We start from the raw sequence: 144,179 nt of genomic DNA, 5'->3' as shown, positions 1-144,179 counted from the left end.
TTTAAACATACATAAATACATACATACTGAATTTCTCATTATTACTCCTGTATTCTTTATTCTTAAGACTGGTCCAAAATCGTGATATTAATCACAACCATTTTATTTCGATTGTTTTATTGTTTTATAGTACTGTAATGCTGAGTAGAAACAGACCTTTTTATATATACTGTAAAATGCTAAAAATATGTTTTTAAATATTATTTGAAAAGCTTTTCTTTTTTATTAATTTACAACATATACAGTCCTTGCAAAAGGATCATCGTATTATCAAAAAACATTTGATAAGGAATCGCTTTTATTATTCCTCATACTTAAAGTTAGGGACTTTTCAAAGCTCTTATGCATGAGTCATTCTGCACATTCTGCACAGACATGGATGAAACCGCAGATCATGCAGCTTGTTGTGCCCTATTATTTTTCTAAGCGAGCAGACTAACATTTTTTATTGGTGGACCAGAAAAAATAAGATTTAAAAATGTAAAAATCAATCAAAAAAAAAAAACGTATAATAATAAAATAAAATAAATTAAAATAAAACTTAAGCAGTAAGCAACCACATAACAATCCCCAATGTGGCAAACAACTAATCTTTCTCTCACCTTTCTGAAGATGTTGTCTTCTCCAGTGTCGGGACTGAGAAATCCATCTGTATCGCTTCCTGAGTCTCGAAATGTGACCGTTTCTGAATTGCAAGTGTGAAACTCAGGATACTGTGAACTTTCTGCAACAAACACACAGTTTTACACAATGACAGATCAATGTACTATAAAAAGCTGTGCAAAAAAAAAAAAAAATTGTTTATCCAGTTAAAATCAGTCATAACTGTCTCTTACTAAAGCCTTGTGTCCTCTTAAACAAAACATGCGATTTCCTCTTCAGAACAGATCTTTGTACAACAGCACATGTATTCACGACAGCGAAGTCTGACAGTCTTCAGAAGAAATGTATCTGATGCATCTGTCAGTACCATACCGTCGCGTGGGTAACAAAACCATATCACGTGGGAGACAAAACCATCACGATAAGACTCAACAGATTCCATCACCTAGAAAAATACCGCCTGTTTCCCTTCCTCTCTCACTTTCACTTTCGTCTAGTCATTCAAAGTGCAGCACACTCTCTGTGTAAGTCTAGAGAGTCAGAGAAGAGCTGGGATCAGCACTCGGAGATCTGTCACGAGAGTGTGAGCTTTGTCAGCTGTCACACAACACACAGGTGGCTCCATGTTTTGGGATGTGAAAGAGGGACCGCCACAGCTGCCCTTTCTCTACGTGTGTCAATGCTGGAGTAAAAGCAAACGTCATTAGCTCAGCTGCAGATAAACAACTGACAACATAAACACAGGTCATGACAGGCCTCTGAGAAGAAAGTCAGCTTATCGTATCTATATATAGTCCCAGGGATATTTCAGTATTTTTATTCATATGTCCCAGTACTTGGAAACTGTAAACATTGTGGCTCTACTGCTTTTAAACATTGAAAAATAAAATAAAATAAAAATACTTTTTGCATATTAATGAAAGTAGAAAAGTAAAAAATATTTTATATGTAAAAAAAAAAAAAAAAAAAAAAATGTCTCTTGTCCCAGTACTTTGAAACTGTAAACATTGTGGCTCTACTGCTTTTAAATAAAATAAAATAAAATAAAATAAATATACTTTATTTGCATGTTAATAAAAGTAGAAAATGTAAAAATATATATTTTTTAGAACATTAGTAAATGACGAAAGTTACGAAAATGTAAATTCAATATTTAAAATATTTATTAAATTTGTGATGAATCTTGAACCATGAAATTAGAATGACATTTCACATGAAAAATAATAAAGAGCTATTATTAATATCCACACACACATACATATATACATACACACATATATATATATATATATATATATATATATATATATATATTTTTTTTTTTTTTTTTTTTTGCAGTTTAAATTAAAAGTAAACAATACATTTTTTATAAATATATAAATAAATAATACATTACAATAAAACAATTGTTAATGAAAATTTTACTTTAAATAAAATGCTAAAATATTTATATACATATTTTATGATGGTTTTAAAAGCACTGCATTGACAAAACTGAATCCATGCAACTATATTGCAACATTGTTAAATGTTGTAAAAATGTTTGACGCTTGCAAAGAAGTGATTTATAAATCTCAACCCACTTCCTACATTTACAAAAAAATAGCAGTGATAGGTGATAAGCTGATATGTGATAAAGCTGTGAGTTCAAGACGATCCAGTCAAAAGAGTCTAACTGGAAAAAAGCAAGCTATGGCCACTTATGTTCACAATAAGTGAAAAAACAAACAAACTTTCTGTACCAGAAACTACTGTTGTGTTAAAGGTATTCAGAATAGTTCATAGTTAAAAGAACAGAGAAACAATGTCATCATGCTCCTCTATATAAGCACTTGTGATGACCATCATCTGCTCCTTGTGCACCGCACAATTACTCATAATTCATGAGGAACCTCAAAATGAAACCTCTCTGGGAATCTAGCCAATCATAACAGAAGTCATTTACATTCTTTATAGAATTCTTAAAGGTATGAAAACCAAAACAACCCTTTCAATTCTAATGGTCAGAGAGATGGTGGAAATGTTTTTGTACAAGTAACCGTGGCTAAACTGTATATGGCCTACACAGAAACCCTCCTAACAGTCAAGGAAGTAACACACACACCACACAAAACACTGCTCATCACATGAAGCACATGAGCAATGTGATTCACAAATGAATCAGAGAGAAAATGACGTTCACGTTACAACTTACAACATAAGCTCAAAGAATAAAATAAAAGCAGTTTGATATATTTAAAAAAAATGGACAGCTTAAAACAATTGTTTGCTATCAAAACTTTGGTAACACTTTAAAATAAGGTCACATTGTTAATGGATTAACTAAAATGCATTATCAATGAGCAGATTATTTGTTACAGTGCTTTGTTTACAAACAAAAAAATACTGTTTATTGTTACTTCATGTCAGTTAAGATACATTAAATAATATTAACTGCCACAACTTGTATTTTATTTTAATAAAATCATTATAAATGTTGAAATGAACATCAAGTATGATTAATAAATGCTTTAGAAGTATTTTTTATTGTTAGTTTGTTAACTAATGCAGTAACCTAATGTTAACAAATTATTATTGTACTGTAGTGTTCTCAAAAGTTTTTTTTTTAATAAAATAAAAAAAAGTTATCATAATTTAGATATTTTTATGTTTTTAAGTCTTATGCTCACCAAGGCTGCATTTTTTTTTTTGAAATACAGTGAAAACATGAATATTTTAAAATATTGTTACAATCGAAAATAATATATAATAATATTTAAATACATATTTTAACATTTTTATTACGGCAAAATTTAATTTTCAGCATCCATTACATCCTTGTCACATGATCCTTCAAAAATCATTCTAATATGCTAATTTGCTGCTAAACAAACATTTGGTATTTATCAATGTTGCTACACTATCATTCAAAAGTCTGGGTTAACAAAAAAATAATTATTATTATTTATACAGCAAGGTTTTTCACATGAATAATGATTAAGAACCATTATTTATAATTTTGTACCAATAATAAAAACTGAGCAGCGGATTAGCACATTAGAATAATTTCTGAAGGATCATGTGACACTGAAGACTGGAGTAATGATGCTAATATTGACATGCTAAAATTAAACCCTGCTAGGTATATTATTAGTATTGATTTACATAACCGACAACATGATCTGAAGGAAGTGTGATCTTACCTGTGGATAAGCTGTGTCTCTTCTGGGAATCACTGGAACTCACTGTGTCTTTGTCTCTGTGGATCTGGGGACAGAAAGAGGAAGATATGGTCTTGTGCATGTGACCGTATGAACGAAAAAAGCTCTCTGATACATTCAAAGTAAATATAAACATCAGACTGCATGAAAAATGTGATGAGTTTTTTTATTTTTTCATTGCAGAAAAGGGCAGTGTAACTGAGTGTTTCTAATGAATGCATGAAGCAAAAGGGAAACAGATGCAGCAGCTTTGCTCACACGTGCTCAGAGACTGCAGCATATATGAGTTTAGAGCTCAGTCTGTGGTTTGTGGACACCATAACAGCTGCATCTCAGTCATCACAGACCACACAGCACCTCACACCGGCCCTGAGGGACGACGGCGGCTTCAGCCATCAGGATCCAGTGTTCACAAACAAACTAACGCTGGCTGGATTCGAACCAATTATAAAACCCAGCTTAAGATAAGATAAGATATAAGATAAGCTAAGTTTGAGTCTGGTGTAAAATAAATAAAAACACTGAGAGGCAGTCAACTCACTCCCTTAATAAAAAGTTAAGTATAATTTTAAAAAGGCATTTATGGAAATAAATAAATACTAACGGGTGATATTTTGAAAGCATCTTTAAGAATGTTTTGAAAAAAATCAGTTTTTTTTTTATCATATACCATAATTAAAATATATATATATATATATATATATATATATATATATATATATATATATATATATATATATATAAAGTGTGATTATGAATACATTTAGTTTTATGTTATAGCTTGTTGCAGTTTTCTTTTTTGTAGGAAAAAACTGGGAATAACGAACTAAAGAAAATGTAGCATTTAATGAAACAAAATTCTAGCAAATATATATATATATATATATATATATATATATATATATATATATATATATATATATATATATATATATATATATTTTAAATCATTGTCAAACCATAAACAATGGTAGCCAGTAAAAAAAAAAAAAAAATTGTTGCACTCTTTAAAATAATAATTATTACAAAAAAAAAAACTGTTCCTTAACCAAGTATGGTCCATTTTTTAAGAAATTAATTATTTTATTCTAGCATTAAATAAATAAATAAATAACTAAATAAATAAATTGTAATGGGGACATCTTGCTGTTTAGGGAACTCTGAAGTATTGCGGTTCCCTGTTTTCAACATTGATAATAATAAGAATCTTTAGCAGCAAATCAGAATATTACAATTATTTTTGAAGTTTCACATAGCACTGATGACTCAATTAAGCTGAAAATTCAGATTTGACGACAGGAATAAATTACATTTTAATATTTATATTAAATTAGAATAATTAAAACTTTAGAATTTTTCTAAATATGACGGTTTATGTCATACTTTTTCATTAAATAATTACAGCCTGAATGAGAAAAATATTTTCAAAAATATTTTTGAACGCTCATGTATATGAACATAATCGTCTTTTATCACACTGCAGATGTAAAAGCACTGAGAGGGAATGAGTTTTGCCATTCTTAATTCGTTTTAAGCAGATCAACAGACAAAGCAGTCCTATTACAGTTCACATATAGCTTGGCGGTTGGTGCTAAAAAAAAAAGTCTCAGCAATCTATTGTATCATCAATACCGTACTTTATTTTTCAAAGTCTACTTTCAGTCTGTATTATACTAAAGAGGCCCAATAATGCCATGCATGCTTGCCTACTATATGTCAGCTTTTGATCTGAGGCACTGAAAGGGTGAATACATACAGTCTACTGGAAATGTTTACACAGATCTCAAGTTACGGTCAGTACTTCTACTGAACAGCAACCTGTACAAAGCTCCCACAATAGAAAGCCTGTATTAAAGCGACCTGCACCGCTGATGGTTATTCACTCGGCTGGAAAGCTCTTTCGCCTTTGTTATAACCCAGCTACAGGGTCACACAGGTGATGCAAGATCGGACGGGGGAGAAAGACGGTCAACAAAGGATCCCTAGAGGGAGGGAATACAGGAGGAAAACGTGAGGAACCAGAGAAATGGCTTCTGATTTGAGCCAAGAGGAGTTCACGTTTCCATCCTAGCCAGGGACTAATTATGTTCACACCCTCAAAAAACCAAGCGGTCGTGCACAGTTTTAAAGCCATTAACAATGCACAACGCTGCATTGATGATCATGTCCATGCCAGGCCTCAGACTGTCCACTGTGTACCTCTGAGAAGGCAATGCTTAGGGAGAACACTGTCGCCCGTTGTGCCGAACACAAGCCCTGCCTACAGACGGGCCGGAGAGCACAAACACGCACTCTTTGGGTTATTTGTACAGCAGTTCCAATCATAGTGTGTGCTGTTATCACAAAAAACCAAAAGAGATTAAAGAGATTATAAATGAAAAGAGCTGTATTGTTTAGGCATAAGCGGTAGAAATACAGCTGTAAGATTGTGACCGAGTCCGACAAAGGTTTGTTTAAATTTAAAGTGTGCGATATGTTTTCACTGGATGAATTAACTATTTCTTCACACTAAACTCAGATCCATTTGTCCAGGGGAGTCAAACATGGCATGTACAGAGATCATCAAATGTGCAAGTTTTAATAGTATATACAGACGCATCTAAAACAAAATTAGCATATTGTGAAAAAGTTCCTTTTCTTGTTTGTGTAACATTTCAAAAAGCGAAACTTGCTAGATTCATTACATGTACAGTTAAACATTTTAAAAGCTTTTTTTGTTTTAATTTTGATGATTATTGCTTACAGGTCATGAAAGTCAAAAATCCAGTTTCTCAAAATATTAGAATATTTCCTAAGATCAATAAAAAAATTAAAAAAAAGGATTTGCAAAACAGAAACGTTCAAGCTCTTTAAATTATGTTCACTGCACTCAGTACTTGGTAGGGGCTCCTTAAGCACAAACTCCAGCATCAGTGAGGTGTGTGGCATTGAAGCGATCAGTCTGTGCCACTGCTGAGGCACTAATGAGCCTTCAGCTCGTCTGTTTTGTTAAATCGACTGTTTCTCTTTCTCTTAAAAATATCCCATAGAATCCATTTCTCCTTAGCCCAGGTGAGATGCTTCTGACGATGTTTCTGTTTCAGAAGTGTCTTGGTATCTCTTTTCCAAAAGACTGCCGATTGTGGTGACTCTTGATGCACTGACTTCAGCTTCAGTCCACTCCTTGTGAAGCTCTCAAAAAAAAATTATTTGGCTTGTTAGACCGTATTCTCAAGCTTGCGGTCATCCCTGTTGCTTGTGCACCTTTTCCTACCCAATTTCTTCCTTCCAGTCAACTTTGCATTTAATATGCTTGGATATAGCACTCTGTGAGCAGCCATCCCTTTCAGTAATGACCTTCTGTGACTTACTCTCTTGGTGGAGGGTGTCAATGATTGTTTTCAGTCTGCAGTCTTCGCCATTATTCTGGTTTCAAAGAACAAGAGAAATCCAGAATTTATACTTTAAGGATGGTCATTTAATGACACTCAAATGTAAATATTCTAATAATTTAGAGCTGTAAGCGCTAATCATCAAAATTATTATTATTATTATTATTTTAATAGTACTAGGTGAAATTGTTTTTGGCAAGCAAAGTTGGTTTTTTGTAGTTGGTCACCAGGTTTGCACACACCTCAGGAGGGATTTTGGTTCACTCCTCTTTACAGATCCTCTATAAATCCTTAAGGTTTCTTGGCTGTTGTTTGGCAACTCGAAGTTAATTGCTCCAACAGTTGTCTCCTTCTCACCAAGCTTCTTGCTGATGGTCTTGTAGCCCATTCCAGCCTTGTGCAGATCTACAGTTTTGTCTAGATACAGATTGTGTGGACAGGTGTCTTATATACCTAACGAGCTGAGGAGTAACTTCTTGAAGTGACATGACTAATCTGATTTCCTTATGGGCACATAACCAATCTGTGGGAGCCAGAATTTTTGCTGGTTGGTAGGGGATCAAATAATTATTTCACTCACTAAAATGCAAATATAATGTGTTTTTTTTCTGGATTTTTTGGTTGGAATTCTGTAACTATCAATTAAAATAAACCTACCATAAAAATTACAGAACCTTTGTTTCTTTGTAAGTGGGCAAAATTACAAAATCAGCAGGGGATCAAATAAATATTTTCCCCACTGCATTTAAGAAAAATTTCATGTTTATATATTAAATATATTTATATATATTATAAAATATAATAACATAAATATATAAATGTATATTAATGTAAATGTTTTAAAAATATATACAGTTTTTTTTATTAATAAAATACAGTAAATTTGCAATTTAAAACAACTGTTTTCTATTTTAATATACTTCAAAATTATTGCTGTGACGCAAAGCTGAATTTTCAGCATCATTACTTCATTCTGAAATGTCACGTGAATCTTCAGAAACCATTCTAATATGCTGACCTGATTTGTTCAATACCTTTATAGAAACCAGGATACATTTATTTTTATTTTGTTTTAATGAATGTAAAGTTCAAAAGAACATTATTTATTTATAGAATAATTGCAAAAATGTAAAAGTCTTGCCACTTTTGATCAATTTTATGCATCCTTGCTGGAAAAAACGTAATAATTTCTCCCTGACCTAGAACGTTTGAGCTCTTATAGTGTTCTGTTGCATTTTAATTGTAGTAAAACAAAAACAAAAAACTTTATTTGTAACACATTAATACTGATTCAATGTAAAAGTTTGACTGAGCAGCAGACTACAAACATTTGAGTTGGATAGGCCAAAAAGACTCCAGCTGCAGAAAATATAGCATATTTAACCTATAACACTTCATTAGACAGGGACAAATATAAAATGCAATGCAATCGCATTCATTATGTACATTAGCATAGACTTCATTTCAAAAACCAACTCTGTGAATAAAGGCTGATAAAAAACAAACCAGCTTGATCAGAGAGTAAACATTTGCATCTCTAACTGCCACAGAGCTATATGTACACAAAAGCCACAGACATTTAAATACATAAAACAAGACGGACATGAGGCACTTACACTCTTATAAAATAAAGGTTCAATACTGCCATCTATGATTTTATAAAGAAACTCTCAAATCCATAGAATATAACAATATAAAAGTTTTTTTAAAGGGCTTGTTAGATTTAATATACAGTTCTTATGAGAACTGTACACTAAAAGGTTCTTTTGGGAACCAAAAATGGTTGTTCTTGGGCATCACTATTAAAATCCCATTTTAAATGTTTATTTTGGAGAGTGCATGGGAGTGCATTTATCTTCAGTTGACAATTCAAAATGCAATTTTCAAAGTCACTGAATATGTTTTATAACAAATGTGCAAAACATAATGAAACAAAAAGCATGCATGCAGAGCTGCGGTGCAACAGTTAGAACGACACATTGAGCTGTGGTGCTCATTCCAGAAAATCAGGTTTTATGGCACGTGATGTGTCTAGATCTCTCTTTTCCTGTATTTCTCTTACCTATTGATCTATCTGTCTGTCTGTCTGTCTGTCTATCTGATAAAAACAAAAACAAAATTACATTAAACACAAATCCGCATGCTTGTCGACCACTATATTTCGTGATGCTCTAAAGAAGCTTAAAACCGCTCTCTATAACACAGGCACAAACCCTAAAATCTGCTCATAGCCAAACATGGCCCAGTGTCCCTTTCCAGAATCTGGCACTGCTGCCGTTCTCACAGCATATTTGCGGCGCTAGGGGAGAAACCAACAGGGCAATGCCAGCAGACTCTGTAGAGCGCTGAGAGCATTCAGAAGTGTACCCAATAAAAACACATCTGGTTTGAAAATGCACAAACTGTGCACTGGCCCTCGATGCATACAGTGCGAACTAAAGCTGGAATAGAAAAGCAACTGCTTCAGGATAAAATTGATGGCACGATAAGATGATGTTAATCAGTTAGTGGGACAATTTGAATCTAATTTCTGTGCCTGACGTTGCTATGTTCCTACAGGACCATTTGTGTTTCCAAGATCTGCGCCTTAAAACTGCGCAAAGCTCCTATATCTCTGGTTTGTGCTGATTGTAAAGATGGTGATTTTTAGTTGCAATACAGCACTATGAAGTCACTTGGCAGGCGGCCCGTTTCCATCATTCTCTCCAGGCTGAGAGCCAAAGGAAACCGTTAGGATTTGAGCAGCAGCTCCCAGACTGTCACCAAACTGAGACGCCCCTCGACTCCACATGCATGCGCAAACACACGCACACACTCATGCACAAACTCCATTTACAGTCAAAACATTATATCTGAGCTTTCCCAGAGGAATTTCTCCAATCCAACTGCCATCCAGTCTTCAGGAATCATTAAGAACGGAAGGCGCTCACAAACATCTGGAGAAATGCACTTAATCAAAAATGTACTAGGATCAGTCAATGGCACTTGCAAAATATTTTACTTCTAAAATACACTACAGTTCAAAAGTTTGGGGTCAGAAGGATTTTATTTAAAAAAAAATGAATACTTGTATGCATTGAACTGATTAAAAGTGTCATATAAGACTTAAAAAAAAACATTCTTTTACAAATAAAGGCTGCTTTTTATTTCCATTTTCCAAAGAATTCTGGGGGGGGGGGGTGTATCAATGTTTCCACAAAAATATTAAGCAGCACAACGGTTTTCAAATTGTGTAATATTAATAATAATAGTTTCTTGCAAAGCAAATCGGTATATTAGAATGATTTCTGAAGGATCGTGTGACACTGAAGACTGGAGTACAGTTACATAACAGAAATAAATGACATTTTAAAATATATTAAAATCTAAAACAGTTATTTTAAATTGTAATAAAGTTTCATAATATTACTGTATTTTATTTTATTTTTTCAATAAGCGCAGCCTTTGAGAGCACAAGAGACTTCTTTAAAAACATTAAATAAATTGTACTTTTTATGAAGTTTGAGTGAAAAGCCATAATTAAAATTTTAAAAAAGTTAATTTGACTGTAAAAATGGAACCACAATGTTGAAAAATAAAAGAGATTGATCACCTGAAAAGTTAGGTTAGGGTTATTTTTTACAAAGCCAAGTATTGCACTTCTATAGAATAATTTGCAATGCTGAATCAATTACAATAAACCTGTCAATTCTGTTTATATTGACTTCAAATGCACTGATTCAACTGTACTGAATCAAATGACTCAGTGACTCTATGACCACATGCATTCAAATTCAAAAGAGGAAAATGAGTCACGAATTGCTATGTGAGAGAACATCTGAAATACACAAAAGTTTAATGGCAAGAACACTGAACACACAGTTCAATAGTTCCTGAGAGCTTAAGGATTTGAGGTTTGGAAGAAATGACATCTGGGCTAATGACTGTTAAGACCGATCAAGCCACACGTCTTCTTCACTGTATGATCAATCTGGCAGATCAGCGCTTCAGGGTGTTTGTCAGTTGAACCACATTAAACAGCTGAGAACGAGCCGCACCTTGTGTGCTCACACATAAACACACACTGTTTTAAGTCTGGCATGATGTGTGAATGTCAGAAGAACTATGAATCAACAAATAAGACACGACTGCATTTGGAAGATCAGAAAAAAAGCAGCTGACTGCAAACGCCACAGACACGACCATCATGTTTTTCAGGAACAGATGCTTTCTATGAACAGAAACTACACATTAGCTGGGAAAAACACTACAGGTTGTCAATAATAATTGCATTCATAGGAAATATCACAAATTAGATATCGGTTGCGGTCTGTTCTGAAACTGAGATATTAGAAATGGCTCAAACTGTGTGACTGATAGCAAACTCTTTTTACACCACAGACTTCCATCAATGTATCTGACAAGCGATGCTGTCCACATTCATTTTATAACACAAACTTCAAACTTAAACAAAAAGTTCAGACTTAAGTGAAGCATAAAAACGTTTGTTAGAAATCATGCATATACAAATTTTTGAATAGCATAGTTTTTTTGCTATTTTATGCCACAAAAAAAAAATCTACATATACTGTACAAGTACATGTATGCTGTTAAAAAAAGCTAAAATAAACTAAAAACTCAACTAAAACAGAGATTTTAGGCCATTTTAACATTTGCTAGTGATTTAAAACATAATTTAAATACTACAGTTTATACTATCTAAAGTCATAATGCAACAGCACTGAATGTCAACATTTCAGATCTTCTTACCTTGATTAAAACTACATCCAGAGTTCTCTCTCCTTTGGCACACAAACTATACCTCCGCTTGTATCTCTCATACATCTTTCCAACACGCTTAAGAAGAAACTGAGACAATGAACAAAGCTTATTTCCCACATGAGGTCCTGACAGGCACAGTCTCCACGGCTCAAGCGTTTGGAAAAATGAGACGCTCCTAATCTTTCACATCTGTGTGAAGGGCCGGCCCCTTTCTCTTGCTCATCCCCCACTCTCTCTCTCTCTCTCTCTCTCTCTCTCACACACACACACACACACACACACACTCTCGCATATGCAAACAGTCTCTTTTCCTCTTTTTTTTTTGCTCTATCCCACCCTGCTGGCTCTTTCTCACACATCTCCACATGGGTCATTCCTGCTATTAAGTATCTTTAATTAGTAAAAGTTGTCTTAACATTGGATCAGATATTATATTAATAATTTTTACACATGCAAAACATCTTATCTGGTTCAAAATGAGATGCACATGAATAAAAAAAAAAGTTCTTTACCATGTAGAAAATGTGTTATCTAAATAAAAACAAAATATAAATTAACTAATAACTCTTCAAAACAACAAAATGACTAATATTTACATATTGTGCTCTTAGTGTTTTGTAACATACCTAAACTAACAAAAGCTAGTTCCTTGATTAAATCATCCTCCAGGAAGTGACATCATTTGGAATGGAAAACAACAACACTATTATCTAATCTTTATTAGAAATGCTTTTGAGGAATTCTGTGGTATTAGTTTATTTCCCTCTAACATATCCCCCAAAAATATCTAAATTAACAAGTTGACATGTTAACTTTAGCTATTTTTTTCCTTCTTAAATGTCTTGGCATTGTCCAAACAATCAAGTTATAATAAAAGCGTCTTATCTTGACCAGAGCATTTTTCTGAGAGACTGATACCCTTTTATAGAAATGCCTCCTTATTAGCATTTTTACAAAGTTTGAAAATCCCTGCAGAACAAGAACACCTCACACAGTCGCTTTCCTTTCGCTGCGTCTCTGTTCTCCTTCCTTCTCTGAGTTAAGTCCCTGCAGGAAAGCCTGTGTGGTGGGATACACAGATAACAGCCCTGATGCCTTTCTGATGGACACCACCATTGAACCATCGTCAAAGCTTTTCAGTGTTTAGGGCGCCATGTATACACACAATCACAAACACACCCTCTTGCCCAGAGGAAACGAGGCCGAGCAACACCTACTAGTGATTTCTTCCATCTGCTCATGATCTCCAGAGGTTAAATAAGCAGAAACCGAGGCTCTGACTGTTGCCAGGATAGGGCTGGTTAGAATTTGCCGGAAAAGGTCTGCAGCACTTGTGGTTCACATAAAAGGATAACCCCAGCCCCCATTCCCCTAAACGCTTGTAAAGAAGCCCGTGGATGAACAGCTGGCCCAGAGGTCATGACATTAAACTGTCAACGTCCCACAGGAGAGTGGCTGATCTACCCAAACTATGGCTCTAAACACACAGTGCTGTGAAAAATCATTATGTAACTTGTTACATTGTGCCCTACTACGTAAATCAACTGCATTTTGTCAACTGCTTGTTTAAAAACACTATATACACACACACACACGAGTACAGCACTTTAGAGTAAACCAACAAAACTGAAACCAACATTTCTTTTTGTATTGTCTCATGCTCACCAAAGGCTGCTTTTAATTGCCTAAAATACAGTAAAATTTGTAATTTTAGTTTGTATTTTGTGAAAATACTTCATTTTTGTGATTTTTTTTTTTTTACATTTATTTAAATTAGAAAATCTTTTGTAACATGCCAAATGCATCCACAGTAAATAACAGCATTCATTCCTTATCAAAAAGAGAAACTTTTGAATGGAAGTGTATCCCTCCTATCTATTCTAGCACTGGCTCCACATGTACAAATATATATTACTGCTGGATATTCAGATGTTTTTAATAATTCTCAGATCTTTTCATAACTAGCAGGCCTAAAGATAAAGAGGACCACATCTGTTATTGGTTATACACGGGCCCGACACCATGGGGACCCGACCGAAATGCTGCTGAGTTACGTTATGTTTTTAGGGGAAATATCACCCCCATTTGGAGCTTGGTGCTCAAAATTATTTACTTCAAAGCAACTGTAAATATTGCCCCCTCACTGAATGTTCAGGATCTTGCTGACAGGGATCATGAAAAAAAAACAACAACAACTATTTTGGTGAAAAAGAGATTTGAAAAACACATTTGTCTTGTAAGGTTTGTAATTATCAACTTTTAAAAAATATATTACATGATCATGATCTGCAAGATCAAAACCATCCATCAGCATAAAACAATGAAGTGACAGAAACAATATTAAATGACTGACAGCTCTAGTTTTTTTTTCAACATAACAATGATAGGATGTCATTCATGTCACAACATACACCCACGGCATATTTCTTAAGTGAAGTGCAGTAAATTAAGTTTATAGTCTCAAAACACTTTATTTTTAGTACTAACCACTGGTGCTTCTTTTTTTTCTGTGATATCAGGCCACATTGTCTTCTGAGAGTCAGTCTGATCCTCCAAACTTGCATCTGACTCTGTGAGAGAACATACGATAACTTTAATCAGTCAGATATAAACAATCAAAAAGGTCAAAAAACTAACAGTGCAAATTTGTTAATGAAAATAAAGAAAAAAAAATATTACTACTAATAACATTATTTTTATTCCACTCAAGAATGGAATATCAAAGTCATTATAGAGTTATGGAGTAAAAAAAAAAAAAAAACAGTACACAGAATCTTGTAGATTACAATTTGCAACTAGACGGATGTACTGTTACTTCCTCTACAGTCAAAAATCTGGGTGTTATATTAGACAACAACTGAAAAACCATATTTCCCATGTTACAAAAACCGCATTCTTCCATCTTAGAAACATTGCCAAGCTACGAAACATGTTATCTGTTTCTAATGTAGAAAAAGCTAGTTCACATATTCATGTCCTCTAGACTGGACTACTGTAACGCTCTTCTAGGTGGTTGTCCTGCATCTTCAATAAACAAGCTACAGGTAGTCAAAAATGCAGCAGCTAGAATCCTTACCAGGTCAAGGAAATGTGATCATATTACCCCAATTTTACAGTCTCTGCACTGGCTACCTATTAAGTTCCGTATCAGTTACAAATTATCATTACTTACCTATAAGGCCCTAAATGGTTTAGCTCCTACGTACCTAACTAGCCTTCTAACACGTTACAATCCATCACGCTCCCTAAGGTCACAAAACGCTGGACTTTTGGTAGTTCCTAGGATAGCAAAGTCCACTAAAGGAGGTAGAGCTTTCTCACATTTGGCTCCCAAACTCTGGAATAGCCTTCCTGATAATGTTCGGGGTTCAGACACACTCTCTCTGTTTAAATCTAGATTAAAAACGCATCTCTTTCGCCAAGCATTCGAATAATGCATCTCTTAAATTGTGACTGCAGTTGCATCTGATCAAATGCGCATTCTTATTCTTTAGCTTGGGTTAAACTAATTAATAAAACTTTGTTGGAACAACAGCTACATTAATTATGTCTCTATTTGTCTCTCTGTTTTGCCAGGATTTACACAAGCTCCAGTCTGGATCCAGAACACCAGAGAAGAGATGATGCTGACCCCTCAGAGGACCTCAGATGATGCTAACCCTGAATCAACAAAGAGAACTAACAAATATTGCTACAAGTGTGATTGCATCATATAATAATTGCTGTTAATAATGTTCATCATCTGGCTGACTATGTCTTGTATAGATTTTTCTGAAGAATCCTGTCATATGCACACAAACTGACAGCATCACTTATAAGCTACTTCTAAATATTGTAGAAACTTAATTTTCTGTACATTTTTTTGTAATGATTTGTTTCGTAAAAAGCGCTATACAAATAAACTTGAATTGAATTGAATTATTTATTAGATGATAAATGAACTAAAAACATGTCCTGTACTGCAAAAGCATCAACCAAACACCATTGTAGTTCAGTTACGTAACTCAGCAAAAAAGATAACAATACTCTTTAAAAACATGGGAGTACCAATGTACTTTTTCAGTCACTGAAAGCGGAAGGTGAAAAAAAATTCAGGAAATGGATGCTGACCTCATCTTGTAACTTCACTTCCCTGGACATCCCAAAATGACATCATCTGTTGCTAAGTTACTTTTTGTTATGTACATAAATCATGATGAATACACCCTGTTCGCTCAGGCGTGTGCGTGTCAGAGACGCACAGGCTACTTTCAATTATTCTGTTGGATCAGAAAGGTATAATTACTTAATTTTGGTCTATGATGGAAGGCGGGTGCTCTTGAAGAGACTTGGAAAGCCTGTTATGCAATCACAGTGTAATATTTGATCAGTGATGAAATTAAACATGAATCTTGGCAAATGATTTTAGTTTTCTCCTTGATTCAGACTTGCAAAATGTAAATTTTTTGAACCAAGAAAACTGTTGGAGTAAATAAATATATGTTTCATCAAATGCATATAATACTATAGTTTTGCTAATATTATCGGCCGATATGAGCCTGTCACCGATATATCGGTATCAGCCAATATGCCGCCGATATTATTATTATTTTTTTTACATAACATATAATGCAGATAAAATGCTTGAAATGGTGTCGTTAACTAGTTTGTCCAGCAGAGTTGGGTTAGGGTTAGAGTTAATTTAATTAATAAACTTAAACTTTACTGTTCAGTGCACTGATATCAGACTCATTTTGGATAATAAAGTTTGTTAAATCATTAAATGCCCTGTCTCCATTTCACATCTCTCTCACTTCATCATAAGTGCTTGATCACCACATTTGAGTAATCATTGAAAAAAATGTTTATGTATATATTTGCTGTTTATGTATATACTGTATTCTATATATATATAGTAGCAGTCAAATGTTTGGACACTCGAATGGGGAAGTGTCCAAACTTTCGACTGGTACTGTACTACACTATACACAAAGAACACTGGCCTTTTTTTTACTCCCTAATATCCGGATAACCCCCCCACCCTCCCCCGGGCTCTAATATCTATAGCATTTACAATTTTTTTTTTTTTACCGGTATTTCATATTATTACAGAATATAATATGAAAAGTGATGTGTACTTTTTTCTCTTATTATCAGGTGCAGCTTTTTTTTTTTTTTTTTAGAAAACAGTTAATCAAATATTTTACACAAATTTTTGTATTCGTCAACTCACCCTTCAGTAGGCCGACTTCACCCATTGGTTGTACAGCTTCCTCTGCTGCGGCTTCTGTCTCTTGAGACAAAGGATCTAAGCTTGCTTGGGCTTGCTCAGGACATACAGAAGAAACTATAACGTCTTCTTCAGCAAGAGCATTTGGGGCATGTAAAGCACCATCTACATGGTCAGTGCGGACCAAAACACCTAACAGATCTTCTGCATTGACTGTCAGGCATTCCTCAGAGATTCCAAACTCATTTGACTTGGCTAATATGTCCAAGGGATCCACCAAGACACGCTGATCTCCCGATTCATCTGCGTTTACAATAACTACAGCCGCATCCTCTTCTGAAAGGTCTACTGCTGCTGTGCCCCACATGACCTCACTGTCTGAGGTCATATCCTGTCTGGGATCCTGAGAGGAGTCATCTGGGAGATTCACTTTCTCCATATCTGCGGGAATCGCTGACTCAAGAACTTCCTCCTCTGATGCCTGAGCTTCCCAAACAGGTTGGTTCTTCTGGTTCCCCTGAACCTTCTCCATCCTCTCAAAACTAGAACCTAAAAGAACCGCTAGATCTTCAAAGGTGTCCTCACTAGTTGCTGTGGTAGATCCAGATTCTGGACTCAGCTCAGTTTGTAAGACGCTGGAAGAACTTAGTTTCTGTCCGTCAAACTCACTTTCTTCAATTGAAGGAATTGTCTTTTCTACAGGCAACAGATCTCGATTTACTTCATGCATGTGTAAAATGCTATCATCTTCATCAACCGTAGTCCTTGAGGTTGTATCACTAAGTTCTTCCTTCGGTTGGTTGCCATCTGTTTCAAAGTATGGCATTTCTAGACTTTCCTGAAACTCCTCATCAGTGTCTTCTTGACCACAGGTTCCTGAAGAATCAAGATCTTGCCTACCTTTCACACTACACGTGATCTTCTCACAAATGCCTTCCTCAAGTTGGGTTACCGTGTCATCTGTTTTATCACAAACATCTTCACAAGCATGCACCAAATTTTGTCGCGAGCAACGTGTATCTCCATCAGGATTTAGATCCAGTGGCTTCTTGCTTTCTTCTCGAACCTCCTCTGGATCTATGAAATCTCCGCACTCATCATCTTCTTCATCATCAGTCTCTGCACCCTGAGAACAAGATTCAACATCCGAGCTCTCCGGTGTGTCCAAAGACTGAGTGATTCCCATATCTCCTGCCTCAACAAACGGGCTACGTTCAGATAGCTGCTCCTCCTTCAAAAACTTGTGTCCTTTTTCCTGATTTTCCTCTTCAGGACCCTCAGCAAAAAACAGGGTTTCACAGATTAAGTCATCTGTTTTATCAGCTTCCCCTTTCTGTTGTCCGCAGGAAGAGGTTCTGTTGACTATGCTCTCAGAACCGCTCTGCAAACCATCACTACTATCTCCAACATCACTGGTACTAACTATTCCAGTATTTGAATACTTCTCTTGCTCTTTGCAATCAGTCTCACTGTTTTCACAAGCACACGCCCGCTGAACTGCGCTATTACCATTGTGTAGGAGAGCCGGGTCAGTTTCACAGCTGAGCGAGGGACCTCCGTCACCCTCCCTGATTTGAGAAGGATCCAGGCGGTCATTACGTTCTCCTTTGTTTTCCTCTGTGCTAAAATGAGCGAGCTCTCGTTCTCTCGTCTTAAGGGAGTCGAGCGGTGCCTCTTCACAACCACAATCTCTGGTCTCCAGGCCGTCATCACATTCTTGGGCAATGTGTGGAGAGTCTGAGCTCTGCTGAAAGGCAACTCCTCCCTGAACATGAACACAGAACAACAGCTTAGAGTTGTCTCCCCTTCAAGCAATTCTCTAACTCTACAGTTATGTCAATGCAATGAATAGCAGATCTACAGCTGTTATGGTGGAGGTTGAAATATGAGGGATATTTCTTGGCAAACAAGTTCCCTTCTGTTGACTGCATAATAGTATGTATTCATTTAGCAGACATTTCTAAAATCCAGAATGACTTGGAAAGAGAAGACAACAAAGTGATTCATCCTAAAGTGGCTGTAACATGAGATGAAAAGTACAATGTCTTAAGCTGTTTAGAGAAATAAATATATATATATATATATATATATATATATATATATATATATATATATATATATATATATATATATACACGCACAAACATATACACATATACATGTAGTATATGTATATAAATAAAACTAAATATTTTATGTGTACTGTATATGTATGTGTGTGAGTGTGTGTATAAAACTAAATATTTCAGAATGTTAAATATTTATAAATATTTTAGTATGATAAATATATTTTAAAAATCATATTATTATGATATGATATTACATACACTACCATTCAATAGTAATTAGTAAGTACAACATTTAAAAGAAATTAATATGTTTATTCAGCAAGGCAGCATCAAAAGTTACAGTAAAGATGCTTATGATGTTACAAGAGTGTGAATTTCTGTTTTCATCAAAGAATAATGACAAAAATACATTTTGGTGATCCCTAAAATATGAAGCAGAAAATATGCTATTTAATATTTGAAAGCATGATGATAAGAATAATTTCTTAAGAATAAGAAATATTTCGGTTGCACTTTATTTTACAGTACGTGTACTGACATGTACTTATAGTGTACTTACAGTGTATTTATCTAAGAAAGTTCTGGTAATACAAGGTAACTACATGGGGTAGGGTTAGGTTTAGGGGTAGGTTCAGGGTTAGTACCTAGTTATTACATAGTTATTGTAATTACTATAATAAGTACATAGTATGTACATGAGGAACAGGACTGTAAAATAAAGTGCTACCAATGTTTCATAAGAGTACTATTAGGATATTAGAATGATTTCTAAAGGATCATGTGATTTGACACTAAAAACTGTCTGCTGAATAAACTGAAAAAAAAAACATTATTTCTCATCAGAATTGCAGCCTATTTGCAAACTGAAAATTGGCACATTATCACCATTATTCTCTCATAGGTTGCATCTATTGAAATGAAATGTGTGTGTGTGTGTGTATATTCTATATATATATATTATTTTTATTTAAAAAAAAGGACAATGAGCAAGAGACACAGTTAAACAGGTAACAAAAAAGGGATGTTTTCTCCACATTTAGACAAACACACCTGACTCGCCTTCTCTTGACAATGGCTAAGGATCAGTCTGTACAGTTCCAGGATGTCGACCTGTAGGTTGGGTGTTGCGCCGCCCGGCTGGGTGCCCACAGATAGGGTGTAGGTGTTCAGAGAGGGGTGGTGCCGCACCACACGACTGCCCGAGGAGGAGAGCTGTCTGAGCGTCTCAACGTCAATGTCTGTGTGTAAACTCTCCCTAAATCAAAACAAGCCATCCGATGAACAGGATATGCTCAAACTGATCCAGCTTTAAACAAAACAACACCCTGCTGTCAACAAGACACTCAATTAACTGTAATTAAAGCTCTTATGGATGTACTGATTTATATGTTCAAGAGGCAGTGGAGAATGATCCAAATGTACGAATGGAATTATAATGCAGCTCAATGCATATTTTCTACCCTTTTACAAAGTCGAGAGTGTTAATAATCAGAGGTAATGGTTCAAATCTGGGCCTAGAGAATAGACTAATACTGGGTGGAGTGATTGTCATCAAAGGAAAGCAACTGTCACTGCTGTCTGAAGCAGCATGCAGCAGATGAAAGAATAATACACAAATAGATCGCTTTAATGTCTGAGCAATGAGATTAAACAGAGCTAATGGAGACTTCCTGCTTCTCAGATGTTTCTTGTGTGGAAAACACGCACTAATAATGTTTCTCAATTCGATTTTAAGATGATTTTGAAAGTCTCGAACAAAACAATGGTGGCCAAAATTATTAGAACACTAGTATTTTGACAGTTAAGTCAGTTATTTCTTTCTTTTGCTGTAGTGTGTCAGTGGAAAATATCAGTTTACATTTCCAAAGAGTTCATTTGCCATTAATTGTGATAATCCAGTGAGATCTTTGTTTGCACAATAGCCAGTGCTGCACACAGAGATCTGATCTGATCATCATCAGTCTGTCTGGAATGACATGACAAAACAGAACAGAACAAACGGAGACAGACTCAATCCAGAAAAACTGTGACAACGTCTCCAAAACGCTTCAAGAGATCTGTGTTGATGTGAATAAGAGTCTGTGTATGAAAGCGCATCACTCACCGGCTGAAGAGCTCCAGCAGAGCCGTATGTCCTCGACTCTGGGCGATGACTACTGGTGTGGAGCCCTGTTTATTACACAAGCTGAGGGCCTCTCGGGCCCCTGGCTGCTTGAGGAGAAATCTGGCCACTTTGAGGAGACCGCGGCGGGCTGCGAAGTGAAGGAGGGTCTCTTGAGGTTCCAGGCCTGAAAGAGAGAAATTAGAGTGTTCAATCAGAGTATTTAGCAATTTATTGCATCATTGCTGAACAAAAGTATCAATGAAAAAATATATATTTTTTATAAAATAATAAAATAAACTTACTGACCCAACACCTACAACCGGCAGTGTGTATGTACAGTATGTGTGTATGAATATTTTTCTCAATATGTCCTTTTATTTGGACATTGCATAACAAAATATCACACCAGGTTAGATTCGTTTTTTTTTTTTTTTTTAAAGAGCACAAGCACATTTTTCTAACATAATCCAACACACAAGTTTGAACCAGAACCAGACCAGAAATAATGTAAATAAAATAAATATTTGAAAAGACTGGCCTCTTGTAATTAACGTCACACTATAACTGACCTGTCAGCCGTCACATGACCATTATGAACTCAAAGGAACTGCTCTGATTACTTGGAACCTGATCTGCAATGTCATTTAAGGATGTTTATTTGGCTGCAGACACGAGCTCTGGAATATCATCCAGTACATTCTATAATGATTCCCAAAAAAAGAATGAAAAAAAAGTGAAAAAGCAGTCACAGGCCAAGAATATTATTAGCTCTCCAAAATCTAGCAGTTCATATTTTTACATTATAATACATAAGATATTAAATTAAATGTGGCTGTAAATTATATCATTATTATTATTTTATTATTCATTTTGTAGAGAATGTTGAAATAAATAAATAAAAGCACGATCCTGATGACATAATGTTATAACGCCCCCTAAAGGATCTACCACAGCATAACTACCCTTAATAAATACACCAGTTTATATAAAGTCCTATTTAACAATGCAAAAAGATATAAAACATCTCATCATTGTGTCAAACAGATATTTTAATAAAGTAGATGTACTTAAATTCTGAAATCAAATGGACCACATTAAAGAGCAACTACAGGAGAACAGGCGGGTGTTGCACATGATGCAACAGACGATTACTACAACAACCCTATTTGAACCCACAACCTTTTGATTTCCAGCCCAGATCTAAGCTCTAGCTTCCACCGAGCTACACTCACGTGTGCTATTCCCCAGCAGGCTCCAGCCAGGGGGTAGTGTGATATGTTTAAGGGCCAGGGACAGGCTCTGGTCCAGCTTTTCGCGCTCCTGCAGCGGGATCTGATGTTCATCTAGTAGCAGAGCCTCCTCCAGCAGATTTGTCTGCCCCACTGTGCTCACCAGGAACTGGGCCATGTCGAAGGCCAGGTCCTGCACGAAGTGTAGGTGCTCAGTAGCCAGAGTACGAATGTTACCATCTGGTCCTGCTGAGCACAGGGTGACCAGCACCGACTCACAGCAGTTATGAGCTGCACAGAGAAGAAAAGACAATGACAGCAGTCAAACACATTCAAAACGGTAAATAATGCTGATGACTTACATCACAAGGAAATGGGGGGGGAGGGGGGTGCTTTGCTATAAAATTACAAAATATAAATATTCAATGAAAAAAAAATACACAATTTAATAATTTAATTAAAATAACATGGGGGGGGGGGGTACATGATATGATGTAACTTATATTTCCAAAAGAAATATTTGGGCAATGTCTCATTAACACACTTTACAGCAGAGAGATGCAAGAACAGGAAATGCTTAAGTTTTAGAAATACTTGAATGAAACAGAATGTTAATTAAGAAATAATGTAAACTTTAATACAAAAAGTGATTAAATATCGCAACGTTACTGGTTGTTGTAATTTTTCCCTATACATTTAAAAATAAAATAATGATTTTTTTTTTTTCGTCGAGTGGATTATTGTGATGTTTTTAATCAGCCGTTTTGACACTGATTCTGACGGCACCCATTCACTGCAGCCATTCACCATTGGTGAGCAAGTGGTGTAATGCAACATTTCTGATGAAGAAACAAACTCATCTACATTTTGGATGGCTTCAGAGTGAGTAAAACCGCAGAAAATGTTCGTTCTTTTGTGAACGACTCCTGGTATAATTAAGTAAAAGTTTAATTTTCAATGCAAAAGTCATTTATAAACAAAAAAACTAGTTTCACAAGTTCCAAACGTGGTCTCTCCCTGTAATCTCCCTCCATCAGAGGATCATCCCCTTCACTGACTGCTGAGGCATTACACCTGACACTGAACATAATGACTGAAACACAAGACTAAAGCATTGCTGCGATCCACGTCATTCATTCATGCTGACTGAACATCTCCATTGAGAGCGGGTTCGCTTCAGTGACCAAACAGCCCTAAATAAACACTCATATCATATCACTCCAACAATAAGATCAGAAAAGACTTATGCATATAGATATGCCTAAAAACAAGCCACAGAAATAGCAGATCAATTTCTCCATTGAACTCTCTCTATGGGAGCGAGCTACACCGTGTTTATTCTGACTCAATCCAGCTGAGTCCTTAATAGGATCAACAAGCAAACAGATTTTGTTGACAGGAACAAGGGCTGCCATCTCTGTTAGGCTGAAGACAAACACTGTCCACAATGTGGTCTTGCATGAGGGTTTATTCATATAACATGATCTCTGATAGAAACCTATAGCTTAAAACACAGGTTATGTATTTACATGAGCTAAATGAGTAAATTGTACAGAGCGCTCATTTTTCTCTGTCAAAAGTCATTTCTTAAAAAAAAGGACAGAGGGCAGCATGTTCACCCAATTCATCTTCCCCCAACTGAGTAAACAAAAAAAGTCAAAAAGTCCCTAAATACACAGTCAGAAGAACATGTTAAACATTTGTCACAGTGAACAACCACGTTCCTCAACTTCGATATTTCTGAAGTTAATGTGAAACTTAATTTCTCAATCCATATGAAATGTGGTGAGTGTCATTTTTCAATGCTGAAACACTTCATCTTGTCCCTGTTCATGCAGAGAAAACTAGAAGTAATTTATAGCTTATAATCTTTTTTTTTTTTTGTAAAGTGTTTTTAAAATATTGACCCATCACCCGTACTGCAAGTAGAGATGCACAATATAATATGTCAATTATGGGCCGATGTCTGCTTCTTTTAACAGTATCAGCTGATATTGGATATTTAAAATATTTTATTTTAAGCTCATTCATTTATCACTAAATTAAAATGATAGCCAAAATAGGGCTTTAAAAGATTTTTAAAAGCTTTTTATAGCACTTTCATATTAAAGCGCAAACCTCTTGAAGAGCAATTTCACTTTAAAAATGCATGTTGGCGTGTCGTGCAACATGCAAGTATTAAATCCAAGTTTTTTTTTATATATGTGCTTAATATTTAATAATAATAAAAAACTAGTATAGATTTAGCACAATTTATTAGAGATTATCTAAAAAACACACACACACACTTATCATAATTTCAATACTCATGCATCCCCAGTAATAACTTTGTCTCAGTCCATATGCAGTTTCTTTTTCTTTATAGTGCTAGTGACAACTAGAGCACCAAATTTTAGAGCAATCTTTAGCCTTTATAGAACAAACATTCCCATACTTTTTTGTGAGCCCTTTCGACTTAAAATATGTTAAGTATTACCTGAGATTTTAAGTTCAATAATTCGACAACACATTTGCATTTCAGTGGTTCTCTGATGCTGATCAATGTGTTTGAAATGCAGTGAAAAAAAATTATAGGATATCTTTTTTTACCCCGACAGTTCCCTCATGAGGTTGAGAGGTCATGGTTGGGATGCAGGTGGTTATAACGTCACAGATCTAAGGGCCCAGTAATGCACTCACCTGGACACACAGCCTGAAGGGTGGCATGGTTGACCTTCAGTGTACTGGCGAGATGTCTCTGCGCAGAGCCAGTGAACAACAGGAAGAACTGCACCTCCCCCTGTTCTCCTTCACCGAGCGCCTCATCACACAGCTGAACTGTTAGCACACACTTGCCCTGACACAGGAAAGAGAGAATTGTGAGAAACAAAATTGTGTTTCTGAATAAGAATTGAATGTATTATTATTGGGCGAAAGCACAAACAAAATGGTCCAAGCTTCCACCTGTTGAATGCAATGTTCATATTCTGTATTTTCAGCAAACTTGACCATTAATCCACGGTTTGAAAACACATGAATCATGTCTACATGATTTATTACACAGAGGCACTTGATGAATGTGAAAGGTTAACAAAAAGTATACTTTCTCTGCTTTTAAATGGAACCTTTCTTATATTTTAAACCCAAGAACTCGAACACAAAGAGTCAAACGCAATGAACGATAACTTTGTGGTTACAACAGGATATCACACTCATGTTGGTCTGCACAGATATCAGTGAGAATTTAACAGCATACACCCTGATGTTCTACATGAGAAGCTCCCCTCCTCCTGTCACACTTTCACAAATTAACTCAGAAAAAAAAAAAAAAAAACTATATATAAATAATAGTCAAACAACATGTTCACAGTTTTGCTCAGTGGCCAGTGGAACCACTGCAAAAGCCTTTATGAATTTATACTGTGACTTATAAACAGTAGTGCATTCTTAAAATAAAGGTTCTAATTAGAATCTAAATGTATTTCTTATTTAAATAGGACAATGGAATTATAAAAAAAGAAAAAAATCATACAAAAAGCATACTTCTATTTATTAAATTGAAAAAAGAAAAAGGTATTTATAAAGTGACAAAAGGTTTCCATTTCAAATAAATGCAGTTCTTTTTAAATTTTAAATTGCAAAAATGAAAAAAGGATCACAGTTTCTACAAAAATATTAGGCAGCTCAGCGATTTTCAACCCTGATAATAATTTAATGCATGTTTCTTGCGCATGCAAACCATCATATTAGAACGATTTAGAAGACTGGAGTTATGATAGCTTCGCATCAAAGAAATAAATTCCATCTTAAAATATATTTAAATGGAAAACAGTTGTTTTAAATTGTAATAATATTAATAATAATAATATTACTGTTTTTACTGTATTTTTGGTCACATGAATACAGCCCTGGTTAGCATAAGAGACTTCTTTCAAAGATTAAATCTAAGGATAAAACACAAAAAATGCCACAAAAGTGCCATTGGGATTTAATGGTGACTTAGAAGAAATACTGTAAAAAGCACCACTGTAACACTTTTTCATGGTAAAACAATGCAGAAACGACTGTGCCGATCTTAACAGCTTTTTAACCTTCTTTGCTGACCTTACAGTGCTAGAAAGAACCACTGGTTCATGGCAAAGTCCTTTAATAGAGTAACAGAAAGGATATTTGAGTTTCGGTGGAGGTTGTCCTATATGGTGCAATTGACAATCAGATAAAATGTAAGAAATCCGAGCTGCATACTGACTCCTGAAATAATTTCATGAGAAGAAAGATGTCTATGGGAATAAAGACACAATAAGGGGTGTCACACATACATCTGTGCTCAAAACCATCCTAATCCGTCCTCTATCACTATCACCATTGTATCCATTCATCTCAGTCCTTTGGATAATCTAATATCGTTTCAGCGGTTAATTACAGAAATTTACACAAAGATAAGTGTCTTTGAACCCTCGTCAGATTTCAAAGCAGTGGAGGGAAAATCCCTTCTCTTTGTTGACTGTACGCCGTACATCAGATGGGCTTCTTGTGATAGTAACACAATACCGGTCATACATCCTTCCCACTGCTTGACTCAATTTCTGTTCTTGTAAGGCGCTGACAGTCATATTCCCCTTCGGGATTTAGATTAGCCATATTCCCTAGGAAGCATTCAATCAGGGGTCCCCGTTACCAACTGGCAAAGCCAAATGGTTTTTAACTGTGTTCTGCTCATATTATTGCAGAAAATGTATGTGTTAAAATACTTTCTTCTAGTTCAGCTTTATGTGCAGAGACAACTATAAGTAAGACACCTGTTAATTGATCTGTTTGCTCTATTTGTTTAAGCATCTTGATTTCTTACATTGTATCTGTCAATCGTACCATAAGGCATCCTTGCTGTCTATGGAGGGTTTGAGAGCTCTCAGATTTCATCAAAATATCTTAATTTGTTTTCCAAAAATGAACATACGTCTTACAGGTTTGGTACAACATGAGGGTGAGTAATGACAGAATTTTCAATTTGGTTTAACTAACCCTTTAAACACACACAATTCTGTCTAGTTATAATAATACTACTACTACTACTACTACTAATAATAATAATAATGCATCTGCATCCATAAAAGATTTGACTGAGCAAATAAAGAGAAATGCAAAATAAGCATTGAGGATACTTACATATAATGGGGCTTGACAAGGACTAAGTTTCATGACTCTGGACACTGAGAAGACAAAAAAAAAACAGTATGTCAATGCAAATCAGATCAACTAGATTACTGATGCTGCTTTCAGCCCAATTATAAAAGGTTTATAACTCGATATGTTTGAGCATGAAAATAGCCTCAGCAACTGTTGAACCAATTCAAATTAGCACATCTACTGACAATATAACTGCTGTTTGATAAACAGCACTTCAGGCCTAAAAGATATTCATGAGTGTGACTCACACCTTCAGTCTCAGTGAGTGCATGACACACTAAAACACACTGTTAATTCACAGGCCTGCAATTAGCAGAAAAGTAATGCATTTAAATGTATCAAGCTCATGCGTAAATCTTAAGAAACATGATAAAATTATGTCCTGGTCATATTTTACTCCAAAAAGTAAGAGAGACAGGACAAAACTATAATGAATCATTTTGAATGCAGCTTTTTGAATGCAGCTTCATATAGACTAAACAAATTCTTTCATTATCATACAGTCTAACATGCAATCCATCGGCCGTTCATTCCTTCATTGGTTAAAAATCTTGCCAACAAACATACACTCGTTTTCATCCTTCTCTTCACTCTATGAGGCAGAGGTCTCTAAACTCATCCTTTCCAGTCATCCTACTACTTGTCCACTTGATCCTATTCCAACTCATTTCCTTCAAGCCATTTCTCACAAATGCACTCACATCGTTAATTCATCCCTTCATACTGGTGTTTTTCCCTCAACGTTTAAACAGGCACTTATAACCCCACTTTTTAAGAAACCCACTCTTAACCCAACTCTTTTAGAGAACTACAGAACTTCCCTTGTACCTTTCATTGCTAAAGCACTTGAATGGGTTGTGTTCAACCAAGTCTCTGCCTTTCTCATACAGAACAACCTCTTGGACAGCAAGCAATCTGGCTTCAGAAGTAGATATTTGACAAAGACAGCCTTGCTCGCAGTTGTTGAAGGCTTCCAAATCTTCTGTACTTATTTCGCTGGTTCTGTATGCTGCTTTTGATATGGTGAACCACCAGATTCTCCTGTCAATCCTATTGGAAAATGGCATCTCAGGAACCGCATGCCAGTGGTTTGAGTCTTACCTCTCAGACAGCTATTGGGGTGCCTCAGGGCTCAGTTCTTGGACCACTTCTCTTCTCTGTCGTCATGGTATCACTAGGTTCTGTCATTCAGAAACATGGCTTTTCACATCACTGCTATGCTGATGACACTTGCCTCTAACCCTCATTCCATCCTGATGATCCAACGATAGCTGCTCGCATCTTAGCATATCTTACAGACACAGGCCTGTTTATATATATATATATATATATATATATATATATATATATATATATATATATATATATAGCTGCCTGTACTGTGCTAGGCTAACCAAGACTTGTGATTTGCACTTATATATTGTTGCTCTTTTGTTAGTTTTGACTGCTTTTATTGTCCTCATTTGTAAGTCACTTTGGATAAAAGTGTCTGCTAAATGACTCACTGTAAATGTAAAACAGTGCTGCTATATTTAAGGTGAAAGGATAAAAAGAGACAGCTAATAATATCCATCCTGATCATATTCTCCTGCACTCGATCTACCTTCCCTCTCCACACAATCTTCACATTTTACCTTTAATACCTGCTTTTGCAATGTAAATTACTTTGTTTTCAACATACTTCTCTTGTTTTCGTAGAGAAAGCATATCAGCACTTTACTTGAGAGGCATAATTGTGTAACTATAAGTTTGGTTTTCCAAAAATAAACCTTTACAACATCTTGCACATGTGTTTAGTTTTTGTAATCATAAATCTAACACATTTTTGTAAGGTTTATCCTAAAAACAAGAAAAAATAATAATTTGCCAATGCACAAGAAATTTAATTTAGGACCACATTTCTTAGTTTTGCTTCTAAACTAAATGCATCTTGCTTTAAGTCTAAGTAGATATTTTACTTAAAATCAAGACAATGGGTGTCACTAACCATACATATTTATGAAAATATTAACTTCATGCATGGTAAAATACACCATTCTTATCTATACAGAATGAGAGCGAAACACCTGGCTGAGCCTGAATGCAGTAATGACCATTGACTGCCTTTAAGTTGTCTAACATTTCAATTCAATTCACCTGCTGTAAGATGATATATACACAAGTTTATACTGTAAAAACTTGGTGATGCATGAGTTCATCTACATCAAAGGAGAAACATGGCTTCCCACCTTGAGGTGTGGCTTTTCTAGGTTCCTTTCATAATGTTCTACTGGACAAAGTAGAACATTAATTCTTAATTATTTTCAACATTGATAATAATGAGAAAAGTTTCTTTAGTAGCAAATCAGCATATTAGAATGGTTTCTGAAGGATCATGTGACACTTGAGACTGGAGTAATGCTTTGCATCGTAGGAATAAACTATATTTTAAAATAGAAAATAATTAAAATTGTAATTCAAAACAAAAAGATTGGCGTTAAATCTCATGCTTGAGCACTAGAGAATTACAAAAAAAATCTACCAGCATGTTTGACCCTCAAGCAAGGCATCCATCGCATGATGATCAATGGGGACCCTGCAATTAATGTCTTTAAGGCCTTTTTGAATTACATGCATCTGCGAAATTACAAATTATAATAATTCGATCTGACCTAATAATCAGGGCAGCTTATCTGAATTAGGAGATAATTATTATGTGTCAAGTCTCTGAATGGAAGCCCAAGAGGATTATGAGGGCTTTGGCTTAGGTAAACCTCAGTGATCAGCATAGTGCAATTTCCTATGGACTTTTGCCTGGCAGCACAGTCAATGTTTTAAACACGCAATGGCATGTGCTAGCCTTAATAGGGAAGAAATAATCAGCGCTGCATTAGTGCCTCAGGTGTGAAGATTTAATAAGTGGAAGTCTAAAATATTGCTGAAGTAGCAGCTGCTATTGTTTTGGTTTTTAATCTTTTTTGCCCCCAAGCGATATAACAAACTCTATATTAAAATCTATTTCCATATTAAACATCCCAATCAATATAGGGCTATACAAGATATGAATGAGTTTGTTTTCATCAGAGCAAATTTTGCATTGCATCACATCCAAACAGCTGATAAAAACATTAAAGCATCCATAAGCAGAACAAGTCCACCGCTTGGTGTCCCCTCATCCTCAGCTTTTTTTGTTTCAAACTGTTTTGGACTGTTGATTTGCTTGTAGATGGTGCATATTTCTATCCTGATTCTGAAAATAGTACGTTTTCACAGGAAAAAAAACTATATAGAGATAGACTTGTGGATCGAAGCAATGGTTTAAAATAAAAACATCATAATGATCAAATTGTTTCTTACAAGCACACAGCTTTTGGTTTCACAAGATGTCTTGTGGATTATTGTGATGTTCATTCTGACGGCTCCCATTCACCACAGAGTATCCATTGGTGAGCAAGTGCAAAATTTTTCAAAATCTGTTCTAGTGAAGTAAGTAATTCTTCTAAGTTGGCCATACCACGAATAGCCACATAAACAGGTTTAGATTATGGGTAGGGCAGTATTTTGTGGGTTTCAGGCATTATTCAGAATTGCTAAGGAAGCACTGAAACACACAGCATATGACCAAATTCAATGCAGTCGCTTGCCGATTAAGTGAGCAAAAACGTGACTGTACTATATTGAAAATTGCACAGCATCAGATAAATACCACTGTTTTTGTTGTGGTGTGACGTTGTTCAAACACATGGAACAGCAACACTCAATAGTGACATCTGATACTGGTTTCCCTCGCTGACACCTGATCATGACAATACTGAGCCTACTTCGTTTTTACATGTGAGAAAAGACTCCGCTAGATAACCCTGCATAAACACGTTTGGTTACAGCGAAGCTGGAAGGCACTAAGAAGAAATAAAAACAGAAATTGTAGTCCATTGACATGAGTATCAAGATTTGTTATGAATAACATTAAGTGCATTATAAATGTCAATAATTAACAATGAGTCATTAAAAATTCAGTTTTATAAATTGTCCTTCTGGGTGTGGAAACAGTGTTATTAAATGTCATTTGAGACATGAAGCTTGTTTTATTACGCTGACCTGAAAAGACCACACCTTCTGATCAATGCACCTTTTGAAGTGGTTCCTGATCTACTGCAGTTCAAAAGCTGTGGTGAATTCGTAACTGTTTGAATGTAGTTCTCCAGAGAGCCACATTGCAACGCTTGAGTAAGTGACTATATGTGTAGTGACTATATGTGTGTGTGAGTTTGTTTTTGGGGGAGGGTCACAGCTGAAACGGTGTAGAGGTGGAGCTTGATGTTTAACTACTTGGTTTGTTTGAATTTCCATAGCAACAATGACTGACACTTCTAAGCATGAGGGCCACTGTTCTATCCAAGACCATGAGATAAACGTTACAGCTGGAAAACCGCAGCATACTTATCAACATACCCATTAATAATCAGAATTCGCTTTATTTGCCAGGTGTGCACAAACACGGAAATCATCTGTTTAATCAAGAACTTTACCTGCCAAGACAAGCAGCACTTTTATTCCTCAAACACTTCTATTCAAATGTTTCTATTTTTTATAGAAATGTAATTCGTACATATCTTAAAATCGGGTTGGACACTTAAGAAGACTGGAGTAATGATGCAGAACATGTAGCTTTGCATCACATGAATGAATTGCATTAAAAAAAAAAAAAAAATGTGTGTGTGTGTGTGTGTGTGTGTATATATATATATATATATATATATCATGAATTAATTGCATAAAATAAAAATAATAATAAAAAAATAAATATATATATATATATATATATATATATATATATATATAAAAAATTTTCTTTTTTTTATGCAATTCATTCATGTGATATATATATATATATATATATATATATATATATATATATATATATAGAAAACAGGTATTTTAAATTGTAATAATAACAAGCTAATTCTGTATTTTTTATCAAATAAATGCAGCCTTCACCTTTAAAAATAAAGGTTCCAAAAGGGAGTTTTTGCAGGGATGCCATAAAAAAAACTATGCATGTACAAACTTTATTGTCGGACCAAGTTTGAAAAATTATCTTGCATCACAGCATGTTTTTTCACAATTTCTACCACGCAGATCACCAGATTTTACAATCTCACATAACAAAATAAAAGATTTCACAATAGACAGAGAGAAAGAAAAATATGATTCCTGGAATTTTGATGCCTTATTCTATTCTAGGCCAGCCTGAAGCACTGTGTCTTTTAGTCTCATTTGATGAAATCTTGGGACTTGGGCACTGATAAGAGGATAAATGTACAATTCATTATTCAGCACATGATTCAACTCAGAAACAATACTATAGCCTGCCTTATCAGACAACACATATACCTTTTAGAGGCTGCCCTCAATCTTTGAGCAAATCTTTATTTGTTTTTAACCTAACAGACAAGCTCATGGTCCCAGACATGAAGAACAGTATTTTCAGCACCCAAAAGAACCTTTCAGCAAACAGTTCCTAAAAGAACCATGTTCTTTCTTAGTGTGAAGAACATTGTAATAATCTAAAGACCCCTTGTCCACTACAAAGAACCTTTTGTGCAAAGGAAAGCTTCCACAAATATTTTAAAAGATTCTTCACAGGAACATAGAATCCAATAAAGATACTTAAATGGGTCATGTGACATTGTTAAAAAAAAATATATATATATTGGTGTATTTGGTGTAATGCAATGTGTTTATGTGGTTTAAGTTTCAATAAACACATTATTTTCCACATACTGTACATTATCGTTTCTCCTCTAAGCGCTGCCTTTCTGAAATGCGGCGACTTTTACAAAGCTCATCGTTCTGAAAAGCGAGGTGCGCTCTGATTGGCCAGCTATCCAGTGCACTGTGATTGGCCGAATGCCTCAAGTGTGCGACGGAAATGTTACGCACCTCACCATACTGTGATGACGTCACCCGGCACGACCGGACAAAAACAATAAAACTCATTACAAACGAATCATTTGTTTGCATCCAGTGGGAACATAATTACGGATTATAATGACTTGCACTGACTTTTTACATGTTGCAAATGCGTATTGCGCCGCATAAACATAAAACGATGTCAGCATTTGTGATCGGAGAAATGACAAACAACAACTGCTACTCTACACTGCTCACCATCAGTGGCAAATTCTACAATATGAAAACGTACTTACAGACTGTGAGTCAGCTTTATTTGTCAGTACACCGGCATTGTAGGGTACTCTCCCTGGAAACAGACCTTGCCCTCCGTAAAAATGCGCTGCATACGATCTGAATATTTGGGTTGAACTGTTCTGGAACAGTGCTGTAAATAAACTTAACCACTGATTTCCAGTTGTGTCTTCTTTTAAAAGGCCGAAACAAAGATAGCTTCACTTTCACAACAAAAACACACAGTGTCTACACAACATGATGTCACAACAGCAAGAATAAAAGTTACACCTTTCTTTGTGTGAACATTTGGGTGGTGTTATGCAAATCTTCCAACATAGTGACGTAGACGTGTAGGCGTGTTAAAATGAGGCGTTTTAGGAGGACGCAGATTAATCTTAACTTTTATAAAGAATATCTCTTCGGGTTTTAGACTTTACTCTTTGCCACTGTAGGGGTCTTATCTATTCACCAACAGCTAGTAACACTCCAAAGAGAAAGGAAAACGTGAAATCACATCATATGACCACTTGACCAGAAAGACATCGAAAAAATCATACCGACCCCAAACATTTGGACAGTAATGAATAATGTTCCATCTTGTGGTTCACTCTTGACAGCTTTACAGCTGGTACAGCTTTGCACTTCATGTGACATATGACTCTATGATGTAACTTTAAACTTGAAACACATTTAAACTACTCAAACGCACCTTTAAAAGATATTCCAAATTAACAGTCTGCTGCCAATCAAACCGCTAAATTTGCACCACAGGTTTTTTTTTTTTACACATAAATTCCACATGCATTTCTCCTCACATTTTAACAAACTCCTCAGACGACATCTTACCTCAGATCTCAAGTACTCCAAGCGGAGTCCAACAGAGCTCATAGATCCATTATTTCAGCATATTACGTCAATCAAACGAACCAAAAAGCACACCTGAATCTTCATGCATCTCCAGAGCATGGCAGGTCAGGTCACAGCGTTGATTACTGCCAGCTAAATGCGGCTTTGTGTTTGGCAGCAGATAAGAGCTGTGTGATGTCATTGGTGGGGGAGGACGAGGAGGCTGTGGCTCAGGTATCTGTTTCCATGAGCACTTGAGTAACAGAGGCCTGATGCCTGTCTAGTTAATGTTCTCCTACTTGATGCTCTCAAAACCTGCTGTTTTTTGCTGTTTGGTCCTGCTCTTTTACTCCCTCAGGGAACGGTAACCTATTTATGTGTCAACATTTACCTGTATTGCCTTACTAACATCACATTTTAATAACTGAAGGAGGAAACCCTGGCAAGAAACACTAAAAACAACACACATAATTAATCAATAATAGAAATCGATTGGTCAGTCCACCAGAGATTGAGAAACTAAGCTTCAAGGAAGAGTTTTCGCATTAGTGGTTTGACTTTCAATTAAAGCAATTCATTTTCATTTGAAATCGCAATACATGAGCCAAGTAAATAAATAAATAAAAAAACAAACTTCCATCTAGATGTAAGCCTATGTTTCATATATAGCTCGGTTAAGACGCATTATTTTTCAGATAAAAGATGAAAATAAGAATAAAACGCAAAAGAAAACCTGATTAAACTTTTTACAAGAATACATGTGAATTATGAAGACAGTGGCTGAAGTCACTGATAATGAATGTAAATGAACTTAATAACTTGAAATTTACAGCTTAGATATACAGCTATAGATTACAGCTTTAAAAAACTACTGGTATTTTATTGTGGATTTAAAAATCTCCTCAATTTTAGGTCCTTAAAGATAAAAGAAAAAATATTTAAAAAAATCATCAATCTGCAATTTTTTTATATACGTGTTTTGTATGAGCACTCACTGATTAAAACGCTAGGCTTTATGCACCTGCTGACTTGACTTTTGAGTCAAATTCAATTTCCTTATTAAAAAAACTGATAAGCCGCCTGACAATAAACATGGGGAAATATAAAACCTGTTTTGATGTTTGCCTTGTTAAAAGCACGTCCATAATAATACATGTCGGATGAATCCAGAAAGTATAACTAAACAAAAGCCTTTATATTTCTCCAAGTATGCATGAAATAAACCTCTTACCTCCTAAATAAATAAGTCTACCTCCGTATCTTGTCTTTAGGACGCATCAGGATGCAAATAAACTGGAAACAGGTCCGATGAAATCCACGTTTCATGATACTTTCTGAGGAAGCATATTAACCTGTGAACTTCAACCAGTGGGAGTCAAACGCAAATGACCAAAAAAAAAAAAGCGGTGGCCCAGACAACCGAATCCACCATCGAGACGCATTGAAATCTTAGGTCGTTTTTTCCTTACTACAGACGTTTATACACTGAAAAGCATAATCATTTGTTTTTATTATTTATAAGGAATAGCACCTGACATTCAAACAAAAATCCGCTCTAGTAATCTCTATGAAATTATCACACAAGATACTTTATTTTGTAACCACAATCGACTGTGATTGGCCCGTTTCGATCAGCGATTAGAAAAGTATCAGGTATCAGGAGACATCGGTGCGTCAGCAGCGATTTTGATAATAACTTAGGTTTCTAATACTGGTAAATTAGTATCATGTTTTTGATTATTTAGCCTTATGCAATCACAATATACTTTTTAGTTTGAGGATGTTAACAGCTGAATGTTTTTAATAGGATTTGTCATCAGAAGGTGTTTTAGTTTGCTGCTCCGCCTCCTGGCGATAAATAAATAGGCTGCATTTCGGTGCATTTCATCAATAGACTACTGTCGAAGTTAAAGGGTGCCCTTAAGATATTATTAAAATAAAATTTAAATTCTAAATGTAATTATTTAATTATCCTTTCCAGTCAGAAATCAATACATTAATTCATTTTCTAATTAGGGTGAATTGCTCTAAAGTGGGGCACGGCCTAATGTGGGTTTTTTGTTTGTAGCTCCCCCATAAATATATATATATATATATATATATATATATATATATATATATATATATATATATATATATATATATATAGGATGAATTGCCCTAATGTGGGACTTTTTTTTTACATTTCAGATTTCTGTGACAAATTGCGATGTGTAACCAAAACATTATTTTTTTTGTAATATTATATATCCTTCTGCTTTTCTTATTAAAAAAAAAATCTTGACTTTTTTTCTGTGGAAAAATAAAACTGAATCTCATGTAGTTTTTGAACTTTTAATTATTTTATATTTTTTTTACTTTGAATGCAACTTTTAATTAAAAACAAATATTTTAGAAAAATGACAATGTAAAAGCTAAATTATTTTATATTTATTTTATTTTTTTAAATTACTTAGTAATATGTTTAAAAAAACAGTATAAATTTATTTTCACACATTCAAATATACAGCTATCAGCAGTGTCCCCAAAAAAGGGTCATTATATCCAGGGTCCAAAAATGTTTATCAAAACATATCCAAGATATCTTGCACTAAAACAATGAGAGTCTAGATTAAAAGTTTAATGTGAAACAGTCAAAAGTGCTTACGTCTGACACTATTAACCCTTTAAAAACAAACAACATTTCCAAAACATACTATTTGCATTTATATGGCATTGCTTCTGTGCATATAGTCAATAAAAGTTCAGGGGTCTCTGAATAATGAGCTCCATGATCCTCGATGTGTGTTCAGAAAGACCCGGCGACCCTTCTCTCCCCCCAGCAGAGTTCTGCTGTTAGATAAATAAGGAAACACTGAAAGAAAAGACTCTTCTCTCTGTGTCACTCTGAACTGCACTTCAGTGCATTTGCAATAGCCAGAGCAGGGGGAAACGTGAAGTGAATTTCAATATCCCGTCTGCAGTCCATCGCTCCCAGTCTGCCAGCAATGAAGAGAGATGGGAAACAAGCTTGGCACAATGAAGTACATTGCCAGCTTTGTCCTGTCACAAAAGCTGTTTTGTACACTGAAGGACTTGCTGGAGGAGGAAAGTAGCGGTGGCAGGGTGGGCTGGCAGAGTTGATTCATGCAGAGTTGGGAAGTTTCATGGTTGTTAGTTGTGTTTTCCACTTTATTATGCATTTAAATATTTCTACTGGTGAAGATTTAGCTAAACAAGTTTAATGTAAGTTGTAGAGTATCCTTTTTAGGAAAAAGTGACATTTTGTTTCCTTCACTCACTAATACTTATATAATTAACGATAGTTAATATTGAATAATATTGAAATATTATTATTATTGTTTTATAGATCTGAGTCTGTTTTGTGTGTAAAACATGTCATGTTGTTTCACGTTGTTGTTGTCATGTTGTTATTGTCATTTCTTTCTGGTCAATATCAATATTTTGTTATATTCCTCTCATTTGAAAATGTTCTTTAAAGGTGCGTACATTATTTTGGTTAATTAATTTATTCCATTATTTCATTCCATTATTATATTGTTACATTACCATTCAAATGTTTGGGGTTGGTAAAATCTTTAGTTTTAGAAGAAAGTCTCTTATTCTAACCAAGGCATCTTTGCTCAAAAAGGTAAAAATAGTAATACTGTGAAAAAATTTTACAGTTTAAAATAACTATTTTTTATTTTATTATTTGAATATATTTTTTAAATGTTACTTATTTTAATGAATTTTCAGCATCATTACTCCAGTCTTCAGTGTCATTCTAATATACTGATTTGCTACTAAAGAAATATTATCAGTGTTAAAAAAAATCTGTTGGGCTGTTTAATATATAAATATATATATATGTGTAATATATTGTAATATAAGTATTTAAAACGATAGGTAGTAAACTGAAAAATATTTAATAAATAATAAGGTAACGTTCCATTGCTTTCCTGTCTTTCCGCAGAGAAACACTAGATGGCGACTTTCTCTTTCACTTTGTAGCATATAATGCGTATGAAGTCAATTTTAAAAAGCTTAATGTCTCCGAGGAACAGATACGCCTTCAAAATAAAAATGTCAGTCAGTTTAATCTCAATCTCAAACTTAACACAACTGTAATTATTTATCATTAAGCAAGCATTATCTAAAGAAATCAAGTATTTTACTTGGGTTCATCACTTGAGGCTCGTACACGTCTGTCAGTCAGGTGACTGGAAACGAGGTCACGCGCCAATCAGCTTCCATGGTTTTGATTGGAAAACAAGATCGACAGAGGAATACTGACCAAGTATGACACCAACACAAACAGTGATTCAATGGAAGATATTTCCCCTTACTTACTTACATTATCATTTACAGGCAGCTGATCCTAGTTCATTATTCAGAATCAGAAGAGCTTTATTACAAAGTAGTGTAGTAATGAAGTGTCCCCAACTAAGCAAGCCAGAGGCGACAGCGGCAAGGAACCAAAACTCCTTCGGTGACAGGATGGAGAAAAAACCTTGGGAGAAACCAGCTCCATCGGGGGGGCCAGTTCTCCTCTGACCAGACGAAACCAACAGTTCAATTCCAGGCTGCAGCAAAGTCAGAGGATTGTGCAGAGGACTCACCTGTGTCCTTGATGAGGCCGATGACTATAGTGTCATCTGCAAACTTCAGGAGCTTGACAGAGGGGTTCTTTGAAGTGCAGTCATTGATGTAGAGGAACACAACCCTGAGGGATGTGAGTTTGCTCAGCCTCACTAGCTGCTGTCTGTCTGTCAGGAAGCTGGTGATCCACTGACAGATGGAGGTGGGCACAGAAAGCTGTGACAGTTTGTCTGAGAAGGTCAGGCATGATTCCCGTAATTCCCAGGTCTGTCGAGGTGTTGCAGGATGTAATGCAGTCCCATGTTGACATGTCATCCACAGACCTGTTTGCTCAGTAGGCACTGAAGAGGATCCAGCAAGGGTCCAGTGATGTCCTTCAGGTAAGCCAGGACCAGACGCTCAAGTGACTTCATGATCACAGATGTGACAGCAACTGGTCTGTAGTCATTATGTCAAGTGATTTTGGACTTTTTTGGGATGATGGTGGAGCGTTTGAAGCAGCAGGGAACTTCACACAGCTCCAGTGATCTGTCAATGATCTGTGTGAAGATGGGGGCAAGTTGGTCAGCACAGATTTTACGACAGGCAAGTGAAACACTGTCTGGGCCTGAAGCTTTCCTAGATTAAATGAAAGAAAAATGAAATTTAAATTAAATATTAAATGAAATTAATAGGAATTAATAGGATTAATTAAATTCATTTTAATTAAATTATAATACAGAATAATAGTGGATTAACACTTTTAATTATTATTGCAAATATAAAAATACATGTTTTAAGATGAAAACAGTTTTAGATTTTAGTAGAAATTTTAATACATGTAATTCAAAAATTAAATTAATAGGGAAAATAAAAATAAACAAATTTAAACAAAATGATAATGTGGATTAATAATGCAATTTCAAATTCCTATGATTAAAAAAATTAAATAATTTAAATTGAGTTATAATATGGTTTAATAGTGGAAATTTTAAGACGGAGAACAATACGACAAGGCACATCAACCATATATAATAAGAATATTCAACATAAATAAAAATAATTACGCTCACGTAAAAAATAACAACAGTGAGGGGAAAAAAATCTACAAGGATCAAGAATCAATACAAGAAGTACATAAAGACACCAAAGCAAAATACATACATACATAAAAAAAAAAATTGAGATGGAGAAACGAGCTTCAGTTTTTGTGGAACTTTAACTTTTGATTTTAATACCTGTGATTCAAAAATGTAATTAAATTATAATACGATTAATAGTGGAACTTTTAACACGTAAGTTAAATTGGCTCCTGCAGGTTCTTTAACTAAAAATTGCAGTTTGATTATAGCCAATGACATGAAAACAAAACAAACAGCAGTTTTAGCAAAATTTCGGATTAATTGGTCACGACACGACATATTATGTGGTCTGCCATTTGACGAGGTTTGAGAATAACTGTTTTTAAACCATGGATTTGTGGAAGTGAAGCTGGTCTTACAGTAGATCAACTGCCCATAGGAAGTTTAGATGAACTGGTGGGAGGGAAAAGTAAAGAGGCGGAGCAAGCAGAGAAAGCACAAGGAATATGATCTAAAAATAGCCAATGGTTCTGTTGGTTTGGTGCTAATCCTCTTTGCAGCAGAATTACTGACTGTGGGATTAGGCAGCTTTACTGTGTGCAAGAAATCTACCCTCCATATACTGTCCCGGACCATGATGTACAAACTAGCTCTGAGCATCACCGGAAATGGGCATTTTACTTCAGCTTCTAGTTAAGCCATACTCTGTCGCTGATGTCAGCCTGAGAAGGAAGTGATGTCAGCATCCTTCTGTATGTCATGAAGGAACATCATACAGTATGTTAATAAAAAAAATTAAAAACAATCTGTGTTTTATCTAGTCAAATGTTTTTTCTCACTTAATAACTTCTCAACTGATATTTAGCATTAATGCATCATAAGCATGTGCGCTAAAATCATTAATGTACATACATGATTCTAACAGTATTCCGCTCCCCAAAACATGCAATAGCATCCGCTTTGGACTAGTGTGGTTTCATGTGTTCTTCAAACTGGACTCTACCATTTGTTTGGGCAGCATCAAGTGTAGGGAGAGTTCATCTGGATGAGCCGGTCGACCCATAATCCTCTGGTCTCCCAACAGCCTCCTGTTAAGGTGACATGTAGGGCTTGCCTTCTGAAACCCTGCCAGGATTTTCCTTTGGATTTTTAAAATTCATATCAAATACCATTACACTTAAAGGAATACCAATTCTGGTAAGTTCATTTAATTTAATTTTAACTTTAAGGCTATAAAATTACTTTCAGAACCATTACTTTTAAATCATGCCTGTATTAAGTGATGTGAATGCTTCACATGTTGGAAGTCGTGCGAATGACAGATCACAGTATTTGACTACATCCGTGTGGATCACAACAATGGAAACCATAAGCAGAGATTAGAATCATACTTTGAAAGTGTTGCATGCTTGTATTTTGCAGATCTATAAAGCTGATGGAAAAGGCTCATGACACGTTGCCTGTCATTGTGTACAACAGATTGTTTATTGACTTTTAGCCATTGACATTTTTGGTCCTGTCTTGTCCCCCAATGAAAATAGCTATTAAAAGATGTTAAGTGTGTTTTTTTTTACATTTAGCTTCAAAGCAAACTGCAGCCTGATATACGATTATATAATAATACTTTTTTCTTTAAAATCAAAGAACCTCGCACAGCTGAATCTGTAGCAGGTACATCAAATAAGCATTCAAAAAACTGTATATATAAGAAAATATAATATAACTAATTTATCATATAAAATTTTCCAGTTCACCAATAAAAAAAAAAAAAATCTTTCAAAGATTTTAATAAACAATGTCAGATAATGACAACAAACAATTAAAATGCCAAATATATCTGAATGAAGTATGTTGTTACAGGGTTAAAGGTGACTGCCATGAGGCTATAGGTGACATGCTTAAGCAAACTTGCCCTTCAGACTTGCCCTCTATTAACTACAGTCTCCTCCCTGTGACATCACTAAAGACCCGCCCACACCATGTGCACTTTCAGCCATATAAGGATATATCACCTGACCGAGAGGATGTCACAAATGAATTTATATCTATATAGATATATATATACATATACAGTACAGACCAAAAGTTTGGACACACCTTCTCATTCTAAGAGTTTTCTTTATTTTCATGATTATTATTTATAATTCAATAAAAAACAATTTTTTGTTTAATTTCATGTCTTCTACTCACAGTCATTTTAATAATGTGAAAGGACATGTATGTGTATACCAGTTCAGTATGCAGAACATTGTAAACGGATAAATGTCGTGATCTAATCACATAACAGTTCCTACAGACCTAACTGCATGCATTTGCTAGGTTTATTTTAGTTTATTTTGTCACAGTACAAAAGTCTAAAGTTACGTGACTCCCATCTGGGGCCGCCAGATCATGATGACCGGGTCGAGACGGGATACTCAGTGAAAGTAAATGTGTTCTCTCAGTAATCTCTTTTCTACTGTTTTTAATGTTTGGGCAAGGGACAACTGTCAGTGTGCACAGGGATGAATGGTTTTGCTCCAGGACTTATATTCTATTATGCTACACACATTTGATTATTTTATCAAGAGACATGTTCATCACTCTCTGAATTTAATCTGGCCTTCTGGGAATAAATAAAATTAATCTGTTTTTAAAATGGATTAAATCACAGCTCTCACTTGCAAAGCGGGAGAAAATACAGCACATGTCAGGGCACAAGAAAAGCAGTCTGTCTTTATATTACTTAGACTTTTTGATATTGTCAGCATCTTTATTCATTGCTAAACAGACACACATGAATAAAAGCTAAAAAGCATAAAAGCTGCAACATTTTGTTTCCAGTCATGCCAGTCATTCATCAGTATATTACAAATACACAAGTAAGTGTTAAATATGAAATACTTTGTATTGTCGTGAGCAGGCTGTCTCATCTCTGGTGTGTTCAGATCAAATGGCTTAGCCTGGGTAACTAGGGGGCTTTTAAAGAGGTCTGTTTTTTTTCTATAGCATCCCACTGAATGGACTGCACATCTGTGTTTCACAGCCAGGTTTTCGCTCACGTAAAGTTAAATCTATAATCTTTCCTTAGTAAGACTGATTAACCTATCTTTCTAATGTTCATTTTCTTTCAGGTGCAGCATGTGGCCTTGTGTAGAACCAACCAAAGGGAACTAACTCATTGGCCTTAACTTAAATCAGGTGCAATTAATATTTTAAGACCTTTTTGGATTTGGAACTATCTCCAAAGACTCAGAGATTTCTGTGGATTATGCTAATTTAGCTGTTTTGGAACAAATTCGATCCAAAATGGATGACCCTTACCAAAACAATATAAACCAGCAGGGAGAAACATATCCCACATATGGAGGAGGAGAGTACACTTACCCCTATCAGACTGACTACCCTCCTCAGGAGGAAGAAGATGCTGCTAGTGATGTCACCGAGGGGCATGATGACGAGGATCAGATGTACGAGGGCGAGTACCAGGGCATCCCTCATCCGGACGAGATCAAGGAGGCACGGAGAGCCGCCCGGAGGGAGGCCCGCATGAAGACCAGGATGGCAGCTGAGGTGGAGGAGGAAACGTTGCCTGATCAATACGAGTCCATCATGGAAGACTGCGGTCACGGCCGCTTCCAGTGGACCCTCTTCACGGTGCTGGGTCTGTCCCTGATGGCTGATGGGGTGGAGTGCTTCGTAGTGAGTTTCGCCCTGCCCAGTGCTGAGAAGGACATGTGCCTGTCGAATGCTGACAAGGGCATGCTGGGTGAGTAAAGGAGTCAGCCTTATTTCTAAACAGACAATATCAGTTTGATGAGTATTTGTTTGTAGGAAAGCCCAACTGAAGAATTAGACTGGAGTAATAATCAGTGCAATAAATTACATTTTAAAATATTAAAATAGAAAACTGAAAATATATTCCAATAGTGAATAGAAATTTCAAATAAATGCTGTCTTTTTTCTTTGTTATTTTTACTTTCCATACATCGAAGAAATCCAAAAAATATTATGCAGCACAACTATTTTGAACATTTAATAATAGGAAGGAATATTTCTTAAGCACTAAATCAGCATGTTAGATTACAATTCAGCTTTGCATCACAGGAAAATAGAAAGCAGTCATTTTTAATTGTGATAATATTTTGTAATATTACTGTTTTTACTATATTTTTCATAGAGCAAATGTCAGATCCCATGTACACCCTGAAATATATCTTCCACTACTGTACAAATGAGAATGTTTCTTTGATCACGTGCCATAGTAAGAGTAAGAGAGAAGCAGGAAACGTTTCAATCCGGGATGAAAGTAGTCTGCTGTCTACTACTGTGTGTAATCCACAGGGAGGTTCACAATCCCTGCCACGTGCCTGATAATCACTTATCCCATTCTCTAATTAGCCATTTGAGACTGTGTGTGTGTACGTGTGTGTGTGTGTGTGTATGTGTGTGAAAGAGAGAGAGAGAGTAGCAGACCATTGATAAAGGCAAGTAGAGTTAGAGACAGGGTGTGTAACATTCAGATTCTTTATGAAGTGCCCCATAATGGTTAATGAAAGGTTCATATTTCAGTTTTGGGAGTCCCCAGCAACAGGTTGACACGCATGCAAGGTCGAAAAAACACTTTCACTGTCTTAAAATATGCATTTATTTTTACCTTACTTGCTCAACAACTCCCAAACGATTCACTCAACGATTAATTTTTTCAAATCCCTCCATTGCATAACGCTAATCCTCTGTGATTGGTCTGATTGTTCTCATTTTTATTTCATTATGCCTGTAAGGCCTGATAAAGCAGTGTTTGTGAGCGCAGTGCTGCTTTGTGTACAGCGTTACCGGGGAAACCACTATTTTTACCGCTCCAAAAGCTGAATCTAGAGGCAAAGAAAGAATTTGCATTTTCATTCAGACCAACAAATGGGCGGGCAATATCCTAATGTTTCATGCTGATGTCAACATGAACCGGCTTGAGATTCGTTTTAAAAATGACTCTCAATTATTCAGACTCGACTCTTTCTTTTGAGAGACAAATAACTTTATACACGGTGGACTTTCAGATTTAAAACTTTACAGGATGTTTTTCATTCACTTAGAGCTGTGTTACACACTGCATGAAAGGTCATTTCCAAAAATCCATAATAGGAGCACTTTATATATTCATTGTGATGAAGAGCACAGATTTGTCCAAACTAGTAAATACAATAGCCTACCTCAAGAAGTGATATTTCACACAAAATTGAAATTCAGTCATCACCTATTCATCCTCATATCATTCCAAATAAATATCACTTTCTGTCTTCTGTGAGACAGAATTGAAAAAAAAAAAAAGGAAACTGTTGTTTTCGATGTTTGGTTTCAGATATTGCAGAAGTATGAATGTAATGATTTTTGTGTTCTTGTTCTTCAGTAGCTGACTGTGTGGCTCTGTGTGCTCAGGTTTAATAGTGTACGTGGGGATGATGATCGGCGCTGTCCTGTGGGGCGGTCTGGCTGATAAACTGGGCAGGCGACAGTGTTTACTCTATGCACTGGCCATCAACTGCATCTTCTCCTTCCTGTCCTGTTTCGCACAGAGCTACGGCTTCTTCATCTTCTTCAGACTCTGCTCAGGAATTGGGTGAGTCTCTCTGAAAGCAGCAGGAAAAGATTCATGCATATACACTTTGCAGTCACTGATACTATTTAGTTTATTTTTTCAGTGTTGTTTGTGCAGACTCCTGTACCATATATTTCAGCAATAAGGAAATCTCTTAGCTTTATGGTAAAATGAAATGAGATCATGACACAGTCTCTGATGATCTCCTGCAGGATCGGTGGCTCAATCCCTATTGTGTACACGTACTACGCTGAGTTCCTGCAGATGGATAAGAGAGGAGAACATCTCAGCTGGCTGTGTTTGTTCTGGATGCTCGGAGGACTGTACGCTTCCTTCACCGCATGGGGAATCATCCCACATTATGGTCATTCATCATGAATCATAATTCCTTGCTAATAATAATGGCATTTAAGTAAAAGCACACTTGAAACAAGAATTGCAGTGAGCAAAGAACTGGTTATATTCTATTTAAATGACCTTGTAGCAGAAAGAAATTGTGTTTAAATCCAAAATATTATTATAATCTGTCTGGATGTAGTTGGACCTTTCCGAAACCACTTGTCATGTTTCTTTTGAGGTTTCTGAGGGTTTGGGTTGTTTTTTGTCACAGGCTGGGGTTTCAGTATGGGGACAGAGTTCCAGTTCCACAGCTGGAGGGTGTTTGTGCTGGTTTGTTTCCTTCCCTCTGTGGCTGCTCTCGCTGGGCTGGTGTTCATGCCAGAAAGTCCCCGTTTCCTCCTGGAGGTAATATGATAGTGCAAGCTTTCCTAGTAGGGCACACAGGATTGTATCCTATTTGACATCAGTTTATTTTGATTTAGATATTTTTTGGATTGTTTCCCCTTAAGATCCAAACATTTTTTTTTTCATCTTCCTCTCAAAATCCAAAATTTTATAATAAAAAAAGTAATAAAAGGTATTTTAGTTGATGATATCCATTGATAGAGTGACACATTAACATCATGACAAATTAATAATTCTGAGTAAAACACACTGTGCACAGTGTCCTTTATGAAAATCTTTATTCAGATGCCATGATAATACAAAAGTGCAGTGCATAATAAAAAAGTGCACAGACAAAACAATTTCAAGATCACATCACCATTAGTGTCTAATAAAATAAATGAGCAAATATAATATTAGATAGTTAGATATTAAAGTAAATTTTATTAGCTGTTGTATTGCCATACACTACTTTGAGTGTTATAAAATGATGTACTGTACACAATAAAGTATCTTTATTGACATTGATAATCCAATGAAGAGCCTTGGACATCCATGGATTTGAATGTTCTTCAAAATGGTTCAAGCACTGTTCACTGAAAGAATCTTTGGGGAACCAAAAATGGTTCTTGTTTGCAAAAACACCTTTTTGAAGTCTTTATTTTTAAGAGTGTACCTATTGTCAAATTGGCATATTTTGAAGGCATAAAGTATATTCTATTTGTATAAAATGTATTATAATGTATTATAATGGTTGCATACCCTGCTAAAAATCCCTGTGCTACACAAAATTCAATCTTTTTGTTGTTGTTGTTGTGAATTTCAGACTGCAAGACACGACGAGGCCTGGATGATCCTGAAGCAGGTCCATGACACCAACTGGAGAGCGAAAGGAGAGCCAGAGAGAGTGTTTCAAGTAAAGATGTCCATTTTAAACTAAATAACAGCAAAGCAGCTCATATCTGTCTCTGTGATGAACTTAGTGAATCGGTGACACCTGATCAATCCTGTTATGTAGCTCAGTTTACATGGCCTAATCTATTAAATAAATCCCTCTCTTTCAGTTTTCACAGATCAAAATGCCTCATGCACAGGATGACGAGTTCATAGAGATTCAGAGTGAAACTGGCACTACCTTCCAAAGATTCATGGTCCGACATATGACCCTGGTTAAACAGGTAAGCACCATTTGAGCTAAAGACCTGAATGATTGCTAAAATGTGAGGCTTGTTGAGGAGAGGTCAACCGTTACTTTTCTTTGGGTTCAGAATTACAGTTTTTGTCAGATGATAGTCTTTTGGCAGATAATAAAAGCATTGAAGCATGCAATAAAAATATTAGATGTTCATTTTGCTAAAGCAAATGCAGTGTTTGTTTCCCTTGTTCTCCAAAGGTCATAAAGAACATGCTGTCACTCGCCGCACCAGATCTCAGACTCCATGGGTTGTTCATTGCCATTGTGTGGTTCACAATGGCCTTCAGGTAAGCAGCTCTCGATAGAGCAGCTTCGTAGCAGATATAGTGAGCTTCACGCTATCTACTATCCTAATAGTCAGAGAATCTCATAAATCATTGTTTTGAAATGTTCTACATAGTACATATCAGAATGTTTAAAATAGTGCTGTCAAACAATTAATCGCGATTACTGTATTTTCCGGATCACACTTTTTTCATAGTTTGACTGGTCCTGCGATTTATAGTCAGGTGCGACTTATTTATCAAAATTAATTTGACATGAACACATTTGAATGTGTATATATTTATATGAACAATATCATATATGAATATATTTTTATATTTAAAAATAACATATTTTTCTTAAATATATACATGCATGTGTGTGTATTTATATATACATAATAAATATACGCAGGACACACATATATATTATGTAAATAAAAACTTTTATTTTGGATGGGATTAATCGCGAGTAATCATTTGAAAGCACTTAAACGTAGTTAAATAATAGTTCAGAATAGTTCAAATAAAAAAACATAAATGTACAAATACATATATAAATATATAAATACATAGATATACAAATGCAATGTTAATAAAATAAGTTTTAATATTTATATAAACTACATTATTTAATAACACTACACTTAATAACACTACAGTTTAAACATTTGGGGTCAGTAAGATTTTATATGTTATTGAAGGTTTTTTATGCTCACCATAGCTCATTTTGTTTGATCAAAAATAGTCAAAATCTGTATTACTGTAAAATATTTATTTATGAAGGGGTTAAGAATTATTTGTAGAATAAAGTTAAAAGAAGAGCATTTATTTGAAACAGAAATCTTGGACGGTTTTATTTATTTTTATATAATTTTTGGACTGCACTATGCATCTCAGCAGTGGAAGTCATCATGGTTGGGTTAATTTCAAGAGCACTGAATGGGAGAGTACCACAAACATCTATATAGATATAGATATAGATATAGGTAGCATTCCAATTTCCTCAAATAGCAAAAGAAAAACTCCATGATAGTGTTTTCCTGACTTTTGAGAGAGACGGTAGATAACGGCAGTCAAAAGAGAGAACGAAGTCCAATTTTCTGTCCCTCTTATAGACACTGCATTAAAAACAACCTCACAATAGCATTAACAATTGTTTTTGTAATTTGATGCAAAGGTGATATGTTACAAAGTATAGTGTTATAAATATACATACATAAAAAAAACATTCTAAATATAAGAAAAGCCTTTGAAGATTTACAATACTGATGACCATTAAACACGTCATCACAGTCTTGTGAAAATGGTCCATTGTGATTGTCTTTTTAAAATTGCTGGTATAAGATTTCTTTAGTTGCCAGCATGTAAATGATGATCTCTCTGTAGGTTTTAAACAGAGCAAAGGGACTCCTTTAACAGTAATCAACCTACAGCATTAATTCATCTTCCACCACACAGCTATTTTGGCCTGGGAGCGTGGTTTCCTGACCAGATCAAGTACCTCCAGTTTGAAGAGTACGAGTCCAACGTCAAGACCTTTCATCGTGAGAAAGTGGAACACTTTCATTTCAACTTCACTCTGCAAAATCAGGTCCACAAGGAGGGCGAGTACATCTATGACAGGTACATTTATTTATTCATTTACAGCATCACACATATCTCTCTGTCTTGATATCAATGATGTTTTATAGAATAAAGCACTATTGCAGGTAAATTACTTTGCAAACTTTGCATGCAGGTTTATCGACATAGAAATAAGAAACGTGAAGTTTGAGGAATCACTCTTTGAGAACTGTTATTTTGAGGACATCAGATCAACGGACACCTTCTTTGAGAACTGCACTCTTAAAGACACGGTGTTCTACAATACTGGTACTCAATCCATACATCTTTTGTGCATCTATTATACATTAAGCTTCAGCCCGTTCGATTTCTGAATGATTATTTGGGGTTTCCTTTCATTAACCGACGCGTTTCTCGCAGACCTGTGGGAAGATTCCAAGTTCATTAACTGTAAGCTGGAAAATACAACGTTTCTGCACCCCAAAATTGGCTGCCATCTAAACTTCCAAGAGGAAAATGACATCCTGATCTATCTAGTCTGCTTCCTGGGGAGTTTGTCGGTAATACCGGGCAACATCGTAGCAGGTCTGTTAATGGATAAAATAGGACGATTAAAAATTATAGGTGAGTGGTCACACAAAACTGTTATGGCTTTGTCGATACCTTTCAATGTGTTTATAGTATCCAAATGAATTGTGTGTGTGTTTGCAGGGGGATCCATGTTAGCCGCCGCTGGTTGCACGTTCTTCCTGCTCCTGTGCTTCAGTCAGTGGGCTGTCGTCTTCTTCCAGTGCCTGTTCTTCGCAGCCGGTGCTGCAGCTTGGAACGGCATTGAAGTCGTCACAGTAGAGCTCTATCCAACCTCAAAAAGGTACAAAAGATCCATTAGACATCTCCGATACATAATAAAATTCATACAAGGTAGATGCCTTTAAAAACAGCCTTTGAAAACTTTATTAAAATGGCATTGACTTGTTAAACTACACTCCCATTCGAAACGTTCCACACTGTGCTCACTCATCCATCGTTTGCGTCCTCAGAGCCACAGCTTTCGGTGTGCTGAATGGCACATGTAAACTGGGAGCTATCATCAGCACGTTCATCTTCGGCAAGGTGATCGGCATCACTAAGATCATCCCCATCATCCTGTCCTTCTCTTCGCTAGTGTGCGGAGGACTGCTAGCGTTTAAGTTACCTGAGACACGAGAGGTCATTCTTCAGTGAAAAAAGCCAAACTCCTCAAGGCCTCTGTGTTTGGTCCAGCAGGACACTGGATGACCGCGTGCTGGACTGCAAAAGGGCTGAATGATGTAAAGCTGATATGGTGTCATACTAGAACCACTGTACTGTAGTATTACAAGTCATAGCGCAGATATGTGACCCTGGAGCACAAAACTAGTCATTAATAGCATGGGTATATGGGTCAAAATTATAGATTTTTCTTTTATGCCAAAAATCATTAGGATATTAAGTAAAGATCATGTTCCATTAAGATATTTTGTAAATTTACTTCTGTAAATATATAAAAACGTAATTTTTGATGAGTAATATGCATTGCTAAGAACTTCATTTGGACAAATTAAAAAAATTTTTTTTTTGCTTCCTCAGATTCCAGATTTTCAAATAGTTGTATCTCTGTCAAATATTGTCCGATCCCAGTAAACCATACATCAATGCAAAGCGTTTTTTATTTTTATTTTTTTATTAGCTGTCAGGTGATAAATCTCAATTTCCAAAATTGACCCTTATGACTGGTTTTGTGGTCCAGGGTCACATATTTGTTTAAAGTGTTCACAGGGGCTATATTTTGAGTAAGGTTTGGAAATATATTTGCAACATTTATACAAACGAATTAGATCTGAGCGTCATCATGGAATTCACTTTTTTATATTGAAACAAATAATAACTTTTTAACTGTAAGTTCAACCTTTAAATGAGATCTCTGCATTTTACTTGTATTTAATATGTAAAAAATTTAGTTATTTTAGTTTTTCTGGTGCAAAAATCTTTACACCAACTTCATCTGCTCACCAGCTTTTGGTAATCCGCTAGTTTTTCTTGTGTTGTATTTGCTAATGCTGTGGTATATGCTTATTTCACATTAGATAATTATATTTTCACTGTGTTTTAACTCTAATGTTCTTTGATTCTCATCTTTTCAATTACTGTTTGTCATGCCTTTTAATTGGAAAATTTTGAAAAGTTTGTGTGAGGCTAGATATTTTTACATTTGACTTATGTGAAGTACGCTCATTTCCTTTGAGAAAATTTGTAGATTTTTAAACAAATGTGAACAGTTATTATGAAAGAATGGCTCAAAAAATAGTAGTCTTAAAAGTTCACTTTTGTCCACAGAAAAGTTTATTCAGATAGATTTTATTTTAATAGGTCAGCAATGATTAAATGCTGTAAAAGGGCCTCCATAGCAAATCTGTATAGCTTTATGTCAAATCTTTTTGTATTTGTTACAAATGTAAAAAAGATGAAAAAATCTAATTGTTTTTCTGGTTTTTGATGTTGAGAAAATAAAATATAAAACCTAATTTTACTTCTGTTTTTCAGTGACTGATGTTCTTTCTCAGCCCAGTATGTTAAAAATGGGAAAGAAAATGAGAAGCCAGTGTTTAGGTCTTTATTTTAAGTTCCCATGATTTTCTGTGAGCATGGAAAGGCACTTGTAAAAACAAAGCCAGGGCTCAGGTGTGAATCAGTCACACCTCTTGTGATGCTCATTTACTCATGCAAAGGTGTGAAACAAAATCCAGATAATTATTTAACCAGATTTGCTTGATTATTAGTTACTGTGCATTCTTGTAAAAGCTAAATATGCTTTTTTATATTTCTTATATTCTTAAGTTCCTCTAGTTATTCATTCAGAAAACCATCATTAGCATTATTTTTCAGTGATGTCAAACAGGCAATTTGGATGTGCACTGATAGTTTTATTCTCTACTTAATAAATCTACACTGATAAAATGGTTGTCATGTTTCAAACCAAGGTTGTGAAAAGCTCAATTTTGCTAGGTCTTGCCAGAACACAGTAAAAAAATATTTTTACCCAGTAAAAGTACAATAACTAAAGTCAAAACTGATATTTCCAAATGTAAAAATGTATTATCATGCATGCTCCCACTGCAAAAACAAGCATGAGGAGCAGACATTTGACTTGTGGTTCTGTGGGAGTTTGATAGAAGCTTGCAGAAGTGTGGAAAGACACACACAGATGGCAGCTTCACTCATTCTACTGCAGTACTGAGGTGCCAAATCTAGCACGCTGCTCATTCACTCTCACACCACAGAAACACAGAGAGGTCACAGCACACTGGGGTCAGAGGATCCATTCTCAAGAAGTGGATCTGGAAGATTTGAACAGTTATCTGGTTCCATTAGCTACATCTGGGCAAGGACAAACTGGTCAAAAACTATTATGCTATGATAACAAATGCTCGTTTCTATTATTTGGAAACCTCAGTGCTGCTGACATGATAACACGATTGAAAGTTATTAGATATGGATAAGTTGTTTGGTGGGACTGATTTAATTTTCTGGTGCGATTATGTTGACGTCATCACATCTGTTCATTGCAAAGCTCGCGGCTTATTTAAACTTCTGCAGCTCTGTGAACTTTTATTTTAATTGAGATGTATTATTATTTTCCTTTCGAGGATTTTATTTTAATTTTGGGGGGGTCTGTATATACACTTTCTTTTTCTGCGTTTACATCATACGTCATACGTCATCGCTAAGAACACACGTTCTAAAAATGCGATCGAATTTTCCAAAGTGCAAAGTTGCGTTCAAGACTCTCCAGAAATTTAAAGGCATTTTTTTTTCCAGAAAAATCCAGTGTGAAGACTCAAGTCGCTCAGAATAATATAGAAAGCACATAGCAATTATTTTTTATTACATAAATGCAGCCTTGGATTTTTATCATCTCCTAACTTTTTAGTGATAGTCTGTAGGCTACATTATACATGTAATAAATTTTATTTTAATATTTTAATCAATAAAAAAAAAATATGTAAGTCTAAATAAAAATAAAAAGCTTATATTTATAACTATAGCCAAAACTGATCTATCAGCCTGATAGGCTACAAATCGTTTTATTTATTTATTTATTTTTGTATTCTGTACTAATTATCACTTTGAATCTGTGAATGAGACCCACTTCACTGACCACAGTGACTATATCTACCACAAAACTGCAAAACTGGTCACCAGTCTGTGTGAATGTCACACCTCAAGTGCAGTCTGCTAATGGAGTTTATTAAGCATCATTAACCACAATTAAGGTCAATTATGCTGCTTAGCTCTTTGAAATACAACCCCATACAGACAGCAGGCAGCAGTTATGAATTATTAGGCTGGGGACTGGGACCATATATTATCTATAACTTGCTGTAGGCTGCTTCTACTGAGAGTGGGAATCATCAAATTTAGATTAAGCTCAACTGTTTTACCTTACTAGTTTAACCTAAATCTAAAAGATATAAAAATGCTACTGAAACAGCAAGCTGATTTGCTGCTCAAGAGATATTACTTCTTACTATAAAAGTTAAAAAAGTTGTGTTGCTTAATGTTTTGTAGAAACCATAATGCATTTTTTTTCAGGATTCTTCACTGATTAGAAAGTTCAGAACAGCCTTTGTTTTTATATCTTTTGAATTATTTAATAACTTTTTTTAAATCCTGTTTTTTTTTGTGAATGAGTTTCTTAGATCTATTAAAATCATTTTTATCATGGTTTGGTCAGTTGCACAAGATGAGCTTTCTGGGAGAGTAAAGCTGCACTAGTTTGTTGTTTTGAAGAGGAGTCAAAATTCACACCTCTGCTCCTGCGGCCTCTCCGAGTCTTTCCCAGACAGATCCAGGCCGGGTCCTGGGGTCTGAGAGACAGAGATGGCTACCGTAGGTCTGCAGAGGTGTCACCTCGCACCTCTGAGTCCAACATATAAACCTCCAGCCCTCAGTCCAGCCTTCATTCAATATGGAAAGCTTAAGCCACAGCCAGCAGAACCAGTGGAGCTGTTCAAGCTCAGAGTCCGAGTTTTACAGCGTTTCCTCTCCAGACACTGTCTCACCGGATCCCTCCATGTACCGGGGCATCGCCCCATCCCACCGGGTGCAGCTTGCATGCTCAAAACCAGTCAAACCTGCAGGTGTCGTCAAGAATAAACGCAGATTAAGGCTGAAGAACCCAAGCGAGCAACGACAGAATGCCAGTGAGAAGGAGAAGCTGAGGATGAGGGATCTGACCAAAGCTCTCCACCATCTCAGGACCTACCTGCCTCCATCCGTGGCTCCCGTAGGCCAAACCCTGACCAAGATCGAGACGCTCCGGCTCACCATAAGCTACATCTCATTCCTGTCTTCTCAGCTGGGTCTCGGTGAAGAGGAGCTGAACCACAGGAAGAACAGGAACTCCAGCAGCTGCTCCTGTTCTCCAGAGATTGTTGGTTATTTTCAGTATATGGCTGGAGATTGGGTTGAGCAAGGACATGGTCACAGTGACTTTGATGGACAGTATGAGGGTTGCTCTGGTCATGCAGAGCACTGTGATGAGGTCAACATGGATCAGTGTGCTGGTTCCTCACAGCAGCATTCAACAGAGCAAAACTTCTCTGCACATGTAGACGGCTTCCTCCAGTCACAACAGTGTGCTCAAACATCACAGACATACCAGGTATGTAAATACCCTTGCAGTAACGCAACTGATCCTCCAGGTGTCGCAAAACACCAGGTTGAAGATCATTGGCATGTGTTCATATTTTTAGATATTGCTAGTGTATCTGGTCACTAATTTCACTTTTCAAAACTTTAAATAACCAAAACCTTCAGGAAATTAATAAATACATGTTATAATGTAATATATATATTGTTATGAGCTCGCACTTTTGAAAATGAACAAATCAAGCAAACAAATTTCATTTAAGGAATTGTACTCTAACCAATTATGTATTTAATCCTCTGTTTCAGGTTTATGGCAGAAACTTTGGCTATCATCTTGTTCCTCAAGCTTACTGGAGCTGAATCAAACACCCAATGCAAGACTGGTGCCTACTACTGTAGTGTGTACAGTAAATGGATATTGTTGTTTGGCTTGTGAAAGCAATAAATGTGAATCAAAGTTAATCCTGTTATTCTTATAATTTAAGATATAAGTGTTATCCTTGTCCATCCTATGTAAATACAAAACTATATTTGATACGTATTTATAATAAAACGTGCATTATTAATAATAGTTTATCTTTTCCTGTTCTTTTTCTTGTTCTCTATACACTGGTGTTTCAGTCATGTTGACTACAATAAAAAATATATAATATATTTTGCAACACATGTCCTATCAGGTAATGAAAAGTTGTACACACACTTGTGGTCTTCATCCTCACTTGAACACTTGACTTGGGCCAAATACAGGAAATATGTCATTTAAGCAGTCAAATGATCAAGTGCAAAGACCGCAAGTGTCGGTATTTGGACAAGGCATATGTGTGGTGTGTATCCAGTCCTTTCCAGCAAGGAAAACGATACGTTTTGCGTCCCTCTATTGGTCATCTGACAACTTCACTAACAGTGTTGAACTACAGCTTTATCATAAACTGGCCATTGTTAATTGGCACAAAATTTAAATTAATGTACAGGTCAGTTACATTTGTAGATGTCAGTCAGGTATGCTCAGCTACAACATGACAAAATAATATTTTGTCGCTGTAAATCACTTGTGGTTTGGGTTGCTAACTTTCTACCACCTAAATGTGGGAACTACATGTCCCACAATGCACCTCAACTATTTCCGGATTCAGGATCGCGTCAGTTAAAAAGTCCAACCTGCCACCAGATGGCAGTAACGTCCGACTAAAATAACCTCTTAGCGCCTATGTACTAAGAAGTAAAAATAAACACACATCGTTCTTATCTCTTGAAACTGGCTGTTTACAACAAAAGACATGGTTTAACATGTTAACTGTAACTCACATTTTTGAACATAGACCTGAAAGTATATGATCCAAACCTAAATTTTTATAATTCATGACTGAAAACATTTTGTAACATGATTTTGATGTACCATTTTCATGGTAATGCAATGTTTGAATTTAAAATGGGTTTCAAAGGATGAATTTAAGATGAGATTTTAAGTTTTCAAGTGATATATCATTTCTAATGATTTCTAAAGTGTGATAGAGAAAAAGGCAACAAAGAAGTTTTTTTTTTTTTTTTTTTTGACCAAAGTAAGAACTCCTGTTATGATGTAGGTTTTTGGGGTGCACTCTTGCCATAAATTAATCTATTACTTTTCCTTCATAAAAAAAATGTACATTTCTATTTAGGAGTCTTAGTTAGACATTTCAAATGATATATAGTTTGTCAAGATTAGATTAGGATTTAATTGTAATATAGTGAAATAAACGTAGGCGTCTCACCGAGGAGCCGGGTGACATGTTAACAGGTTTGAAGTTTGTTTTACATGTAGCATAGTTATAGTCACTGCCGCAGCGTAACTTTGTGACCATGTCAGTCAGTAACTGTGATGTGGCAAATGCTATCAAAAGTTTCAACATTTACAATATGAACAAATAATATCAAACACAGGCCTATTTACATGAGTGAAAGCATAGCCCAAGTTCGGTATGATCTGCATATTAATAAACAAACATTTTACATCAAGTTTAGGCCTTCTTGCAAGCGGAAAAATTATTACCAAATAACGTTAATCACAGACAAATATTATCAAAAGTATTTCTGGTTGACTGTGGGTAATATTACCAAACCAATCTGACACAGTTGTTGATCTTTTTTATATAGCTGTCAAGAAAAATGTCAGACACTGACCTCTTCATCAGCTTGAATGATATATGTGACCCTAGACCACAAAACCAGTCATAAGGGTCAATGTTCTGACACTGAGATTTATAAGAATAAATAAGCTTTGCATTGATGTATGGTTTGTTAGAATCGGACAATATTTGAAAATCTGGAATCTGAGGGTGCAAAACAATCTAAATATTGAGAAAATCACCTTTAAAGTTGTCTAAATGAAGTTCTTAGCAATGCATTTAACGAATCAAAATTAGATTTGGTTTTTTGTTCGTCTCTAGTTTTATAACTATTCCTAATGGATGTTTACCGCTTGTTGGAAGATATTTGACCCTCATTAGCTGTTTCCATGTTGGCCTGTGCTCAATGCATTGCCACTAGATTGTCTGTTATGTTCTGATTATCTTGTATTGAGTAACATTAAAGCTGGCACAGAGGTGCATCTTAATAACCAAGCAAATGTGACATTTCCTGGTTGATTTGAACTAAAACAATAACTAGAAAGGAAACTCCTTTGACCTCTGCTCACAGATATTGTTTATTTTGTAAAGTGTATTCCATCCAAGCATGATCCTTCAGATGTGATGTGTATTCAGTCTGTGACAAGTGAAGCCTATTGCTGCTAATGAAGTTCATCTGACTGTGAAAAGCCTGTTCACGCCACAAAGTCTAGCCTCAAACCTAGTTGTTGAGACCCCCCCCCCCTCACAATACTCATGTCCTAATGTGAGCGAGTTGCATTTTAAATGCATAGAACAGTTGTATGTGAATTACAGTAAATTGTGGAATTAGCTCACAAAGTTTATTTTGCCAGCTTGTGAGGGATATTTGATGTGCAAATCCCAATGTCAAATACACACATTCAGCTCTTTCATCTTGGAAGGCAAATACACAATTAAAATGTGTGAATGTGTAACAATCACGTGTTAATCGGCTCATAATCACTTGGGTGTTAAACAAAGTTAGAGGAAATCCCCCAAATTAAAGGTTTAGCTCACCTAAAGGAAATTAGATTTCCTGAAAACGAGATCTTCACTGGGACAGATTTGGAGAAATTGAACATTACATCACTTGCTCACCAGTGGATCCTCTGCAGTGAATGCCTTCAAAATGAGTCTAAGCTGATGAAAACATCACATTAACTCTATAATTTAGGCATTTTACAATAATTAAACCCAAAATAGTCCTCATCCATTTCCATATCCATCCATAGGCCATAATCTATAATAATGCTTTGTTCAGTGAAAAAGTCCATGCCCTGTTGCCCTCTCACATCAAAGCACACCAACATTTTTTTTTTTACTATTTTGGACTGTTTTTGCTTGTAAACAGTACTTGGTTTGTGTATATTTCTCTCCTGATTCAGATACAATTACTTTTTTCATTGGAGAAAGCAGTATTACGGATAAAGAACTGGAAGTTAAAACATCTTTATGATGAATTAGTTTCTTACAAACTTTGTAATTTGTTTCTTTCCACTTCACAAGATGGAAGGGAGTAGTAGGGATTACTCGTAAATTACTGTAATGTTTTTATCAGCTCTTATTCTGACGGCACCCATTCACTGCACATGATCCATTGGTGAGCATCTGATGTAATGCTAAATTTCTCCAAATCTCTTCTGATGAAGAATCAAACTTCTCTACATCTTGCATGGCCAGAGGGTGACTTAATTGTCATCAAATATTTATTCTCAGATGAAATATTCCTCAAAGTTTTGTTAGGAACCCTCTTATTCTGGTTTTACAATCTCGTATATGCAATCCACAGTCACATGCGAGTTCAAATAGTGCTAAAAAGCAGCATGTCTGTCAGGACTAGTGTTTTTCTGATGAAGTCCCTGAGAACTTTCTGAACTAACACCATAAACATTTCCGAGGTGTGACCTCACACCTTTGATCAGGAAATTACACAGCCTCCTTAATTAAAACTGACATTTAAAATGAAACTAATACATCATTTGTGATCATATCCATTTTTGCACATCGCTGAGAACTTTTGGATAACGTTGCAACATATTATGTTGATATCTATGTATATGTATGTCTCTGTTGATGCAGGAGTCAATTATGACACTTCTGTTTGTGGGAACTCCAGTCACTGATCTGATCCACCACCATCATCTGCTTCATCACTACAGGAGCCCCAAGAAGGTGTCATTTTCAGACCCGTGAGGTCAAAACTTCATGTCTAGCTATGAATGTAATCAGAATGGTGTTAATCATGGTAACCTAAAGGAGCAGGTGTGACGTGGTTGTGTTTTTCTCATGCTCCTCTCCTCACATATTTTGATGGAAGCCAGACTTACTGATGAACTAAGTCTTAACTGTTGGTAGAGCTACTGTGGTTGTTATTCGAGGAATGATTTGGATTTGTAATCTGAGATGCAATCAGCAGTAAATTAGCACTGACCTTGAAAAGCCCAGGGCCTCAGGAGTCATGAGATCATCAGGAAAATACACACAAACACAATAAAAGTTCTTTGTTATGGTTGATCAGCTTCAGACAAAGTGCAGCGCTGAAGCCAATGGTGCATGTCTCAGAAATACTGTATACACTTGAATTGTTCGGCACTTAGCATTTCAACACTAGCTTTGTTCTGGGTAGATGACAAAAAAACATGGGCATCAAGAATTTATTTGAGCAAAAAGTCAAAAATATTATTAAAAATAATATTATTAATAATAATATTATTTATAATAATATTATTAAAAATATTATTAAAAAATATTATTAAAAATATTTATTTATTAAATAATATATAATATAATATATATAAATAATATATAATATAATAATATATTATTTATTAAATATTTATTTATTAAAAATATTATTAAATTATATTAAAGTATTAAAGTATTTATTTATTTATTTTAAATTTATTTATTTTAAATTTATTAAAAATATTATTAAAGTGTTAGAATTTAAATAACTTTTATATTTGAAAATATTGTAAACTGGTAGTGTATATATAGGCATTAAGATTTATATTTAAAAAATGCTATAATAATAATAAAAAAAATGCTATAATAATAAAATTAAAATATAATGCTATAATGCTATAACTATTATAATTACTATTATAATTACTACAAATGTGAATCTGGAGCACAAAACCAGTCTTAAATCGCTGGGGTATATTTGTAACACTAGCCAAAAATACATAATATGGGACAAAATTATTGTTTCACTTCTTTAAATGTGAAAGGGTTGTGTTCTCAGGATGTTTCTGGTCCTCACACCTCACATCTGAAGCAGGAGAAGCTGCTCTTTCCCACAGACCCCCTACTTCTGGTGTCACTTCTCCTCTCAAGTACTGACTGGGATCCTCTGAGGTGCCAAATCGCACCTCACGGAGGATATATACAGGAAGAACACGGTCCACCAGCAACCACAACCTCATTCAGCAGAGACCTTCCTAACACTATAGCCATGGATACCTCCAGCTCTTCTCTTCAGGTCCAAGACAGCGGCGCTTTCCTGTTTGACTGTGAGAACCTTCTGGATCAGAGCTACGCCGTATCAGATGTGGGCTACTACAGCGCCTGCAGCAGCCTTTCTCCAGCCTCTTCCACAGATTCCTGTGGCTTCTCCCCTCCGGCTTACCCTTGTGGAGTGGGACAGGACATAGCCCAGATCATCCCACACCGCAGCATCACCACCCAGGAGAAGAGCAAGATCCAGACACCCAAGAGAACCGGGCGGCCAAGGTCAAAATTCCCTGGAGTGAAGCGGCAGACCGCAAGTGAGCGGGAGAAGCTGAGGATGAGGGATCTGACCAAAGCTCTTCATCACCTCAGGTCATACCTGCCTCCATCAGTGGCTCCTGTTGGAAAAACCTTAACTAAGATCGAGACGCTGCGGCTCACTATCCAGTACATCTCCTGCCTTTCTGCTCAGCTGGAACTCAGTGAAGACGAGGTTAATCGTGCAGCTGAGGCCGAGGTCAATGCTGCATCAACCAACTTTGACAGCTTCACCGTGACCCCTTCAGTTCCTCAAAGTTTACCAGCTCAGGAGTTCCCATCTATGACCTGTTATCAGGTATGTACATTGTACTTCAACATTGTTTAGATACTATTTTAAATAATATTACTAAATATTTTGTAAACTTGTCGTATTTAGACTTATATAGGCAATATTCTAATTTAAGTGTTTTTAAATACAACTTAATTTCTATTTTTATATTTTCCTTTTTTATTAGCATTTTTGTTAAATATTTTAGATTTTTTTTTTTTTTTTTTTTTTATAGATTTAGTTTCCTAGTTTGGCACTTCCTTAAGTTTTTTTTTTTTAAATGTTTCTTTTTATTTAAAGTAAAAAAATAATATATGGTTTTAATTTTTGTTTTAAAGTTACTTAACTATAATAAACCTGGTTGTTATGCTGTTATATTTCTCAAAGAACTTTTAATAATAATTATTATTCAATTCTTTGTATTTAAAAAATTTAATTAAATAATAATAATAATAATAATAAAAATGTAATCATAATAATTTGATCCATACTTAATCTTTCCAGACTCAGAATCCAATCGAAGGCGAATTCCTATCCTTCCCAGCTCAGGATTGTTGGTTTCTCGAGCAACACAATTTCTTCCAGGGACAGCGCTGATCAAAGCAGACTGAAACGCAAATATTAATTTGTGCAATGTGTGTAAGATAATGAAAAGGAAATACTTTATATTTGTATATATGTTTGTACAGCTATTTATATTTTTCTATGTTTAAAAATATACTAATATTTATGAATTGTAGGTTTTCTGGCAAATAAAGACTTGAAAAATCTTACACCAGTTTTGTGTTTTAAACATTACATACAAAGTATTTCAATATTATTAAACAATGTACACCATAAAACAGTTCATTAAGCAGCATCCTAACGAGGGACAGCTGTGATGGTCATTCCACGTTGTAATTCACACATTTAAGGAAACACCCCTGCAGAGCAAGCATTAAAGTGGACAGGAGAGTAAACTAACTCTCACAGGTGCGATCCTTTAATACCCCTCCGACTGTAAATAAAGCTCTGGGGGGCTCTTCTTCTGAAATGCAAGGTCTGATGATAAACTGATGTGATGTTTCCTAATATCTTAAAGGGTTATAGGATGCCTTGAGAGTGAGTAAAACATTGGCTAATTATCATTTTTGGCTGATTTAACCCTTTAAATTCTCTTTCATCTGGTCTAGAGGAATTAGGAAAAGTTCATCCAAAAACAAAAAATTGTGTGTTTGTTCCATCATTAAGGCATTTGAACTTTAAACCATCGATTCTGACCAAAACATGAGTCCATAATCCATAATAATGCTTCTTCCATTCTGACGGCACCCATTCACTGCACAGGATCCATTGTTAAGCAAGTGATGTAATGCTAAATTTCTTCAAGTCTATTCCAAACTCATCTACATCTTTGATGGCCTGAGGATGAGTCCATTTTCAGCAAATTTGACATTTTGGGTAAACTATTCCTTTAAGTACACATAGTGCCAACAACAAGGCAACGTGAATGAGAATCTCATGATCCCACGTCAGATTGCACAACGACACAAAAACCTTTCAGTGTCAGTTTATTAAAGACATTAATTGCACCATTAGTGACGTGAGTGACAGCTGTTCTTCAGTGTCCATTTATAATATGCAGTAAAAGTCGTCAGAGTCTTAAAGGTGACAAGTCTACAGCTGCTTTCAGACATCATAATAATGAAATCACTTCCTCACGCTCTCTTCCTCCCATTTGTGCAGTCTTGTCTACTTCCTCTGTTGGGCCCCTAATGACACAGAAGAATTAACCACGTTCATCTAGTTACAGAAACAACAAGTCCTGTAATGTGCTGTTACATCAAGGCACGTGTTACTGAAGGTCCATTCCACTGCGGATATCATTAGTTCGTCTTTCATAGGCAGTATGTGCAAAAGATGATTTTCAAAAGATTGAAGTTTTTCACAAACAAACAAACGTTTTGATTTGAGGCCGACTTTCATAAAAAGAAAATGTCCATTCTAAAGGAAATGAAGAACAATGAGGAAATGTTGAATGATGAATGACAGAACAATATGACTGGTGATTATAAATAAAATATTTTTGAAGTTTATTTGCAAAATATTTAAATGCATACAAATATATATTTGTTTTCTTAGCAAAAGAAGAACTGCGTAATAAAATACTGCAAAATATTTTGTGACCTAATTTAATAATCAAAGGCACAGAACAGCTAATTATCAAACTTGATTATAAAATGCCTGTATTTGCAAAATATAAATATATGTAATACTAGAAAACGGTCATAATGAGAGTGTGTTTAGTCTGACTGTTCAATCAGCCAGTTCATCACTTGCGCTTTGTTTTCAGATATCCATTTAATGTTGGCTCTTGTTTGTTCAATGGCCTGCTCTATTTCCTGAACACCAAAACTAAAATTGCTTGCTGCAATGTCCTCTTTAAATCGCTGCAACTGTGAGAAAGAAATGGACAAGTACACACATTTATAGATTTTCTATATGTCATGTCTACCACACATCTCAAGAAAAGAAAGAAAAATAGAATTTAGGATCACAACAATATTAGCTAATCTTAAGTTAAATTTAAGATAAAAATATGACATATTTGCTACTGTTTAAAAGTCTGAGGTCACTACGATTTTTGAAATTAGGAATAATTTTTATTCAGCAGAGATTAATTAAACTGCTCAAAAGTTACAGTAAAGACATTTATATGTTGCAAAAGAATCTTAAATCTTAAAAATGTCATATGGCTTCCAGAAAAAAAAAATATTAAAATAGCTTTACCATCATAGGAAAAAGGGACATTTTAACATATATTACAGATATATTACAGTAGAAAATCTTTTTTTTTTTTTTTTAATGCAGTAGTATTAAACAATATTACGTTGTTTTTCTTTCTGTTTTTTAAATAAAATAAACAGTATGTAGCCTTGGTGAATAATATAAGAGACTTTCAAAAAGAATAGATTAATCGTACTGACCCTAAACATTTAAACAAGCAGTGTAATAATATTTGTTTTGCATTTGCTAATACAAGCTATTCTTCAAATAACACGAACCTGTTGCAGTTCAAATCCTGTGGAAAACTTTTCTGTGATGCCTTTAATCAGTTTTCCAAAGAAGAAATATCCATCATCAAGACTATGGAGATCACATGATAGAAAATGTTAGAGACTATAAATATACATTTAGAAAGAAAGAAGGAAATACAGTACTTACTCCTTAGTTATATGCTCCCAGTTTGCTCTCACATAGTCCCAGACCAATGGCTGTCCTATTACATTGCCTGCGATATACACAATGGCGTAGGTAACGTCCTGCTTCCTGATCAGGTTTGGATCTACTGAGTATTTCAGGTACCTTTAGAAAAACAGGAGACAATTCAATGAGACTTAGTTAAACCAATAAAATAAATTAATTCAAATAAACTTGCGTCATGTAAAATATAAGCTATGTACTGTACTTCCATTCAAAAGTTTGGGTCAGTGAGAGTTTTTAGTTTTTGAAAGAAGCTTATGCTCATCAAAGCTGCATTTATTTATTCATAAAATTATTAAAATTCAAAATTACAGTTTTCTATTTGAATACATTTTAAAATGTAATTTTTCCTGCGATGCAAAGCTGAATTTTCAGCATCGTTACTCCAGGCTTCAGAAATTCTAATACAACAATTTGCTGCTCAAGAAGCATTAATTATTATCAATGATGACAGCGGCTATACTGCTTAATACTTTTTGGACACATGTTTGTATACAAAAGTATGCATTTTAGGTAGTTTATGATTTATGATGTACAGTAGTATACATGACTCACCTGTTTAACAGCCAGGGTTCTTTAGTGCATGAGAGACCATATAACAGTTTCTCTGCCTCTGCAGCAATGGTACTGTTCTTGAACATCTGCCATCCGAAATCCCACTCCTCAACCCCTCCAGCGGCGATGGCATTACAGTACACAGCGACCTTCAGATTTGAGGGAATTCTTGAGTGGGGGAAAAGAAATCAACCCGAAATAAACACAACTGAACTGAACCAAACCAAACCAGTGAGCTGACTTGAATTAAACTGAGCATTATCTGAATGAGCATTGCTACAAAGATCCTAAATGTTTTTAACTGAATTCTGAACTAAACTAAAATCAATAGACATACAGTATTGTTCAAAATAATAGCAGTACAATGTGACTAACCAGAATAATCAAGGTTTTTAGTATATTTTTTATTGCTACGTGGCAAACAAGTTACCAGTAGGTTCAGTAGATTGTCAGAAAACAAACAAGACCCAGCATTCATGATATGCACGCTCTTAAGGCTGTGCAATTGGGCAATTAGTTGAAAGGGGTGTGTTCAAAAAAATAGCAGTGTCTACCTTTGACTGTACAAACTCAAAACTATTTTGTACAAACATTTTTTTTTTTCTGGGATTTAGCAATCCTGTGAATCACTAAACTAATATTTAGTTGTATGACCACAGTTTTTTAAAACTGCTTGACATCTGTGTGGCATGGAGTCAACCAACTTGTGGCACCTCTCAGCTGTTATTCCACTCCATGATTCTTTAACAACATTCCACAATTCATTCACATTTCTTGGTTTTGCTTCAGAAACAGCATTTTTGATATCACCCCACAAGTTCTCAATTGGATTAAGGTCTGGAGATTGGACTGGCCACTCCATAACATTAATTTTGTTGGTTTGGAACCAAGACTTTGCCCGTTTACTAGTGTGTTTTGGGTCATTGTCTTGTTGAAACAACCATTTCAAGGGCATGTCCTCTTCAGCATAGGGCAACATGACCTCTTCAAGTATTTTAACATATGCAAACTGATCCATGATCCCTGGTATGCGATAAATAGGCCCAACACCATAGTAGGAGAAACATGCCCATATCATGATGCTTGCACCTCCATGCTTCACTGTCTTCACTGTGTACTGTGGCTTGAATTCAGAGTTTGGGGGTCGTCTCACAAACAGCCTGTGGCCCTTGGACCCAAAAAGAACAATTTTACTCTCATCAGTCCACAAAATGTTCCTCCATTTCTCTTTAGGCCAGTTTATGTGTTCTTTGGCAAATTGTAACCTCTTCTGCACATGCCTTTTTTTTAACAGAGGGACTTTGCTGGGGATTCTTGAAAATAGATTAGCTTCACACAGACGTCTTCTAACTGTCACAGTACTTACAGGTAACTCCAGACTGTCTTTGATCATCCTGGAGGTGATCATTGGCTGAGCCTTTGCCATTCTGGTTATTCTTCTATCCATTTTGATGGTTGTCTTCCGTTTTCTTCCACGTCTCTCTGGATTTGCTCTCCATTTTAAGGCATTGGAGATCATTTTAGCTGAACAGCCTATCATTTTTTGCACCTCTTTATAGGTTTTCCCCTCTCTAATCAACTTTTTAATCAAAGTACGCTGTTCTTCTGAACAATGTCTTGAACGACCCATTTTCCTCAGCTTTCAAATGCATGTTCAACAAGTGTTGGCTTCATCCTTAAATAGGGGCCACCTGATTCACACCTGTTTCTTCACAAAATTGATGACCTCAGTGATTGAATGCCACACTGCTATTTTTTTGAACACACCCCTTTCAACTAATTCAACTAATTGCCCAATTGCACAGCCTTAAGAGCGTGCATATCATGAATGCTGGGTCTCATTTGTTTTCTGAGAATCTACTGAACCTACTGGTAACTTGTTTGCCACGTAGCAATAAAAAAATATACGAAAAACCTTGATTATTCTGGTTAGTCACATTGTACTGCTATTATTTTGAACAATACTGTAAAAAGAGCTTAACTGGCACTCAATTGAATTGAACTCCCAATAAAATGATTTAAAAATAACTAGAAATAAATGAACTAGCTTGAACTGAAATCTGACTCGAATCTAATAAAATGTATGTAACTGTACTAAACAAAAATCAATGGTATGGACAGACCTAGAAAAAGCTGAACTGGCTTGAACTGAATTAGGAGTGGAACTGAACTCAACTCCCATAAACATGAAAAAGAACTAGAAAGCAGCTAACTGAAATAGCTTGAAATGAATTATAACTTGAAATATAAGGAACTAAACTAAAATCAAGAGCTAAACTGACTTGAATTGAATTCTGAGGGGAAATTAATTGAACTTAGCTCCCAAAAAACTGATTGAAAAGAACTTAAACTTAATTCTGACTTGAATTGCACTGAATAGAAAATCGATTAGCTGAACTAAACTAAAAATCAATGGTACAAAAAGACCTTGAAAGAGATGAACTGGCTTGAACTGAATTGAGAGTAGAACTGACTCACTGAACTGAGCTGAATTTGCAGAATAAGAATGAATAAATATGAATAAATGAGAAAGCAGACTGGAACTGAATTCAGAGTTCAGGCGTAAAGAAGCATGTTCCATACGGTCTAGTGTCAGGGTTCTCCATCCACTGTCTGTACCACATTCTAGTGAGCTCTGAACATCCCTTCACTCCCGTTTTGCAGGCCAATGAGATTGCGTTAATTTGGTTGTATCTATAAACAGAAGTCACACAAACCATACAATATATGAAGTTCTTAGTAATACATTTTACTAATGAAAAATTAAGTTTTTAGATATTCACAGTAGAAAATTTAAAAAATGTCTTCATGGAAAATGATTTTATGCTTTTTGGCATAAAAGAAAAATCGATAATTTTGACCCATACAATGTTTTTTTTTTTGTTTTTTTTTTTGCCTATTTCTAAAAATATACCCAGTGCTCCAGGTTCACATATGTTATGCAACCTCTCAGTTTTAAGGAGAGTTTAAAGGGGTCAAATTATTTATTTTTTTCTTTCCACTGAAGTCCACTTCATTTTTTTTACCCGTAATAACTTTTTCGTTTTTTATAATCATATTCCACCCCAGACTCTGAACCTTACAATTAAACAAGTTGTTTTTGCGGTTGTGCCTATATGACATTTATGTAAACATCCTCTTTACATATAAAATTACTTATGGGTTTGCACAAGCTCTGACAGACTTTCCCACACTTTATTCATATTTACCACATTTGTCTTGTGTTTATGAATAGTATTTCCTCATTACCTCAGTGTGGTAAAGTTGATGTGTATTTGAAGGTGGTCATTTCTTCTTGTGGTCTGTCTGACGTCAGTACAGAACAAGCTGCTTAGTTTCAATAAACGGTTCTTTTTTACTGAGGAGAACGTTTTCATAGTACTCTTTTATATCCAAAAATCAACAACAATTTGATTTATCATGATGTGACCCCTTTAAACTTCTTCACAACAGTTTTAAGTTTGTGCTTATAGAAGTAAAGCGTATAACTGGCTGTGATAACACATAGCGGTGGTACTAAAGTCATATTTAGAATAAACTGTAAAAAGTGATCATGTATTTACTGGTCCATGTATCTTGGGGGTTTCTGAGTCCAGTTTGATGTGATAACTTTGAAGTGGTCAAAAAGAGGTTGCACCTTTCTCCGCAGGTAAGTCTGGAGTGGTTTCAAGAAATGTATAAATGATCAAATAAGTTATAAAATGAGCATTCTCTGTGTAATGAATTTTTTATTGTGTAATCTGCATGTAATATCAATATTTTTTGTAATACATAAAGGAACATACCTGCAAAGGTCCATAGACTTCTGTTCGGTCAAACATGAGGAAAAAGTACTGTAAATTTCTTGTGGCAGATTCCCACGGTATGTACTCCTTCTCCTCGTAGAGATACTTAGTTGTTCTCAGAGCCAAGGTTATGTTGATTATCTCTGCCCTATGAATAATCAGATTTCCAATTATTTTTTTATTTACAGCAAGATCATTTTTTGATGAAATGGATGCCCTGAGGCATTGTCCATTGATGAAATATCTTTGCAGCGAAGAGCTTACCTCGCTAAATTAAATGCATCATCGATTATCTGGCCCCTATTAAGAACTGGAATAACCTATGTGGAAAGAGGGTAAAATCAAATGTTATATTGTTATTATTTATTATATGTATATTATATCAAGTTACTATCATGTATAATTATATATTAGAACAATTCAGAACTTCAAAATTATAAAGTGGAACAATAGATGTTATAAAGATTGCAATACACTAGTCAACCACCGACCCTGCCAAAAAACGCCTTGACCCCCCATTTGACCCCCCATTTGACCCCCCACCCTCTTCCTGATTATATACATATATATATATATATATATATATATATATATATATATATCCGGGATAAATATAATAAAAATATCTTCAAACTACGCAGAATAATAATAAATAATAATTATTCTACATTTATTCTTACACTGGACGAGAATCGTTTCTGTCAGACGCGTCCGATTCGAGAACCGAGGAGCTGGTGATACTGCGCATGTGAAGCAGACTGACTCACAGCTCGCCTGAACTGATTATTTTGATGATTGATTCTGAACTGATTCTGTGCTAGTGTTATGAGCGCGGGTAAATCGAAGGCTTGAAAGAAGGGCAGTCGTCGCGAATGACATTACATCGAGCGCAAAACAACCGGTGAACCGTTTTTTTTCCAACTAGTTTTATTTGATCGAACTGTCCGAAAGAACCGGTTCACTTGAGCACCTGCTCCTTTGCCCCTTAAGTGCCCTTTTGTCAAAGCAAAATCTCCTCGATTTTTTTTGTAATAACATTCCCTTTTGTGAATGCCTGCCCACGCCCAATCATAATATTAGTACAATTTATTAATAATAATTTAGCCGTAAATAAAATGACCAACATGATGACCTTTCACCTTACGACGACCTCATCCGACGCGCATTTTTTAATTGCTAAAGGATATTTTCAACACAGCGGCAGCTGGTAAGCGGTGTTTCATTCTCAGCGAAGTGATTTTGATGTTTATTTACTTATTATTATTTTACAAGAACGATGTGATGTGAGAACATGCAGATATGTTGCTGTGTGTAGAAGTAACGCTAGCGTGCTGTTTGAGGGAGAAAAGTTTCACAGACATCGAGGGGTCTGGTCCTTTTTATGTTATTTGACTACACTATTATTATATTACAGTACTTATTTATTTATTTTTTAACAAATAGAGTGCCTTAAAAATAATTATCACAACACTGGTAAGGCTTATTCGGATTTTCTCATTCTCTGAATTATCATTATAAAAATAAAAACTATTCAGAAATGAATTAAAATATAATTATATTTTAAATGTGATGCAAATATTATTATTTTTTCTACAATAGCAACAGTGTTTACAACAGCAAGACCACATTAGCCTGTAAACTCAATAATATCTCTCTGGAAATAAATGTAAAAATATCAATGGCAATAAAAAAATGCATAATATTACCTGACATCAAAGTGCAGTGTGAAGGATATGAATAACAAATGTAGCCTATCATTTGTTTACATTGCAAAGGTGTTCGATTTTAGGCAACAACAACTACAACAGTAATAATAATATGAATCACTATATTCCAGTGAATCAGTTTTTTATGTTTTGTATCAATATTTAAGGTGGACTTATTGATTAGGTCCAACCCTTTAAAGTTTGAGCATATTGTTTGCAAACTGCAATTGATTAATTAATTATAAACAAAGTAGTTGATGTGCTGTGTTGTTTTTGTTGTTTAGTAGCAGTAATATGCAGTTATTAGTCGTGTGCACTGTATTTTTTGTTGGTTTTCATGAGACCCCCCTTGAAATGACCAGGACCCCCCATTGCCCCCCCAATCAAAATTGTCTGGAGCCGCCACTGTAGTCAACATTTGTCTTTTTTTGTCTTAAGACAAATTTTTTTGATCCACTTCAAATGTTCACTACTATATTTAATACTACATAACCATATACTTCTGTTAAAGTTTTGCTAAATTAATCATTTTCAAATTCATGTTCACTTTAAACTGATTATTCTCTGGATTGTATTCAGGTATGCTACTTTGAAGCTTAATGCTTTTAATTACTTTAAAGATAATGAGACACCTACTTTATGATCTGAATTCAGTTGTTTGAGGAGACGTTCCCAGTTCTGGGGATCATAATTAACCCTGTAGTATCCCGTGACATTCAGGTTGGCCAATAACCAGTCAGTTTCCGTCTTCATGGGCTCATATGAAGCTGTTTTGTTAAGCAGCCAGTGCTGGCCCATGTTAATGCCACTCTTCATCCATGTGATTGGCACAAACCATTCATAACTGCAATCAGTTTTGAACATACACAGCGTATACTTTAAAAGGACAGTACTATGTAGGCACATTTGCCAGTTTAAACATACTTGTAGTCAGATGGCTTGTCCACTACTGCCTCTGGGTGTATCAGGAAGTGCTGCTGAGTGATACTTCCTGTTCGAGTATCAATAGTTACTACAGGAAAACCCATCTGAAGAATCCAGCGATTCATAATTTCATTTAATGAGGCTGGGAGCTGGATGCTTGAATCTGCATCTACAATCTGAAAAAGATGTATAATGAAATATAATGAAAATTACACTAAGATTTATTTAGGGATTCCATTGCATCAATTTTGTAACTTACTTCCTGCAGTTTTTCCCAAAGATCTGTGTAAACAGTGTTGCTGTATGCATACTCATGCAAATAGTTCTGTGGAATTAATGCACAGGTGTCAGTCTGAGAATAAGTCACTCAAAAGGTCACATTAATGCATCATAAAATAACTCTTCGGACATACATGAAGTCCATTAGCAAAGATAGACTCTGTCAGAAACTCAGACAGCATTCTCAGTATTGCAGCCCCCTGAAATGACAACAATTTAGCATGAACTAAAACACTGCAATACGACACTGCTTAACAATGTTGTTTCTGGAACATGATGAAAACCTTGCTATACGTGATGGTATCAAATAACTGATCGATTTGCTCCGGTGTGATGACTTCATCCTCTCGTGAGGAAAGCGGGTGGGAGGAAACAAGAGCGTCCACGCCAAACGCCCTCTGAACCTGTTGCTGTATCATCAGATCTTTCTTCAGGAGAGAAAAGAGAAAAGACCGTGAACACCTCACGTTAATATATTCATAATAACTGAAAAAAAAAGATATGTTATCAATCTACTTGATATAGATTACTTTTTTGTACTCTGTATCAGGATCAACTAACGGCTTCACTTTGCTCATGAATATTAATTAAGTTACGTTACGTTACGCTACGCTACGTTACGTTCGCGTAGAAACAGTAGGTCTGGCGTAAAAAAAAAGACGTTGATAATTAGTTAAGCAAATGAAGAAATCTTACTGTTTTGAGTGTACGGTTCACGAATGAAACAACTTTACAGAACTTTACTAAGCCTTAACTGTGTTTATTGGGGCGCAAGTAGAGGATGTTTTTCGTTGGAAATCAAGCAGGCGTAGAATAAAAATGTGACGTAACTATTTTTAACGCGATACTAAATCGGTTCAGGGCGAAAGACGCAAAACAGAAGTAAAATCCAATTAAACACCATTGAAATGTAGGTTAAAACCACAAAGTGCCTAAAAACGCCCCATAGCTGTTATAAATCAATGAAAAATATAATCGGCGTTCACTGGTCATGAAAAAAAAAAAGACCAATCGCAATGTGACTTCATCTGCATACGTTAAGATCAAAGACTATAGAATACCTTGAAGAGACTTTGGTAAGATGCATTACAGACTTCAAATCTAAATAGAGCCTTCTGATTTCTAGTGTAATGTTATTGATTGCTATATTTTGTGAACATAGACATGATTTCCAAATGTGTATAGAGTGAATAAAAACTTACAATATTCCAGGTGGGCTCAGCATAATCTGCTCCAAGATATGAAACATAATTTGCAAAACCTTCATTGAGCCACAGGTCGTTCCACCATCTCATGGTCACAAGGTTCCCAAACCACTAGACAATAATTTGACTCCCATAAATGAGTTACATACTGTAGTTTAGATGTAGTTAAATAACACAAGTTTTTAGAGAGAGAGAGAGAGAGAGAGAGAGAGAGAGGTTCTCTATATACCATGTGTGCTAATTCATGTGTAATTACAGTGACCACCCATTCTTTATCTTCATTAGAGGACACTTTAGGATCGTAGAAAAGCGATAGCTCTCTGTATGTGACCAGACCCCAGTTTTCCATGGCTCCAGCAGCGAAATCAGGCAGTGCGATTTGGTCTAGGGAATGGAAAGTATTAGTCTGACCGCTTTTTTCCCCCAATGGTCCAGTATTAATGGATTGAGACACAAAGATTGGAATGAGCTTGCATGTTTAAACTCTCACCTGATTTGGATAGGGGGTATGTGGTGTTGTAATAGTTTTCAAAATACTTCAAAATAGGCAACGTCACTTTAAGGGCATAATCTCCCTGACCGCTTTCAATGGCTTCTCTACGTCCCCATATTCTGATCTAAAAAAGAAATAAATAAAGTTACACATTTAGTGGAAATTACAAATTGATTATGTAATAAAAATCAATTTAATATACGTTTTTAACTCATTATCCACATTTACAATACATCTGTAAGAGGAAAGAAGAGAGCAAGAGAGTGAATATATCTTGATTTCTACCAAAATATTGGCCTCTGGGGGGGACCGTATGTTGGTAAATTCACTGACAACAAAAGCCAGCAGATATGTCGACATTTTTTCAGTTGGCTCAAATCTGGTCTGTAAAACCTCTTGATTATCTATGGTGATGCTTTCAGTGCCTAAAGGGAAGATCAGAGCATGAGTGAAGATGTAAAACATGTCCACAGATAAATCCATTCATTATACTCTTGTGTACAAAAGTTGGGGTTTTAATGATTTTGTTTTTTTGAAAGAAGTCTGCGATTTATGCGGTTTTTAGTTGATTAAAAATACAACAAAAACACTAATATTGGGAAATATTAATGTAAATTAAAATAGCTATTTATAGTTTAAATCTATTTTAAAAATTAATTTATTCCTGTGATGCAAAGCTGAATTTTCAGCATCATTACTCCAGTCTTCAGTGTCACCTGATCCTTCAGAAATCATTCTAACATGATGATTTGCTGCTCAATAACTATTTCTTACTATTATTAAAGTTGAACATAGTTGTATTAATAAATAATTTTGTGGAAACTACAATGCATGTTTTTTCTTTGATAAATAGATAAAATAAACAACATTTATTTGATTTTTTTTTTCAGTATTATAAATGACTTTACTGTCACCTTTGCTTAATTTGATCATCCTTGAATAAAAGTGAACAGCTGAATAATAATTTCTTAAAAAAAAAACAAAAAAACTTTTGAACAGTATATAGAAATAATAAACATATTAAAAATAATTGTTTAGGATTTTAAAATGTACATTTTGTCTGTGATTACATAACATGCATGGAAAAATATAAGGCCTCAATAAGTGATTAAAGAGCAGGTTATAAACTACCAAACAATGAAAGCTACCGTTTTATAACTTTGGAAAAACTTTAATGAAGCTAAAATAATTGGTAAGGTCTTTCAAAAGATTTGCTTAATTTTATAATTTTTGTGAAGTAAATTAAAAAACTGCTTGGATAATGTAGAGCTTTGATTACTGAATTAAACTGAAATTACAATATAGTCTAATATTTTTTATTCTATTAGTAAGAGAATATATTATCATGCCCTCATCAGATCTATGACACTTGTTATTGATGTGATCACTAACCCAGCTCCATGCCGTTAGAAAGGGCCACAGTTCCAGGAGGGTGGAGGAGAGTCAGATGGAAGACGGCCTTCATTGACGGCTCGTCGAAGCAGGGGAAAGCGTTCCGGGCGGCAGTGGGCTGCATTTGTGTTGTGGCGACAACTCTGGCAAAACGAAATTATCTCAGCTAAGTGTGTAGGAAGTAGTAGAACAGCTTGCAAAAGTCTTCATAAATGTTTTGTTTAAAATTTAGTGTGCAATTCAAGGGAAACATTAAATTACATCTAGTAATGAATTTACATTTTACATGTAAATTTATGCATTTAGCAGACACTTTTATCCAATATTCAGTAATAATAATAATAATAGCAATTCAATAATTACACAAAAATATAAAGCAGTAGCTTGTGGTGTGATAAAATCACAATTTTAATTTAGCTTTTAAATTAAACATTAAATAATTATTACCTAATTGTTTTAAAATTCTCTAATTCCTGTATTGCCCTGATATTGAGATACAAAAAAATATTTGTACATTTTAAAATTAATTTCTCATACCACAGTAAAAATTAATAATTTAACTTATAAAAATCTAAAAGATTATTAAACATTTTTGGAAAATTTACAGGACCTAAAATACTATTCCTTTATATATAAGTGTGCTATAAACAGTTTTATAGTTATTTTCATATTTATACAATTATTACTACAAGATTAATTAATTTGTATTATAAGTGTTTACTTTGATGTCGACTACAAAAGCTGTAAAATGCAAACATTTCAACCCTTTCTTAGGAAAGTAAACCAGTAGTTATCTTACTTTTTTACACCATTTTCTGTGTATTGGCTTCTGTAAAATCCTCCTAGATCATCTGACAGCTCTCCACGGAATTCTGTGTAGAACCAGTAGGATTTTCCAACTTGTAGTTTTCCTTTGAGCTGAATCACCATGAACTGTGTTTGTGTTTGAAACCAGGTCTTTAGTATGGCTGGAGCGCTTGTCCCTCCCAAACCCGTCAGCTTGGCATGGTGCCTCTCCGAGGTCAAGGTGAAGTTCAGCTCATTGGAATGAATAAGGATCAGGTTGGTCTCCTTCACGCACGTGAACACAACTCCAGATGTCCCAGTGAAAATGTACATGCCCTGTTCGTCCGGCACCAACCGAGGCCAAAGCGTCAAATTGTAGTACTCCGGAAGAAGGGCGTCAGGCAGTCTGTAGTGGTCCCAGGGCTCGTTCGACGGGGCTGAGGTTCTCTGGGGTGCTGCAGTCGTCACCATGCGCGTCCCGTCTATGGCATTTACCTCGTTTTTCCATTTCTCTTGGGCATAAACAACTGACAATGCAAAAATGGTGAGGACGGCCCCAGCGCCCAACCCAAATAGCACAAACCCTTGAGGCTTACTGATGTAAAAGCCTTTCCCCATGGCCGCAGAGTTAAAATGAAGTATCAGGAGATGTTTTCAGGAGTTAATGATGGGGCCGGAACGGGATTAAGTCTATGCAGACAGTCATGAAGCGTGTGTGATTAAATAGTGTTGACTGTGATGAATCATGCTGTGGTCGTATCCATGCCACTTATAAGGAAAACAGTTACTCATGCTCCACATGTTTGCATAGTTCTCATTTTTAAGTCAAGAAAACAATGGCAAATATGTCTTTATACTCCACATTTGACTTGAATTTGCATACGACTTTTGTTTGCCAAGTTAAACTGGGACACAGGGCTTATTAGCTATCGCTTCAAGGTTATTACATTTCTCTTGAGTCTTCCAAGTGCTTTATACCCCTTCCAAGTTAATATTTCAAATGTTATGAAACGGTCTCATGGTGTTCGTGTGGTTATGACAGAGAATTGCATAGAAAAACAATCTAATGGATGTCACCAAGCAGCACTGTATGTATTAACGTATTCTGAGGTTACTTGTTCAGTGTGTCCTGATGACAGTGTATAAGCGTGTTCAGAAATGAGGAAAATGCACACTAAAATACACAGATACAGTTACACAGCTTGTAATAATGATTTCAAAATGTTTCTACAACTTAATTATTTATTTAAAATAAAAAAGACAGGGATGTACATGTTTCAAAAAAGGCCTTAAAAACAGTAACCACCTACCATTTAAAAGTTTGTGATCAGTAAAAAGTCTCTTATGCTCACCAAGGCTACGATTATTTGATAAAAAAAAATACAGTAAAACAGTGACATATTATTACAATTTAAAATAACCATTTTTCATTTTAATATATTATAAAATGTAATTTATTCATCTGATGGAAATGCTGATTTTTTAGCTGCCCAGGTATTAAGGCCAGATTTACTAAAACAGAGCAAATTAGCGTTAGAGCGCAATTTCGTAAAAGCACCGATGGGAGGGGAAACTTCCAACTTGTGGTCAATGCACACATTAAAGAACACAGATGCAGCCAGATCATTTCCATAATGACCAGCACAATCTATCAAGAGCAGTGCTTTTTTTTCCTAGCTTTTTTGGGCGTTAAATATAGGCGCAACTACCAGTAATTTGACGAGCACAAACACTAGTAAATCAAGTTGCGTTAAGGTGAAAAAGTTACGTTTTTCCTGAAAGAGAAACTCCTACAAATGCATATTCAATAAGGTGCAAAAATAACTGTGTCCACGCCTTTTCACTGCGCATCTTTAGTAAATTCTGACAGTATTATTTTAATGCCAAAAGATGGTTTGCGCTGGAGCGAGCTGTTAGTAAATCTGGCCTTTAAAAAAACTTACTGACCCTAAACTTTTGAGTGGTAGCGTATTTTTATAAATTTTAATGGCAGCATATTTAAAAAAAAAAAAGCTAAATCCAGTCAATAATAGCAAGCTAACAATAAAACGCTAAATAGAATTTTACATTGTATGTAGAAAATAAGAGTGTGGTTGCCCATTCACAATTGTATTTGTGTGTGCATAGCTATACGGTTGCTTGGATGCTACTTAGTCAGCTCATAACAACAGCTTTTCCAGGCCCTAAATATGGCTTGGATCATATGTAAGTCTATTGGACATCCATTACAAATGCTTAGAAACATACAGTATAACAAACTTCTCCTGAACAACCTGCATGATTTGAGGTATCATTGATGTCCATAGCAGATATTGTGCAGGATAAGTATGAGTATGAGCAATAACAATAATAATAGTGATGCTTAACTAAGCAACACAACTTATTATACACAAATTCTGAAACAGGTTCCCTGCTTATTCGATACTTAGGGGGCCATTGTCAGTGTAGTCTCTTATGTAAATCCATCCTCATTTGTATCCGAGGGATGTGAACTGGTGGTTAAATATCAGAGCGCTGTCTCAAGGAGGGGCTGCTCCTTGGGTAAAAACATCCTGCCAAAATGCTGTTAGCATCCATTCATTTTCATTCCATCAGGTTACAGGATGATGAATTCATGTGAGGCTGGAGACATCCTGCAAAACACACACACACGCACACACACACACACACACACACACACACACACACACACACACACACACACACACACACACACACACACACACACACACACACACACACAATGATTAATAATGACCATTCCCATTTATAAGTTTGGGTGTTACTAAAAACTCTTATGCTCACCAAGCCTGCATTTTTAAACAGTTATATTGTTAAATATTACTGAAATGTATATATTTTTTCTGTTTCCAGTTTCAGGGTATTCAAAATGCCCTTTCGTGTCTCACAGGAGAAAAATCATACAAGTTTGGATGATATGAGGGTGAGAAAGTGATGACAGAATGATCATTTTTTAACTTAAGAGCATCCAGCTGAAATAATACTTGAACTTACTCTGATCTCAAGGCACACAGATGTGAGTATTACGCTGCTTCTGAGAGGAACCACTGAAGAACCGGTTCCTTGTTCTCCGCCAGCCACTTAATCTTGGCTGTTGTCTTCTCGATGGCCTGCTGCAGCGCTTGAGTTCCCGAGCCGAATCCAGTCTCAGCGTTATCCTTTTGGAAGCGTTTTAACTGAACAAAGACAGCGAGGATTTTACACTTAAGTCAGGTTATGTCTTATAAGCCTCTTACTGTATATAGTGCATGCAATAGATTTTTGCTGTGTGGGTTGTAAGGTCAAAGGTCATGTACCTGACTGAGTTCAAATGGTGTGCAGAATCTATAGGTGATGTCACTAATCAGTCTGGAGAAACTGAATGATCCTGTGCCGTACCTGTTGAGTAATACCAAAAGTATGTTATTTTACATTTTTCTCTTTCTTTCTCTTTTTCTATGTGTGTGTGTGTGTGTGTGTGTATTATGGTATTTGGCATACTTACATTTTAAAGAAATAGTCCCAGTTTGCCCGGACAAAATCCCATGCCAAAGGTTGGCCAATAATATTACTGGCAATGTACCCAATGGTAGAAGTGGCATCCTGTTTGCGTATCTTTTCTGGGTTCATGGTGTATTCCAGGTACCTTATTACAATTTACAAGTTAAACTCCACAGTTCCTAGAGTACTACAATGCATCTACACAAATTGTTCAAAAATACATTACAATTGCATTTCAGACATGCGATGACTTGAACACACATTTTCTATAATAAACATGATTTCTGAATTCAAATTATTTTTGATATTTGTTTTACGGAGCTTTAAGTAGAAAAAAATAGATTCACTCTTAAAAGTAAAATTAAAAGATAAAAAAAACGGGGTTTTGCCGTTATCTTGTCATAAAAAAGCACATTGCATAATAAGGATATGAATAATAAGCTATATTAAATATTTGAAAAAAAAATGTTGTGTTAAGAGGTTTTGTTGTCATAAACGATAAAACTTGAAATTATGAAGGATGCTTAAAAAATATCAGAACATGATGTACAAGGTAGGTTCTGTTCAGATTTGTTATGTATAACCCCCAAAGATGTGTTCGTCATTTGAACGTTTCTAAGAGCTTGAGTGGTAATATAAGTAGTTTGAATTGCATTTATTTCAGACATCATGTCTTTGAGCCTTATGTTTTCCCAGAGCTACCTGTTCAGTAACCAGGGCACTTTGGTGCAGGCCAGAGCCGATCTCAGTTTAACAGCTTCAGCTGCGACTGTGGCCTTCTGGAACATCTGCCAGCCAAAGTTCCACTCTTCTGCACCACCTCCAGCGATGGCATTACAGTACACCGTCGACCTCAGGTTAGGATGAATCCTGGAATCAATGGACATTTTTTTTCATTACTTATTTCGTCATAAATGCTGCACCGATAAATGAAATGTTGTACTATTTAAGAAAAGAGAAGAAAAAAAAAACAGCTATTAAATTAATTTGTTCACTTTATAAAACTAAGTTTCATTTCCTCCACTGATATTGAGTGTCAAGCACTTGAAACTTCTCAAAAACACATCATATATCGAAATTGCTTAATTAAGGTTTGCACTCACGTATTGTTACGAGGATTCTGCATCCATTTTTTGAACCAGCTCCTGGTCAGTTCTCTGCATCCCTCCACACCGGTGCTGCAGGCTAGAGACAGCGAAATGATCTGTGTGAACCTGAGGACAAACAAAATAGCTTATTATTAAACATAACTTTATCTATATAAAGCCAATTGAGTCTGGGAAGCATGTGACATATGAAAGATATGTCCTTACTGATCAGTGTGGCCAGAGGGAACTCTTGTCCAGTTTGAGCTGATAGTCCCAAAATATTCAAATAGTGGTTTGATTTGCTTCTTAAGATAAACCTAAAATGAATAAAAACAGCAGTCCCTGTAATCTATCTGTTTTACTTCAGTTTTGATTATAAACATGAGATTTTACCAACCTGCATGGCACCGTAAACTTCACTGCGATCGAACAACTGAAAAAAATAGTTCAGATTTCGAAGCGCCGCCTCCCATGGAATGTATTGCCGCTCACGCAAGAGATATTTAGTTGTTCTCAAAGCAAGCGTTATGTTTATAATAGATGCTCTGGAAAAAAAATAAATTAATTATATATATATTTTATATGGAATACAGTCATTGACATTTTTTACTAGTGAATTTCCATGACTTTTAACGACCTGTTAGGTTGTTTTCATGTACTGGATAGATAAAAGCTTTTATCACTTTTTATAGTGAAATATTTTTCACTTTAGATGGATTAACTCAATCATTTATACTGAATTGTGAATCTGTTTAACTAATTCATAGCAAAGAACTGACTCAATTCACTGACAAATCACACTTGATCAATCAAGTGACAAATCACATTGACAAATCAAACATGATTTGCATGATGTATTTAACACAAAATCTATTAGAAGCACATAACTATTAACTATAAACTATAAAAACAGTTTAGTTCATTTTTTGCAATTTGATTAATTCTTATTACTTTCCCAGGCAATAAAAAAAAAAAAAATTTTCAAAGACAGTGGGAACCCATTACCATTCAAAAATGTATGGGGTCGGTAAAATGTTTTAAGGATTTTTTAACAAGTCTCTTCTGCTCACCAGGGCAGCATTTCATAAAAAATATAGTAAAATCAGTAATATTGTGAAATATTATTACAGTTTAAAGTAGTTATTTTCTATTTTAAAATGTAATTCCTTCTGTGTTAGCAAAGCTGAATTATTAGCAGCCATTACTTATATTTTCAACATTTCTGCTGCTTATTATTTTTGTGGAAAATTTAAATCATTATTTTTTGTTTCAGGAAGAGAAAGAACAGTTTTTTTTATTTAATGCACCCTATCTAAATAAAAGTATGAATTTGTTAAAAAAAAAAAAGAAAGAAAAAACACACATCACAAAATTTTGAGTTATGGTGTGCATGCAATGCGCAATATTTCTCACCTTGCCAGATTAAATGCATCATCCAAAATCTGAGCTCTGTTTACCACAGGTATCACCTATATAAAGAGAAGACATTAAAATATGGTTTATATGTCTTTTTAGCCCTTTTGAGACTGTTCTTTCTCATAATTTTCATGCAGGACCTGGTGGTCGGACTCCAGTTGGCTGATAAGTCGCTCCCAGTTCCCAAGGTCGTAGTTCACTCTGAAGTATCCCGACATATTGAGGTTGGCCAGCACCCATTCATTTTTGCTGACTTTCATGGGATTGTGTAGATCTTAGAGCAGATAAAATAAGATAATATTTCATACAGTATCTCCAGGCAAGGAGAAAACATTTCATTTGACAGCAAGTTAACAGTATTGGCAGTGCAAAGACAAAATGAATACATGCATCTTTATACATGGGCCAGTAGATAACCACCAAGAAACAACCCTGGTATTGTGACGACCAGTTTCACATGGTCCAACACTTTTTCTGTTGGTCTCCAGTAAAGGTAAAAGCAAATGCATGCACTCAAAGCTTTCTCTCGGGCCAGAATAGTTTTGTAAGCTTCTAAAAACAAATCTAATTCCCAAAATCCAGGTTTCATTCATCTCCAACTCCCTGTAGAATCCCCAGTAAGATTTGACTCTTTGTCTACTACAGATTGGCCGAATGCCCTTGCGTTGGAGTGAAGAGATGCATAACTTTAAGAACCGAGTGACCTGCGATTTTATTGGCTGAGCGAGAGTGTGCAAGGCTTGTTGCAAGATCTTGAGGTAGATGAAAAGTATAAAGTGACTTAACAAGGTTTAATGTACCTGATTTCTGCAGAAGCCACAGCTGGTCCTGCACCTGGTGTTTCTTCATCCATTTGATGGGTACAAACCATTCATAACTGAGGTGTAACACAGCAGTTAGACTTATAAGAAAGGTTTTCAGAGGATCTGGAAATTGCAGTGATGATATTTGAAAACATACTTGAATTCAGATTTCCTCTCCACCACTGCTTGAGGCTCTAGAAGAAAGTGCTTTTGGCTGACGTTCCCTGTTCGAGTGTCGATAGTGATTACTGGGAAACCCATCTGTAGTATCCAGCGGTTCATGATCTCATGAACACTATGAGGTAGTTTCATTCCTGGAGTTTGATCTACTGCCTGGTTAGTCAAAAATGAACAGTTCCTTAAATGTTTACAGTGTTTACTACACCACATACTGTTTTGTATTAGGGCTTGATTTTCAGAACGTTTGACTGATTTACGATTTCATTTTATTTATTTATTTTTTATTTAATTAGTCAACTATGTAACATGACTCAAGTATCATTTTCTAGTTAAAAAAAGCACAGTGGATGTAAAACAAATTCAATTGTTATAAGTGGAAAATATGCATGAAATTGTACAAACACACATATTGTACAAGTTTGTTTTAAAGACAGCTATGCACAGAGCCCATTTCCACCACTGAATAAAAAATGAATGAGGGTATTGCGATTGGTTATCTCGAAGTTCTGATGTTTTTCTTTCACAGTTGTGAGTTTGTATCTCGCAATTCTAACTTTATAACTCGCATTATGTAAAAATCTTTTTTCTCATATTATCTCACAAGCCAATTTTCTTACAATTGCGATTTGTGAGTTCTCACAGTTCTGACTTTTTTTCAGAATTAAGAGATATAAAATCGCAATCGCAAATAATAAAGTCTGAATCGCAAGATATAAACAGACTTTTTTGCAATTCTTAATTTTTTCTTAGGATTGTGAGATATAAACACATTTGCGAATTATAAAGTCAGAATTGTGAGATCTAAACTTGCAATTGCGAGAAAAAACATCAGAATTGCGAGATATAAACATACTTTTTTCATGCAGTTTAGACTTTTTTCTCAGCATTGTGAGATATGAACTCACATTTGCAAATTATATTGGGAGATGTAAACTTGCAATTGTGAGAAAAAACATCAGATTTGTGACAAAATCATATCTCCCAATTCTCATTTTTTTTCTTAGATATGCAAGATTGCGAGAAAACTCGCAATTGCGAGGATATAAACATTTTTCTTGCAATTCTGACTTTTTCTGAATTGTGAGATGTAAACTCACAATTATGAGTTGTAAAGTCCAAATCCTTAAAATTGCAAGTGTATATCTCGCAATTCTGATTTTATAACACACAATTATGATTTTTATACCATGCAATACTAACTTGCAATTGCCCATCTTTACCACATTTAAATCTTCAGCAGTTAAACAGCCCACCTTTTGAAGATGGTCCCAGAGATCTGTATACACTGAGCTTCCAAAAGCAAACTGCTTCAGATAGTTCTGCGGCAGAAGAACAACACAACTATACTATCAGGTCATGAAATACAGCACGAAAGTTGCATGAACTCTGGGACATGTTCAAAAACAGTAGAGTACAGTAAGGCTTACACCAAGTCCTTTGGCAAACACCGGCTCTGTCAGGAATTCAGAGAGCATTTTAAGCACCGCAGCTCCCTATAATGACAAACATATGAAAAGCGTTTATCTCCGACTGGATTGAAACCTCCATGACTGCTTTATGACTTTATTTGCAACCTCTCAAGAGTGTTGGTCTTTTGAAATTCCACAATATCAGTGTTCAAGCTGAAACTTAACAAAAATATTAGAAAGATTTATAATCTTTTAATAGTCCATTACTATCCAGATGCTTGAGTGTTATTATTGTTTCTTTAGGCACTGTTAAGTTGCTAGCTGTCATGATAATGCAGTAGATTTTTTATACCTTGCTGTAGGATATGGTGTTGAACATTTCGCTGATTTCTGAGGGTGTGTTGACCTCCTCCTCCTTTCGGGAGAGGGGGTGAGAGGAAGTCAAGCCATCCACAGCAAACGCACTTTGCAGGTCGTACAGAATGATCTGCTCTTTCTGGCAAAGGAACGGAGTCGATTGTCAATTACATGTTACAAGGTGTGTCTTTTCAGCACATTTCTGAACAACAACATGCAGTAATACACCATCCTCTCTCAAAGGTGAAGCGTGTAACTTCAGCACCACTAGTGGCTATAAACAGAACTGCAGAAATATTTAATGTTTCCATGTTTACCAAGGTGGTTTGTTTGTTGGCAAACTTGACATTTTCACTATTTTTTTTTTTTCATTCATTCATTTTTCATTTAATTAAATAAATATTGTATTTCATATATTTTTCGAGTTTACTAAGTGCTTGTGTTTTAGAAATAAATAAATAAATAAATAAATAAATCAGGTTCACCAAGAACTCATTTGACCTTATTCAGTCATTCATTCATTTATTTATTTATAAATTCCCCAGGTTTCCCAAAACCATGACCGTATGAATTAATGAATCTTTCAGATTAACCTAGAACTTGTTAAAGTAAACAGGCACTTTTTTTTATGTTGCTTGCAAACACAACTTGATTTTGTCAGAATACATGGCTATTTCTAAATGACCATCAAGGGAGAAAGACACTGTTTGGTCTGGGTGATGTAGTTACAGCATCCACCAGCAGGACTATCTGCTTCCAACCAGCCAGAGCTTTGCTTAAACAAACACACAGATGTTTTGAAAGCATCTACAGATTACCTTTAGTTGTTTCTGTTCATGAAATTGGAATAGAGAAAGTACGTACATGTTTCAACTTTAAACACACGCACGTTTTTCTGCACGATGTAAGAGCCTTGACGATTATGTAATAGTGTGAGAGGTTAATTATCGAGGGATCATCTTGAAATTATTTTAAAGTGAGGGATTATTTCACAATAATAATCTGTTTTACCATGTTCCAGGTGGGCTCAGCATAATCAGCGCCCAGATACTCCACGTATGAAGCAAACCCCTCGTTCAGCCAGAGATCATTCCACCATTTCAGCGTCACAAGGTTTCCAAACCACTGGAAGACACATAAATCACATGGCAAACCATGCAAAGCAGAAAGTACTCTGAGTCCCCTTTACAGGGCCTAGACGTACCATGTGAGCCAGCTCGTGAGAAACCACAGTCAAAATCCTCTGCTTGTTGCCATTGGCAGACGTCCGCGAATCGTATAGAAGAGCCGTCTCTCTGTAAGTGACAAGACCCCAGTTTTCCATGGCTCCTGAGTTAAAGTCAGGCAATGCAATCTGGTCTAAGAAAACAGGAGGATAACCACTTATTCTACTGTTTTTTGAAGGGAAACTGTATTATTTTTATCATGGATGAAGCTGATCATACCTGACTTAGAAAGCGGATAGCTAGTGTTGTAATATTTCTCAAAGAACTCCAGTATTGGCTGAGTGATTTTAAGCGCATAGTCCCCTTGTCCGTCATCAATGGCTTTTTTTCTTGCCCATATTCTTACCTTTGACAAGTCAAACAAGAAGTTTTCATATAACTTCACGTCTAAACCATATTCCTCTTCATAAATGTATAAATTGATTCAGAGGCCCTACCAAAACTCCCTTCTTGTCTTTAACACTGATGAACTTAAAATCACTGACAACAAACGCGATGAGATATGTTGACATCTTCTTTGTGGGTCCAAATATCGTTCTGGCAACTTGTGTTCCATTGATGCTAACATTTTCTGTTTCTAAGATGAAAAAAAAAGAAATTAATATTCATGAAAATGCAAGGGATAAATTTTTTTGTTCAAATTAGAATTATTTACATTTATGTTATTTGCATTTAACATTTCCGCATAATTAGAAATCGATATATTGAGTAAGTGAATATATATTAAATAAGTCCATTTTAATGCCATATCGTTAAACATGTCTATCACTTTAGTTTTGCAATCGAAAAGCAAGGGATATGTTAGAAAATCCTGAGAGGGTTTAATAAAACGCTGTTTTGATTTGAAATTGGACCTGCAAGCAAAACATGTTTTGAGGCAAGAGTTTGCCTTTTCTGCTCATGGTCAAATAATCAAGACTAGATTTGAAGCTGATGGCAGTTGAGGGAATAACTGCATGGGAAACAACCACAGCTGAAAGGAATGCTAACATCAGGAGGACAGATGTTGTCGAATGTCACATAACCCGCAGACTCAAAAACTCATAACTCAGAAAACCACACATGACTTGCAAACGAATATGCAAAGTTTGCACTTTAAGTGAATAACTCATTAGTCAACATCTCTTCATTTTTTTCTTAACAGTGTTGGAGGTAACGCATTACAAGTAATGTGAGTTACGTAGTCAGATTACCTTTTTCAAGTAACTAGGAAAGTAATGCATTACTTTTAAATTCACAAGAAAATAAAAGAGTTACTTTTTCAAAAAAGTAATGCCAGTTACTTTATTTTTCCATTTATTGACTGACAAGTCTTTTGTCCCCATATTGGGAGAAATCAGAAGTGCAGAGGCATTGTGTGTGCTGTGTGAATATTATATATTTCTAGACTAAATGTGAATGTGCATTAATTCATCCCACTTGCAAAACAAAAAACAAAACAAAAAAATATAGCTGCAAGCAGCGATGGCGGGCTCAAGCCGTCAGTGCAACACCACCCCGGTGGCATCGGGAAAACTGTGCCCAGCGGGCATAAGCATTTACGGTAACCCTCTGGCAATCAAATTTTAAGGGATATGGCAGTTAAAGGGTTAATCCGACCCGTCTAGACTTTGAAATCACATACACAGAACAATATATATAACTTTAGTAACACTTTATTTTAATATATATAAAAAATGTATAAGTTGTGCATCGTAGCTGACACCTAAATGAACACATTACAATTGGTTTATGACTGCAAGTCTTTTTCCTCAAATGCTATTGAGCTTCAAATTTGCTTTTGAGCCCATGTGAAAAAGTAGCATAATGTACATATGACTTACAGTTTGTTTTAATAAATATGAAACATTCAATTTAATGGTGCATTATAGCTGTCACCTAGATGAACAATTACAGTTGTTTTTATGACTGTAAGTCATTCTCTTCAAATGCTACTGACGTTAGAAAAGTGTATAACAATATCACATGTAACTTTAGAGACGGTCCCTAAATTTGAGACTCTCGAATGTCCAATGTCAAGCCAACTTTATGCCTGTTTTTGTTTTGTTTTTTACTTTATTTTTCTTTTCTCTGTGCCGGATTGCTGATGTCTTTTACCCTGGCATAGATGTCCATCCATCAATTACGAACATTCATCCGCAAATGTCCGAGCGGTCGCAAGCGCGGATGGGAGAATGGCGCATGTTTTATTTTTTTTGAGCTACTGGGATGGTGCCCCCTCTGGGAGTTGGTGCCCTACGAAGACTGCGTATTCTGCATATAGGGAGCGGCGGTACTATCTGGAAGATATATTCCTCAAACCGTTGTACAAGAGGAGGTGATGCTAGTACTTCAAGAATCTCTCAAAACCTATCTGTTCATAAAGCCTATATATAAAGTCTTAATTTAGTATTCCACAATATGTTGTGCTATTCTAATATTATTGTGGTTTTTTATTGACATTGTTATTTGCTGTTATTTTTTGTTTTAATATTGTTACTGTTGTTACTTGTTGTACGGTGACCTTGAGTGGTTTGAAAGGTGCCTTAAATAAAATGCATTATTATTATTATTATTATTATTATTATTATTATTATTATTAACCTTTACACTTGATAAAAAATTTTTTATATAAACTTATGCAATTGTATATATATATATATATATATATATATATATATATATATATATATATATATATATATAGTGTACAGTTTTCTTTTATTGCATCTTGAAATAAATGTTTCTGAGTTCTGTGTTTGTTTATTTATTTATTTTTTAATTTTTTAATTTTTTTTAGGAAGATTACAGCCTTTAATCTCCTCAAAATAAATGTGCATATAAACCATGAACAATTTAATTATAGCTGTATTTATAAAATGCTTACTAATGACTATTAATTTTGGGAGTAGGCTAGCAACAGTTGATGTTGAGGCCTAAGATATTTCTTAAGCTGTAATGATGAAAAAACAACAACAACACCAAATTGCTTTTTTTTTCTGCTGGTGATTAAAGAGATGATTAAGTCTCCCTCCCTCTCTCTCTCTCTCTCTCTCTCTCTCTCTCTGACACCAAGCCCATCCCCTCTCCCACACATTCACACAAACTCAGCACACACACTTAACACACAAACACACACACACACACACACACATAACCCAGAGGGACAGTGACATCAGATGTATGGTAGTTTTTTTTAATTTTCTAGTGTTGTATAGTGTTGTAATAGTGTTGTATAGTCATGAAACTATGCATATTTCCTCAGCATGACTTGTCTTCTATGTGTACATTTTGTTGAAGTGTTTAGAAGCTGCACTTAAAAAAATAAAAGACATTTACTGGTTCCTTTTTTACTGTTATTTCAAAAAATCACCACGACAAAACCATTCAAGGTATCCAAAATTCATTCGCACCTGTTCTGTAAGATAAATTCTTTAAACAGTGGTAAAAGAGGATGTGGTGCTGATCCTTCAAGAGTCACTCCAAACTTATCTGTCCATAAAGCCTATAAATAATTATTCTTAATACACAGTATTTCACAATACTTCAGCATATTATTCTAATTAAGTGAGGGTCATTTTATCAGTAAAATACATATTCTTTTTCTTTGAAAGATTTCTATAAATGATTTAAATCATACTTGTTTCTACAATAATTATTTAAAAGTAATCCTATAGCGCCATCTGGTGGCCATTATTGGTACTAAGAATTGCAAGCTTGATTTATATGTTATGATAGTTTTAATTTTATGCTGGCTCTTGAAAATGATAAAGCTATGAAACTTACTGTGCTTCTTTCAAATGATGAATTCTACGTATATAAAAAATTATGAAGAGTTGGAATGAAGAATGTTAAAGATATCGTAAAATAACTATTGTATTTTTTTATGTTACTTTAATAAATCGGTATGGCCACACCATTTAAGGTATCCTAAACCCATTCGCAATTTAACATATATATATATATATATATATAGTGTACAGTTTTCTTTTATTGCATCTTGAAATAAATGTTTCTGAGTTCTGTGTTTGTTTATTTATTTATTTTTTAATTTTTTAATTTTTTTTAGGAAGATTACAGCCTTTAATCTCCTCAAAATAAATGTGCATATAAACCATGAACAATTTAATTATAGCTGTATTTATAAAATGCTTACTAATGACTATTAATTTTGGGAGTAGGCTAGCAACAGTTGATGTTGAGGCCTAAGATATTTCTTAAGCTGTAATGATGAAAAAACAACAACAACACCAAATTGCTTTTTTTTTCTGCTGGTGATTAAAGAGATGATTAAGTCTCCCTCCCTCTCTCTCTCTCTCTCTCTCTCTCTCTCTCTGACACCAAGCCCATCCCCTCTCCCACACATTCACACAAACTCAGCACACACACTTAACACACAAACACACACACACACACACACACACATAACCCAGAGGGACAGTGACATCAGATGTATGGTAGTTTTTTTTAATTTTCTAGTGTTGTATAGTGTTGTAATAGTGTTGTATAGTCATGAAACTATGCATATTTCCTCAGCATGACTTGTCTTCTATGTGTACATTTTGTTGAAGTGTTTAGAAGCTGCACTTAAAAAAATAAAAGACATTTACTGGTTCCTTTTTTACTGTTATTTCAAAAAATCACCACGACAAAACCATTCAAGGTATCCAAAATTCATTCGCACCTGTTCTGTAAGATAAATTCTTTAAACAGTGGTAAAAGAGGATGTGGTGCTGATCCTTCAAGAGTCACTCCAAACTTATCTGTCCATAAAGCCTATAAATAATTATTCTTAATACACAGTATTTCACAATACTTCAGCATATTATTCTAATTAAGTGAGGGTCATTTTATCAGTAAAATACATATTCTTTTTCTTTGAAAGATTTCTATAAATGATTTAAATCATACTTGTTTCTACAATAATTATTTAAAAGTAATCCTATAGCGCCATCTGGTGGCCATTATTGGTACTAAGAATTGCAAGCTTGATTTATATGTTATGATAGTTTTAATTTTATGCTGGCTCTTGAAAATGATAAAGCTATGAAACTTACTGTGCTTCTTTCAAATGATGAATTCTACGTATATAAAAAATTATGAAGAGTTGGAATGAAGAATGTTAAAGATATCGTAAAATAACTATTGTATTTTTTTATGTTACTTTAATAAATCGGTATGGCCACACCATTTAAGGTATCCTAAACCCATTCGCAATTTAACATCTTCAGTATATTGGCATCATGTTGAAAAAGTTTGGTGTGAACTACTTATGTCTTCTCGGAGGAGTATGAATTCATTTTTACATGCTGATTTTATCATAAATCCACAATAACATTTCTGAGTTCTTTATCAATCTGTGTTGTTGTTTGTTTATTTTTTTTTATTTTTTTTTTTTCATAGGAAGATAACTGACCCTTTACTCTCCTTTTTAATAAATGTGCTTATAAACCAAGAACAAGCTATTTATAGCTGTATTTATAAACTGCTTACTACTGACTATTAATATTGGGACAAGGCTTTATAAAGCATAAACTGACTATTTACTAATGAGTGCAGTTATTATAAAGTGTTACCAATGCATTTACTTATGTTAACAAATTAGACATTATTTTACAGTGTTATTAAATCCTTTAATGACTTATAAGCATTTGTGGAAGAAGCTTAGTCTTGATCTGTGAACTGAACAGTTTTACTGTTACATCGATGAGATTTTAAAAATGTAGATACATGTCATGTCACAGGATGGAATAGGTCAGTATCAAATGAGTTGAAATTATTATTTGCAGCACAAATAAGTATTTTTAGAATTTTGTTTTTAATTCCTGAAACTGTCAGAAAAGGATAAAGCCTAAGAGATTTCTTAAGCTGTAATGAAAACAGCAATGTTAGCAACAGCAACAAAAAAATAACAATTTAAAATAATTTTTTTTACTGGTGATTAAAGAGATGATTAAGTCTCTCTCTCTCTCTTTCTCTCTCTCATTGTGTCTGCCACTCAGCTCATGCCCATCCCCCACTCACACACACACACTCACACACACACATGCACTCAGTCAGCACACATACATTGCTCAAACAGAGGGACAGAGTGAGTTGAGATGTCTGACAGTTTTTTAATTTTCTTTTAATCATACAGTGTTGTAAAGTCATGAAACTATGCATATGTCCTCAGAATGATTTGATCTCTGTATGAAATTTTTTTAAGTGTTTGGAAGCTGCAATTTAAAAATACAAGACAATTAATGATTCCCTTTTTACTGTCATTTCAAAAAATCACCACGACAAAACGGTTCAAGCTAACCAAAATCCGTTCGCAATTTAAGTTCCTCATTGTTTTTTCAACATGTAGACAAAGTTTGGTGAGTATAGTGAACATTTCCTCTGAGGAGAATGCATTAAATCAGAGCTCAATTTAAATATTCAAATCAAAATAGCCGACTTCCTGTTGGTTGTAGCTGATGACTGTGAATTAGAAAGTTGTCCGTCTTGATAAGAACAATTTATGTACCAAGTTTGGTGTCTGTAGCTAAAACTAAACCCCCCACTTTTGACAAAAGGTGGCGCTATAGCGTGCCTCCTTCACGCCCTTTTAAAAGCTTTTGCCATTGTCTAGCTATCACTAATACTGATATGTGTTTTGAGTTTCATGTAAATCTGAGGTTGTTGTCTGCCTCAAACTCATCATAACAGAACATTCAAGTTTGACACGTTGCCATGGCAACGCCATATTAGATATTAATATCCCCACAACAGATTTACATCGGCCGTGTTTTGTCATTATTCTGATGAAGTTTTAAGTAAATCGAGTAAAAATAAGATGCTGAATTCAAAACATTTTGAAAATAACTCACTTCCTGCTGCCAGTTGGTGGCGCTATAACGTTGACTCTTAATAGTCACATATATACGATCGGTATCATACAACGAACAAACCAATGAAGTTTGATCAAATTCAGGAAATGTATGTGGATGTTATTAGACATTTCCTGTTTCTCATTTCTCGCCATAATTTCCACGCCTCGCTACGGGCAAACCGTTCGAGATATCAAAAATCCCCTCGCAATTTTTCATCCCCAATGTCTTGAGATCATGTTCACAGAGTTTTGTGGCGAACGGGTTGAAAACCTCAGAGGAGTATTTCAAATTCCAGAGCATGCTTTTTTTAAACAGCCCTGAATAGCTGACTTCCTGTTGGGCGGAGCCTATGACATAAAGTGTGAAAGTTGTTCGGCTCAATGAGATCTATAAGTGTACCAAGTTTCATATAAATACATGCAAGCGTGTGTGAGCTATGGTTCAAGATTTCTGAAGGTGTTCCAGGGGGCGCTGTAGAGCCCCTGTGCCACGCCCGGGTCCCAGTCTCTGTGGCGTCCTGATGGCCGAAGATTCCAATGTGTGTGCCAATTTTCAAGAGTTTTTGAGCATGTTAAGGCCTCCAAAAGCCCCCGGAAGGTTTAATAAAAAATAAAAAAAATAATAATAAGAAGAAGAAATATAGCTGCAAGCAGCGATGGCGGGCTCAAGCCATCAGTGCAACACCACCCCTGTGGCATCAGGTAAACTGTGCCAAGCGGGCACATGCATTCACAATAGCACTCTGGCAGTCAGGTTTTAAGGGATACGGCAGTTAAAGGGTTAATCCGAATCATCTAGACTTTGAAATCACATTCACAGAACAATATATATAACTTTAGAAACACATTTTTCAATCTGAGTTAAACCTTTTTTTGGGCTTATTTTATCAGTAAAGGAAAAAATGCCTAATAATTCTTCACACCTGAATATAAGGAGTTTTGTTTTTCTCTTCCAGGCTTCATGGTCAACTACATATGTATCACACTCGTTGCTTTCTATAGTGCAGCTCAACCAATTCTCATCCCATTCGTCCATATTTGTGAAATCACAAATCCCGGACAATATTTGTTGTAGTCCAAACAATTTGTTCATTATAGTTTTTAAAAAGTGTTTTTTGTTAAATAAAATATCTCCTTTTGAATTGGACTTTCAGCTTAGTAACTTTGCAGAACTTTTTTTTATGCTGAAACAACAACATTACAGTATAACTAAATTTGAAAAATAATAATAGCACTCCTTTAATAGGCATTATTAAACAGTTCATAAATACAGCTATAAATGTTTTGTTCTTAAGCTATAAAGTTCAATCATTGTATTTTCATACTTTAAGTATTATAACATTATTCTAGTTGTCAGCAGGGGCGCTGCACAAGATCCCGGGCCCTATGCATAGGGAGTCCTAATGGTGACAGTCCTTTGTGAGCTCATCTAAAGCAAAGACTATTTATACATTTAAATCATTCACAAATGAGATTTAAAGGAACATTCATCTACCAAACTAAAAAGTCAAACACAACACAGAGGGATACAGAACACAGAAATATTTTTTCAAGATGGATAAAAAGAAACTGTACAGCTGTACACTTGATAAAAAAAAAAAAAAAAAAATAATATATATATATATATATATATATATATATATATATATATATATATATATATATATATATATATTTTATCAAGTATATATATATATATATATATATATATATATATTTTTTTTTTTTTTTTTTTTTTTTTTTAATCAAGTATATATATATATATACATGTGTCTGTGTGTGTGTATTGGCTTTCCAATGCCGTTGATAATAGGGGTTAGCAAGTTTAAAACACGTACAGAGTCCATGCAGACGGATGTAGATGCATAACAAATGTCTTTCTTTATTACTTGAACTCCATTAAAAATGATCTCAAACGTCTTGTGTCCTCTCCTTGTTCACATGTACACACAAAGCCATACCTTATGGACTGCATACAACCAGAATCCACCTGGAGAGCAAGTCTACAGTGCACTCAAAAACTGTGCTTCCCACATACCAACACACACATATATATATATATATATATAATTCAAGTGTACAGTTTCCTTTTATTGCATATTGAAATAAATATTTCTGTATCAATCTGTGTTGTGTTTGTTTATTTTTATTTTTCTTAGGAAGATAACTGACCCTTTACTCTCCTTTTTAAAATATGTCCTTATAAACCAAGAAAAAGTTATTTATAGCTGTATTTATAAGCTGCTTACTAATGACTATTAATGTTGGGACAAGACTTTATAAAGCACGAACTGACTATTTACTAATGAGTGCAGTTATTATAAAGTGTTACCAATGCATTTACTAATGTTAGCAAATAAGACATTATTTTACAGTGTTATCAAATCCTTAAATTATTTATAAGTGTTCTGCTTGCATTACAGCTTAGTCTTCATCTGTGAGCTGAACAGATTTACTGTTACATCCATGACATTATGTAAATTCAAATAAATAGCATGTCAGAGGATGTCATAGGTCAGTATCAAATGAGTTTGAAATTATTATTTGCAGCACAAATAAGGTTTTTTAGGATTTTTTAAAATCCCTAAAACTGTCAGAAAAGGATAAGGCCTAAGATATTTCTATGTGAGTGGCTAAATTTATTTTTGTTTTTATAATTGTAATACATAAACTATGAAATTATACAAAATGTATAAAAAAGTAAATAAATAAATACGCTACATTAAAAAAGCAGCCAAGACAAATGAGTCTCCTTTTTTATATATATAGATTAAAATTGAAGACAGAAGCAGCTGGTATATGCGGTCACTTAATATTCAAATCCAGTAGATCCACTTCAGATTTATTTCTCAACAGTTTATGTTCACGTGGCTGTTTTCGTTTATATTCGCCAAGCTATTATGTATTTTGAAATAATCTTGTCCGTGATGTGTTCGTTCGTACGACGAAAGGCAGAATCCTGCAGCTCGAGAGATATATGTTATTGTGCCAGTCGCGCTTTCAAATAGTCTTGCACACTTAAACGGGTCACAAACACCTGTATTTAGCTCTTGTTGTGTTATAATGTGTGTATTGTGTGCATTTATGGCAATATTTTATTTTAAAAAGCTCTTAAACAAGAATAAATTTGTTAGTTTTGAACTTGTGGCACTGTGCGCGCTGATCGGAGCGGTGATTTCAGATATAGGCAGCCACAAATATTTAATTTTCACACAAACAGTTCAAAAACATCTTAATTTAGCTCTTGGTGTGTTCTAATTTGTGAATTGTGTGATATCGCTGCAATACTTTATTCTTAATAGCTATGAAACAAGAATAAACTCGTTTTTTCTGAGCTCGTCATTCCACACGCTCCTGCTCAGAGCGGTGATTAATCTCTCCTGTTTCTCACGTATCACTGACCACACATCAATTATTAATGAGCCCTGACCCGGTAATAATCATATATGTTGGTTTAGCTTGTCAGTGTGAATTAAATCTAAGTATTTATTTGTATTTTAACCGATTTAAAAGAGAAACTAAAACTCCGGTAATTGCACCTGTAGGGGCGCAATTTCTCTCAGACAATGGAAGTCTAAGCACATACACTCAAACAGAGGGACAGAAGTGAGATGAGATGTCTGACAGTTTTTTAATTTTCTGTTACCCATACAGTGTTGTAAAGTCGTGAAACTATCCATATTTACTCAGAATGACTTTTTGTCTGTATGAAAAAAGGTTTTGAAGTGTTTGGAATTAAAAAATGCAGGAAAATTAATAATTCCATTTTTAATGTCATTTAAAAAAAATCACAGAGACAAAACCGTTCAAGCTATCCAAAATCTATTGGCAATTTAAGTTGTTTAAAATGTTTTGGCATCATGTAGACAAAATTTGGTGTGTATAGTGTTACTCTCCTCTGAGCAGTATGCATTAATTCACAGCTAAATGTAAAAAAAAAATCCACATTCAAATCAAAATAGCTGACTTCCTGTTGATCGTAGCTGATGACTGTGAATTAGAAAGTTGTCCGTCTTGATGAGAACAATTTTTGTACCGAGTTTGGTGTCTGTAGCTAAAACTAACCCCCCCACTTTTGACAAAAGGTGGCGCTATAGAGTGCCTCTTCCACGCCCTCTTATGAACTTTTGCCAGTGTCTAGTTATCATAAATACTGATATGTGTTCTGAGTTTGATGAAATTCTAAGCATGTTATATGCCTCAAAATCACCTGAGAAGTATTCCAGTTTAACATGTTGCCACGGCAACAATATTTTTAGATATCAATATCCCCCCAGCAGATTTATATAGGCTGTGTTTTAACATTATTCTGATGAAGTTTGAAGCAAATTGAGTAATAATAAGATGCTGAATTCAAAGCATTTTGAAAATGACACACTTCCTGCTGCCAGTTGGTGGCGCTATAACTTTGACTCCTAATAGTCACATATATGCGATCGACATCATACAAAGAATAATCTGATGAAGTTTGATTAAAATCAGGAAATGTATGTGGATGGTATTAGACACTTCCTGTTTCTCATTTCTCGCCATAATTTCAACACCTCGCCACGAGCAAACCGTTAGAGATATCAAAAATCCCCTGGCAATTTTTCATCCCCAATGTCTTGAGATCATGTTGACCGAATTTGGTGGCAATCTGCAAAAAAACCTATGACAAGTATTTCAAATTCCAGAGCATGCGCTTTTTACATAACTCTAAATAGCTGACTTCCTGTTGGGCGGAGCCTATGACATGCAATACGAAAGTTGTTCGGCACGATGAGATCTATATGTGTACTGAGTTTCATATGCATATGTGTGAGTATGTGTGAGCTATACATCAACATTTCTGACTGTGATCCAGGGGGCGCCGTAGAGCCCTTGTGCCACGCCCGGGTCCCAGCCTCTGCAGGCTCCTAAAGGCCACAGATTCCAAAGTGTGCGCAAATTTTCAAGAGTTTTTGAGTATGTTAAGGACCCCAAAAGCCCCCACAACTTTGACGAAAAATATGAATACTAAACCCTAAATAACCAACTTCCTGTTGGGCGGAGCCTATGACATGCAGTACGAAAGTTGTTTGGTTTGATGAGATCTACATGTGTACCGAGTTTCGTGTGTCTACGTGCAAGTATGTATGATATATGGCCCTCAGTATTCCAGGGGGCGCTGTAGAGCCCCTGTGCCACGCCCGTATATCTGTCTCTGCCCAGCCCTAATGGCCGCAGGTTCCAAGGTCTGTGCCAATTTTCAAGAGTTTTCGAGCATGTTAAGGACCCCAAAAGCCCCCGTAACGTTGGAAAATAATAATAATAATAATAAAATATAGCTGCAAGCAGCGATGGCGGGCTCAAGCCACCAATGCCATCACCACCCCGGTGGCATCAGGTAAACTGTGTCCAGCGGGCTCAAGCATTCACAATATCCCTCTGGCAGTGAGGTTTTAAAGAATATGGCGGTTAAAGGGTTAATCCGAATCATCTAGACTTTAAAATCACATTCACAGAACAATATACATATATATTCCCCAAACATATATATATATATATATATATATATATATATATATTTAGTAACACTTTACAATAAGATTTCATTTATAAACATTATGTTAACATGAACAATATTTATATAGCATTAATTTATGTCAGTTAATATTCCAAACTTAAACATTAAAACATTGTTTTATTGTGATTTTTTTTCCAAGCACATTTTACAAATTCCAAACCATATCAATCTTAATAACTACCATTATTTTTTTATTTTATCATTTATAAGTGCTATACAATAGTCCAGGAAAGCTGGAAGAGAAAAACTCCTTATATTCATGTGTGCAGAATCATTAGGCATGTTTTCTTTTACAGATGAAATGCGCTAAAAAAAGAGTTTTAACTCAAACTGTTTTAACTCAAAGTCGAAAATTATGAAATACCCATGAGAAATATCAAACACAAATGCAATACAGAAATGGATAAGTTAAGACTTGACCATTGTAAAAAAATGCTGACTGGGTCATGAGGTCAGAAAAGAAGAAGAAAAAAAAAACCAGGTCAAGAAGAACTGACAAAAATAATTGCAAAATAATTAGGAATTAATGTGAAGATTAATTTTTAGTCAATTCTGCAAGACAGACTTTCAGGAAAGGAGGTGGAATAAAAATGAGCTCCTAAATCTTAATCCCGGATTCTGGAAGATATATTCCTCAAACCATCGGACAAGAGGAGGTGGTGCTGGTCCTTCACAAGTCACTCTAATCTGTTCATAAAGCATATATATAAAGTCTTAATATATAGTATTTCACAATACTTCATAGTATTCTAATTAAATAATTTTTTGGAATCTTAGATCTCTCAGAACCTGACACATTGTAATTCTGAGACTCCAGGAAAGTGGCAGTTCTGTAAAATGTTGGCGCTGGAGACTAAATGCTCCCTGATAGTTTCACACCTAATTCACTTAACACACACACAAACACACACACACACACACACACACACACACACATTAACCACAGTGACAGAGGGACAGAGGGACATCAGATGTATGATAGTTTTTTAATTTTCTATCATCCATATAATGTTGTATAGTCATGGAACTATGCATATTTCCTCAGAATGACTTGTCTGCTATGTGTACATTTTTTTGAAGTGTTTAGAAGCTGCACTTTAAAAAAATAAAAGACATTTACTGGTTACTTTTTTACTGTTATTTCAAAAAATCACCACGCACAATCATTCAAGCTATCCAAAATTCATTCACACCTGTTCTGTAAGATAAATTCTTTAAACAGTGGTAAAAGAGGATGTGGTGCTGAACCTTCAAGAGTCACTCAAAACGTATCTGTCCATAAAGCTTATAAAGAATTATTCTTAATATACAGTTCACAATACTTCAGCTTGTTATTCTAATTAAGTGAGGGTCATTTTATCAGTAAAATACATAAAATACATATTATTTTTCTTTGAAAGATTTCTATAAATGATTTAAATCATACTTGTTTTACAATAATTATTTAAAAGTAATCCTATAGCTCCATCTGGTGGTCATTATTGGAACTAAGAATTGCAAGCTTGATTTATAAGTTATGATAGTTTTAATTTTATGCTGGCTCTTGAAAATGATAAAGCTATGAAACTTACTGTGCTTCCTTCAAATGATGACTTCTACGTATATAAAAAATTATGAAGAGTTGGAATGAAAAATTTTAAAGATATAGTAAAATAACGATTGTATTTTTTTATGTTACTTTAATAAATCGCTATGGCCACACCATTTAAGCTATCCTAAACCCATTCGCAATTTAACATCTTCAGTATATGGCTTCATGTTAAAGAAATTTGCTGTGAACTTGTGTCTTCTTGGAGCAGTATGAATTCATTTACAGGCTGATTTTATCATAAATCCACAATAAAATTTCTGAGTTCTGTATCAATCTGTGTTGTTGTTTGTTTTGTTTTTTTTGTTTTTTTATTTTTCATAGGAAGATAACTGACCCTTTACTCTCCTTTTTAATAAATGTGCTTATAACCCAAGAACAAGCTTTTTATAGCTGTATTTATAAACTGCTTACTACTGACTATTAATATTGGGACAAGGCTTTATAAAGCATGAACTGAATATTTACTGTTTGAGTTTGAAATTATTATTTGCAGCACAAATAAGGTTTTTTAGGATTTTTAAAAATCCCTAAAACTGTCAGAAAAGGATAAGGCCTATAAGATTTTATGTGAGTGGCTAAATTTATTTGTTTTTATAACTATAATGCATAAACTATGAAATTATACAAAATGTATAAAAATGTACAACAGTTATTCTTTTCCAATGTTTTTTATTTATTTATTTATTTAAATTTTTTTTATTTTATTTACATTTCAAAACATTAGCCTACTGCAATCATTCTAAACAGCTTGAATAAAACCTGTCAATATTTATTATAGACCACTGTAACTGTGTATAATCTAACAAACAAGTTTATTATGAAAATAAAAGTGTACACCAGATAAATTGGACGATAAAGAAATTGCTAACAATAGTATAATAGAGCATGTTTTAGGTTTTTAGGCGTTTAGATGCAGAAATGGACAAATCAAATGTAAAATAAAATGTAATTGATTTAATTAAATATAGATTAATTCTTGTTAGAGCAAAATAATAAATAAATAAATAAATAAATAAATAAATAAATAAATAAATAAATAAATAAATACGTACACACATTAAAAAAAGCAGCCAAGATGAATGAGTTTCATTTTTTATATGGATCAAAATTGAAGACAGAAGCAGCTGGTATATGCGGTCACTTAATATTAAAATCCAGTAGATCCATTTCAGATTTATTTCTCAACAGTTTATGTTCACGTGGCTGTTTTCGTTTATATTTGCCAAGCTATTATGTATTTTGAAATAATCTTGTCCGTGATGTGTTCGTTCGTACGACGAAAGGCAGAATCCTGCAGCTCGAGAGATATATGTTATTCTGCCAGTCGCGCTTTCAAATAGTCTTGCACACTTAAACGGGTCACAAACACCTGCATTTAGCTCTTGTAGTGTTACAATGGGTTTATTGTGTGCATTTGTGGTAATATTTTATTTAAAAAAGCTCTTAAACAAGAATAAATTCGTTTGTTTTGAGCTGGACACTGTACGCGCTGATCGGAGGCGGTGGTTTCAGATAGGCAGCCGCAAATAATTCATTTTCACACAAACAGTTCAAAAACATCTGAATTTAGCTCTTGGTGTGTTCTAATTGGTTGATTGTGTGATATCGCTGTAATAATTTATTTTTAAAAGCTTTAAAACAGGAATAAATTTGTTTTTTCTGAGCTCTTTACTCCAGACGCTCGTGATCACAGCGGTGATTCATCTCTCCTATTTCTCACGTATCTCTGGCCAGAAATAATTTATCCATGAGCCCTGAACCGGTAATAATCAGATATGTTGGTTTAGCTTGTCAGTGTGAATTAAATCTAAGTATTTATTTGTATTTTTAACCGATTTAAAAGTGAAAATAAAAGTCCGGGAATTGAACCTGTAGGGGCGCTATTTCTCTCAGACAATGGAAGTCTAAGCACACACACTCAAACAGAGGGACAGAGTGAGATGAGATGTCTGACAGTTTTTTAATTTTCTGTTATCCATACAGTGTTGTAAAGTCATGAAACTATGCATATTTACTCAGAATAACTGTTTTTCTGTATGAAAAAAGGTTTTGAAGTGTTTGGAATTTAAAAATGCAGGAAAATTAATAATTCCATCTTTACTGTCATTTAAAAAAATCACCACGACAAAACCGTTTAAGCTATCCAAAATCCATTGGCAATTTAAGTTGTTTAAAATGTTTTGGCATCATGTAGACAAAGTTTGGTGTGTATAGTGTTACTCTCCTCTGAGCAGTATGCATTAATTCACAGCTAAATGTAAAAAACAATCCACATTCAAATCAAAATAGCCGACTTCCTGTTGGTTGTAGCTGATGACTGTGAATTAGAAAGTTGTCCGTCTTGATAAGAACAATTTTTGTACTGAGTTTGGTGTCTGTAGCTAAAACTAACCCCCCCACTTTTGACAAAAGGTGGCGCTATAGAGTGCCTCTTCCACGCCCTCTTATGAACTTTTGCCAGTGTCTAGCTGTCACTAATACTGATATGTGTTCTGAGTTTGATGAAATTCTAAGCATGTTATATGCCTCAAAATCACCTGAGAAGTATTCTAGTTTGACATGTTGCCACGGCAACAATATTTTTAGATATCCAATTTCCCCCAGCAGATTCATATCGGCTGTGTTTTAACATTATTCTGATGAAGTTTGAAGCAAATCGAGTAAAAATAAGATGCTGAATTCAAAGCATTTTGAAAATGACACACTTCCTGCTGCCAGTTGGTGGCGCTATAACTTTGACTCCTAATAGTCACATATATGTGATCGACATCATACAATGAATAATCTGATGAAGTTTGATTGAAATCAGGAAATGTATGTGGATGGTATTAGACACTTCCTGTTTCTCATTTCTCGCCATAATTTCAACGCCTCGCCACGAGGAAACCGTTCGAGATATCAAAAATCCCCTGGCAATTTTTCATCCTCAATGTATTGAGATCATGTTGACCGAGTTTGGTGGTAAACGAGTAAAAAACCTATGACAAGTATATCAAATTCCAGAGCATGCGCTTTTTACATAACTCTAAATAGCTGACTTCCTGTTGGGCGGAGCCCAATGACATGCAATACGAAAATTGTTCGGCACAATGAGATCTATATGTGTACTGAGTTTCATATGAATATGTGCAAGTATGTGTGAGCTATGCATTAACATTTATGACTGTGTTCCAGGGGGCGCCGTAGAGCCCCTGTGCCACGCCCGGGTCCCAGCCTCCGCAGGCTCCTAAAGGGCACAGATTCCAAAGTGTGTGCAAATTTTCAAGAGTTTTTGAGTATGTTAGGGACCCCAAAAGCCCCCACAACTTTGACCAAAAATATGAATAATAAACCCTAAATAGCCAACTTCCTGTTGGGCGGAGCCTATGACATGCAGTACGAAAGTTGTTTGGTTTAATGAGCTCTACATGTGTACCGAGTTTCATGTGTCTACGTGCAAGTATGTATGATATATGGCCCTCAGTATTCCAGGGGGCGCTGTAGAGCCCCTGTGCCACGCCCGTGTATCAGTCTCTGCCCGACCCTAATGGCCGCAGGTTCCAATCTGTGTGCCAATTTTCAAGAGTTTTCGAGCATGTTAAGGACCCCAAAAGCCCCCGTAACGTTAGAAAAAAATAATAATAATAATAATAATAAAAAATAATCCTAAGGAAAACAATAGGGCTCTCGCCCTCCAGGCTTGAGCCCTAAATATAGCTGCAAGCAGCGATGGCGGGCTCAAGCCACCAATGCCATCGCCACCCCGGTGGCATCAGGTAAACTGTGCCCAGCGGGCACATGCATTCACAATATCCTTCTGGCAGTGAGGTTTTAAATGATATGGCAGTTAAAGGGTTAATCCGAATCATCTAGACTTCAAAATCACATTCACAGAACAATATATATATATATATATATAACTTTAGTAACACTTTACAATAAGATTTCATTTATAAACATTATGTTAACATGAACAATATTTATATAGCATTCATTCATGTCAGTTAATATTCCAAACTTAAACATCAAAACATTGTTTTGTGATTTTTTTCCAAGCACATTTTACCAATTCCAAACCATATCAATCTTAATAACTACCATTATTTTTTATTTAATCATTTATGAGTGCTATACAATAGTCCAGGAAAGCTGGAAGAGAAAAACAGGTCAAGAAGAACTGACAAAAGAATTGCAAAATAATTAGGAATTAATGTGAAGATTAATTTTTAGTCAATTCTGCAAGACAGACTTTCAGGAAAGGAGGTGGAATAAAAATGAGCTCCTAAATCTTAATCCCAGATTCTGGAAGATATATTCCTCAAACCATCGGACAAGAGGAGGTGGCGCTGGTCCTTCACGAGTCACTCTAATCTGTTCATAAAGCCTATATATAAAGACTTAATATATAGTATTTCACAATACTTCATGGTATTCTAATTAAATCATTTTTTGGAATCTTAGATCTCTCAAAACCTGACACATTATAATTCTGAGACTCCAGGAAAGTGGCAGTTCTGTAAAATGTTGGCGCTGGAGACTAAATGCTCCATGATAGTTTCACACCTAATTCACTTAACACACACACAAACACACACACACACACACACACACACACACACACACACACACATTAACCACAGTGACAGAGGGACAGAGTGACATCAGATGTATGATAGTTTTTTAATTTTCTATCATCCATATAATGTTGTATAGTCATGAAACTATGCATATTTCCTCAGAATGACTTGTATTCTATGTGTACATTTTTTTGAAGTGTTTAGAAGCTGCACTTTAAAAAAATAAAACACATTTACTGGTTACTTTTTTACTGTTATTTCAAAAAATCACCACGACAAAACCATTCAAGCTATCCAAAATTAATTCGCACCTGTTCTGTAAGATAAATTCTTTAAACAGTGGTAAAAGAGGATGTGGTGCTGAACCTTCAAGAGTCACTCAAAACGTATCTGTCCATAAAGCTTATAAAGAATTATTCTTAATATATAGTTCACAATACTTCAGCTTGTTATTCTAATTAAGTGAGGGTCATTTTATCAGTAAAATACATAAAATACATATTATTTTTCTTTGAAAGATTTCTATAAATGATTTAAATCATACTTGTTTTACAATAATTATTTAAAAGTAATCCTATAGCTCCATCTGGTGGTCATTATTGGAACTAAGAATTGCAAGCTTGATTTATAAGTTATGATAGTTTTAATTTTATGCTGGCTCTTGAAAATGATAAAGCTATGAAACTTACTGTGCTTCCTTCAAATGATGACTTCTACGTATATAAAAAATTATGAAGAGTTGGAATGAAAAATTTTAAAGATATAGTAAAATAACGATTGTATTTTTTTATGTTACTTTAATAAATCGCTATGGCCACACCATTTAAGCTATCCTAAACCCATTCACAATTTAACATCTTCAGTATATTAGCTTCATGTTAAAAAAGTTTGCTGTGAACTTGTGTCTTCTTGGAGGAGTATGAATTCATTTACAGGCTGATTTTATCATAAATCCACAATAAAATTTCTGAGTTCTGTATCAATCTGTGTTGTTGTTTGTTTTTGTTTTTTTTATTAATTTTCATAGGAAGATAACTGACCCTTTACTCTCCTTTTTAATAAATGTGCTTATAACCCAAGAACAAGCTTTTTATAGCTGTATTTATAAACTGCTTACTACTGACTATTAATATTGGGACAAGGCTTTATAAAGCATGAACTGAATATTTACTGTTTGAGTTTGAAATTATTATTTGCAGCACAAATAAGGTTTTTTAGGATTTTTAAAAATCCCTAAAACTGTCAGAAAAGGATAAGGCCTATAAGATTTTATGTGAGTGGCTAAATTTATTTGTTTTTATAACTATAATGCATAAACTATGAAATTATACAAAATGTATAAAAATGTACAACAGTTATTCTTTTCCAATGTTTTTTATTTATTTATTTATTTAAATTTTTTTTATTTTATTTACATTTCAAAAAATTTGCCTACTGCAATCATTCTAAACAGCTTGAATAAAACCTGTTAATATTTATTATAGACCACTGTAACTGTGTATAATCTAACAAACAAGTTTATTATGAAAATAAAAGTGTACACCAGATAAATTGGACGATAAAGAAATTGCTAACAATAGTATAATAGAGCATGTTTTAGGTTTTTAGGCGTTTAGATGCAGAAATGGACAAATCAAATGTAAAATAAAATGTAATTGATTTAATTAAATATAGATTAATTCTTGTTAGAGCAAAATAATAAATAAATAAATAAATAAATAAATAAATAAATAAATAAATACGTACACACATTAAAAAAAGCAGCCAAGATGAATGAGTTTCATTTTTTATATGGATCAAAATTGAAGACAGAAGCAGCTGGTATATGCGGTCACTTAATATTAAAATCCAGTAGATCCATTTCAGATTTATTTCTCAACAGTTTATGTTCACGTGGCTGTTTTCGTTTATAGTCGCCAAGCTATTATGTGTTTTGAAATAATCTTGTCCGTGATGTGTTCGTTCGTACGACGAAAGGCAGAATCCTGCAGCTCGAGAGATATATGTTATTCTGCCAGTCGCGCTTTCAAATAGTCTTGCACACTTAAATGGGTCACAAACACCTGCATTTAGCTCTTGTAGTGTTACAATGGGTTTATTGTGTGCATTTGTGGTAATATTTTATTTAAAAAAGCTCTTAAACAAGAATAAATTCGTTTGTTTTGAGCTCGACACTGTACGCGCTGATCGGAGGCGGTGATTTCAGATAGGCAGCCGCAAATAATTCATTTTCACACAAACAGTTCAAAAACATCTGAATTTAGCTCTTGGTGTGTTCTAATTGGTTGATTGTGTGATATCGCTGTAATAATTTATTTTTAAAAGCTTTAAAACAGGAATAAATTCGTTTTTTCTGAGCTCTTTACTCCAGACGCTCGTGATCACAGCGGTGATTCATCTCTCCTATTTCTCACGTATCTCTGGCCAGAAATAATTTATCCATGAGCCCTGAACCGGTAATAATCAGATATGTTGGTTTAGCTTGTCAGTGTGAATTAAATCTAAGTATTTATTTGTATTTTTAACCGATTTAAAAGTGAAAGTAAAAGTCCGGGAATTGAACCTGTAGGGGCGCTATTTCTCTCAGACAATGGAAGTCTGAAGCACATATACTCAAACAGAGGGACAGAGTGAGATGAGATGTCTGACAGTTTTTTAATTTTCTGTTATCCATACAGTGTTGTAAAGTCGTGAAACTATCCATATTTACTCAGAATGACTTTTTTTCTGTACGAAAAAAGGTTTTGAAGTGTTTGGAATTTAAAAATGCAGGAAAATTAATAATTCCATTTTTACTGTCATTTAAAAAAATCACCACGACAAAACCGTTTAAGCTATCCAAAATCCATTGGCAATTTAAGTTGTTTAAAATGTTTTGGCATCATGTAGACAAAGTTTGGTGTGTATAGTGTTACTCTCCTCTGAGCAGTATGCATTAATTCACAGCTAAATGTAAAAAAAAATCCACATTCAAATCAAAATAGCTGACTTCCTGTTGATCGTAGCTGATGACTGTGAATTAGAAAGTTGTCCGTCTTGATAAGAAAAATTTTTGTACCGAGTTTGGTGTCTGTAGCTAAAACTAACCCCGCCACTTTTGACAAAAGGTGGCGCTATAGAGTGCCTCTTCCACGCCCTCTTATGAACTTTTGCCAGTGTCTAGTTATCATAAATACTGATATGTGTTCTGAGTTTGATGAAATTCTAAGCGTGTTATATGCCTCAAAATCACCTGAGAAGTATTCCAGTTTAACATGTTGCCACGGCAACAATATTTTTAGATATCAATATCCCCCCAGCAGATTTATATCGGCTGTGTTTTAACATTATTCTGATGAAGTTTGAAGCAAATCGAGTAAAAATAAGATGCTGAATTCAAATCATTTTGAAAATGACACACTTCCTGCTGCCAGTTGATGGCGCTATAACTTTGACTCCTAATAGTCACATATATGCGATCGACATCATACAACGAATAATCTGATGCAGTTTGATTAAAATCAGGAAATGTATGTGGATGGTATTAGACACTTCCTGTTTCTCATTTCTCGCCATAATTTCAACACCTCGCCACGAGCAAACCGTTCGAGATATCAAAAATCCCCTGGCAATTTTTCATCCCCAATGTCTTGAGATCATGTTGACCGAATTTGGTGGCAATCGGCAAAAAAACCTATGACAAGTATTTCAAATTCCAGAGCATGCGCTTTTTACATAACTCTAAATAGCTGACTTCCTGTTGGGCGGAGCCGAATGACATGCAGTACGAAAGTTGTTCAGCACGATGAGATCTATATGTGTACTGAGTTTCATATTAATACGAGCAAGTATGTGTGAGCTATACATCAACATTTATGACTGTGTTCCAGGGGGCGCCATAGAGCCCCTGTGCCACGCCCGGGTCCCAGCCTCTGCAGGCTCCTAAAGGCCACAGATTCCAAAGTGTGCGCAAATTTTCAAGAGTTTTTGAGTATGTTAAGGACCCCAAAAGCCCCCACAACTTTGACGAAAAATATGAATACTAAACCCTAAATATCCAACTTCCTGTTGGGCGGAGCCTATGACATGCAGTACAAAAGTTGTTTGGTTTGATGAGATCTACATGTGTACCGAGTTTCGTGTGTCTACGTGCAAGTATGTATGATATATGGCCCTCAGTATTCCAGGGGGCGCTGTAGAGCCCCTGTGCCACGCCCGTGTATCAGTCTCTGCCCGGCCCTAATGGCCGCAGGTTCCAATGTGTGTGCCAATTTTCAAGACTTTTTAAGCATGTTAAGGGCCCCAAAAGCCCCCGAAACCTTGAAGAAAAATAATAATAATAACAAATAATCCTAAGGAAAACAATAGGGCTCTCGCCCTCCAGGCTTGAGCCCTAAATATAGCTGCAAGCAGCGATGGCGGGCTCAAGCCACCAATGCCATCGCCACCCCGGTGGCATCAGGTAAACTGTGCCCAGCGGGCACATGCATTTACAATATCCCTCTGGCAGTGAGGTTTTAAAGGATATGGCAGTTAAAGGGTTAATCCGAATCATCTAGACTTTAAAATCACATTCACAGAACAATATATATATATAACTTTAGTAACACTTTACAATAAGATTCCATTTATAAACATTGTGTTAACATGAACAATATTTATATAGCATTCATTCATGTCAGTTAATATTCCAAACTTAAACATTAAAACATTGTTTTATTGTGATTTTTTTCCAAGCACATTTTACCAATTCCAAACCATATCAATCTTAATAACTACCATTATTTTTTATTTAATCATTTATGAGTGCTATACAATAGTCCAGGAAAGCTGGAAGAGAAAAACAGGTCAAGAAGAACTGACAAAAATAATTGCAAAATAATTAGGAAATAATGTGAAGATTAATTTTTAGTCAATTCTGCAAGACAGACTTTCAGGAAAGGAGGTGGAATAAAAATGCTCCCTGATAGTTTCACACCTAATTCACTTAACACACACACACACATTACCCACAGTGACAGAGGGACAGAGTGACATCAGATGTATGATAGTTTTTTAATTTTCTATCATCCATATAGTGTTGTATAGTCATGAAACTATTGTCATGAGACCAGTCATTCTGAGGAAATATGCCTCAGAATGACTTGTCTTTTATGTGTACATTTTTTTTAAAGTGTTTAGAAGCTGCACTTTAAAAAAATAAAAAGACATTTACTGGTTCCTTTTTTACTATTATTTCAAAAAATCACCACGACAAAACAATCAAGCTATCCAAAATTCATTTACACCTGTTCTGTAAGATTAATTCTTTAAACAGGGGTAAAAGAGGATGTGGTGCTGAACCTTCAAGAGTCACTCAAAACGTATCTGTCCATAAAGCCTATAAAGAATTATTCTTAATATACAGTTCACAATACTTCAGCTTGTTATTCCAATTAAGTGAGGGTCATTTTATCAGTAAAATTCCTAAAATACATATTATTTTATTTGAAAGATTTCTATAAATTATTTAAATCATACTCGTTTCTCCAATAATTATTTAAAAGTAATCCTATAGCTCCCTCTGGTGGCCATTATAGGTACTAAGAATTGCAAGCTTGATTTATAAGTTATGATAGTTTTAATTTTATGCTGGCTCTTGAAAATGATAAAGCTATGAAACTTACTGTGCTTCCTTCAAATGAGGACTTCTACTTATATAAAAAATTATGAAGAGTTAGAATGAAAAATTTTAAAGATATAGTAAAATAACTATTGTATTTTTTATGTTACTTTAATAAATCTCTATGGCAACACCATTTAAGCTATCCTAAACCCATTCACAATTTAACATCTCAGTATATTGGCATCATGTTGAAAAAGGAGTATGGAGTAGTATGAGGAGGAGTATGAATTCATTACAGGCTGATTTAATCATAAATCCACAATAAAATTTCTGAGTTCTGTATCAATCTGTGTTGTTGTTTGTTTATTTTTATCTTTTATTTTTCATAGGAAGATAACTTACTCTCCTTTTTAATAAATGTGCTTATAAACCAAGGACAAGCTATTTATAGCTGTATTTATAAACTGCTTACTACTGACTATTAATATTGGGAGAAGGCTTTATAAAGCATGAACTGACTATTTACTAATGAGTGCAGTTATTATAAAGTGTTATCAATGCATTTGCTAATGTTAACAAATTAGACATTATTTTACAGTGTTATCAAATCCTTAAATGACTCATAAGCATTTGTGAAAGTTCTGCTTGCATTACAGCTTAGTATTGATCTGTGAGCTGAACAGATTTACTGTTACATCCATGAGATTATGTAAATTCAAATAAATATAATGTCACAGGATGTCATAGGTCAGTATCAAATGAGTTTGAAATTATTATTTGCAGCACAAATAAGTTTTTTTTAGGATTTTTAAAAATCCCTAAAACTGTCAGAAAAAGGTTAAGGCCTAAGCTATTTCTATGTGAGTGGCTAAATTTATTTTTGTTTTTATGATTGTAATACACAAACTATGAAATTATACAAAATGTATAAAAAGGTAAATAAATAAATACGCACACATTAAAAAAGCAGCCAAGTCGAATGAGTTTCCTTTTTTATATAGATTAAAATTGAAGACAGAAGCAAGTGGTAAATGTGGTCACTTTAATATTCAAATCCAGTAGATCCAGTTTATGTTCACGTGGCTGTTTTCGTTTATATTCGCCAAGCTATTATGTATTTTGAAATAATCTTGTCCGTTATGTGGTCGTTCGTACGACGAAAGGCAGAATCCTGCAGCTCAAGAGATATATGTTATTCTGCCAGTCGCGCTTTCAAATAGTCTTGCACACTTAAACTGGTCACAAACACCTGCATTTACCTCTTGTTGTGTTACAGTGGGTTTATTGTGTGCATTTGTGGTAATATTTTATTTAAAAAAGCTCTTAAACAAGAATAAATTTGTTTGTTTTGAGCTCGACACTGTACGCGCTGATCGGAGGCGGTGATTTCAGATAGGCAGCCACAAATATTTCATTTTCACACAAACAGTTCAGAAACATCTGAATTTAGCTCTTGGTGTGTTCTAATTGGTTGATTGTGTGATATCGCTGTAATAATTTATTTTTAAAAGCTTTAAAACAGGAATAAATTCGTTTTTTCTGAGCTCTTTACTCCAGACGCTCGTGATCACAGCGGTGATTCATCTCTCCTATTTCTCACGTATCTCTGGCCAGAAATAATTTATCCATGAGCCCTGAACCGGTAATAATCAGATATGTTGGTTTAGCTTGTCAGTGTGAATTAAATCTAAGTATTTATTTGTATTTTTAACCGATTTAAACGTGAAAGTAAAAGTTCGGGAATTGAACCTGTAGGGGCGCAATTTCTCTCAGACAATGGAAGTCTGAAGCACATATACTCAAACAGAGGGACAGAGTGAGATGAGATGTCTGACAGTTTTTTAATTTTCTGTTATCCATACAGTGTTGTAAAGTCGTTAAACTATTCATATTTCCTCAGAATGACTTTTTCATCTGTATGAAAAAATTCTTTGACGTGTTTGGAAGCTGCAATTTAAAAATACAATAATGATTCCCTTTGTAAGGTCATTTAAAAAAATCACCACGGCAAAACCATTCAAGCTATCCAAAATCCATTCACAATTTAAGTTCCTATTAGAAATACTGATGTGTGTTCAGAGTTTTGTGAAATTCTAAGTATGTTATTTGCCTCAAAATCACCTGAGAAGTATTCCAGTTTGACATGTTGCCACGGCAACAATTTTTTAGATATCAATATCCCCCTTGCAGATTTATATCGGCTGTGTTTTAACATTATTCTGATGAAGTTTGAAGCAAATCGAGTAATAATAAGATGCTGAATTCAAATCATTTTGAAAATGACACACTTCCTTCTGCCAGTTGGTGGTGCTATAACTTTGACTCCTAATAGTCACATATATGCGATCGACATCATACAACGAATAATCTGATGAAGTTTGATTAAAATCAGGAAATGTATGTGGACGGTATTAGACACTTCCTGTTTCTCATTTCTCGCCATAATTTCAACGCCTCGCCACGAGCAAACCGTTCGAGATATCAAAAATCCCCTGGCAATTTTTCATCCCCAGTGTCTTGAGATCATGTTGACCGAGTTTGGCGGCAATCGAGAAAAAAACCTATGACAAGTATTTCAAATTCCAGAGCATGCGCTTTTTACATAACTCTAAATAGCTGACTTCCTGTTGGGTGGAGCCTATGACATGCAATACGAAAGTTGTTCGGCACGATGAGATCTATATGTGTACTGAGTTTCATATGAATATGTGCAAGTATGTGTGAGCTATACATCAACATTTCTGACTGTGTTCCAGGGGGCGCCGTAGAGCCCCTGTGCCACGCCCGGGTTCCAGCCTCTGCAGGCTCCTAAAGGCCACAGATTCCAAAGTGTGCGCAAATTTTCAAGAGTTTTTGAGTATGTTAAGGACCCCAAAAGCCCCCACAACTTTGACGAAAAATTTGAATACTAAACCCTAAATAGCCAACTTCCTGTTGGGCGGAGCCTATGATATGCAATACAAAAGTTGTTTGGATTGATGAGATTTATATGTGTACCGAGTTTCATACGTCTACGAGCAAGAATGTATGATATATGGCCCTCCATATTCCAGGGGGCGCTGTAGAGCCCCTGTGCCACGCCCGTGTATCAGTCTCTGCCCGGCCCTAATGGCCGCAGGTTCCAATCTGTGTGCCAATTTTCAAGACTTTTTAAGCATGTTAAGGGCCCCAAAAGCCCCCGAAACCTTGAAGAAAAATAATAATAATAAATAATAATAATAACAAATAATCCTAAGGAAAACAATAGGGCTCTCGCCCTCCAGGCTTGAGCCCTAATAATAACAAGAATAATCCTTAGAAGAACAATAGGGCTCTTCGCCCCTTTGGGCTTGAGCCCTAATAATCCTTAGAAGAACAATAGGGCTCTTCGCCCCTTCGGGCTTGAGCCCTAAATATAGCTGCAAGCAGCGATGGCGGGCTCAAGCCGTCAGTGCAACGCCACCCCGGTGGCATCGGGAAAACTGTGCCCAGCGGGCATAAGCATTTACAGTAACCCTCTGGCAATCAAATTTTAAGGGATATGGCAGTTAAAGGGTTAATCCGACCCATCTAGACTTTGAAATCACATACACAGAACAATATATATAACTTTAGTAACACTTTATTTTAATATATATAAAAAATTTATAAGTTGTGCATCGTAGCTGACACCTAAATGAACACATTACAATTGGTTTATGACTGCAAGCCTTTCTCCTCAAATGCTATTGAGCTTCAAATTTGCTTTTGAGCCCATGTGAAAAAGTAGCATAATTTACATATGACTTACAGTTTGTTTTAATAAATATCAAACATTCAATTTAATGGTGCATTATAGCTGTCACCTAGATGAACAATTACAGTTGTTTTTATGACTGTAAGTCATTCTCTTCAAATGCTACTGACGTTAGAAAAGTGTATAACAATATCACATGTAACTTTAGAGATGGTCCCTAAATTTGAGACTCTCGAATGTCCAATGTCAAGCCAACTTTATGCCTGTTTTTGTTTTGTTTTTTACTTTATTTTTCTTTTCTCTGTGCCGGATTGCTGATGTCTTTTACCCGGGCATAGATGTCCATCCATCAATTACGAACATTCATCCGCAAATGTCCGAGCGGTCGCGAGCGCGGATGGGAGAATGGCGCATGTTTTATTTTTTTTGAGCTACTGGGATGGTGCCCCCTCTGTGAGTTGGTGCCCTACGAAGACTGCGTATTCTGCATATAGGGAGCGGCGGTACTATCTGGAAGATATATTCCTCAAACCGTCGTACAAGAGGAGGTGATGCTAGTACTTCAAGCATCTCTCAAAACCTATCTGTTCATAAAGCCTATATATAAAGTCTTAATATAGTATTCCACAATATGTTGTGCTATTCTAATATTATTGTGGTTTTTTATTGACATTGTTATTTGCTGTTATTTTTTGTTTTAATATTGTTACTGTTGTTACTTGTTGTACGGTGACCTTGAGTGGTTTGAAATGCGCCTTAAATAAAATGCATTATTATTATTATTATTATTATTATTATTATTATTATTAGCTGTACACTTGATTAAAAAAAATATATATATAAACTTATGCAATTGTATATATATGTATATATAGTGTGCAGTTTTCTTTTATTGCATCTTGAAATAAATGTTTCTGAGTTCTGTGTTTGTTTATTTTTTTTATTTTATTTTTTTATTTTTTTAGGAAGATTACAGCCTTTAATCTCCTCAAAATAAATGTGCATATAAACCATGAACAATTTAATTATAGCTGTATTTATAAAATGCTTACTAATGACTATTAATTTTGGGAGAAGGCTATATAAAGCAGCAACAGTTGATGTTGAGGCCTAAGATATTTCTGAAGCTGTAATGATGAAAAAACAACAACAACACAAAATTGCTTTTTTTTCTGCTGGTGATTAAAGAGATGATTAAATCTCCCTCCCTCTCTCTCTCTCTCTCTCTCTCTCTCTCTCTGACACCAAGCCCATCCCCTCTCCCACACATTCACACAAACTCAGCACACACACTTAACACACACACACTTAACACACAAACACACACACACATTACATAGCTGTATTTATAAACTGCTTACTACTGACTATTAATATTGGGACAAGGCTTTATAAAGCATGAACTGACTATTTACTAATGAGTGCAGTTATTATAAAGTGTTATCAATGCATTTGCTAATGTTAACAAATTAGACATTATTTTACAGTGTTATCAAATCCTTAAATGACTCATAAGCATTTGTGAAAGTTCTGCTTGCATTACAGCTTAGTATTGATCTGTGAGCTGAACAGATTTACTGTTACATCTATGAGATTATGTAAATTCAAATAAATATAATGTCACAGGATATCATAGGTCAGTATCAAATGAGTTTGAAATTATTATTTGCAGCACAAATAAGTTTTTTTTAGGATTTTTAAAAATCCCTAAAACTGTCAGAAAAAGGTTAAGGCCTAAGCTATTTCTATGTGAGTGGCTAAATTTATTTTTGTTTTTATAATTGTAATACACAAACTATGAAATTATACAAAATGTATAAAAAGGTAGATAAATAAATACGCACACATCAAAAAAGCAGCCAAGTCGAATGAGTTTCCTTTTTTATATAGATTAAAATTGAAGACAGAAGCAAGTGGTAAATGTGGTCACTTTAATATTCAAATCCAGTAGATCCAGTTTATGTTCACGTGGCTGTTTTCGTTTATATTCGCCAAGCTATATGTATTTTGAAATAATCTTGTCCGTGATGTGTTCGTTCGTACGACGAAAGACAGAATCCTGCAGCTCGAGAGATATATGTTATTCTGCCAGTCGCGCTTTCAAATAGTCTTGCACACTTAAACGGGTCACAAACACCTGCATTTAGCTCTTGTAGTGTTACAATGGGTTTATTGTGTGCATTTGTGGTAATATTTTATTTAAAAAAGCTCTTAAACAAGAATAAATTCGTTTGTTTTGAGCTCGACACTGTACGCGCTGATCGGAGGCGGTGATTTCAGATAGGGAGGCGCAAATATTATATTTTCACACAAACAGTTCAAAAACATCTGAATTTAGCTCTTGGCGTGTTCTAATTGGTTGATTGTGTGATATCGCTGTAATAATTTATTTTTAAAAGCTTTAAAACAGGAATAAATTCGTTTTCTCTGAGCTCTTTACTCCAGACGCTCGTGATCACAGCGGTGATTCATCTCTCCTATTTCTCACGTATCTCTGGCCAGAAATAATTTATCCATGAGCCATGAACCGGTAATAATCAGATATGTTGGTTTAGCTTGTCAGTGTGAATTAAATCTAAGTATTTATTTGTATTTTTAACCGATTTAAAAGTGAAAGTAAAAGTCCGGGAATTGAACCTGTAGGGGCGCTATTTCTCTCAGACAATGGAAGTCTAAGCACATATACTCAAACTGAGGGACAGAGTGAGATGAGATGTTTGACAGTTTTTTAATTTTCTGTTATCCATACAGTGTTGTAAAGCCGTGAAACTATGCATATTTCCTCAGAATTACTTATTTATCTGTATGAAAAAAATCTTTGACGAGTTTGGAAGCTGCAATTTAAAAATACAATAATGATTCCCTTTGTAAGGTCATTTAAAAAAATCACCACGGCAAAACCATTCAAGCTATCCAAAATCCATTCACAATTTAAGTTCCTATCAGAAATACTGATGTGTGTTCAGAGTTTTGTGAAATTCTAAGTATGTCATTTGCCTCAAAATCACCTGAGAAGTATTCCAGTTTGACATGTTGCCACGCCAACAATTTTTTAGATATCAATATCCCCCTTGCAGATTTATATCGGGTGTGTTTTAACATTATTCTGATGAAGTTTGAAGCAAATCGAGTAATAATAAGATGCTGACAGAGGGACAGAGTTACATCAGATGTTTGATAGTTTTTTAATTTTCTATCATCCATATAGTGTTGTATAGTCATGAAACTATGCATATTTCCTCAGAATGACTTGTCTTCTATGTGTACATTTTTTTGAAGTGTTTAGAAGCTGCACTTTAAAAAAATAAAAAGACATTTACTGGTTACTTTTTTACTGTTATTTCAATAAATCACCAAGACAAAACCATTCAAGCTATCCAAAATTCATTCGCACCTGTTCTGTAAGATAAATTATTTAAACAGTGGTAAAAGAGGATGTGGGGCTGAACCTTCAAGAGTCACTCAAAACTTATCTGTCCATAAAGCCTATAAAGAATTATTTCTTAATATACACTTCACAATACTTCAGCTTGTTATTCTAATTAAGTGAGGGTCATTTTATCAGTAAATACATAAAATTCATATTATTTTTCTTTGAAAGATTTCTATAAATGATTTAAATTATACTCGTTTCTACAATAATTATTTAAAAGTAATCCTATAGCTCCATCTGGTGGCCATTATTGGTACTAAGAATTGCAAGCTTGATTTATAAGTTATGATAGTTTAAATTTTATGCTGGCTCTTGAAAATGATAACGCTATGAAACTTACTGTGCTTCCTTCAAATGATGACTTCTACATATATAAAAAATTATGAAGAGTTGAAATTAAAAATTTTAAAGATATCGTAAAATAACTATTGTATTTTTTTATGTTACTTTAATAAATCGCTATGGCCCCACCATTTAAGGTATCCTAAACCCATTCGCAATTTAACATCTTCAGTATATTAGCATCATGTTGAAAAAGTTTGGTGTGAACTACTTATGTCTTCTCGGAGGAGTATGAATTCATTTTTACATGCTGATTTTATCATAAATCCACAATAAAATTTCTGAGTTCTGTATCAATCTGTGTTGTTGTTTGTTTATTTATTTATTATTTATTTTTCATAGGAAGATAACTGAAAAGATTACTCTCCTTTTTAATAAATGTGCTTATAAACCAAGAACAAGCTATTTATAGCTGTATTTATAAACTGCTTACTACTGACTATTAATATTGGGACAAGGCTTTATAAAGCATAAACTGACTATTTACTAATGAGTGCAGTTATTATAAAGTGTTACCAATGCATTTACTAATGTTAACAAATTAGACATTATTTTACAGTGTTATTAAATCCTTTAATGACTTATAAGCATTTGTGAAAGAAGCTTAGTCTTGATCTGTGAACTGAACAGTTTTACTGTTACATCCATGAGATTTTAAAAATGTAGATACATGTCATGTCACAGGATGGAATAGGTCAGTATCAAATGAGTTGAAATTATTATTTGCAGCACAAATAAGTATTTTTAGAATTTTGTTTTTAATTCCTGAAACTGTCAGAAAAGGATAAGGCCTAAGAGATTTCTTAAGCTGTAATGAAAACAGCAATGTTAGCAACAGCAACAAAAAACAACCATTTAAAATACATTTTTTTTCTGGTGATTAAAGAGATGATTAAGTCTCTCTCTCTCTCTCTCATTGTGTCTGCCACTCAGCTCATGCCCATCCCCCACTCACACACACACACTCACACACACACATGCACTCAGTCAGCACACATACATTGCTCAAACAGAGGGACAGAGTGAGTTGAGATGTCTGACAGTTTTTTTTTATTTTCTTTTAATCATACAGTGTTGTAAGGTCATGAAACTATGCATATTTCCTCAGAATGATTTGATCTTTGTATGAATTTTTTTTTTAAGTGTTTGGAAGCTGCAATTTAAAAATACAAGACAATTAATGATTCCCTTTTTACTGTCATTTCAAAAAATCACCACGACAAAACGGTTCAAGCTAACCAAAATCCGTTCGCAATTTAAGTTCCTCAATGTTTTTTCAACATGTAGACAAAGTTTGGTGAGTATAGTGAACATTTCCTCTGAGGAGAATGCATTAAATCAGAGCTCAATTTAAATATTCAAATCAAAATAGCCGACTTCCTGTTGGTCGTAGCTGATGACTGTGAATTAGAAAGTTGTCCGTCTTGATAAGAACAATTTATGTACCAAGTTTGGTGTCTGTAGCTAAAACTAAACCCCCCACTTTTGACAAAAGGTGGCGCTATAGCATGCCTCCTTCACGCCCTTTTAAAAGCTTTTCCCATTGTCTAGCTATCACTAATACTGATATGTGTTTTTAGTTTCATGTAAATCTGAGGTTGGTGTCTGCCTCAAACTCATCATAACAGAACATTCAAGTTTGACACGTTGCCATGGCAACGCCATATCAGATATCGATATCCCCACAACAGATTTACATCGGCCGTGTTTTGTCATTATTCTGATGAAGTTTTAAGTAAATCGAGTAAAAATAAGATGCTGGATTCAAAACATTTTGAAAATGACTCACTTCCTGCTGCCAGTTGGTGGCGCTATAACGTTGACTCTTAATAGTCACATATATACGATCGGTATCATACACGAACAAACCAATGAAGTTTGATAAAATTCAGGAAATGTATGTGGATGTTATTAGACATTTCCTGTTTCTCATTTCTCGCCATAATTTCCACGCCTCGCTACGGGCAAACCGTTCAAGATATCAAAAATCCCCTCGCAATTTTTCGTCCCCAATGTCTTGAGATCATGTTCACCGAGTTTCGTGGCGAACGGGTTGAAAACCTCAGAGGAGTATTTCAAATTCCAGAGCATGCTTTTTTTAAACAGCCCTGAATAGCTGACTTCCTGTTGGGCGGAGCCTATGACATAAAGTGTGAAAGTTGTTCGGCTCAATGAGATCTATAAGTGTACCGAGTTTCATATAAATACATGCAAGTCTGTGTGAGCTATGGTTCAAGATTTCTGAAGGTGTTCCAGGGGGCGCTGTAGAGTCCCTGTGCCACGCCCGGGTCCCAGCCTCTGCGGCGTCCTGATGGCCGCAGATTCCAATGTGTGTGCCAATTTTCAAGAGTTTTTGAGCATGTTAAGGCCCCTAAAAACCCCCGGAAGGTTAAATAAAAAATAAAAAAAATAATAAGAATTAAAGCTGCAAGCAGCGATGATCGGGCCCTCGCCCCCGGGCTCACCGCCAGCAGGCTGCTTTAGTAAAAAAGCCGAATGGCGAGAAATATGCAATTAAAGTCGGAAATATAAGCAGAATATACCAAAGTCATTTATATGTGCCAATCTTCCTTTTGCCAGCAGGTGGCGCTATCATTATAATGGAATATTTTCCTTCAGATGTGTTCAGGCCAAGACTCTTATCGAACATTTGAAGTTTGGGGGAAGATCGAATATTTTATGCCTGAGTTACAACAACTTCTCTTCCTATGGCGAGACATCAATTTTGTCATGGCGCCATGGACACGACCTTCAACAAAAACACATGATAGACTGACCACAAAAAAGACATTAATGTCAAACAATTTCTAGGAGTAGTTTGTTGCAGCGTAAAATATGACACTTCCTGTTGCCAATAGGGGGCACTATATATCTTTGTTGTTCTGTCCTTTCATCTGTTCACTGCATTCGTTAACTGTGTCTTACAAGCAGTTTTTAAAAGTAAAAATTACTTCCATTTCAGTCTCTTTCAATATAAGTGTTTATATAAATGTTAATTAAAGCTTAGATAAAATATTTTAATACATTATTAATAAAATTATTAAATTTTTATTACATTTTTATTTTAAGATTCGTTTACGTACTGTGAAATAACATAAACAATAATATTTTTAGTGATAGGAATAACTAACATAAAAAAAGATTAATAAATGATCTGAAAAATAGATTGTTCATTGTTAGTTCTTGTTAGTTAATGCATTAACTAATGTAAACCAAAGATAGCTTATTATAAATTGTTTCAGAACACTTTTCATGATCTATAACCATTTTTAAAAATACTTTTATTGATCTGTAAACATTTCTGAAATTATTATATAAAACTATATTACCAGTACAATTCATTGGCTTTTTAAAATACATATTATTTTACTTTGAAAGATTTGTATAAATTATTTAAATACTGTATACACGTTTCTAAAACAATTATTAAAAAGTAATTCCATATCTCCATCTGGTGGTTGGCAGGATAGGTATTACACACTGCACGTTTGGTGTTGCTATCTGAACCAGTCCGAATGAAGCGTTCCTAAATGGAGAACGAGAACAGGACAGACTGTTCATATGCCTATGCAAGGCCAGGTTCACAAGCTCTATCTGTAATGCATATTTTTTTCAGAGCCCATGTTAATGGATCAGAGCATTCACACTGCACATGGTAAAAGATGTGAACATAAAAGGTTAGAAGTAGAAAGGTGTGAAAAGAATGAATATCTAGCGCATGAGCATAGAGAGAGTTGTGAGTGCACAGGACACAGTTTGAGCAGAGGAAACGGGTTTTAAGTGTGCGCATGTTCTCTGAGCGAAAGCAGCATGTATCAGCACCGGCGGCGCCAGGGGGGGTCTTGGGGGGTCTCAAGACCCTGCCAAAAAATGCCTTGACCCCCCATTTGACCCCCCAGCCTCTTCCTGATTGAAAAATATATATATTCGGGATAAAGATCCAAAAATGTTTCTCTTCAAACTACGCAGAACAATAATAAATAATAATTATTTCGACATTTATTCATACACTGAACCGAGAACCGTTTCTGTCGGACGCGTCCGATTCGAGAACCGATGAGCTGATGATAACTGCGCATGTGTAATTCAGCGTGAAGCAGACTGACACAGAGCGCATCTGAACCGAACTGATTCTTTTGGTGATTGATTCTGAACTGATTCTTTGCTAATGTTATAAGCGCGGGTAAACCAAAGGCTTGAATGAAGGGCAATCATCGCCAATGACGGCATTACATCGAGCGCAAAAGAACTGGTGAACCATTTTTTTTTCAGCTGGTTTATTTGATCGAATTGTCCGAAAGAACCGGTTCACTTGAGCACCTGCTCCTTTGCCCCTTAAGTGCCCTTTTGTCAAAGCAAAATTTCCTCAATTTTTTTTTTTTTTGTAATAACATAAACTTTTGTGAATGCCTGCCCACGTCCAATCATAATATTAGTACAATTTATTAATAATAATTTAGCCGTAAATAAAATGACCAACATGATGACAGTTCACCTGACTACGACCTCATCCAACCGGGAAGATTCCTCATGCTGCACGCGCATTTTTTAATTGCTAGAGGATATTTTCAACATCGTGGCAGCTGGTAAGTGGTGTTTCATTCTCAGCGAAGTGATTTTGGTGTTTATTTACTTATTATTATTTTACAAGAACGATGTGATGTGAGAACATGCAGATACGTTGTTTATATTGCTGTGTGTAGCCTGTAGTGTAGAAGTAACACTAGCGTGCTGTTCGAGGGAGAAAAGTTTCACAGGCATCGAGGGGTCTGGTCTTTTTTATGTTATTTGAATAAACTTTTATTATATTACAGTACTTATTTATTTTTAACACGTAAAAATAATTATCACAACACTGGTAAGGCTTATTCAGATTTTCTCATTCTCTGAATTATCATTATAAAAATAAAAACAATTCAGAAATGAATTAAAATATAATTATATTTTAAATGTGATGCAAATATTTTTTTTCTACAAAAGCAACAGTGTTTACAACAGCAAGACCACTTTAGCCTGTAAACTCAATAATATCTATCTGGAAATAAATGTAAAAATATCAATGTCAATAATAATGCATAATATACCTGACATGAAAGTGCTGTGTGAAGGATATGAATAACAAATGTAGCCTGTCATTTGTTTACATTGCAAAGGTGTTTTTGTTGTTTAGTAGCAGAAATATGCAGTTATTAGCCATGTCCACTGTATTTTTTGTTGGTTTTCATGAGACCCCCCTTGAAAAGACCAGGACCCCCCCATTGCCCCCCCAATCAAAATTGTCTGGAGCCGCCACTGTGTATCAGAGGACGCGTTTTGTGACAAAGTAAAGGAAATGTGCATGCAAGCAGAGAGATTCATGCTTGCGCATTATTTTAATGTGTTTTTGCCTTACAATAACATGCTCTTGCTGCTGCGTCTGCACCACATACACATACTGTATACACTCTGCAAAAAGTGAACCTGTATAATGTATAACAAATCTATTTCAACACCTGAAGCATCGCTACAATGAGCTCTATGACCAATTCATGACAAGAAGACATGCCTAAAATTTCAGCACTCCTGAATATGATTTTTTCACTTCCAGCCTTCGAGGACAATTATATATATCACTCATAAATCATGAAATACCAAATCTATAGTATTTATTAAGATTGATGTGATTTGAAATTGGTAAAATGTGCTTGGAAAAAAAATGTCATCAGAATATCAACATGCCTTATTATTATGCACTTTGTGAAAAAGCATTTTTAACTATTTTATTGATCTATAAGCATTTGTAAAATATTTTTGCCTGCATTACAGCTTAGTCTTTATCTGTGAGTTGAACTGTTTTACTGTTAAATCAGCAAGATTGTGTTAATTCAGGTCATGTCATGTCATGTCACAGAATGTCTGTCATAGGTCAGTATCAAATTAGTTTAAAATTATTATCAGAATAAAAAAATATATACAAGTCAACGTGTGTGTATTTTTAAAATCTTTTTTTATTTTGCAATTAACATAATTAAAATTAACATATAAAATAATTTTGTCTGAGCCCTACAAATTGTACTAGGTTTTTTTTTCATCCCCAAAACTGACAGAAAATGATAGAGAGATTTCTTAAGCTTTCTTAATGATGAAAAAAAATCAACAACACACAATTACAGTTTTTTTCTGATGATTAAAGAGATGTTAACTCTCTCTCTCTCTCTCTCTCTCTCTCAGGCATGCCCTCAAGCACCCCACCCCCTCCCCTCCCCCTCGCCCTCCCTTCCCTCACACAGAGAGAATGCCTCAGAGTGAGATCAGATGTCTGACAGTTTTATAATTTTATTTTAATCATACAGTGTTGTAAAGTCGTGAAACTATGCATATTTCCTCAGAATCGCATGTTCTCTAAATGAAAAATGGTTTTGAAATGTTTGGAAGCAGCAATTTGAAAATACAAGACAATTAATGTTTCCCTTTTTAATGTTATTTCAAAAAATCACCACGGCAAAACCGTTCAAGCTATCCAAAATCCATTCGCAATTTAAGTTCCTCAATGTTTTTTCAACATGTAGACAAAGTTTGGTGTGTATAATTCATTTCCCCTGTGAGGAGTATGCATTAATTCACAGCCGAATTAAGCCCAAAAATACATATTCAAATCAAAATAGCTGACTTCCTGTTGGACGTAGCTTATGACTGTGAATTAGAAAATTGTCCGTCTTGATAAGAACAATTTATGTACCAAGTTTGGTGTCTGTAGCTAAAACTAACCCCCTCACTTTTGACAAAAGGTGGCGCTATAGAGTGCCTCCTTCACGTCCTTTTAAAAGCTTTTGCCATTGTCTAGATATCATTAACACTGATATGTGTTCTGAGTTTAATGTAAATCTGAGGTTGTTGTCTGCCTCAAAATCACCATAACAAAATATTCAAGTTTGACACGTTGCCATGGCAACAATATATAAGATATCAATATCCCCACAACAGATTTACATCGGTCATGTTTTGTCAATATTCTGATGAAGTTTGAAGCAAATCGAGTAAAAATAAGATGCTGAATTCAAAGCATTTTGAAAATGACTCAATTCTTGCTGCCAGTTGGTGGCGCTATGTCGTTGACTCTTAATAGTCACATACAAACGATCGGTATCATACAACAAATAATCTGATGAAGTTTGATTAAAATCAGGAAATGTATGTGGATGTTATTAGGCATTTCCTGTTTCAATTTTTTTGCACTAATTTCAACGCCACGCCACGGGCAAACCGTTCGAGATATCAAAAATCCCCTCGCAATTTTTCATCCCCAATATCTTGAGATCATGTTCACCGAGTTTCGAAGCAAACGGTTGAAAGTCCTCAGAGGAGTATTTCAAATTCCAGAGCATGCTTTTTTTGAACAGCCCTGAATAGCTGACTTCCTGTTGGGCGGAGCCTATGACATAGAACGCAAAAGTTGTTCGGCTCAATGAGATCTATAAGTGTACTGAGTTTCATTTAAATCCATGCAAGTATTTGTGAGCTATGGTTCAAGGTTTCTGACTTTATTCCAGGGGGCGCTGTAGAGCCCCTGTGCCACGCCCGGGTCCCAGCCTCTGTGGCGTCCTGATGGCCGCAGGTTCCAATGTGTGTGCCAATTTTCAAGAGTTTTTGAGTATGTTAAGGCCCCCAAAAACCCCCGGAAGGTTCATAAAAAATAAAAATAATAATAAGAAGAATAATCCTTAGGGGAACAATAGGGCCCTGCGCCCATTGGCTCGGGCCCTAATAATCCTTAGAAGAACAATAGGGCTCTTCGCCCCTTCGGGCTTGAGCCCTAAAAAATATAGCTGCAAGCAGCGATGTCGGGCTCAAGCCATCAGTGCAACGCCACCCCGGTGGCATCAGGATAACTGTGCCCAGCGGGCATAAGCATTTACAGTAACCCTCTGACAATCAAGTTTTAAGGGATGCGGCAGTTAAAGGGTTAATCCGACCAATCTAGACTTTGAAATCACATACACAGAACAATATATATAACTTTAGTAACACTTTATTTTAATATTTATAAAAAATGTATAAGGTGTGCATTGTAGCTGACACCTATATGAACACATTACAATTGTTTTATGACTGCAAGTCTTTCTTCTCAAATGCTATTGAGCTTCAAATTTGCATTTGAGCCCATGTGAAAAAGTAGCATAATTTACATATGACTTACAGTTTGTTGTAATAAATATCAAACATTCAATTTAATTGTGCATTATAGCTGTCACCTAGATGAACAATTACAGTTGTTTTTATGACTGTAAGTCATTCTCTTCAAATGCTACTGACGTTAGAAAAGTGTATAACAATAGCACATGTAACTTTAGAGACCGGCCCTAAATTTGAGACTCTAGAAAGTCCAATGTCAAGACAAATTTATGCCTGTTTTATTTTCTTTAGTTTTCTTTTCTCTGTGCCGGATTGCTGATGTCCTATACCCAGGCATAGATGTCCATCCATCAATTACGAACATTCAGCCGCAAACATGAGGTGTGAGCGGTCGCGAGCGCGGATGGGAGAATGGCGCATGTTTTTTTGTTTTGTTTTTTTGAGCAACTGGGATGGTGCCCCCTCTGGGAGTTGGTGCCCTAAGAAGACTGCATACTATGCATATAGGGAGCAGCGGTACAATCTCGAAGATATATTCCTCAAACCATCTTACAAGAGGAGGTGATGCTAATCCTTCAAGAATCGCATAAAAGCTATTCAAGTGTACAGTTTCCTTTTATTGCATCTTGAAATAAATATTTCTGAATTCTGAATCAAACTGGGTTGTGTTTATTTTAGTGCTGTCAATCGATTAAAAAAAATTAACTAATTAATCGCACAATTTTTTTAAATTAATCGCGATTAATCGCAATTAAAAGACTGAAACTTTTTGCATATGTAAATGTAAAATGTAAATAATTAATGTAAACTCAAGACAAAGAAACTATTTAAATTCAAAATATGATTGTTTATTGGAATTTTTGTTTAACTTGTAACACAGATTTTCTCATGTAAACAACACACCTGCAATAAACCATCAATATCCTCCAAATTAACTGTTGGCTTGAAAGCCATATTTATTACAGAAATAACACAGGCATGTAAGTACCATTTGAATTTCAAAACAATCAATGTCAATAAAAAACAAAAATGATTTCCATGTTGAATTCTAACTGGACTGCAGGTTTTAATCTTTTACCTGCACTGCCGATTTTCAGAGCGCCCTTCACAATGCAAGCTTCCTAATTCATCCCACTCAGAGAAGAAACTACATTACCCATTCACCCTTAAGTTATACAAGTAATTAGCGCATGTGTCGCTTTTCCCACTGTAAGTGTCATCAACTCAACGTGGCCGGAGAAGGTGTGTGAAACTCGTTATGAGTGTACACAACACTCGGTTCGGTTAAAAATCAAATACAGTTAACAACAACACTTAATATGTTTTCTTGGCTTCAGACTCTGAATACTGCAAGAACAAGACCAGAATCTGATGATTCGCTGACTGACACCTCACCAAATTCGAATCCTATCACTGCAGGTCAGACTCAAGCTAATGAAGTAATGCAGCTCTTTCAGGAAGGGTGACCAGACGGGACAGAAAAATTCGGGACAGTCCCGAAATCTAAACTGTTGTCCCGACTCCTGAATCTGGCCCTAATTGTCCCGGAAGTTATACTAAAGCAAAATCTTGAGTATATTGTCTGATAAACATTAAAAACTGTCTGCGGAGGTTGAGTCGTCCTGCAGCCCCCGCCGGCTGCTCATTGGCTGCAGCATCTTTTTTCTAAGTTCTAAAAAAATGCCGTAGACGGCAAGGCACAAATTTAAATATTCATTTATCTAATTAATCTATAGCCTATGCACAAAGACAATATGATCTTTTTGTCCCCTTTTTGTTTTAAAGCTTGTTGAATAGAGAGATCGCAAGTTGCTGCAGCTGAGGAGGACAGTGATGCACGCGTACAGGAGTGATTGACAGTTCGCGGCACTGTGTACAAAAATACTCCGCTACACAATTATTTCGTTTTTTTCGTTTAAGCTTATTAACGTTAGCGTTACAGAAAGGTCTGATTTACGCACTGTTACAACAGTCATTGTTTTTTTTTTTTTTTAAACAATGACATTTGAGTTCATGATTTTAATGTTGCTGTTTCTTGTGGCATACTGAATGAAGAGTAATGTTTCTTGTGGCAGACTGAAGAGTAATCCGGCAGAGTTTTATACTGAAACTTTCCGTCTAAAAGTCTTTCCTTGGTCTTATCCATATTTCTTTGCACGTTGAACACACATAGGCCACAACCAGAAATAAAAAAACTGCAACCGCGTTAATTGCGTTATTTTTTTTTTACGCGTTAAATATTTCAAATTAATCGAATGCGTTAACGCGCTAATTTTGACAGCACTAGTTTATTTATTTATTTTATAAGACAACTGAGACTTTAATCTCCTTTGTAATATATGTGCTTTTAAACCAAGAACAATTTATTTATGGATGTATTACTGCTTAATAATGACTATTATTAAGGGAAAAGGCTTTATAATCATGAACTATTTACTAATGCTTAGCTAATGAGTGCAATTATTATAAAGTGTTACCATTGCATATACTAATGTTAACAAATTAGACATTATTTTACAGTGTTACCAAATCCTTAAATAATGTATTAGTGTTTTGTAATGATTTTAATGACCTATAAGCATTTGTGAAATAGTTTTGCTTGCATTGCAGCTTTATCTGTCAGTTGAAGAGTTTTACTGTTACATCCATGAGATTAATAAATGTCATGTCACGTCACAGGTTGTCATAGGTCAGTATCAAATGAGTTTGAAATTATTATTTGCAGCACAAATTAGGGTTCTTAGGATGTTTTTAAATCCCTAAAACTGTCAGAAAAGGATAAGGCCTAAGAGATTTCTTAACCTGTAATGAAAGGAAAAAACACCACCATTAGCAACAACAAAAACAATAACAATTTAAAATATAGATTTTTTTTTCCTGATTATTAAAGGGATGATTAGGTCTCTCTCTCTCTCTCTCTGCCAGACAGCCCCTCCCTACAGTCCACACACACTGTCACAGTCACCAACCCCCTCACACTCCCCCTCCCTCTCCCCCTCCCTTCCCTCACACAGACAGGGTGGCCAGAGTGAGATCATGTCAGTTGAGAAGTCTGACAGTTTTTTAATTTTCTTTTATCCATACAGTGTTGTAAAGTCGTGAAACTATGCATATTTCCTCAGAATGATTTGATCTTTGTATGAAAAAATGCTTTGAAGTGTTTGGAAGCTGCAATTTAAACATACAAGACAATTAATGTTTCCCTTTTTACTGCCATTTCAAAAATTCACCACGACAAAACCGTTCAAGCTAACCAAAATCCGTTCGCAATTTAAGTTCCTCAATGGTTTTTCTTAATGTAGACAAAGTTTGGTGTGTATAGTGTACTTCCCCTGGGAGGAGTATGCATTAATTCACAAAAGAAAATTCCCAAAAATCCATATTCAAGTCAAAATAGCCAACTTCCTGTTGGTCGTAGCTTATGACTGCGAATTAGAAAGTTGTCCGTCTTGATAAGAACAATTTATGTACCAAGTTTGGTGTCTGTAGCTAAAACTAATCCCCCCACTTTTGACAAAAGGTGGCGCTATAGAGTGCCTCTTCCACGCCCTTTAAAAAGCTTTTGCCATGGTCTAGCTATCTTTAATACTGGTATCTGTTTCGAGTTTCATGTAAATCTGAGCTAGTTATCTGCCTAAAAATCACCAGAACAGAACATTCAAGTTTGACACGTTGCCATGGCAACACTATATTAGATATAAATATCCCCACGACAGATTGTCTTCGGCCGTGTTTTGTCATTATTCTGATGAAGTTTGAAGCAAATCAAGTAAAAATAAGATGCTGAATTCAAAGCGTTCTGAAAATGATTCACTTCCTGCTGCCAGTTGGTGGCGCTATAACTTTGACTCCTAAAAGTCACATATATACGATCGGTATCATACAACGAACAAACCAATTAAGTTTGATCAAATTCAGCAAATGTATGTGGATGTTATTATACATTTCCTGTTTCTCATTTCTCGCCATAATTTCAACGCCTCGCCACGGGCAAACCGTTCGAGATATCAAAAATCTCTTCGCAATTTAGCATCCCCAATGTCTTGAGATCGTGTTCACCGAGTTTTGTGGTGAACGGGTGGAGTTCCTCAGAGGAGTATATCAAATTCCAGAGCATGTGTTTTTCATAAAACCCTAAATAGCCAACTTCCTGTTGGGCGGAGCTTATGACATGCAGTGTGAAAGTTGTTTGGTTTGATGAGTTATATATATGTACCAAGTTTCATATGTATACGTGCAAGTATGCATGATATATGGCCCTCGGTACTACAGGGGGCGCTGTAGAGCCCCTGTGCCACGCCCGTGTATCAGACTCTGCCCGGCCCTAATGGCCGCAGGTTCCAAGGTGTGTGCCAATTTTCAAGAGTTTTTGAGCATGTTAAGGACCCCAAAAGCCCCCGAAACCTTAGAAAAAAATTAGAAGAATAAAAAAAAAAAAAAAAAAAAAAAAAAATAATCCTAAGGAAAACAATAGGGCTCTCGCCCTCCAGGCTTGAGCCCTAATAATCCTAAGGAAAACAATAGGGCTCTCGCCCTCCAGGCTTGAGCCCTAATAATCCTTAGAAGAACAATAGGGCTCTTCGCCCCTTCGGGCTTGAGCCCTAAAAAACAGATTTAGTATTCAACAAAATTAATGAAAATAGGGAAATGAAAATAAAATAAATGTATCTAATCCCATTTTATTAACTAATGTCTTTGCTGCTGACCTTTGATCCAGTTCAACCATAATACTAATAAGCAAAAATGAATTTAGATAAACTAACAAATGTGCTTCATAGTTTGTTTTTTTTAACCTTCTTCTTCTGTGTTTTACTGTACAGACGAGAATTTACTTTTTCCTCAAGGCTTGGTGTATAGAGCACAAGTCTTAGACTTTTTAATGATATTTTAAGGGCATTTTATTTTGTGATCTTTACACACCCAGTTCCCTTTAACTGCCATGAAAAAAGAAAAAAGAAAACATTTCTATGTAAGTGTGGGCTCTTTTCATTTTTAAATACACTAAAAACTGATCCAGGAAGTGGTTATGGATCAAATAGACAATTATGGGACCATCTTGTGGTCTAAGAGGGAGAAAGTAAACAAAAACAAAAAGCTGAAAACATTTTATGAACAATTTAATGTCCTTAGTATAATTATTTATTGTTAATTTTTTGTAATGTTGGTTAATTTTATTCTTTAATGATTTGACTTTTGTTAATGTATTAAAATTGAAAATGTAAAAGTTAAAAACATGTGTGTGTATATATATATATATATATATATATATATATATATATATATGAAATTTAATACATTTATGTATTTAGCAGATGCTTTTATCCAAAGCAACCTACATTGCATTCAGGCTAACAGTTTTCTCCTAACATGTGTCCCCTGGGATTCCATTTATATACATATACATACACATATATATATACTTTTTTGGTAACACTTTAGAATAAGGTTCCATTAGTTAATGTTAGTTAACTACTTTCGTTAACATGAACTAAGCAAGAAAAATCCTACAGCATTTATAAGTCTTAGTTCATGTTAATTTCAACATTTACTAATGCATTATTTAAATCAAAAGTTGTGCTTGTTAACATTAGTTAATGCACTGTGAATTACCATGAACTAACAATGAATAACTGTATTTTCATTAACTAACATTAACGAAGATGAATAAATACAGTAATAAATGTATTATTCATTGTTTGTTCATGTTAATTAATACATTTACTAACATTAACTAATGTAACCTTATTCTAAGTTTTACCATTTCTGTTTAGGTAAAAAAAAAATTTGAGGTTAAATTTATTGCAAAATCTTATAGTAAAATTTGCAAGTGACAGTTGAATGCTACAATCTCTGATGGGCCTGAAAGTGAGCACATACAGAATCGGTCTTTCATTGAGCACATATACAAAGTAATTAGTTATAGGTTTAGTGATGGATTGATTGTCTTACTAATTTCTTGGCTGTTTGACAGTGCTGTCTTTTCCAGGTCATGGATGAGTGTGATATGAAACACAGCTTTCATGCCAGGTTCATCGAAACATGGGAAAGCTTTTCTAGCATAAGTGCCCTGCATCTGAGTGATGGCAATAATTCTGCAAAACACAAGAGCAGTTCAAGGGTCATTGGATCACAAAACTCTAAACTCAATTTCAGAAAGAATTAAAACCATTTTTTTTTTTTTTGCAGTTGCACTTATAAATACATTGAATTACTTTTTGCTTGTCAATGAGATGTCAAATTTCTAAATTTAAATTATCTACAATGTTTTTCTAAGATTGAAAGTCACAACATCAAATAAATTATTTTTAGTAACAAGTCACATCTTGATTTAATTGCATTATAAAAATATCAAACCAAGTGGCTTTTTTTTAAATATAGCACAAGCACAATAGTATTACAATTCAAAATACATTTTATATTTAATATAATATAATATTTAATGTTTTAAAATATAAAATTATAATGATACATTTTGAAAACAGTTGTGCTTATTATTTTTAGATATTTGTTGAAATCTTAATCTTTTTTTTCACTGTTATTTGATGAGCAGAAATTTCAAAAGAGAATCATGTGTTTGAAATAACATTAATAACATTCACATTTTAACATTACACGTTTTCCATATGCAATATATGCAATATATCCCTATATGTTCCCTAAGAATAAATATACTAATAAGCGTTTGAAATACATTTATGTTAAGTATACTACAAATACATTTAAATATTTATGTGCTTAATTAAAATACGCTACAATTATACTTTTTTAGGATACTAAACTGGTATGCTTAACGTCTGATAAATTGAAACAACTAATGTTGTACTTAATGCAATTTAATTGTGCAGAAGTAGAGATGAGGTCCAACTGAAGAATATTTGACTGTGCTAAAGTGAAACTATTGTTTCAGTTTACTTCAGTTACACTTTAAATATCTTGCATAAATTTATTACTCAAAGATCATTGATTATTACGAAATGTGCACTGTGCACAAGTAGTAATCCAAATGAGTCTATTTTAATTTTATACTTTGTATGAAATAAATGTATTTTTTTAAATAGGGGTTACTGACCCTTTTGGTCAATTTGATGCATATGTATTTCAAAAAATAGTACTGACCCCAAATTTTTAACAGTAGTGTATATGCTTTTTAAAAAAATGAATGCACATATGAAGTTTCATGAAATTTTCTGGTTGCCGAACATGAAGGGAAGTACGCTTGTGGTTTGTCTACTAGGGAACGTGAAATGAACTTCATAAATCCACTGATCATTAAAAGCAGTTGCTTAGAAGCAGTTGCAGAAATGGGTCAGAAAAGCAAAGTTAGTTCAGAGAAATCTCTAGCAGATGTTTCATCTGTTTGCTGATGCCACGTGGTTTGACATTTTGTGTCTAATGGAATGAAGTTCTGACATTTTAACCTGCTTTAGAATCTATGTACTTTTTAGGGAAACTGTATTGCGTCCTAAAACAACTTCTCACTTTTTTTCCCCATCTTCCGTGTATTCACTCCTGTAGAAACCCTCCAGATCGTCAGCGAGCTCTCCTGTGAATTCTGTGTAGAGCCAGTAGGACTTGCCAGGCTTCAGTTTCCCCTCCAGTTGAATCACCAGGTACTGTGTTTCCCTCTGAAACCAGGTTGTCTTTATGGCCGGAGCCGTTACGCCGCTCTGACCCGTGAGTTTTGCATGGTGCCCCTTAAACAGAGTCAAGTTCAACTTGTTGGAGTGAATTAATATCAGGTCTGTCTTCTTCACACAAGTAAACATCACTCCAGAGACGCCGGTGAAAATATACATCCCAATGGCGTTCTTCACCAAACGGGGCCAAAGAGTCACATTGTAGTACTCTGGAGACAGAGTATCAGGCAGTCTGTATTTGTCCCAAGGTTCGTTGGAAGTCTTCGGGGTGGGGGGTACTGGCACTGTAGTTGCGTTGGTGAGTTTTGCTGCATTTTTGGACTTTTCTCGATTATAAACCACTGATAATGCAATGATGGTCAGCAAGGCTATTGCGGCCAGCACCATGGCTGCAGTGGCCAGATGTCTGCTGATGTAATATCCTTTCCCCATTGTCCACTGTGGTTTGAGTTGAGAAATCAGTGGTGTCCTTTATGTGCGTTTTACTTCTTTGCAGTGTTGTTGAGATGATGCTAGCATGACATTGCCTTGAGCAAAAACAAATAGATGCTTCCTATCTTCGGTTATATGTATACCTATGAGGAAATGAGGAATAGTTTATCCAAACAGTAAAATGTCAATATTTACTCACCCTCGTGACATTTAAAATTGAATGACTTAAAAAAAAAGACATTTTGCAGAGTCTCCACACTGCTTTTTTCCAAACAAGGAAAATGAGATAGACTGCCTACCGTCTTATTTCACTAGTTTCAAAACATACACATACACACTTAAAATCTGTGTATGTGTTAGAAAGCAGAAATATGAGCAAAAATGATCTGGCCTGGAAGCTTGAACAGATTTTAGGTGCACACAGAATGGATCATCTCACTGGAGCAGGAAAGATTGGGATGGGATGCCTTCCCTGTCCAGCTGATTCATTTTCAATTAAACCAATAGATACCATGAGCTGCATTTTCTTAAGAAGAATCGTTTTTGTCCTCGTACTGTAAGTGGGAAATGTATGTGAAAGTTCAACTTGCAGATGTTTTTGCATTGGAAAAAAACTGCTGTGGTTGCATAAGGGGGCAATGAAATTATAATTATTACACAAATATGCTGTGCCATAAAAAATGCTATAATTTATTTGATTTGATTTGAGTAATTTTAGTACTCCAGCATACAAACATATTTCATGTAGTTGTCAAGGCAGCATTTGTATTTATTGATTATATGTATATATATAAGATTTTTATGTATATGTAAATTTGATTTTCATCAAGGTACCTGAAAATGTATATATATATATATATATATATATATATATATATATATATATATATATATATATATATATATATTTAAACTAGTCCACTAGCTAGATCTGAATATAAACCAGTATAGAATGTTCATGCTGGTCTGAACTGATCTTAACAGGTATGCCAAAGTCTTTAATGCATATCATGGTTTTGTATATACAAATTCATGCAATCATTGATATGAATATTTTGCTCTCACCTTCCAGCTGTAAAACCATTTTGCATAAACTCCTATATGACAGCTAATAGCCTTTCGCTCTACTGCGTACGACAATCTCCACCTGGAAGTTATTTGAGGCAACTAAATATACATTAACAAACTCTCTGCAACCCTCTAAAATATGAAACACCCACACTGCAGTCCAAACCAAAGAAACCCATCTCATCCGTTGACCATATGCTAAATCACTCTGTCTGGAAAGCCATGCACGCAGCAGCGCAGGAGCACAGAGATCTTGCAGCAGTTCTCTAGCTTTTGTAGAAAGACTTCTTCTTAGTTCTTGTGTGAGATACAAGTCAAATCATATAAATGAACACACATGCTCGCCTGACGAACAGAAGAGAGTAAAAGTGCACATACCAGGTATCCATAGGGAAAGGCATAGAAGTGGGAGAGTCTGTGAATATGATGAGGCTGATGGGAAAAACAAACACACACACACACACACACTCATTCCCATTTGGGAGGAGGGGCGAAATTAAGCTCAGGTTTTCTCACATGCACACATGCACACGGACTGTGAATTCTCTAACAAATCTTTTTTCGAGTGGGTTTTAGGGGGGAAATATGATCACTCTAAAGCATTTATTGTTATGTTTTTGCATACCTCAAGAGGCTCTGTTATGTTTAATGAGCACAGTTTGAGACCACTTCTCAACCTCTAATAAAGGTGCATTGGATATTACAAAGGCTTTTCTCAAGAGTAAATTAAGATGTTAAGAGATATTTAGATTTCTGTCCTGTGGCTAGATTTTGTATTTTTGGCACAAAAAAAAAACAGAAAAAGTTGAATATTTGCTCAAAATCGTTAACCCTAAGTATGTGCAATTATATACATACTGTACGTACATCTATGTACTCAAGCAGCAATTATTAGATCAAAAATACTGTGAAAACAATATTATGTGAATACCATTACAATTTAAATATTTAGTTTTTTCTATTTGAATATCATTTTTAATGCAGGGCTGTATTTTCAGCATCATTACTTTAGTCTTCAGTGTCACGTGATCCTTCAGAAATCATTATAATATACTGATTTGATGCTCCAGAAATCTTTCTTTTATTATCAACATTAAAATCAGTTACGCTGATTGATATTTTTTTGTGGAAACCAGAATACTTTTTTCAGGATAACTGGATTAATGGAGAATTCAAGATTACTGTTTATTTACATTTTGATGAATTGCTAAATGCAAATGTTAAAGTGCAAATTTCAGATAGTTTAAGAGTTCAAATACAACAAAGATCAGGGTGGAATTGATGGCAAAACTTATAGAAACTCATCTGTTCTCGGTATGCATGTGATAGTGTTTTCCAAACAGGATACAATAAACCATTTCAGCTGAAATGCAGTGCACAGGGAATGCAAAGCAGATAAACAGAGCAAGTCTTGATGGAAATGTTCACAACCAGAAGTGAGCCTCATATTCAAACAAGTTATGATGTTTTTAACTCTAAATCTGATGGGAATGTTTTGAAGGGTGAATATGTCGTTGCACACATTAAACCGTTGCACCTAATATAGGTTAGAAATTATATTCTACCTCTATTAAAGCTGCGGTCAGTAACTTTTGACGCTCTAGCGGTTAATAAACAGAACTGCTTGCGTCTTGCGGAAGAACATCGTAGCCGGAACTACTTCTCTCTGTTTATGTCTATGAAGAATCACAAAGGTACTGGGTTACTCCGCCGCGGTACCCCCGAAGCAATCTAAAATAGTCCCAATATAAACACTTATTATAGGTGCACCCTAGTGATTCAGGACAAGCTAAAAACACGGTTTGGAAAATGGATTCATGGTGTACTCGCTTATTATATAAATTTTGAACAAAAACAAAGTTACGGACCGCAGCTCTGATTGGTTGTTTCTTAACGGGAGTGATGTATTTTCTGCAAATGGCAATAGGACCACTGGAAGGAGCCAGAGGAGCTTGATTTTTTTCACAGATTATCTGTCTCATATTCTACTGTCAGGAGATAATGACAGGTTTAACAAATATGTAAAAAAATACATTTTTACAAAAGTTACCTACTGCAGCTTTAACTGGTGATGGACTCTCCAGGGATATTTCCTGCACAGAAAAGCAATTTCCTGCAAGTCCTGCTGTTCTGGGATTCAAACTGCAATAACCAAAAATTCACAGCTTAAGACACTTTTTAAGTGGCTAACATGAAAGTACAGTTTGCAACAAATGCACACATCAGTTAAGGCTTGAAAAGGGAGTGCGTGCAGATAAATAATACCTGAATATCTCAGTTTATGTTAGTTAAGTAGGAAGGACATGTCTGAGGTGCATTGTTTTTACTGGCTACTTTTCAAAACTTTTCCTCATTTTCAAAGTACAGTAAGTTTGATCAATGTGTACTTACAATGTGTACTTAGTAAGAAGAACCAAATGTTTTATATTTGCAAATTTCCAAACGCTTTTTCCATGCCAGTGTATTACTTCAACATTGTCAGTTTCAGATTTATACAGCTCTTAAATGAAAACAATTTGTACTTTAGTTAGGTGGTCTCTAATGGTATTTGCCAGAAGTTTCTGAAGTTTTCATTGAATTTAATTGTGTGGCCAAAAAAACGTTGAAACTTGAAATACTGAGTACTGAACTGAAATACTGAAATATTTGTTGCTCTATTTTGTATATATAAAATAAATTAAAGTTTATTGAAGTACTAAAAGAACTAAAACTAATTAAAAAAATGGTTACAGTTTATTTTAAGGTGTCCTTATTACAGTGTAATTATGCATTTATGTACTGAGTAATATTAATTAACTACATGGACTTATGATTAGGGTTAGGGTTTAGTTTAGGGTTACTCGCATGTAATAATGCATAATTAATTGTTATGATAATATTGAGTACATTTAACATGTGTAACAAGGACACCTTAAAATAAAGTGTTACCAAAAAAACTAATAAATAAGAATCAATATGGAAAAATATAAAATAAAAATGGCAAAAGCCACAGTATAATGACTCAAACCTTAACTAAAATTAAAACAAACAGAAAACAAAATAAGATCTAGTTAAAATGTCAGCAAAAAACTATAACAGTATTTTTTTATAATAGTACTCTTGAATCAATGATACTAAAATAACACTATGATGAGTAAATAATGGCAGAATCCCTATCTTTTAAGTTAATGTCTTAGGCTTTGTATGAAAAATAAAACAATGGCTGTAAATATTTGAAAAAGAAATGTGCTGATTGTGGCAGAATTGGACAGTATGGCTAAACTGGTTTGTATTACTATAGTTTCACAACAAAATTTCACCACTTGTAGAACATTTTGGTCTCTGTGGTTCATGGTGGTTAAGTTCAAATACCTTGGCCTCAAAACATGAATCTCATTTCCTGTGTGCAAATGAATGCAAGATGGTCATTTGCCTGACTCTGTTCACCTCTGAGGGCAGATTAGAGCAGAGCAGAGCAGATCTTTCTGTCTCTGAACTCATGAGTTGTTGACGGCTGGCACTGTGTCTTGTCTATTATTGTGTGTTATGTAACCTCTTTCACGAAGTGATTTTATCTGCGGGATTTTTCACTTGTGAGAAGTTTAGAGAGACCATCAGACAAACATCATTTCTGACCTGTAAATGAGAGCATGAACAGCTGGTGTTCATTATCTTCTTGTCTTTCAGTTTCTGTTGTTTATTGTGGTGTTCTTTCTCTTGAGTGAATGGTGATGATAAGTAAGTGCAGAGTTTTGCATTTCGAAACATTTCTCTTGTGTTTTTCAATATTAATGTCCAAGGACTGGCATGAATCGAGCTGTTGACTTGTGAATTGTAGAGCAAAGTAGGAGGCATATAATAGCTTGTATAGCTTTTACAATACTATAATAATAGCCCTAGGTGCTAATACTGTAACAGCTGCATTTTTAAGACTTTCACATAATGTTTTGTGTTGTTGTTGTTGTTATTCACATTCATAAAATTTCTATTTCTATTTAATTGTGCTTTCCAAAGACATTCAGAAATCATGAGTTTAATTTCATTTCTTTTTATTTGATAATAAAATTTATTTTGAGAGAAAGAATCTGAATATTGTTTTGTGCAAAAAGTCACATTTAAAAAATGTCAAGTTAAAAAAAATAAAGAAAATATTTTAACAGTTTGCTTTTGTGTTAAGACACTATATAAATGCCAATTATTTAATTACAGAAATTATCATTTCATTTCTCTCTCTCTCTCTGGGCCACTCAAGGCCATTCACACAGTTGTCTATAAGCTACTCTTGCTGTGTGTGTTTGTCATTGTCCTGTTTAAGAGTGAACCTTCTGCCCAGTCTGAGCCTCTGAATGCTCTGGACTAGGTTTCATTAAGGCTATCTCAATATTTTGGTAAACTGAGTTTTTCTACTACTCTGACGAGTCCCTCAGTCCCTGTTGCTGAAAAACAGCCCCAAAGCATGAGGCTGCTTCTAGCACACTTTAGTTTTGGGATGCTACTCTGCAGGTGATGAGCAGAGCTGGTTTCCTTCAAACATGATGTTTGTAATTGAGGTTCATCAGACCAGAGAATCTTGTTTCTATCAGTCTGAGGGTCCTTTAGGTGCTTTTTTGTTTTGCTAATTCCAAGTGTGTTGTCATGTAAGGAGAGGATTGAGTCTGTCCACACTGCCATAAAACCCAGACTGATGAAGTGTTGCTGTGATGTTTGTCCTTCTGTAGGTTTCTCTCATCTCCACATATGATCATGGAGATCAACTATAGTGACTAACAGCTTCTTCGTCAGCAATCAAACCAAAGCCCGCTCCATCTGCTCAGTTTGGCCAGAAGGCCATCTCTAGAAAGAGTCCTGGTTGTTTCAAACTTCTTCCACTAAGAGTAATGGAGACTACATGCTTCTGTGACCCTTCAATGCAGCAGATTTTTTTTCTGAACCCTTCCCCAGATGTGTGGCTTGATGCAATCCTGTTTTTCAGCTCTACGGGCAGTTTTTTGACCTCAGGGCTTGGTGTTTGGTCTGATAGGAATTTTTAGCTGTTAGGCATTTTATTGAGAGAACATCTAGTAACATCATAGTAACAAGCGATATGAATGCTTGAGTTAAATTTCAAGCGTCCAAAATAAGGGTATGGATACTTATGCAATGGAATTATTAAAGTTTTATTGTTAACAAATTTGCCTTTGCCATTGTGGTGTAAGGAGTGTAGATTGATGTGGGAAAAAAGTTATTTAAAGCACTTTAAAATAAGGCAGCAACATAACAAAATGTGACTTTCGCAAGGCACTGTATATGTATATACCTTCGGTGACCTTTGAGACATCACAGGGAGTGTTTAGATAAAGCACTGTCAAATAGACCCTCGGTCTCAGACGGAGCACCCATCTACCGCACACAGTCTGTTGACCTGCCGTCTGATGTATATTGTACACAAAAAACGCAAGAGCTTTCTAAACTTGTGAACTTTAAACTGACTGACTGGCTGCAATGCGGTTTACAGGAATCGGTCCATCCGAAATTTGTGCTGCTACAGTGAATATTTCTGACGAAGAAAGATTTGCAACATAACCATCTTTAATATTTAGTTTTTGAGGCATTAGTGTTAAGTAAAAAAAATAAATAATAATTAACATCAGTAACAAATTTTAACATCCCTCCCTTTCTTTTTGTTATGTTCTCTTTTTATTTTCTCTCTCTTTTCTGAATATACTTTTCCTCCTAGTGTCATAGCTGAAATCCAGAGTTCCTGTTCAGAGAGTCTGATGATTCTTCTTACGCTTTTCTCATTCCTTGCTCATGCTGAATTCATTAATATCATTCTCTGTGCTGTGAAATGTCATTTTTAATCCAAAACTGACATTTGGTTGAACTTATTGCTGTGGGGGAAGCCTTTTGTTGAATTCGTAACACCATCAAAAGTTACTTGCATGCCTAGAATACTAAAATGTATGATAGTTTGTTTTTATGAGTTAATCTCCAGCTTGACTGATGGTCAAGTGGTGATTAACATGAGCATTATTCCACTGCAGCACTGAACACACAACCGCTTATTCAGGAGCTATAAACTCTAAACCTGAAGTTCAAAAACAACCACCACTTCTTCACATTTTGAAATCAAAGTGAGTGATGGATCTCTCTCTCTCTCTCTCTCTGGTCCAGCGGTGAAGACTGTTATTTTGTTTTGTGGCGCCCTCTGCTGATCTGACTAAAAAGTCATCTCAGAATACAACTTGGCCAAGTCTCTACAAATAAATATGTGGGTTAAATTGTAATTTATTGCATTGGACTAGTAACATAATATTCAGTTAGTTCCAGTGTGATTTCTATAAAGCCTTTTTGGGTTAGAAGGGAGTCTATTCCAGTGCTTTGGCTTGTTATCGTGCCAGTATTATGAATCAAGCCTAGCTGCAGAGTGAATTGCATTAGTATAATGCATTCTGAGTGTAATACTATGCATCCCTACAACATAATACATATTGACCCAGCGACTGTACAGTCCATCTTTCTAAAAGTGTAGTGTTTGAAGTGTTTTTGTAAGGGGGATCCTTGATTATAAGCATTTGATGTCCAGATGACCCACGACTTGCACAATAACAAAAAAAGCAACGTGTTGTTTAGCCAACAAGTCAGTCAGCATGGTTATATACTTCAGATACGACAGGATTACTAATCTTTGCCTACGTCTGCCGCAATCTGACTGCTCGCTTGATTCAAGAAAAGGGAAAAAAAACTCCCTAGAACCATTCTCAAGGAGATTCTAAGGCATTTCATAATACACTACTTTCTATTAATTCCGAATTGCGTATTTTTGTGTTTGATTCACGCTTAAAAATAAAAGCTCCAAAAGGGAACTTCTGCAGCAGTACCATATAAGAAGCATTTTAGGTTCCTCAAATAATTTTTAAACAGCTCATATTTCTCTTAGGTCACACAGTGTAAAGTGTCATGAATGACAGATGCTTTTAATACGGGAGTGAATCCCCTAAAATATTGTTCAGTGTTTGTATGCAGCACAATTTAAAATTGTGATGATTCCATGGTAACCATAGCAATATCCACTCTTTTTGACCTAAGTAACATTATACTGACCAAAGATTCCTTAGGTTCTGCCATTTTAACTTAACCACCACTAACAGAGTCAACTTGTTTGGCATATCCACCTATTGTATAAGTGCTTTTAAAGTTTATTGAGTTAAAATTGTTAAAGTTGTTATTTTTAAGTCTTATTTTCAGTGTAAAGCATTTGGATTTGTTTATGTTTGTTGTGGGCTTGTTCCTTTTGTTTCTTTTTGCGTTTTTTTGTTTTTCTTTTGCAGGATCTGGCAACACAAATGAGTCTTGTGTATGTGAAAGCTTGTGTCTGCCATGGGATAAAAAAAGATAACTGTTTATATCTAACAGTTCTGTCAATTCTGACATTTTCATTTTGTATTTATATAGTTGGGACCCTGGACCATAAAATCAGTCATAAGGGTCAATTCCTGAATAAAAAAAGCAGAAAAAATAATCTTTCCATTGATGTATGGTTATGATAGGACAATATTTGGCTAAGATACAACTATCTGAATATCTGGAATCTGAGTTTTTTTTTTTATACAGTAGTTAAAATTGTATAGTGATGATATGAATTGGACCTTTTGTCCAATGTTTTCAAAGCCGGTTTATGGAGTCTGTGTCCAACTGGTGAGACAGTAATTCATGTGTGAAAAGATCATATGATTAATATATAACTTTGAAGCCTCAGTGGTTAAATTATTCCTTATATGTCAAAAATTTGCCAAATTAAATGTAATTCTATTCCCAAATTTGTAAACTTTTTTTTTTTAAATGTAAGTTGTGAGTAAAGTATTATACCTAAATATTTATACTCATGGACTACTGATATCCTTCTACCTGCTACTGTAACATCTGGTTCTGGATCTCTGTTTGCAGACTTTGAGTTTTTCTAACATTAACATATACACATAATTTTAACCAGTTAGTAATATTAACCATTTCTACTGACAATTCTTTTACTTTTAGCATGCAGGTATATAACTGTATCATCAGCATACATATGACAATTTACAGTAGTTGCACAAACATCAGGCTATCGTTAACATACAAACTGAAAAACAAAGGACCTAATATTGAACCTTGAGGTACACCAACTGAATTAGAAAGTAATTGTGAAATTTTATTGCCTACTCGAACACGCTGTTGTCTCTCAGTTAGATTTCTTTTTTTTTTTCACTTGATAAATTAAATTAAAACTTTTGATTAACTGTGTCAAATGCTTTCCTTACATCTAGATAAACAGCTCACACCACTATGAAGAGCCTCTTGTGGAATAGAAAGGTTCCCTGAATAATAAAGGTTCTTTGTGGAACCACTGATGTCAATAAACAAAATGTATTTTTATGAACATAAGGAGATATTTGGATTGGGGCACATTTAAAATTTTTCACCCCTTTTCCCATCTCATCCTGAATTCCATTCCTCCTCAAAAACAAACTGTGGCTCATTAGCATCTGTGACCCGCTGGTGGTAAACACATTTATTTCCACTTGAGCGCGGAGAGAGAATTAAAGCAGCAAGAGGCGCTCGAGGTAGGTGGGCTCTGTGCCGTCTTTATGGGGACCGTTTATGAGGATTTAACAAATGCAAGAGGACAGGCAAAACATTGATCGGGTGGGGAGATCGGAAGGGCAGGCTGGTACAGTTTGTGCTCATTGGAGGCTGCATCGCTGTAGTTGTAGTCTTGGGTGGCCGTGGATGTACAGTCCATTGTTTAATGGGTGTATGTGTGCTCTCTCCCTATAATTTTCGAAATGTGACAAGGGCTTAAATGTTTGTGCCAGGATCGAGTTATTTGTGCCGCGTTAACACTGCATTCTTTTGTGCTCTCCTCTTTGGGCCGAAAGAGCTCTGTAATTATGCTGATAATCAAGACTGTCACAGATTATACTTTGGCAAAAAGGCTTTTCTTGTTTCATTAGAGAAAGGACCACCAACATCCAAGCAAACCCTGAGCTTCCTGTGCTCTGTATCTCCTGTTTGTTTGAAAACGGACTGTATCAGCCACAGGGTTAAATGAAGATCTTCAGTATTGGAAGGCAGTTAACTGTAATATTTATTAAAAATGTTATGCCTAAAAGAATTGGTTTTGAATTTGGAATTTTGAAAATATTTTTTATTTTTTATTTCTTTACTTGATTTTTCTTTTGTTTTATTTTAGATGCATTTTAAAATGATTACAGTTAGTATTATTGTCACAGACAATGTAATGTGGAAGGGAAAATATTCTTAATTATGCATGTATTTTATGCACTTATTTATTTATTTGATGTTTTTTATTTTATTTATATTTTATACCATCATTTATCTTTTTTTTTCAAATGAATATGTAAGTAATTTGTAAGTATAAACAATTAGATTTTATTCATTTTGTTTTACTTAAGAATATATATATTTTTATTATTATTATTATAAATTCAGTGA

The 144,179-nt window shown here is 35.0% G+C and overlaps 6 protein-coding genes across 12 annotated transcripts in view; 3 read left to right on the top strand and 3 right to left on the bottom strand.

The window, feature by feature from the left end:
- The window catches only part of LOC127961666 (A-kinase anchor protein 13), a 62,433-nt gene extending 26,283 nt beyond the window's left edge, over positions 1-36,150 (bottom strand). For 3 of the 6 annotated variants that reach the window (XM_052560880.1, XM_052560882.1, XM_052560884.1), the window contains exons 1-10: positions 35,958-36,135; positions 27,692-27,735; positions 25,226-25,382; positions 22,550-22,837; positions 21,318-21,501; positions 20,264-20,468; positions 17,148-18,909; positions 14,423-14,505; positions 3,786-3,849; positions 603-724 (exon numbers count right to left, since the gene is read on the bottom strand). In XM_052560880.1, coding sequence (XP_052416840.1) covers positions 603-724; positions 3,786-3,849; positions 14,423-14,505; positions 17,148-18,909; positions 20,264-20,468; positions 21,318-21,501; positions 22,550-22,837; positions 25,226-25,382; positions 27,692-27,724 — 2,898 coding nt within the window. In that variant the 5' untranslated portion in view covers positions 27,725-27,735; positions 35,958-36,135. Of the gene's footprint in view, positions 1-602; positions 725-3,785; positions 3,850-14,422; positions 14,506-17,147; positions 18,910-20,263; positions 20,469-21,317; positions 21,502-22,549; positions 22,838-25,225; positions 25,383-27,691; positions 27,736-34,726; positions 35,095-35,957 lie in introns of those variants that run through there. The other 3 variants (XM_052560885.1, XM_052560883.1, XM_052560881.1) reach the window with 3 other exon arrangements.
- A 5,259-nt stretch (positions 36,151-41,409) lies between these two features.
- Positions 41,410-52,238, top strand: LOC127961358 (synaptic vesicle glycoprotein 2B-like). Its single transcript, XM_052560441.1, has 13 exons — positions 41,410-41,565; positions 43,482-44,116; positions 45,784-45,964; positions 46,156-46,307; positions 46,554-46,687; positions 47,493-47,582; positions 47,731-47,844; positions 48,060-48,148; positions 49,586-49,750; positions 49,866-49,999; positions 50,111-50,314; positions 50,402-50,561; positions 50,731-52,238. The coding sequence occupies exons 2-13, from the start codon at positions 43,657-43,659 to the stop codon at positions 50,912-50,914; spliced, it is 2,067 nt and encodes a 688-aa protein (XP_052416401.1). The 5' UTR covers positions 41,410-41,565; positions 43,482-43,656; the 3' UTR covers positions 50,915-52,238.
- A 2,439-nt stretch (positions 52,239-54,677) lies between these two features.
- Positions 54,678-55,912, top strand: LOC127961842 (mesoderm posterior protein 2-like). Its single transcript, XM_052561112.1, has 2 exons — positions 54,678-55,373; positions 55,667-55,912. The coding sequence occupies exons 1-2, from the start codon at positions 54,678-54,680 to the stop codon at positions 55,718-55,720; spliced, it is 750 nt and encodes a 249-aa protein (XP_052417072.1). The 3' UTR covers positions 55,721-55,912.
- A 4,878-nt stretch (positions 55,913-60,790) lies between these two features.
- On the top strand, positions 60,791-62,298 carry mespaa (mesoderm posterior aa). The gene is made up of 2 exons (XM_052562353.1): positions 60,791-61,552; positions 62,030-62,298. Exons 1-2 carry the CDS (start codon positions 60,941-60,943, stop codon positions 62,120-62,122), a joined length of 705 nt encoding a protein of 234 aa, XP_052418313.1. The 5' UTR covers positions 60,791-60,940; the 3' UTR covers positions 62,123-62,298.
- Positions 62,299-63,059: 761 nt separating this feature from the next.
- Positions 63,060-76,544, bottom strand: LOC127961801 (aminopeptidase N-like). Its single transcript, XM_052561062.1, has 19 exons — positions 75,907-76,544; positions 75,108-75,250; positions 74,001-74,140; positions 73,713-73,839; positions 73,452-73,606; positions 73,220-73,333; positions 72,302-72,445; positions 72,152-72,217; positions 71,998-72,063; positions 71,739-71,914; positions 71,451-71,658; positions 69,373-69,428; positions 69,109-69,256; positions 68,887-68,978; positions 67,907-68,017; positions 65,324-65,491; positions 64,730-64,870; positions 64,570-64,651; positions 63,060-63,960 (listed from the first exon to the last, which is right to left on the bottom strand). Exons 1-19 carry the CDS (start codon positions 76,509-76,511, stop codon positions 63,808-63,810), a joined length of 2,895 nt encoding a protein of 964 aa, XP_052417022.1. The 5' UTR covers positions 76,512-76,544; the 3' UTR covers positions 63,060-63,807.
- Positions 76,545-77,117: 573 nt separating this feature from the next.
- On the bottom strand, positions 77,118-135,194 carry anpepa (alanyl (membrane) aminopeptidase a). Of its 2 annotated transcripts, none has more exons than XM_052561063.1 (22): positions 135,105-135,194; positions 133,069-133,801; positions 131,539-131,681; positions 86,311-86,450; positions 86,093-86,219; positions 85,852-86,006; positions 85,659-85,772; positions 84,643-84,786; positions 84,309-84,374; positions 84,135-84,200; positions 82,859-83,034; positions 82,699-82,775; positions 82,039-82,172; positions 81,896-81,951; positions 80,880-81,027; positions 80,708-80,799; positions 80,498-80,608; positions 80,097-80,264; positions 79,399-79,539; positions 79,211-79,292; positions 78,909-79,090; positions 77,118-78,526 (listed from the first exon to the last, which is right to left on the bottom strand). In XM_052561063.1, the coding sequence occupies exons 2-21, from the start codon at positions 133,656-133,658 to the stop codon at positions 78,938-78,940; spliced, it is 2,883 nt and encodes a 960-aa protein (XP_052417023.1). In that variant the 5' UTR covers positions 133,659-133,801; positions 135,105-135,194; the 3' UTR covers positions 77,118-78,526; positions 78,909-78,937. The 2 variants fall into 2 exon arrangements, with proteins under 2 accessions (XP_052417023.1, XP_052417024.1); XM_052561064.1 differs by lacking the exon at positions 135,105-135,194 and adding an exon at positions 134,724-134,876.
- Positions 135,195-144,179: the final 8,985 nt, after the last annotated feature.

This window comes from Carassius gibelio, chromosome B7 (genome assembly GCF_023724105.1).
Source record: "Carassius gibelio isolate Cgi1373 ecotype wild population from Czech Republic chromosome B7, carGib1.2-hapl.c, whole genome shotgun sequence".
NCBI classification, from domain to species: Eukaryota; Metazoa; Chordata; class Actinopteri; order Cypriniformes; family Cyprinidae; genus Carassius; species Carassius gibelio.
Note: the sequence above shows the minus strand (reverse complement) of the source record. Positions and strands in the feature narration are given on the sequence as shown.

Excerpts from the sequence above, each read along its gene's own strand:
- LOC127961358 (XM_052560441.1), top strand. The coding sequence starts at position 43,657 with ATGGATGACCCTTACCAAAACAATATAAACCAGCAGGGAGAAACATAT. Across the intron at positions 46,308-46,553 it reads GGGAATCATCCCACATTATG|GCTGGGGTTTCAGTATGGGG; the intron begins GTCATTCATCAT and ends TTTTTGTCACAG. Across the intron at positions 48,149-49,585 it reads TGGTTCACAATGGCCTTCAG|CTATTTTGGCCTGGGAGCGT; the intron begins GTAAGCAGCTCT and ends TCCACCACACAG.
- LOC127961842 (XM_052561112.1), top strand. The coding sequence starts at position 54,678 with ATGGAAAGCTTAAGCCACAGCCAGCAGAACCAGTGGAGCTGTTCAAGC. Across the intron at positions 55,374-55,666 it reads AAACATCACAGACATACCAG|GTTTATGGCAGAAACTTTGG; the intron begins GTATGTAAATAC and ends CCTCTGTTTCAG.
- mespaa (XM_052562353.1), top strand. The coding sequence starts at position 60,941 with ATGGATACCTCCAGCTCTTCTCTTCAGGTCCAAGACAGCGGCGCTTTC. Across the intron at positions 61,553-62,029 it reads CATCTATGACCTGTTATCAG|ACTCAGAATCCAATCGAAGG; the intron begins GTATGTACATTG and ends TAATCTTTCCAG.
- LOC127961801 (XM_052561062.1), bottom strand. The coding sequence starts at position 76,511 with ATGGGGAAAGGCTTTTACATCAGTAAGCCTCAAGGGTTTGTGCTATTT. Across the intron at positions 72,446-73,219 it reads CTGAGCCCACCTGGAATATT|AAAGATCTGATGATACAGCA; the intron begins GTAAGTTTTTAT and ends TCTCTCCTGAAG. Across the intron at positions 69,257-69,372 it reads GATGCATTTAATTTAGCGAG|GGCAGAGATAATCAACATAA; the intron begins GTAAGCTCTTCG and ends GATTATTCATAG.
- anpepa (XM_052561063.1), bottom strand. The coding sequence starts at position 133,658 with ATGGGGAAAGGATATTACATCAGCAGACATCTGGCCACTGCAGCCATG. Across the intron at positions 85,773-85,851 it reads CTCACGAGCTGGCTCACATG|TGGTTTGGAAACCTTGTGAC; the intron begins GTACGTCTAGGC and ends TGTGTCTTCCAG. Across the intron at positions 80,609-80,707 it reads CCCTCTGGCCACACTGATCA|GTTCACACAGATCATTTCGC; the intron begins GTAAGGACATAT and ends GTTTGTCCTCAG.